This window comes from Macrotis lagotis, chromosome 1, assembly GCF_037893015.1.
Source record: "Macrotis lagotis isolate mMagLag1 chromosome 1, bilby.v1.9.chrom.fasta, whole genome shotgun sequence".
NCBI lineage: Eukaryota > Metazoa > Chordata > Mammalia > Peramelemorphia > Peramelidae > Macrotis > Macrotis lagotis.
This window is the reverse complement of record NC_133658.1, coordinates 932,638,952-932,761,295: the sequence shown is the minus strand read 5'-3', so window position 1 is coordinate 932,761,295 and position 122,344 is coordinate 932,638,952. Positions and strand designations below refer to the sequence as shown.

The 122,344-nt window shown below is 41.7% G+C and overlaps 1 protein-coding gene, 1 long non-coding RNA gene and 2 pseudogenes across 2 annotated transcripts; 1 reads left to right on the top strand and 3 right to left on the bottom strand.

Annotated features, from left to right (window-relative positions):
* The first annotated feature begins 32,637 nt into the window (after positions 1–32,637).
* Positions 32,638–82,395, top strand: LOC141510160 (uncharacterized). Its single transcript, XM_074220183.1, has 5 exons — positions 32,638–33,162; positions 39,628–39,754; positions 40,947–41,012; positions 46,257–47,186; positions 82,016–82,395. The coding sequence occupies exons 1-5, from the start codon at positions 32,845–32,847 to the stop codon at positions 82,393–82,395; spliced, it is 1,821 nt and encodes a 606-aa protein (XP_074076284.1). The 5' UTR covers positions 32,638–32,844.
* A 14,370-nt stretch (positions 82,396–96,765) lies between these two features.
* On the bottom strand, positions 96,766–97,580 carry LOC141510619 (vomeronasal type-1 receptor 4-like; annotated as a pseudogene).
* Positions 97,581–97,584: 4 nt separating this feature from the next.
* On the bottom strand, positions 97,585–101,275 carry LOC141510199 (uncharacterized). The gene is made up of 3 exons (XR_012474794.1): positions 101,101–101,275; positions 100,544–100,670; positions 97,585–98,016 (listed from the first exon to the last, which is right to left on the bottom strand). It is a non-coding gene; the product is annotated as an uncharacterized LOC141510199 (long non-coding RNA).
* An 8,547-nt stretch (positions 101,276–109,822) lies between these two features.
* Positions 109,823–110,733, bottom strand: LOC141510178 (vomeronasal type-1 receptor 1-like; annotated as a pseudogene).
* Between the last annotated feature and the right edge of the window lie 11,611 nt (positions 110,734–122,344).

Sequence of the window (122,344 nt, the reverse complement as noted above, 5' to 3'; positions counted from 1 at the left end):
GCCCCTCCAACTACATCTCCCACCAGGCCGCGGCGTCCAGTCCCGCCCCACCCCCACCCCCTCCCGCCCCCGCGCGGCGCTCCGGAGTCGGAGCCCCCTCCCCGCCTTAGGCCGCGAAGCCGTGCGCACCCTGGCGTCGGAGTCGCGCGGGGAGCGGCGACCTCGGTGCCTGGCCCGCTCTCCGTCCCTTCCCGTCCTGGCCCTCCGGCCGTCACTCACCCGCCGTGCCGCCCGCTGCCCGCCCGCCGCCCGCCCGCCGCGGAACGGCGACACTGGCCCGCGCCGCTTGGCGCCTGCGCGCCGCGCTCGGCCTGGAACTACCCTTCCCGGCGGGCACCGCGAGGCGGCCGCCATGAATTTCAACCCGGAGGCGCCCAGGAATGCGCGCGGGCATGCCGGGAAGTGTAGTCCGGGCGTCCGCCGCGCCCAGAAGCGGAGCGTGCCCCTCTGCGGGCGGGGGGGGGGGGGGCGCGCAGACTGCCAGTCGGGAGGCTGGCATGCGCCCCTCCCCCCGGGCCCTCCAGGCCCAGGCTTAGCGCCAGCGTCCTTTGGGATCTCGGGGAGCTCCTTGGCGCCCCCCTTTCTCAAGTTGAGAACTGGCCAGGGTATGGGGCCGCCGGGCACGCCGGGCACATCGGGCACATCGGGCCTGGGGCCGCAGCAGCCCCGCCTCGGCCGAGCCCCCGCAGCGGCTGCGGACCCCGAGGGGCCGGGAGCTCGGCTTAAAGGCCCCGGCACGATTTCGGAACAAACCAAGCTGCGAGACGCTTCTAAAAGAGCACCCTCGGACGTGGGTTCTGCGAAGGAGAGGGCCCCCCCCAGCCGGGGTCCCCCCTCAGCCTGGGTCCGCCCCCCAGCCGGGATCCCCCCCCCAGCCGGGATCCCCCCCCCCAGCCGGGGTCCCCCCCAGCCGGGGTCCGCTTCGTCTTTGGTCTTCTTGGGGATCTGGCACCCCCCTTGCGCTTGCCCTTTTCAGACGGCTTCGGCGGGCCCTGTGCCAGGCCCGGGGCTTGGCCAGCTGTGGCCCCCGCGGCCTTGCCCTCCGGAGCCCCGGCTGCTAGCTCGCTTCTGCCGGGATTGCCCGGAGCCCTGCTGCCCAGGCGTTCCTAAGCCGCTGTTGGCTCGGGGCTGGGCACCACAAAGGCGCAGCTCCCCCTTTTATCGAGGTTTCTCTGCCCCTAGAGCCCTACGCTCTTTTCCTATCATGATCATGTCTTCTTTTTTTTAAGGTTTCTGCAAGGCACTGGGGTTAAGGGACTTGCCCAAAGTCACACAGTCAGGGAATTAGTAAGTGTCTGAGGTCAAATTTGAACTCAAGTACTCCTGACTCGAGGACCGGGGTTCTATCGATACACTGTCACCTAGCCGCCTGTACATGATCATTTCTTAAAAGTCACATTTTATCTGTCTGTCTATCATCTGTCTATCCATCCACCCATCCATCCATCCATCTTATCTATCATCTGTCTATATCCATCTTCCTATCATCATCTGAAAGTCTGTCATCTGCCTATCATTTCTTTATCTGACTGTCTATCATTTGTCTGTCTGTGTCTACCATCTATCTACCTGTCTATCTGTCTAGCTGACTATCTGTCATCTGTCTTATCCATCCATCCTTCTATTTTTATCTATCTGACTGTCTATCATCTGTCTGACTATCATCTTTCTGTCTGTCTATCCATCCATCTATCTTATAGATCCATCCATCTGTGTATCTGTCTATCATCTATCTGTGTCTATCCATCCATCTATCATCTGTCTGTCTATCTATCCATCCACCTATCTATCATGTCTATCTGCCTATCCATCTATCTTACCTATCGTCCATCCACCCATCTATCCATCTATCTATCTCTCTGTCTACTTGACTATCATCTTTCTCTTTATCTATCTATCCATCTCTATCTATCTGACAATCATCGTTCTATCTGTCTATCTGTCTGTCTTTTTAATATGTTTATTTATTTATTCATTGGATAGAGGGCCAGACCTGGAGTCAGGAAGAGTCATCTTTCTGAGTTCAAATATGATCCCAGATACTTACTAGCTATGTGACCCTGGGCAAGGCACTTCATCCTCTTTGCCTCAGTTTTTTTTATCTTAAAATATGCTGGAGAAAGAAACGACAAATGACTCTAGCATCTTTGCCAAGACAACTCCAAATGAGGTCACAAAGTCAGATGCAAATGAAATTTTTGAACAAAATCATTTATTTTTTAAATCAGCAAAAATCTGCCTTCTTTCCCTCTTATCCCAAGCCTCACTTAAAAAAAAAATGAAAATAGCAACAAAACTACAGACAGAATCAAGCAAAATATATTTCTACATTGACTGTCCAAAATTAAAAATCTCTTGCTACCTCCTTGAGTGACTGAACCCTTAACCTCTGCTCTGGGGAACATGTTTCTGGACACCTGGTCAAGGGTTTATTCATCATGTTGATTCAAAGTTATTTGTTTTTACTCTGTTGTTTTCATAGAGCAAAAGATTCCCCTGATTCAGTCCACTTCATTCTATGTTCGTTAATAAAAGTATTCCCAGGTTTCTTTGAAAGCATTTATTTCACCCTTTCTTTTGGCATGAGAATTCTAACACATCTCTATACAATAACTTTGTTGATTCATTCCACAATTTATGGTTATCTTTTCATATTCTCATTCTCTGTCACCTAAAAATAGTTGAGGCAATTACATAGATAGTGGACAGAGCACTGGACCTCAGACCCTTGCTAGTTTAGCTGGGTGACTCTGAGCAGCTCACTTAATCTCTCTTTATCATAATCCACAGAAGGAAATGGCAAACCACTCTGGTCTCTTTGCCAAGAAACCGCATGGACAGTATTGACCTGTAGCAGTCCAAGGGGGAAGGAAGAGTCAGATGTGACTCAACAATAAAACCTCCTTTTTAGTATGTTCTCCTTTTCCCCACCTTCTCTCTATTCTCCTGTTTCCTTGTTGAGGGAACTGGGGTGGAAGAAGACAAGAAAGGGTATTCTGCTCTCCTTTGACCTGTTTAAGTGAGAGTAAGTTTCAAGGGTCAGCCAATCTACCCCAGTGCCCTTTCTCTGTATGGGCTTCCCCTTGCACACCCTGATGAGGTGAGACAATTTTTCCTAACTCTCCTTTCCCTCCCCACCTTCGTATTCCTTGTCCCCTCTTTCTGATTTTTTCCACTTATGATCATGAAAAGAAAAAGAGAACTGCTTCTGAGGCTTTGTCCAAAGAGATTCCCTTTGTGACTCCTGATGCTGATAGAGCTCATCTCCCCATCTTAGAACAGAAGCAATTTATTCTTCTTAAGGCCTTTATCTGTATATTCCTTCATGGCTACCTGTTGATGTTTTTTAATTCTGGTGTTAGTACTTCAGAGTTTCTATACAGTTTTGATCTGGGTACATCTTGTTCCATAGACTGCAGGAGCAGCAGATGCAGAGAGGAGTAATTCCTAAAGTCCAGTTTCTGCCCTCTAGAAAGGAAAGAGAGGTTTAGAAAGGCTCCCCAGCCTTTCATTCGGGCAAAGTGGAGTCCATGAGTTAGCTGCCTGGCGATGAGATGAAAAGGGATGTGGGACATCCCTAAGAGGGGCATCTTCTGTGAAGCTGAATGCAGACAGGGCAACAGATGCAAAATGAAGTAATATCTATTATTACATAATATAATTATTTATTACATTATATTCATATTACTTATATAATATATATTTAAATTGTTCTAGTCACACACCATGTTGTGATTCAGTCATTTCAGTTGTGTCCAATGCTTCTTGACCCCATTTGGGGTTTTCTTGGCAAAGACACAGGGGGATTTGCTATTTCCTTCTCCAGCTCATTTTGTAGATAAAAATACTGAGGCAAAGTGGGTTAGAAGACTTTCCCAGAGTCATCCAACTAGTAAATATTTGAGGGTAGACTTGATTTCAGGTCTCACAAACTCCAGGCCATATGTTCTAGTCCTGGTGCCACCTTGCTGCCTTAATTATACATTAAGAAATAACAGAAAGTTTGTGTGTATGTGTATGTGTGACCCCAGTCTTAAAACTCATTTTGGGTGGCTCAGTGGCACAGTGGATAAAGCACCAGCCCTGGAGTCAGGAGTACCTGGATTCAAATCCAGTCTCAAGACACTTAATAATTAATTACCTAGCTGTGTGGCCTTGGGCAAGCCACTTAACCCCATTGCCTAGCAAAAATCTAAAAAAACAAAAACAAAAACAAATTTCATTTTGTATAATGGCAGCTAGGTGGTGCAGTGGATAGAGCACTGGCCCTGGAGTCAGGAGGACCTGAGTTCAAATGTGGCCTCATACACTTAATAATTACAAAGCTGTGTGGCCTTGGGCAAGCCACTTAACCCTATTGCCTTGCAAAAAACCTAAAAAAAGCCCCAAACTCATTTGTATGAGACTCTTATTAAGCAGAGATCAGTGTTCCCATCTCTTAAAGTCTTTGGATGTGCTTCATTTAGATTCTTCTGGTTTTCAGTTTTGAGAGAAAAGACAGATAAGACTAGGAAAGGAAGAGAGTCTCGGACAAAGCTGATGGAAGAAGAGCCAACAGCCAAGGTCTCCACGGTGTCCTCACCCCCAATTTGCTTCTTTAAGAGCAGGTGAAGGGGAGAGCTAGGTGGTGCATTGGATAGAACCCCAGCCCTGGAGTCAGGAGGACCCGAGTTCAAATCCAGCCTCCAACACTTAATAATTGCCTAGCTGCATGACCTTGGGCAAGTCACTTAACCCTATTGCCTTAAATAAATAAAACTAAAAAAAGAGCAAGTGAACTTCCCCTTGGGGGTGTTCTAGGGCTCTGTCTCTGCCTTTCTGTCTGTCTCTCTTGGTCTCCATCTTTCTGTCTCAGTCTCTGTTTCTGACTCTATATCTCTTTCTCTGTCTCCCTGTTTCTCTCTGTGTCTTTCCCCTCTGTCTCTCCCTGGGTCAAGCTGAGTTATCTCATATCCACTGTGGAGTCTTTTCCACTCTGTCTTTTCCAGCCTATATTCTTCTCTGTATTCCTTCTCTCATTTCTATTTTGTTAATATCTTTAAAGGTTTCTTTGCCATTCGCTATGCGTGTTCATTGTAGAAGTGGTATTTGTTTTCTCCAGTAATGAACTAGTGATCAGGAATTACATTAACGTGAACGTCACATCCTCTAGACCAATCATATTTAATTATTAGCTCTGATTCTAGACTGGAGGACAGATGGGTGATAGATGTCGTTCTGAGCCATTGCCCCTTCTCTCTTTAGGTCCTGACCTCCTGCTTCCCTTCCTGGTGAGACTCAAGGTCGCCCTTGGAAAAGAAGCTAGAGATGGCTCTTCTTTCTCCCTTTGGGGGGAAAACCATGGCTTGACCCGGCTACCTGGAGGAGCTTCCCTCAAACATAAATGGATTGATGTGGATGGAGGGGTATTCGTTTCTTGACCTACATTGCACATCGGTTGTACTGATGTGAGAGAACTGGTATTTTCTCCTATTTATTCCCTCTTTTAACCTTGGTTTAGTGTTTCTTATTTTCTCATGAAACAATTGACTTCTCTATGAGGCGCTCTGATTTTCAGGAAGTATTTTACACACAAACACACGTGCACACACACGCACACAGAGTTCACATGGCCTCGTTTGTCTTCTTCTATGACCAATCCCACTCTTAGTCTCCACGTCTACTTCAGCCATTTTCCTTCATGCCGGGTGTTCTAGAGCAGATCCTTGACCCTCTTCTTGCTCCTCTATAGGGATCTGCTTGGTGATTAGCTTCAATAGAGTTCATTGTCTCTATGCATATCATTGGGAGGCTTATCCTCATTTAACTTTATTCTGGACTCAAGGTTTTCCATAACCGATTGTCTATCAGATACCCCAAAGATATCTTAAACTCTAAACTCAGTATGTCCCAAGCTGAATGCATTGTTTTTCTCCCCAAACCCTCCCCTTTTCCTGGCTTCCTTATGATTGGGGAGGGAGCTGCCCCTTCTTCCCATTCGACAGGCTCCCAACCTAGGTGTTGGTTTGTATTTCTCTCAGTCACACATCTGCCATATCTATTTCCAAGTCTTTGCAGATCTTTCTTAAACACCCCTTCTCCCCACCCACCCGAAACCCTAGATTATGGCAACAGCTGGTGAGCAGCCCTCCACACACTGTCCAACTGATCTTCCAATATCAAATATAAGCTATTTTGATATCTGCAGCCAGGATATAATCTGCCTCATTGCAAAAATACAACCTTTCCAGTTTTCTCGCTCTTTCCTTCATTCCTCATCCTCCATGATCTGGTGACTCGGGCCTTCTGGCTATGTCTCATTCCATTTTCTGCTTCTCTGCCTTCCTATCGACTCTTCCTCCAATCCTACAAGGTTCTTCCTCCTCCTCAGCTGCCTTCAAAATTCAACCAACCCCAACCCTAACCCTGTATGTGCTTCCCAACTCTACCCTTTGCTGTAACCCTAAATGTGGCTCCAACTCTGACACTAACCCTAAACTCTGCCTCCGCCTCTGATTCTAACCCTCTGACCCTTAAGGCCCCCCATGCTATATTAGTGATGACTGGGACTACCTGTGATTGCCTGAACATTGGTCAGGAGGTTATCAGGTAAGCCATTTGACCCTGGCTATGGAGGACCTTCCCTATTCCTATCAGGGTCCCTTTGAAATGGGAGGAAACTCTTTGAGAAGGCTTTCTGGGGAAAGAGTAGTGATCTGGGCAATCCCTTCAGGGTTCCTTCCAGTGATCGGACCCTAGGAATCTGTGAGAATGTTTCCAAGCTACTTGACCATAGATGTTACTCAGAGGTCTTATGTATCCCTGGGAACATGAGTGGGGCCTTAACCATCGGCCTGAAGTCCAACATAGTCTTCCATTTGTTCAAATAAAAGGTAGGACTCAGAATAACTCAGGGAGGATACAGACCCAAAGGAGACTAGAAATGAGAAAGGTCAGCAACCAGGTGGCACAGCGGGTAGAGCACCGGCCCTGGAGTCAGGAGGACCTGAGTTCAAATCCGGCCTCAAGCATTTAATAATTGCCTAGCTGTGTGACCTTGGGCAAATCACTTAACTCCATTGCCTTAAATAAATAAAATATATACAAAAAAAAAAAAAAGAAAAGAAATGAGAAAGGTCTTTTGACCAGGCTCTGGTCTGAGCACTTTTTTTTTTTAGGTTTTTGCAAGGCAATGGGTTAAGTGAGTTGCCCAAGGCCACACAGGTAATTATTAAGTGTCTGAGGCCAGATTTGAACTCATGTATTCCTGACTCCAGGGTTGGTGCTCTGTCCGCTGTGCCATCTAGCCAACCCATGGTCCGAGCACTTTGAAATGATTGACTGCTCATAACAACCTGGGTGGGGGCAGGTGCTGTTATTATCCTTATTTTACAGTGGAGGAAATGGAAGCCAACAGAGGTGAAGTCACACAGCTTAGTATGTGTCTGCAGCAGAATCTGAACTCAGGTCTTCCAGTGCTCTATCCACTGTACAACCCAGCTGTCTCTGGGAAGAAGGTGGGAAAGATGAGATGGAGCCTGCCCAGGGTTGCCTGTGACTTCCATATAATATATCTCCACATCCAGGGGTCTAAGGTAGTTCCTAATTAGAGAGTTCTTGGTTTGTTTGGTTTTTTTGAGTCTTCAAAAATCTTTATTCAACTTCCCTGAACTCTCTGTAAATCTGGTTTACAATGAGCAGTTTCTGTCCCTCACTACCCAGAGATGAGCTGGTAAATGTTTAACAACTGGGTCTCTGGGCAGAAACTCCTTCCTCCCACCCCCTAAGCTCTCCAGATGTTTATATGTATGTACATATAAGTTTCCTTCAAATTTTGCTGGTAGGACACAGAGTTCACCATTTAGAAATAACAAGAAAATATACCACACTCTTCATTTTTTTTCTTTTTTTTTTAGGTTTTTGCAAGGCAAAAGGGGTTAAGTGGCTTGCCCAAGGCCACACAGCTAGGTAATTATTAAGTGTCTGAAACCAGATTTGAACCCAGGTACTCCTGACTCCAAGGCCAGTGCTTTATCCACTACGCCACCTAGCCACCACACTCTTTATTAAAAAATCCACGTAGCCAATTGATCTGCACCTAATGCTGCACTGGTTTTTGTCAGGCTCTTGGACCTGTCACCAACCTAGTCACTCAACCATGACTTTGCACATGGAACTGCCTCCCAACCAGTTCATTTTTCCCTATAATTTTTGTCTTTCTGTCTGAGGGAACTGAGGGGCTTTGGGATAGCAGGGGTTCATTGTGGGAACTGAATGAACCCCACAGACACCAACTCAGTTCTGGAGCCAGCTTCCCTTTCTATTCAATTATGGATCTAGTCCAACTTGTCTTGTAGGAAAAGATTATCAGTTGTGCGAAGAGGGAGAAACCTTCTGTTTTGTTAGAATCTAGCCCTAAGTGACTGGAAAACTGGGCCCCCCTCCCTGCTACTGAAGAGACCCTTAACGTAGGCCCTTGGTGAAGCAGACCAGAAAGCCACCCAAAGATTGGATGCAAGAAGTTTTCTCACCATGTCCATCTCAAACAGCCCATGTGTCTTATCTGAAAACTGGCCCCATTCTGTCAAACAAGCATTGCTTCCATGTTCCTTTTATTGTTTATAGACACTTGGGGGGCTGGTATCTCTTTATCTGAATTTATCCCTCTTTGCTCTCCCCCTCCCAACTTGAAAAGTCCCTCCTAATCTTTCTTCTAGTTAGAAATCAGATTATGTAATATTTGTATATTGTTTCCTTTTGCATAATTGACCTTGATTATTTTGAATGTATGAAAAGCTCTCTCCCCTTATATTTGGAATCTAGTGAAGAGAGATTTGTTGGGCAATAGGCTGCATTGGTAATAAGTGAATAGACTTGGAAACCCAGGTCTTTGTTTCTCAGGCACTTCATCCTTCACCTCCCACACCTATGCTATATGACCTTTGGTTAAACCATTTCTCACCCTTGTGCAAATTATAGCCATTAAATTGATCCCCATGAAGGGTCGCTGTTGTGCCACCATTCTGGAGGAGGAAGATTCACATCTGGGGAGGTCTTGGCACAAAGATCCTGGATTTGAGAGGACCCATCCCTGCTGGTATGTCCTCCTGAACATTTCCCCAGTAGTGTGTTGATGTCCAGCCCCATCCTAAGTTGGGGCCTTCTCCTGTTGGGGACAGAGAAGTAGACTTTCAGATCCCATCTTCTAGTAGTGGAATATATAAGGCTCCAGTTCCAAGACTCGATCTTGAGGGATCTGGTTCTCTAGCCAGACTCCTGCACATGCCCATGTGATCATTGAACTTAAAGACATATTGATAAATGTATATATTAACCTAATTTCTGTTTTGTTCTTTCTTTAGGTCAAACCTGGAGATGAATGTGTGTTCCTCAGTAGGGCAAACTTTGAAGGTTAACACACATTTAATCTAATTATTATTTTTAAGGCCAAACTCATGGAGTTTGGCCTAAAAGCTCACACCTTTCATCTTCAGTCTAGCTGATTGCTAGAAGGTGAACTCCCTTTTGACCTTTTTTTGTAGAGTTGCAGGACTGGAAGCTTGTTGATGTTGCCGTTGATAAAACCAAGAAAATCAGTAAAATCTATTTCATGTCGTAAAATTTGACTTAAATGAAAGTTTTGTTCAACAACTCTCTACGGTTGGAATAATCCTTCATAAAACCAAGTAGAAGGTTCTAGCCAAATAAAATAAGTAGAAATACTTTCATTGTTCTTTTGTTTATGTCTTGACATTTATTTTTAATAACATGTAGGAAGAGCATGAAACTTGTCATTTTTATTAAATGGAATATCTTTAATATCTGGTGACTTAATCAAATCTCTCACTTAAAATTCATGTTTTCCAGTCTCTCTCAATTTCCACATTTTCCAATGCCCTCCTGGGGCTTTTGATTACTTTGTGTTCTTTTGAAATGCTATTTGGTCTTGATGGCAATGTCACTGAAGCAATTCACAGATTTTGTCATTGCTGTTCCTCCTCACCTTATATCCACCTGGGGCTTTCCTGGCTCTGATCTTTGGGTCAGGAAAGCAAAGGGATGCTACCTGTTTGCCCCAGATCTGCCCTGAGCACAGAGGAAGGGGTTGGTCTAACCTTTACTACAGGGTCTGGCTCAGCCACCCAAATCTCCCCTTGAATACAGTGTCTTCGCTGGGATGTTTATAATTGAATTTTTTATGACTGCTAAGTTTAAAAGTAAATTTAGTAACTAATACTTGGAATTTTTAAAATAACTCATTAATAATTATACCACCTTCCATTATTAGGGTGAGCTCCTTGAGAGCAGGGACTATTTTTTTGTCTTTTGAATAGTCTAAAAACTCAGACTGGATCCTGGAATGTGTGGCATGGAATAAATAAATGCCAGTTGGCCAACAAGCTGGCATAAATGGGCAGAGGGCTAGCCAGAGAGTCAGGAAGATAGGTCTCTAAAACATACCAGCTGTGGGATCTTGGGAAAGTCACATCTCAGGGCCCCAAGAACAACCAAAAACAATATTCAGAACACATTGGCTGCCAATCTGCACCCAGGAGGGTGCATTTTCCATGCTGGGAATTATCCACACCAATGAAATCATTAGTCCATTTCTCTTGTGTACAGGAGAATGATTGAACAACAACCTCATAAAGATTGCATAAGAAGCCGGGTCAATGCAATACTAACTCTACCATCTGAAGGATGATAAGAACTGCCCATGGGGAGAAGGCAGAGCTGCCCGGTTCTGACTGCTTCAAGGTTGCCAGCAACCTTTGTATGTGCCACCCAGGGAGTGCAGAACAAAGGACCAACAGGAAGCATATACCCAAAAAAGGAAAGACCTAGAAAGAGAGTACCTTGAGAAATGCAAACTGCCCAGCTGAGCCAATCTCCATCCTCTTGGCCAAACATAACTGGTGGGTGGGATGACTGAGCCACTGCCAGCGATAGCTGTAGGCTCATGGGAAACAGGGGAGGGTCTGCCAGGCTGGAGAAGGGCAACCGGGCTTCAATGCTCAGACCAAGGAGGAAAACAAGCATCTGCAAACAAGGGACCAGAGGCTTGGCTTCAATTCCTCTGCCAAATCTGGAACACGTCATCAAAACCCGGTTGGTGCATTTCTGGCAAGGGAACTGCTGATTAGGAAGAATCGGCCAGGATTCATGCAGAAGAGGTCAGGCCAGACCAAATTCAATAAGATCATAAAGAAAATATCTCAGGGGTGGCTAGGTGGTGCAGTGGATAGAGCACTGGCCCTGGAGTCAGGAGTACCTTGCTTCAAATCTGGCCTCAGACACATATTACCTAGCTGTGTGACCTGGGGCAAGCCACTTAACCCCATTGCCTTACAAAAAAAAAACCTAAAAAAAAATCTCATTTTCATTTTGATCAGATGGGAGGGAATGTTATGGGTAGAGTTGACCTAGAGGTCACCCTGCTCCTAGGAAGGGTCAGGAGTTGTGGCTACACTGGGAGGAGCTGCAAATGGTTACATGCCAGTGGGGTACCTCCAAAATTTGTCTTTGTCCTTGTGCTATTTAAAATTTTTATCAATGATTTGGATAAAAGCCTAGATAGCATGCTCCCCAGATTCCTGGGAAGGACAATGAACACAATTGATACAGCGGTTAGCAGTGCCATGATCTCAATAAACCTCAATTGGCTAGAGCTTTGGGGTGGGTCTACAAAATTTCTTTGGGAAAAAACTAAAGTTTTGCACCTGAGTACAAAAAATGAACTTCCCCAGTACAAGATGACGGAGGGATGATTACATAATGGTTCTTCAGGAAAAGAACTTGAAAGGTCAGTTCCGGTCAATGGAATGACATGAATTCCATCCTGGCCTGCATTGAGAGAGGTCTGACTTTTAGGAACTTCTAGGGAGGGCGAATCTCTTTTAGCGACTTCATCTAGAGCATAATGTCCCGTTCCAGGTGCTAAAGATGAAGGAGGATGTGGATAGCCCAGTTTGTACTGAAGGGGATGGCTAAAGGAAGCGGACAAGTTTAGCCCAGAGAAAGAAGACATTGTTCTCACCATTCTGGAGAGCAATATGGGACAGTACCCAAAGATCTATAAAACGGCCAACTCTTTAAGTCAGAAAAACAAGTATCAGGACTGTACCCCAGAGATCTCACAAAATGGGACAAGGATCCACATGCACATAAATATTGATGGCAGCTGTTTTTGGGGGTGGCAAGAATTGAAAATTGAGGGGATGCCCATCCATTGGGGAATGGCTGAAGAAGTTGTGGTAAATTAATATCCTGGAATATTATTATCTATAAAAATAATGAGCAAGTGAATTTTGGAAAAACTGGAAAGTATTTAAGTGAACTGCTGCTGTGGCAAGAGATCAGAATAAGAACATTGTACACACTGACAGTAAGATTGCATGATAATCAACTCTGATAGACTTAGCTCTTCTCAACAATACAGGGATAAAGATCTTTTGAAAAGACTTGGGATGGAAAATGCCATCCACAAGCCGAGGAAGAATTATGAAGTCAGAATGCCTATCAGTGTTCTCTTTTCACTTAAAAAAATTTTGGGGGGGGCGCTGCTAGGTGGCGCAGTGGATAGAGCACCGGCCCTGGAGTCAGGAGTACCTGAGTTCAAATCCAGCCTCAGACACTTAATAATTCCCTGTGTAGCCTTGGGCAAGCCACTTAACCCCATTGCCTTGCAAAAAAACTAAAAAAAAAAATTTTTTTTTCTGATTCCTCTTTCAGAGCATGACCAATCTGGAAATATGGGTAACATCATTGTGCATAGATGACTCATATCAGGTTACTTGCAAAGGGAAAAAACTTTACAAAAATGAGTGTTGAAAACTAAAATTTTTTATTTATTTAAGGCAATGAGGTTAAGTGATTTGTCCAAGGTCACACAGTCAGGCAATTATTAAATGCCTGAGGTCAAATTTGAGCTCAGATCCTCCTGACTCCAGGGCCAGTGCTCTATGCACTGGATGTGAGGTCACACAGCTATTCCAAGGCCAGGCCTCTGCCACTCACTATGTGACCTTGAGCTAATCACTTCACCCACTTGGCTCCCATCCAAAACCATCTCCAGTTGTCCTGATTCATATCTGGTCTCTGGACCCAGATGAGTCTGGAGGAGGCAGTGAGGCTGGGGACTTAGCACAGGCCCCCTCATGCCAATGCAATTTACATGCACGTCACAGCATCACCTCCCTGATGCCACGGTCTTCTTCCAAGATGAAGGACACCATAAGTGAGCCTCGGCTAGTTGTGTTACAGCCCCTTTCTGTTCTGTAAAATTGGGGGCTGATAATGAAGCCTCCCTCCTCCTAAGAGGTCACCGCTGGCTGAGCCCCGTTTCTGGAGGTGGCCAAGCCCCTTTCCCTTTTGTTTGCTTCTTTGTACAAAGGGAAGGGAAGGATGTGTGGGATAAAGATCCACTTCAAGAAATAGACTCCTCTGAGCAGAAGGAGAGTTTATTTTGGCTTTTAGACGCCAAGTCTCCCAGAGGTGGCCAAGGCCAAGCAGATGCCCCCGCCCCAGGCCCCTCTCTTCCAACCTGATTGGTTGAGGTCTTCGGAGTTACAATCTTTATGTGAAAAATGTACCCAGCAACAAAGAGCAGAATAAAAGGCTTGCCCGCACCATCACCCCGCCGTCCGGATGGCAGGCCCCCGTGTGCCCCCAACAGAATCACTGCCAGCTCTTCCTGGCAACAGCCAGCCCCCCCCCCCCCCCGCAGGGCCGGGAGGGCGCGGGCTGCACGGTCTGTGGGGTCGGGGTCCCACTCCGGGGGAGGCGGGGCGAGCACCCCAAACCCACAACAAAAGCAAACTCGAACAGCGCGGGGCCCTTGGGGGACACAGGTAACTAGGGGCCCGGCGAGGCCCCCGGGGTCTCTCAACTAGGCAGTGGGTGCGAGCGTGTGGGGCCCGCGGGGGCCCCCCTGCGCCCCGCCTCCGGGGGTACCCCGTGACGTCATGGCGTCCTCACCCCCCCATCCCATGGGGGTGCCGAGAATTCCCGGGAGGGAGGGGCCAGGCCGGAAGCACCCCGCCGCCCCGGGCCTTTGGGGGCCGGACAGAGGGGCGCGGGGCTCCCGCCCCCCGGCATCCCCCTCCCCCGCAGCTCAGCACACAGTAGGCGCCAAATAAGAGTTTCTGTCCAGAGTCTCCCCTTTGAAAGCCGGGGGCGGCTTTGTCTGGGGAGGTCCGGGGGGGGGGGGCAGCCGCCGGCCGCGGCCCCGGACTCCATGTCCCGGGATCCTTTGGACTTCCGCCTCAGCTTCCGGCTCCGGACTCCATTCCCCAGGAGCTTCCGCTCGCCGCGCGGCTTCTTGGGAAAGGTAGTTCCGGCCGGCTCGGGGAGCAGAGCTGCGCAGGCGCGCTGTCCGGGGGGCGGGCGCCAGGCTGGGCCGCCCTCCCCTGTCCGAGCCGGTCGCGAGGGGCCCGGGCCGGTTGGCGGGGCGCCGGGGCCTTCTCTGGGGCTTCCCTCTGGTTTGGGGGCTCAGCCGTGGGGGCGCCGGGGGCGGGGCCGAGGACGAGCCTGAGGAGTCAGCGGGGCGCTGCCCGGGGGGCGGGGCTGCCCTTCACTGTGGGGTTCGGGGGGGGCGGCCGCGTCAGTCTCCCTCTAAAAACGCTCCGAACTCCCACCTTGGAACCCAGAGCAGACCCTCCTGGACAGGGGCGCCCGGGGGTCCTGCCTGCCCTCCTGACTGTGGCCCGGCAGAGCTCTGGCTGTCTCTCCCCCTCCCCCTTGTACAAAAGCCATTGGCCCCCCGTGCCCCCGGGGCCCCCTTTGCTCCCCAACTGCTCAGCCGCCCCCTGGCCAGAAGCCTCGGTTTTCCTCGGGCCGGGCCCCGGGCTCCTTCCCCAGGGCCGCCGGGGCCAGGCCTCCCCGCTGCCAGGCAGCGCCCCGCGTCCGCCCGGAATGGCCGGGGGTCCCCCACACGTGACCGGCATGGGCACCGGCGCCCCCCGCCCGGCCGTGACCGGCTGCGCCCGGAGGCCGCGACCCCTGGAAAGGGAGCCCCGGGGTGCACGTTGTGGGCGCGCATGAGCGGCCCTGGCACCGAGGCCTCTGGCGAGCCCTGGCCCGGGGCCCCCGAGGCCCGTGCTGGGCGCCTCATGCCACCCGGGCATGTCGCCCCCTCGGGCCCTGCCCGACCCCCCGCAGGTCTTCCAGGTGGGAAGTGGTTCAGCCCCCGGGAAAACTGTGGGTCACTGTTGGGCTCTGTTTGCCCTTCGCTAGCTAACTCACCGCAACTCGGAATTCCCTTTGGATGCCAACCGCTGCGGTGAAGGGGCTTCTGCCCTGCGTGGCCCACGCAGACTGGCGCATTCAAGGACGTGATCATTTCTCTTCCCGCTTCATGCGTTGCTTTTGGGTTTTGTTTGCAAGGCAATGGGGCTCAGGGGGGTGGGGGGCAACCCACAAGCTCCTATGTACGAGGGGAGGCCCTGAGCTAGGAGGGCTGGGAGCCGGCCTCCCGGAGAAGGTGGGTTTGAGGTGGGAGGTCGGCAGGTGCGGTGGAGCAGCCGGAGCCCGCGGGGCCAGGATGGGAAGGCCGTGTGTGAAGAGCCGGCAGGAGGCAGGGACCCCCGGAGCAGAGAGAGGGTGCAGTGAGAACCGGGAAGGGGAAGGGGCTGGGACGGAAGAGCTGCGCCTGCCAAACCGCAGTGGTGTTTGGTTCTGGAGGCCGGAGGGAGAGGCAGAAGTTGAGTGAGTAGCGGGGGGACCTGCTCAAGCTCGCATGCTGGCTTGGAGGGGGAGAAGCTTGAAGTGGGCAAGAGCCACAGGCCAGAGATGCTGCAAAGGGGGTGCTGGCCATCTGGGGGGAAGACAATGAGGCCTCCTGGGTTGGGGACCCAAGGGACTCAGAGAATGGTGATCCCCCCTCCCCCACCAGCGAGGGTAGTGGTGAGGAGGAGCCACCCAGCTGGAGATAAGAGATTGGCGCTCCTGCCCTTGGGGGAGTAGACCCCTGCTTCAGACACCCCCTCAGGTGAGGCAGCACCCTACGTCGCCTGTCTGTACAGCTTTGATCCTGGACTGTTTCCCCCATTGTGCCCCTCACTCCCCACATCTGCCATCACTGCTCTGCAGGTGGCACCATGGCACCCCTTTGACCAAAAGGAGGGGGATGTGGACCCTGTGGGGCAAGTGCTTTGTGAAGCTGTTGCTAGCTGGGGAGGGCCTCAGTCGGGGGGCAGCCCTCAACCCCCAATGGGACTGTGACAGAGTTTTCTGGCTCCAAGGCCAGACCCCAGGCCTGCCCACCACCTGCACCCTCCTGGTCTGTCTCATTCCTATGAATGTACTTCGACCAGGCCTCCAATTCCAGGCTTGGGCAGGCTGGACCACAAGCGAGAGAGAAAACAACCTAAATCTGTCTGTCTGTCTTAAGACCAGCTCTGGGCTGCAGCTCCCAGGAGCCATCCCCTCTGACCCCAGGCCCCCTGTGTGGGCCAGGCCTCAGGCCTCTGCAGGCTGAACTGGGAAGGGAGAAGGGCTCCAGGGGGGCAGAGGTCTTTCCTTCTCTGGCTGAAAAAGAGACTGATCTATGGGATCCACAGGGGTGGTGGAAGACCCTGGCCCTGCCCTTGGGGAGACCCTCGGCCTGCAAAATGAGGGAGCCCCACAGTGGGCTGGGATTTGTAAATAAAAATGGCCCTCGCCTCTCCCACTCCTTTTCTGTCCCACTCTCCTCATCCTACTGCAAGAAGACCCAAGAGGGAACAGAGGCTTTCGGATCTCAGTGGGATGACACCGCCTAGAGCCCTAATGGCTCCCAAGGGCGAGCTGTCCTCCCAGCAGCCCCGCTCCCCAACACAATACTCTGTCTCTGTCTCTTTCTCTCCCCAGACAACTGACTCCTTCATCCAGGAGGGAGGGAAGGCTTGGGGATGTGGGGGGGGGGGCTCTGGGATGGAGCCTTCAGGAATGACCAGGGGAAGCCTGAGGCTGGGAGACAAAAATCCAGTCTCGAGTTCAGCCCCCTGGAAGGCACTGAGGACTCTGAAAGCAAAGGGGGCAGGGCAGCAGGAGGCCTGGACAAGCGAAGCAGAGGAGGGTCTGGGAGGCCCCTGGCAGGGAGTTCGGGGACACTGGAGACACAGAAGGCAGACACTGAGCCTGGGAAGTAGAACAACTTTATCCTGAGGTCTGAGCAGTTGCTTGGGGGCGGGGGGTGCTCCTGGGATCTGGGAGAGCTTAGACTTAGAATCCAGAAAGGAAAACTGAAGTTGGGGAGCCTTGCAAGCCCTGGGGTCCAAAGGGACCAGGAAGGGGCTTTGGTTCCTGCATCCAAGGTGGGGACCCTAGGGAAATCAGAAATTGTGGCTCCTTCCAGGGGTTTGGGTCTGAAGGCAAAATGACCAAATCAACCAATAACCAGGAGCTGGGGGCACAGTAGGAATTGGGTCACGTTTGGGAAGGGTGAGACCAGATATTTGGGAGGTGGTTGGGGTCTGGAAAAGAGTTAGGGCTAGGGAGCTTGTCCAATAGCAAGGCCTGGGAGGGAGGATTGAGCCAGGAGGCCCCAGAGAACATTTAGCATGTGGTCAGGTGAGAAGCAGGAGACCCCAGGCAAGGGCGACCAGTAGGCAGAGTGCCACCTGGGAGATGGGCCCATAGAGCTCTTCCAGGCAACCCACACAGGGAGGGGCCCCCTACTCCTCAGAAGGCCCACCTGCCCACCCCTGAGGCCTACAGGAGGGACCCTTTCTTCTGGTCACATCCAGGGCCAAGATCTCAAAAGACCTGCCTCTACTCCCCAAACCCTGCCCTCCATCATCTTGCAGTGCATCCCCTAATGGAAGGCACCCCTTTTCTGTCCTCACCTTCCCAAGCCTCCAAACTCTGTCCCAAGGCTCCTATTTCCTCAGGGTCGCCACCCACCAGATTGGTTATCTCTGAGAGCCCCTGCTCCTCCATGCGTTCACCCTTCCTCTTCTTAATAAGAGAGAATGCCAGGATAAAACTTGGGCAGCAACACCCCAATCAATAAAAAGAAGGGGGTCCTTTACTTTGAGATACTTCCAGTTAAAGGCTTTAGGAAAATTGGGATTCTCTTCACCCTCTAGAACTTTAAACCCGACTTGAGCTTCTAATCTAAATTGTAACGTGAGCTCTGTTATAAATGGTTCCTGAATACTTAGTCCAGAGGGATTAAAATGTTTTTTTTTTTAATGAAGGCATCTTAATAAATGGTATTCCTCTCTCAAGGTGAGAGGGGGTGAGGAATCCCCCAAATGCTAGGTCTTTGAAGCAGTTTGAAAGATTTTGATCCTGCCCCTTCTTGCCAGTCATTGGCTGGGGTCACAATTTAATTGATGCATTGGTCCCCTATCTTTTCCCCACCCTGCTCATCATACTAATGAGCAAAGACAGCTACCTCCTAGAGCATGCACAAAGGAGAAGGTCCAAGACCCTGGGTTAATTTAGAACTAGGTAGGGTACACGAGGCCTAATCTCAGTTTTGATCAGATTGAGGCTGACTTTAATCTTAACTCAGAACCTGCCCATAGGCACCAATACTGGCAGGGCCCAGTCTTTGTCATGTAAACTAACAATTCTCCCTTCACATTCTTGTGGGACCAAACACCCCCATATTCCTCACAGGCTCAGTGTGTTCTCCCATGAAGGTAACTGGAATGTTTCACCTTCTATGGGTAAATCAGCCCATTAATGAAGAATGTATTGAAATTTGTCCTTGAGGAGACAGGTTAGGAACTGTAAGAATCAGAATTAAATATAACTGGATCAGAACAAGTGTCATCAGACCAGAGAGTCACATGGAAGAAAGATGAAGTGATTTTTCTATGGAAGTTAATTTAGAAATGCATTCAGTTGAACTGATGTCATTCGCTGGAAATTTTTATCCTGACGTACTCAAAAAATTCAATATGCTGCTTTTAAATCTGAATTAGCCTTCCTGCTGACCCATTGTGTGAGTATTAAAAATATCCAGCTACTTACTTCCTCTGGTGTGTGTGTGTGTGTGTGTGTGTGTGTGTGTGTGTGTGTGTGTGTGTGTGTGTGGTGAATGGGAGACCACAGAGACTGCCCTAAGGAAGGGGAAGAAGCCTGGGGAGAAAGCCTGGTGATGTTAATGCAGTTAGCAGAGTAGATTGGGGGATCCTTATTTCAGAATTTTGAATGTCAACTTGAATTTGTTCAATGCAGTTAGGCAAGAACGGCCCGTCCTCATTTTCTTTTCTATATCACATATGTAATCTGTCCCAAATCTCTATTTTTAGTAGAACAGACAGTTTTGTTTGTGCTACAGTGTTAGACTTAATTGGGCCTGGTTGCCTTCCTGGGGAACAGAGAGAGAGACTTTGGAAAGAGAGATAAGGGAATATACTTTTGAAAAAAAGTTATTTTTATGTGTTCTATTACATCCATCTCATGGACACATAAAAATATTTATAAATGCTAGTTTTAAAATTTCAAAACTCCAGGCAGTTTTCAGACAAAGAAATCCAAGTTCTTTATAGTCATATTAAAAAATGCTCTAAATTACTTTCCATTAGAAAAAAGCAAATTTGAACAAGTTTGAAGTCCAACCTCACAACTATTTCCTGGTGGACATTTTCCAGGGTAAAGTTTGCTGGTAAGGGACAGGATTCTGATGAGAGCCAAATCATCAAGAAGGTCAATGTCCCAATGGGAATAAGTTTGTGATTTTGGTGTTGTGTTGTTTCCTCTTTGTCCTGAAAAGTTTCAACTAGTCTATTGGTAATCATTCAGACATCAAAGCAGTGGTACTTCCTGGATCATCCTTGGTAGGGATTTCATCCCTCAACGATCTTCCCGGATAGGATTGGCCATCGACCCTTTGAAGGAAAGTCTTTGAGGAAGGCTTCCAGAAGAAAGAGGTCATTGGAGAGGGCATCATTTTGGCATTCTCCAATTTTGAAAAATGAGGCCAGGCCTAAACTCCCAATCACAAAAGTAAACCCTGGGTACTTCCAGTTCTTGTCTTCAATCTTCTTGGTGAGAGTTGAGGAATTCATATTTGTAGCAGGAAAGTCAGAGTTTTTCCTCTCAGTGTTTTCTTTCCTTGGTAGACATGAGAGGCCTAATGAAATATCACTACCTAGTTCTCTAGCCAGGGTCCTAGGGAGATCCAGACCAACATGGGGCAAACCGATTTTCTAAAAGAATGTCTCCCCCTCCAGGTTAGATCAGCCTGGGGAATGTTGGATGGCAGTCTCTGGAGGCAACTAGCGACCAAACTGAGAATAGCAATGCCCTTGTGGTTTGGTTTTCCTTTTTTGTTTTTTTAATGTTGGTTCTGTCTTTGAAGGATGACCTTCAAATTTAACTCCAAATTGTCCTCTATTGGTTTATCAACTGGGACCCAGACTCTGGACAGAACCCACTGACTAAGCTGGGTGATGGGAGCACTGTGAAACCAGTCATAGAAAGTAAGGGTCCCTGGGGGAATTGCATCCTCCCGGGGGTTCACTTGTACTCCAAGCACTGACATTTTCAATTAACCTATGGGCTTCTCTTCAGCCATTAACGGACCATCAGGCCTGGAGCTAGGAGCTGGCATCCAGAATAGGAGGAAGAGACTCGTGCCAGGGATCCCTACACGTTTGTTTCTATTTAGAAACTGAGCCCCAGACTAGGACCAGGCAGCTTAACGGAGTCTCAGGGGTTTCCTGAAACAACCCAAACCCTGAGGGGTTCTTGATGGTCATCTCCCTCTCTTAACCACCTAAAGAAAGGAAAGGTACCCCAGGAAAGTTTTTTTAACTTCTCCAAACAGCGGAAGGACTTTGTAAAATTCAGAGGCTGGTAAGGGGAGCCTCACATTGACACCAGCTTCTTATCTGAGGGCTGTCTGTTTTGTCTTTCTGTGAGTCTAAGAACACTCATCTTTCTTTTTACAGTGGGAGCTAGAAGTAACTACAACAGTGCACCAAAGCCCTTAGGGAAACTGAAACCAGGGGTAAGGGAGAGCTCCCAACTGAGTGGGGTGATCACAAAGCAGTGATATTTGTGATTTGGTTTAAAAGCACAATTCACCTGGTGAATCATTTGGGCCTCAGTATGGCACTTTTGACCATCAGAAGCTAAAAGATTTATGTTACTTATAGCAGATCAAACCCCTGAACATCTGGATCACTAGTCTCTATGGAGAGAACTGACTGAGGCTGCACTCAAATGAAGTCATCCAAGTGCATCTGTTCAACACTGCCTTACCTCCACTGAATATGAAATTAAAGAACATAAACAAAACTGATGCAGCCCAAATTTAGAAGGAAAAGAAGCTAGGTGAAATTTTTTTTACAAGTTTTCTCTGATAAAAATCTAATTTCTCAAATATATAAGGAAGAGGTTAAATATATAAAAATGTGATTGGACTTTTGATTAATAACACAGACTTTGGGAAGGAACCATAGAGGAGACTAAGTCCAACCTCCTCATTTTAGAGATAAGTAAACAGAGGCACAGAGACCCTGCCCAGAATTACAAAGCAAGAGAGCATCTGAGGCTGGTTTCTCTCCAGCGGATCCTCTGATGTTTACCTAGATCAGATCTCTGTGTGAAAGCCTTTCCACACTGACGACATCCATAAGGTCCACTTCTTTCCACTGTGAATTCTCTGATGTTTCTTCAGATAGGACAGTGCACTACAAGCTTTGCCACATTTGTGGTAGCTTTCCAACGATAAAGCTTATTCCCAATCCATTATAACACGATGCTTTTATCTACACTCTTCTGGTTATCAATTTCAAGAAAGAAAAATTAAAAAATATGCATGAAACTCTCCATGCATATTAATGCTATGACTTGATAGGAAAAATAATAATACCTGGCATTGATAAAGTGGTCTAATGTTTGCAGAGCACTTGACGAATATTGTCTCATTTGAACCTCTCATGGACCCTGGGAGGTAGAGGCTATTATTAACCCCATTCTACACATAGGGAAACTGAGGAAGGAATAGGTTAAATTAGTTGCCTAGTGTATCTCAGTAGCAGGGATTGAATTTGAACTCACATCTTGTGGATTCAGGGATAGCCCACTGTTCACTAAGCAGCCCAAGGAAACTGTTACAAAAAGAAATGTCCACAAGAGAACATTATTGCCAAGATTTTCTATACCAACTAACATCATAAGACAAAAATGAATACCTAATCACTAAGGAATGGTTGAAGAAATTTTGGCATAGGATGCCATGGAATATTTTAGGGGAGTCATGAAAACTTAGGATTTCTGAGAAAAATCCAATTCATTTTCAAGGCTTTATATAGAGGATGAAATTTACAATGTCTAATGAGATCTGTACAGCAGGGAGAGGTTTTCCCTCAATAATTAGAACCACAAGTTTTTTGTCCTGCTAGAGTTTTTCAGTGAAGACCTGCCAACAATTATTGCTTTTATAAGATTTTTTTCCCAGTGTTAATATTGTTATGTACAGTGACCTCCATGAAAGATGGGTTGGCTCCTCATGAACATTTATAAGTCTTCTCTCTACTACATCTCCTCAGATGTAAAGGAAGAGATGATCTTGAACTGAAGACCTTCCTACCTTGAAGGTTTTGTTCCCAAGGTGAGTTTCTCATGCCTAACAAGCTCTGTGCTCCATTTTTTTTAAGTTTTTGCAAGCAAATGGGGTTAAGTGGCTTGCCCAAGGCCACACAGCTAGGTAAGTGTCTGAGGTCAGATTTGAACTCAGGTACTCCTGACTCCAGGGCCTGTGGTTTATCCACTGCGCCACCTAGCCACCCCTGTGCTCCATTTCAATACAGGTCCACATTTATTACAGGGATGGGATTTCTATTTCAGATGAATTCTTATTGGAAAATAAGGGTTGGCTTTAACCTGAAGAATTGTCCACATTGAGGCTATTAAGAAGGTTTTCCCCTCTACTATGAATTTTTTGATATTTAGTAAGGGAAGAATGGACATTGCAAGTTTTGCCACATTTCAGACACAAGGGTTCTTCTTGAGAGTTATTAGAATAAGAGTGAACACCAAAAGCTTTATCATGTCCATGATGCTCTTAGCGTTTCTCTCCAGTGGATCCTTTGATCTTTACCTAGATCGGATCTCTGTGTGAAAGCCTCTCCACACTGACAACATCCATAAGGTCCACTTCTCTCCACTGTGAATTCTCTGATGTTTCTTCAGATAGGACAGTGTGTTAAAAGCTTTGCCATATTTGTGACATAAGGTTTCTCCCAGTGGGGATTCTCTGGTGTCCACTAAGGGAAGTGGTGTCCCTAACAGCTTTACTACATTCCTCACACTCATAAGGTTTCTTTCCAGTGTGAATTCTCTTATGTGTAGCATGCTTTCTGAAAGTTTTTCTACGTTGAGTGCATTTGTGCTGTTTCTCAACCATGTGGGTTCTCTGATGTTTACCAAGAGGAGCCCTCCCTTCACTACAAGGAGAACAGTCATTCCAGGAGGTCATTTTCAGATTTGTATTCATCTCCTCATCAAACCAGGTCTCTGCATTTGATGGAAACAAACAAATACATACACAGATAGAAATAAATCCTTTTCCTTCTGTTGGTAGAAAGTAAGCTGACTGATAATTTCCCCAGATAAAGTGTCTACAAACTTAAATGGGCAGAATCAATCATTAAAAATACTATTAGTGGGGCAGCTAGGTGGCAAAGTGGATAGAGCACTGGTCCTGGAGTCAGGAGGACCTGAGTTCAAATCCAGCCTCAAACAATAATGGCCTGTGTGACCTTGGGCAAGTCACTTGACCCCATTGCCTTAAATAAACAAAACTAAAAAAAATACCATTAGTTTACTCCTATAGAATGATTTAACGAATAGAGTTCCACACACTATTGCCCTGAGTCCTCACAACAAACCTGAAACACATTCAGAGTGAGCCTTGTCATTAGACTCTACAACTAGGGTCAGGAGCAATGACTGGCTGAGTGACCTGACCCCACCCAGCACCAGAGGTGTCCATGGTCCTGAACAGATGTTCTCCATTGAACCTTCAATCTTTCCTTCAAATGTATTTTGGTGATGACAATTTTATTCTGTTCTAATCAGGTGCTCATCCTACTCTTCTGTATGGATCAGTTTTGATGCTGTATTGCATAGTCATTTGGTAAAAGTTTCAAACCTGAGACAAAGATTTACTCTTTTTCATTGTCTTCTAATAATTATCAAAGTTAGATAACCTTATAGTCTATTCAAATCCATAAGTATTATATCATTTGTTGTGTATATATATATATATATATATATATATATATATATCCAATGTTCCTTTTTTTCACTATCTTCTACCTTTTTTAATCTATCATATCTTTTTTCAATAATGTAATTTCTCTGGTGATCTGATTTAAAATTACTTTTTGGTTCCTGTACATAAGACAACCACCATGAGTGCCAACATTCAGTTATTTTTCATCACCTGAGGCATATTAGATTCTTTCCTAGTTCATCTCATGGCCATGGTCTTAGACACAGACAGACCTCCATTTCCTTTTTCTCACTGCAGCACAGCAGTGACATTGTAATCACATCTCATCAGCAATATAATCCAGATAAGAAGTTACAGATGGATTTGCTCCTGCATGACAGCTGACAAGCTCCCTGACCATGATCCATGATTACTAGCCATGCATATTATAAATCAACTTGAAAAAAACCATGCATTATTACAGACATTGCACATAGATAGTAGACATTATATTTTTCTTGTCACAATGTTAAGGTTCTTTTTAAAATATTAACTTATCTTCTACCTATATTACTATTCCACTGGGAAGTTGATTTTCAAAGAAATTGGTTGGTTACCGAGGTCAGTCCTTGAATATTTTCTCTGAGAATTGTACCAGTGTTGAAGGTTAAAAAATGAGTTAAATAGATCTTCCTTTAAAAAAGATTTTTTCCACATAAAACATAAAATCCAAAGAAATATGCAACTGACCATCAAGCTCATTTTGTCAATAATTTTACTACTTAAAAGATATATTAAACCTCTCCAAACCTTTTACAACACTAACTAGTGTCATTTTGTGGACAGGTTAGGGAACTATTAACATAAAATTAATTTCCATCTCTCCCCAGGAGAGCACATGCAATTCTCCTCATTTCTCCCTCATATATGGGTAAGGGACCATGTCATTGTATTCTGGTTAGAATTTCAAATAAAGATGATGGTACAGAAGATGACATAGCACTGAAAATGGAGGAATAACCTTCTCAAATAGTTGATCCCAACAGTTTTCCCAGTGGTTGTTGAAAGTGGCTCTTAAGAACAAAAGATTTTGGAAGACCCTGCTCTGATTTGATTGTCATGGTTATTCACTGCATTGATTAGATTTCTCTGAAATGGAGCCTTTCATCATTTCTTCTGAAACATTAAGGTCCCATTTTCTTCTTGGACCATCACTTCCTTGATCATTTGTCAATATTTCAGCATTACCTTTGTTCCTATTTTTTGTTGTAACTCCAACAAACAGTATTGGCACAACCAGTTGTTCTGTCAATGTACCTTTTTGAGTTTTTTTAATCTCTAGTGATAGAGATCTCCTTATAGTTTTCTATCCTCTACAACCTTTATAGCCTCTGCTTATAGAGGTCTCTTTATAGTTTTTTAACCTCTATAACCTTTATAGCCTCTAGTTAGAGAGCTCTCCTTATAGTAAGCACTGAATCAAAGAACAGAGAGGGACAGAACTTGGGCATAATTGCAATGTGGGTTACAGAATATGACACATCTCTGCCTTTTCAATTGTGAATACTTGTGCCAAAGCTGTTTCTTCCTCACAGCAAGTTGTTGAGTTCTCCTTTCTAATGCTTTATGCTCTCATCCTCATTTCTAAAGAAGGGGGAATTTAACCCATTCTTGTTTATTTATGACAAATAATTTTTCTTTTCCCATAATATCTTATTTTCTTTTCTCTCCGCCCTGTCTTCATCTCTAGAAGGAAAAGGTAGGCAGGTGGAGGGAAGATGAGATCAACACTAGTCTTCCGTAAGTGGAATGGCACAATGTCCACCACTCATCAGACCTTGTCTTCCTTCCATCCCAGGCCCAGTGACTGATTGTAACTCTACCTGAAAAGTCTCTTATCATTCTTTCTTTCCTCCTTGAAGAATCCTCTAGGGTAGAAATGTATTCTCCACCATGAGGCAGCTGGGTTGTCCAGTGGATAGAACAACCAGCCAGAGTCAAGTCAAACTGAGTTCAAATTCAGCCTCAGATACATATTAACTTTGTGACACTGGGACTATCACAGGATTTCTTGGTCTCAGTTCATCTGTAAAATGAGGGTAATAGCAGCTCCTACTTCTTGGTTTTTGTGAACTTCAAATATAGAGCTCTTCACCCACCATCAGCACCATATAGGTGTTAGGTATTATCATTGTTACCATGTCAGTCCACTCTGACTCTTCTCTCCTTCATAGACCATCACTCTCATCTTTCCTTAACTTCATCTATGTGTCTGAGGAAGCTATTTCCAGGCCTAAAACACTCTCCTTTGTCTGGATCAGGGAAGCTTGAGCCCCATGATCTGCTTGTCTTCCCCCCCATGCCCATGGCTGGAGATGGCCAGGCTCGCCTTAGCCCAGGTTCTTTCTCTTATCACTTTTGAATGGCTACCTCAGAAGACTCCTAACCCTGATGACATTTGACTAGACTCAACACCAAAGATAATAATGGTCTCTAGGCTTGTGGGCCTGCTATGAGAATACCTGGGAGTTTGCCCTGCCATCTCCCAACCTGAGGGAGACTGTGACCCCCTATAAATCTGGTCAATGAGGCTCCAACAAAGGGGTGAAGATTAGACCAGAGGTATCAGGAAAAGTATGAAGGTTGATGACAATGCTTGAATTCTTTCCAAGTAAGGCATGACCTTGCACTCTTATTCATGAATTGATCACACTAGGCTGCTTGGTTGCTCTGCAGTTTTAGGCCCCATACTCTCAGCTGGGCCCTCAAGGTGGCAAGGCTGTCTTTGGACAGCTTCCCTAATGACTCTCTATCTCACTCACCACAGAGCTTTCCAGTTCTTTGCATGCCACCTCCATCTCGCTCCCCTTACATTCTGCTCAGAACATGCCCTCCTATTTTAGTGAGAGATGGGATTCTTACCTAGAGCTATTTTATCTCTCATTTTGTATATATAAGAAGCTTCCTTCTCCTCCTGTGCTCTCATCTCACATGATGCAAGGCCCTTCTGTTTACTAAACTAAACGCATGTATATACAGAAATGATTCTACTCCAAGCCATCCTCACCCGCCAGGATTTTCCCGTCTTGATTATCCTCAGTTTTCCCACTAATTTTGAATCTCTCTGTCTACTGGCATTTTCCTTAGTTCCTCAAATAAAATCATATCACCCATATCCATAAAAAAAACCTCACTGGCTCCCTCCATCCCCATGATATGTTGTCCTCTCTCTTTCAACTCTTTCATTTCCTGGCTAAATAGCTAGAAACCATCATCTACAGTTGGTCTTGTCACTCCTGTCCCTCTTAATGTCTTCAAAACCCTTTACAATCTGGTTCCCAGCTTTATTCTTTAATAGACAACTGCTCTTTCCTGCATTGCCAATGATCTCCTAATTTCTAAAACCAACGACCTTTTCTCACTTCCTCATTCTCCTTGATTTCTTTGCAGCTTCCAATACTATCCTCCACATTTCATTGGAACTCTTAACTTGCCACAGGCACTACTCCCTTTTGAGATTTCTGAGAACAGATCCCAAACTAAACTTATTCTTTTCCCTCCAATGCTCCCATTTTCTTGCTTTCCTATTGCTGTTTTTGTCCTTTGTTTTCAAAGACCATGAGAGGGAGGTGATGCAATGATAGACAGGTGAACTGAATTTGAGGGAGGCGGTGCTGTGCTAAGTCACCAGTCTCACTTTCTCCTTTGGAGCCAACTGTGTGTGTTCAGTAGCCAGATATGAATCAGGATAACTGGAGGTCTTAGATGCAAGGTGATCAAGGTTAAATGACTTGCCCAAGGTCACATAGCTAAGTGTTAAGTTTCTGAGGACACATTTGAACTCAGATCCTCCTGACTCCAGGGCTGGGGCTCTATCCACTGTGCCACCAAGATGTTCCTATTTTTATATTTTATATGGCTTTACTATTATTATCTAGGACACACTCTCCTGATCATCCAGACTCATAACTTAGGGGTCATCCCCTCCCCATCATGTCTCCTCCACTTTCCCCCTCCTCCATTCTATCTGAAACAAGGTTCTGTTGACTCCAAGACCTCTCAAACACTTCCCTTTCTCTCCCAACATTGCTCCTTTCTGGTCCAGGCCTCAACCTCATACCTGAGGTAATAGAAGCACTGGCTGGTTGACTTCACTCCCTCAAGTCTCTCAATCCTCACACCAGCTGTCAAATTCATCAAGGTCTTACCAGACCATGTCACTCCCACCTCAAACATGTCCAGAGGCTCCCTAGCACCAAATCCAATGATAAAACCCTCCGGTGGTCTCTTCAAGTCCTTTATCTTTTGCTCCTCTCCTTCCTTTCTAGCTTCTTTCACCTGCCTTCTCCTCCACGTAGACCAGAATCAGTTCTCCTTTCTGTTACATGAATGGGATGCCCCAACCTCCAATACCAGGGGATTTCCTTGGGGATTCTTCTGCCTAGAATCCCCACCCTGGCTTCTCTGAAGAATAAACTCAAGCTCCACCTCCTTCCATAAGACTCTTCCAGGCCTTCTTAACCTTCCTTCTCTTGCCTGGTTCTGACTCATTTTGGATAAAGCAGGTTTTACCCAATTGTGTTCCTGTTTTTCCCCCCCCATGAACCTGTAGCTCCTTGAGAGCAGGGAATGCCTCCTGCATCCTCTGATGTCCCTGGTGCTTAGTAAAAGGCCTGGTACATCATAGGCACTTAATAAATGCTTTTTGGTATAAGGAAGTTCTAGGAAAGACTTCCTATTAGATGCCTCAGTACTGTCTAGATGGTAGCAGGAGAGTTCCATACCCCAAAATGCCCAACAAAGATTTGGGGTCACTAGAAGGGAACTGAAAAGACCAGGGTGTCCAACCCCATCCTTTTACAAATGAGAAAATTGAGGCTTAGAGGTTCAGTGATTTGCCCAGGATCTCACTCTTAAAGGGTCTGAAAAGGAATACCAAGTCAGGTCTTCCTGCCCCCAAGGCTACATTACCACCACATCTAGAAGCCACTTGGGGGATCCAGCCCACACCCTCCAGCTGACCTTGCTCCGAGTGGGGGAATCAGATCTCTGGGAACTGGAAGACCTGGCCCTAGGAAATAAATTAGGCATGAGGATGGAGAGAACTTGTCATTTAATCCTCATTAGGGAAGGGGGATTGCAAGCAAGGACTACATATGGTTCCAAAGAAGACTCAAAGGGAATTTCCAGGGAGGTTTTTGATAGGGGGGCTGTGAGAAATGGTGGTGGTGGGGAGAAAGAAGAACTGTCATCAATTTGGAATCAGAAAATTCCAGCTTTGTCTACCTTCCTCATAGAGGGATGATCACATTCCATGGCTCCCATTCCCTAGACACTAAGAGGCAGCTGATAGTGCAGAGGAGAAAGCACTTGGCCTGGAGCTGGGAAGACCTGAGTTCAAATCTGACATCAGAAACTTAGCTGTTCTGAGCCCATGGGCAAATTGCTTCATCTGTTTGTCTGCATGGTCCCAACTCTCCAATGGAGGCAATAATGGCACCCAAATCAAAAAGTTGTGAGGATCAATGAGATAACCTGCATCAAGAAAACTATGAGCACCAGGCCTGGTGAATAGTAGATGTGTACTTTCAAGACAAACCCAGAAATTGTATGGATACAATTATAAAGTCCCCCCCCCCCATAAAGTCTGATCTAAATAATTGGAAAAATATATCTCCTCTCTCCCTGTCACTCTCTCTCTCTCTCTGTCTCTCCTCTCTCTCTTGCCCTGTCTCTCTCTTTCTGTCTCTGTTTCTCTGTCTCCCTCAAGGAGAAGGGGGAGAAGTCATTCACATGTGTGCATATTTGCAGGCTTAAAGGAGGAAAGGACTGACATAATAGAAAAAAAGGTGCGAAATGAGGTTTTTGTTAGTTTCTTATAATGAGGGACAACTCAGAAAACCAACAGGGGTAGGTGGCAGCTAGGATTGGGGTGGGGGTGCTAAAGTGGAGATGCCAAATGTCAGAATCAATCCAAAGTATAGTGGAAGGGAGCAGGGCAGTCTTGTTACTACTGTACTCAATCTCAGGCCTATTTTTATAAAGTAATGATCCATAAGTGAGAGATGCTGCCAACAGACCATCCTCCTGGTCTATGGAAATTGCCATGTTGGCTGAGACTGATCTGTGGATCAGCTGTACTTACCTAAGCTGGGGGACTGTGGCTCCCAGGGACCATGTCCTCTGACTCCAGGATTCCCACTTGGAGCAGGCCTTGGTCCTCTGCAGACTGAGCTGGGGAGGGAGAAGAACCCCAGAAGGGCAGAAGTCATTGCCTTCTCTTCTTTCTCTTGCTGGGATTGGCAGAGGGTGAGGGTCCACAGGAGCTGTCCTCAGGGAGAGATCCCAACGTACAAACTGAGGATCAGATCTGAATTTGATTTTTCTCTTTCCTTTTCCCTTTGGGCCTTTTTCTATGAAGCCTCCTTATCCAAGGGTACTGCCCCCTTTGAGTTGGACAAGGCGCCTGCCATCTTCTTTTGAGTCTGTCCCTGTCTGTTGGCACCCCTGCTCTGGTTGTGGCTGGCTTCAAAGTGGGCTATTTTTCTTCTTGTTGCCCCTCAGTCTCCCTCCTCTGGACCCCCCCCTTTTTTTTTTTTTGTTATTTATCAGCTCACAGCTGTGGTACCCTGGATCCACCTGGTCTGATTTCACCATCTTGTTCCTGCAGAGGACTAAGTCTCACCAAATGGGTCTAAACTCCATCTCTGGAGCCTCACCCTCTACTTGGACCCAAGGGACTCAGACTCTCCATTCTGGTCAGGCTGTCCCCTGGGGTGGGTATCCCCCTCCCCCACCAGGGCCTGGGTCCTTGTTAACCCCACCTGGAAACCAGCAGGGAGCAAGAGCATTTTGGAATAGCATGGCTGGGGGCCCTAGGGGTGCCTTTGGAAAGAAAAAAACTGAAGGATGGAACCTGGGACAGACCTCAGAAAATAACAGTAAGAAGCCCCTGAGCCTTGTGTCATCTTCCTGGCTGTGGGACAGGATTATACTAATAGCTGCTAAAAACAAAACACAAATAAAAATGAACAAGCAAAAGAGAAAGAACCCAGCCGTGGATAACTACTATGGAGATAGGGAAGATCAGAAATATCACGTTCAGAGGAAGATAATGGAGCTTAAAAAGCTGCTCCTTGTTCAGTGGAAAATGTCAAATGGTCTCAAGCAGAAAAAGAGCTCTTGGAAGAACTTAAAGATCAGATAAAAGAGATTGAAGAAAAATTAGAAAAAAAAAGAGAATTCCAAGAAAATTATGAAAACCATGAAAAGAAGGGGAGCCAGTTTGAAGGAGGGAATCAAAAACTTGAAAACTACACCTGGCTAGGGGAAGTTAATGATGCTCTCAGACTTCAAGAAGAAAAAACAAAATCAAAGGAATGAAAATGTAGAAGAGGATATGAGACATTTCATCAGTACAACAACTGATCTGGGCTTCAGATTGAGGAGGAATACTATAAGGTTGGACTATCTGAAAATTGCAATTAAAAAAAAAGAATCTCGATACAATAGTGCAGGAAGCTGTCAAGGAAGATTTCCCTAAGGTTTTAGAACAAGGCAAAGAAGAATTTTTTAAAAAATCCACCCAATCCCGCCTGAGAGAGCTCCCAGGAGGAAAACATGCAGGAACGTGCTGGTCGAGTTTCCGGCCACAGAAGGGAAGGCACAGGAGCTCGCGGCGGGGATGCCCCGGGCCCGGGGCCAGAAGGCCCGGCGCATCCCCGGACTACACTACCCAGAAGACCCCGAGGCGCTCGCTTCCCCGGGCTGGACTCCATTTCCCACAAGGCCCGGGGCCGGCCCGCGGCCTTGTGGGAAGGGCAGCGGCGCGTGGGGCTCCCCCAGGCCTCACGCCGCCAGTGCCCCGGACCCTGGCCGGCGGCGTGTCGGGTGAGTCGCACGGGGAGCCACGGGCAGGGGGAAGTCCGGGCCTCCGGGCCGCCCGCGCCTCTGGGCCGGGCCTCCGGGGGCAGGGAACGGCCGGCGCCCCGGCGGCTTCCCGCGGCAGGCCCCGCCGGCCGGCCATGGGCCGGGCCAAGGGGCGGCCCCGGTGCATCCTGGGAAGGGTAGTTCCGAGCCGGGCCCGCGCAGGCGCACTGCGCTCCACGCGCTCCCTTACACCACCCACCCGGGGAGCGGGGTGGGCGTGGCGGGCGCCCGCACGTGTGTCGCACCCCAACCCGTGGGAGGCGATGGCGAAGGGTCGGGGGTTCCCCCGCAGTCGGGGGGCAAATGTGAAGAAGGACCTTAAGGGACCCCCACGGGGCAGGGGTCCCCGCCGCCTGGAGGCCCCGCGGCCGGGCCGGACCCCCTCGGAGCCAGGGCCGCGGGGGGCCCTGCCCTCGCCGTGATGGGCCCCTCCTGCGCCCCGGGGCCCCCGTGATGGGGCCCCTCCTGCGCCCCGGCGCCGCCGGGAGCACCCGCTCTTCTCCAAGGCAGCCCCAAGGGCGGTGGCGGGGCCCCCGGGGGGCGGCTGGGTGGGGATCCCAGGACACGCTTTTGGGGGGTCAGCAAGGCCCCGGGCCCGGGGGGTGTCGCTACCCACCCCAGGACTAGCCTGAGCAGAATGGGGAGTCGGGGACCCTCCTCTAGAGCCTGGGCCCTCTGCAGGAGCCAGACCGGGGGGCCCCAGGGCCCCTCCAGGGTTCCAGATCCGGGAGCTGAATAGCAGAAAGAATGGGGAGAAGCCCCGGGGCCGGGGCCTGATGGTGGAAGCTGGGGCTGCCCCGGGCAGGGCCCACTCACAGGGGCCACAGCCCTTGGAGCAGGAGACTTCGGAGTCAGATTCGGATCTGGGCCTCCAAGGGCAGGACCCGGCCCTTTTGCAGCTCCTGTGGACCCTCACCCTCTGTCAATCCCTCCAGGCCGGCCTCCCGCCCAGCAAGAGAAGGAAGAGAAGACAAAGACCTGCCCTCTGGGGTCCTTCTAACTCCCCGGTCAGTTTGCAGAGGACCCAGGTGGCCCAAGTGGGAAGCCTGGGGTCCGAGGGCATGGCCCCTGGGAACTGTAGCCCCCCAGCCCAGGTGAGTGCAAAGACTGTCCAAAGATCAGGGTCAGCCAGCATGGCCATTTCCATGGACGTGGAAGACGGTCTGTTGGCAGCTATGGTCTCTCATTTGTGGATCGCTCCTCCTAAAAAACAGGCAGGAAGTTGAGTACAGCAGCCACAACTGTCCTGCTCCTTTCCTCTGTGTTTTGAACAGACTCTGTCAGTTTTGCATCTTGAATTTAACTCCTTCACCCCCATCCCTCCCCGTTTTTCTGGGTTGTCCCTCATTATAAGACTACTGCTAGCACTTATTTCACTCCTTTTTTCTCTTCTGTACATAACATGCTTGTTCTCTTTAGGCCTGCCTAGCCCCCCCCCCCCCAACACACATACACACAACTTCTTCCCCACCACTTGGTTTCTTGTGGCCAAGCTCTGCCTTGTAGCCACTGAAGGTCTAGGACAGGCCTTCCTCCAAGTCTTGTCTGGAGACCCTGGAACAGAGCCCTGAAGGGATTATCTCAGGTCTGAGTCCTTGGGCTGCAGGTCATTGAGCCCTTGTTCCATCAGCTAACCCAAAGGTGAGCAGACACCCAGGCTCATCTCTTCTGGAAAGTCTCCCGGTTGGCACTTTTTTAAAAAGTCCCTTGGATCCCTTTTAAGGGGCCACACCATTGATTCTGGATTGAATAGGAATTTGGGGGAAGGAAGGTTACCAGGAAAGGGAAAGAAACATGGGGGTTTATTTTCTCAGTTGTTTAGAAGATCCCAGGCCAGGGTTGTTTGTTCTTGTAGTAATGGGAGGGTATTTGAAGCAACTTGATATGAAAGGGTGACAGGATGGCTTGGCTAAGGGTGCATAATGTGTACTAAAGGAGAATAAGAGATCACATATTTATTTTATTTCAGCGTAGTGTGCTTAGCTTTGCTTCTTTTCCTGAAATCACAAGTCAGCTCTTAAGGATTGATTACATTCCTTCAGAAGATAAGACAATTAAAGGAAACTAAAGGGAAAATATAGTTTCCAAATAGAACATAAATCTCTCCTTTTAACGCTAACAAAATGATTTTAAAAAAGTGATAAGACCATTTGTAGCTCATAACTTGCTGGATTGTAGATAGTGGATAGTAGAATTTCTGATAAAAGAAATGGTAATGTAGGTTGGAAATGAAAGAGCATCCAATGCTAAGCCTGTTCAGTCATGAGTTCTGCAGATCACACCTTTGAAAACCAGATGATCCTTCTTGAATATTAGAGTAGTTTCATATCTGGCCATGCTCTTCTGTATGTCATCCAACCTTCTGCCTCAAGCCATTCTTTTGCCTTTTGTTTTCCCAAGGTCCAGTGATCTAGGGATATGTTTAGGGCAATGTCTTTCTCATGAATTAACTCCAATTTCACTGCCACTTAATAAAATATTACATATTAATCTATCATATTAATGAACTTGTGCCACTAACAGATAAAAGCAATCATATAGCGAAGACAAAAAAAAATGTTTTAGTTATGGCACAAAATACTCAGAGCTCCCTCAAACTCAAGATAAGAATATTATTATCCTCATTTGGGTGGAAATAGTCTCCTTTCACTCAGTTTAGTCCTGATTCTGATCATATGCCATTTTTCCATCAAGACAATAATTTGTTTTGGGCATTTAGGATATGAACTAGATTATTCTTTGTCTATATTCTCTGGTCAATGATCATAGTATATATTTTATCACAAGAATACATATTTATTCATAATGGAGCCAAGATGGAGGAGAAAAACCAGAAACTTTTCAAGTTCTTCAAGCCTCTAAATGGTTTCTTGAGTGACAGAATCCACAAATAGAGTGCAGTAATTTTCCAACTTAAGATATCATGGAAGGACTTCAGGAAAGTTCTGTCTCACTTGGGTAGAGGGGGAAACGCGGTCTAGTCTAGGCAGGTTGTCTGCAGATCAACAACCAAAGTCCCTGGGTCCCGGCTCAGCAGGGAAGCCGCATAGCGGACCAGTTGTGAAGGCTGCAGTACCTGTGCAAATTGTGAGCCCTGGAATCCCAGCACAGCCAGGGCCACTAGATCGGGTAACCCCAGCACAGTGAACAAACTGCTATCACCTGAAGCCCCAGAGCAATTAGTCAATGAGCTGGCCCCTGGCCCCCGGCACAAGGAGTTTGGGACAGTTGCCTCTTTGCCCTTGGGACAAAGTTCAATTTTAAAAACTAGCAACTAGGCTAAAAAAAAAAAAAGAGTAAAAAACAGAAAAAAGCCCTGACCATAGAAAATTTTTATGGGGACAAAGAAGGTCAAAACACTAACTCAAAAGAGGACTTAGAAAAAAAGGCCTACGTGAACCCCCAAAGGGGATTTAGGCTCAATCCCAAAAAGTCCTCTTGGAAGAGCTCAAAAAAGATTTTAAAGATCAAGGAAGAAAGGTAGAAGAAAAAAATAGGAAAAGAAATGAGAGGTATGTAGGAGAAAGTCAACAGTATTGAAAGGGAATCACAAAAAATTACTGAAAACGAATATTGAAAAAAATAAAATTGACCAAATGGGAAAAAAAATCCACCGAAAAAAATAACTTTTAAGAAGTCAAATTGGCCAAATGAAAAAGAAGATAGAAAAAACTAACTGAAGAAAATAATTCCTTAACAATAAATAAGTGCAAATTAATGACCCTAAGAGACATCAAGAATCAGTCAAAGTTTTTTAAAAATGGAAAAGAAAAGAAAATGTAAAATAACTCATGGGAAAATTAATTGACCTGAAAAATAGGGCCGGGAGAGCTAATTTAAGAATTATTGGGTTGGGGGCAGTGGCACAGTGAATAGAGCACTGGCCCTGGAGTCAGGAGTACCTGGGTTCAAATCCGGTCTCAGACGCTTAATAATTACCTAGCTGTGTAGTCTTGGGCAAGCCACTTAACCCCATTTGCCTTGCAAAAAAAAACAAAACCTAAAAAAAAGTTTTCATTTTGGGATCTCTTTCACAGGAAGTAATTGGTGGAATCTTTCAATGACTATTTTATCACTACCAGTGAGGAGGGAATTAAAATTAAAATTTAGAGCTATTTTGCTCAACTGTATCCCAATAAATCTGACAGTCTAAGTGATATGCATGAACATCTATAAAAATATAAATTAATCAGACTAACAGAAGAGGAAATAAAATATTTAACTCCATTTCCGAAAAAAAATTGAACAAGCCATTAGTAGAACCAAGAAAAAAATCTCCAGGGTCAGATGAATTCACAAGTGAATACTACCAAATTTTAAAAGAACAATTATTTTCTTTTGTTTTGTTTTAGTTTTTGCAAGGCAATAGGGTTAAGTGGCTTGCTCAAGGCCACACAGCTAGGTAATTATTAAATGTCTGAGGCTGATTTGAACCCAGGTACTCCTGTCTCCAGGGTCAGTACTCTATCCATTGTGCCATCTAGCTGCCCCAAGAACAATTATTTTCAATCCTATGTAAACTATTTGAAAAGTTAGATGGAGTCTTACCATATTCCTTCCATGAAGCCAAAACAGAGAAAGAAAAATATAGATCAGTTTTCCTAATGAATATTGATGCAAATTTTAAATAAAACATTAGTAAAAAGATTACAGTAATATATCACTAGGATAATATACCATGATCTGGTAAGATTTCTACCAGGAATGCAGGGATCGTTCAATATTAGGAGAACAATCAGCATAATTGACCATATCAATAGCAAAACTAACAGAAATCATATGATTATCTCAATAAATAGAAAAAATTTTTGCCAAAACACAACACCCATTCCTATTAAACATATCAGAAAACATAGGAGTAAGTGGAGATTTCCTTAAAATCATAAGCAATCTCTATGGAGACAAGCTTGAAGCCACCACTACTGTTCAATAGTGTACCAGAAATATTAGCTTTAGTAATAAGAGAGAAGAGAAAGAATTAAAAGAATTCTAATAGGCAATGAGGAAATAAGTCACTGTTTGCCGATGATATGATGATATACTTAGAGAATCCTAGAAAATCAACAAAAAAGTTACTTGAAACAATTGGCAACTTTAGCAAAGTTATATGATATAAAATGAACAAGTCAGCATTTTTATATATTTCCATCAAAGCCCAGCAGCAAGAGATAAAAGATAAATTTCATTTAAAGTAACTGTAGACAATATAGAATATTTGGGAGTCTACAAGCCAAGACAAACCCACAAACCATATGAACACAGAACACTTTTCACACAAAGTCAGAGCTAAATAATTGGAAAAATATAAATTGCTCATGGGAAGACTGAATGAATATAATAAAAATGATTGTTCTGACTAAATTCATCCACTTATTCAGTGCCATACCAATCAAATTACCCTAAAATTATTTCATAGAGCTAGAAAAAATAGTAATAAATTTCATCTGGAGGAACAAAGGGTCAAGAATATCAATGGAATCAATGAAAAAAAAATGCAAAGGAAGGTGGCCTAGCCAAACCAGATCTAAGATACTAAGAAATAGAGTGATGGATCAGTGGAATAGATTAGGTACAAAAGAAACACTAGGAAATGATTCAAGTAGTATACTATTTGAAAGACTTCAGCTTCTGGTGTAAGAACTCATTATTTGACAAAAAGGACTGGGAAAACTATAAAATAGTATGACACAAACTAGACATAGATCAATATCTCACCCCTTGCCTTCAGGATAAGGTTGAAATGGGAACATGATTTAGACATAAAAGATGATAACCATAAGCCAATTAAGAGAACAAAGAATAGTTTATTTGTCTTATCTATAAAGAAGGGAAGAACTGATGACCAAACAAGAGATGCAAACCATTATAAAATGCCAAATGGATATTTTTGATGACATTAAATTAAAAAAGTTCTTGTAGAAACAAAACCAATGTAACCAAGATTAGAAGGAAAGAAGAAAACTGGGAAGTAATTTTCACAGTCCCTGATAAAGTCATCATTTATAAAGTATATAGAGAAGTGAATTGGATTTATAAGATTACAAGTCATTCTCCAATTGATAAATGGTCAAAGGTTATGAACAGGCAGTTTTCACATGAAATTAACACCACAGTCACATGAAAATATGCTCTAAATTACTTTTAATTTGAGAAATACAAATTAAAACAATTCTGAGGTACCACCTCAGATTGGTGCCTATCAGACTGACTAATATAACAGAAAAGGGAAATAAATATTGGATGGGATGTGGGGAAACTGGGGCACTGAAACATTGTTGGTAGAGTTGTGAACTAATCCAGCTTTTCTTGGAATTATGCCTGAAGGGCAATAAGACTATGTATATCCTTTGATCCAGCAATACTACTAGTAGGTTTCTATCCTAAAGAGGTCATCAGAAAGGGAAAAGGTCCCACATGTTAAAAATAATTCTCGCAGTTCTTTTTGTAGTGGCAAAGAATTTGAAATTGAGGGATGTTCATCAATTGGGGAATGACTGAACAAATTATGGTATATATGAATGTGATAAATGCTATTCTGTAAGAAATGAGCAGATTTCAGAAAAACTTGGAAAGATTTATGTGAACTGATGCTGAGTAAAATGAGCAGAATGAGGAGAACATTGTCCACATCAGCAACACTATGATCTATGATAAACTTAGCTCTTGTTGGCAATATAGTGATCAAAGACAATTCTAAAAGACTTCAGTGGAAAGAACTATCTGTAATGCAGACCAAAGCATACTAATTTCACTTTTCCAAATTTATTTTTTCTTTCCATGGTTTTTTACCCCTTTGATCCGATTCTTCTTTTACAATATGACTAATATGGAAATATGTTTAAAATGATTGTGCCTTAATAACCTATACCAGATTGCTTGATGTCTGGGAAAGGGGGGAGTAAATGGCAGGAAGGAGAAAAATGTGGAATTCAAAATCTTACAAAAAAAATCAATGTTGAAACTTTATGTTTAATTGGAAAAAATAAAATTCAAAAATTTTTTAATCCATTTCTTTTGTTTTTTGCAAGGCAATGGGGTTATGTGACTTGCTCAGGGTCACACAGCTAGGTAATTATTATGTATCTGAGGCCATATTTGAACCCAGGTTCCCCAGACTCCAGAGCCTGTGCTTTCTCTCCACTGCCGCCACCTAGCCACCCCCCAAAATCCATGTTTCTTAATAGCTTCTCACAAATTCTTCATAGTTTTCTTTCTTTATCATTTATGTGAATCCTTCCGAGGTAGGAAGTTCATAGCACCTTCTCTCTTTTTCCTCCAACAATCTCATATCTCTTCTGATATACATAATTTCTCTGATTCCATCTTACATAGTAAGATATTTTTCAACTTTGTTCCAACTGAAAATATCAAATGCTTTCTATAATATTTGATTGAATTTTTGAGACTAGGGTTCCAAGTGTTGGTTCTGACTCAAAAGGTGTGACCTTAGCATAAATTTCTTCTTTGTGCTTTTTTCCTTCTGTGAATTGATGAGCATTAGACTGGATCAATTCTGAAGTGTGTTTCAATTCTAAGTATTGTGAGTTTTGATATTTTAGGAGTTGGTGACATTCAAGGATGTGGCTGTGAACTTTACCCCAGAAGAGTGGGTTTTGTTGGATGATGCTCAGAAAGAGCTGTACAAGGACGTCATGCTAGAGAATGCTCAGAACTTGCTCTCCCTGGGTAAGGACCACTTCCCCGTGTAACTTGGAATCTGTCATCAAAAGGAGTGTCTTCACTACTTCCCTAGTCTGTAGGGTTTAGGGCATCTATCATTTCATAGAAAGGCCAAAGTGCTGGTCTCCTCTGTCCAAGAGACAAAGTTCTAGTGCCTGGTTTTTCTAGGAGACAGGTCTTTGTGTTGTGTGATAAGGAGCTGGGAGTTTGCTTTGTGGTTCCTGAAGCTTTCTCCTCCTGATTCTAGGCAGCTTCAGGTCAAGGATCAAGTCAATGGTCCTGAATGTTAGACTTCAGATGAATCTTGACCCTTATCAAGTTTCACCTCAGCTTGGACATGAATTTTGTCTGCAGCGTCTCTCTAAACATTGATCCTGCAGCTTCTCCTTGAAGATGGGCAGTGAAGGGAACTTCCTTCCTCCCCAGGTCACCCTTCCTCTTTGGAAATTGCTTTGTCATTAGAATGTTCTATTTGCTAAAAAGGATCAATTTATAGTTCACTGCTCCTGGGGTTACTCAGATAAAATCTACAGATCTACAAATAGGTTTAGCTCCTAGATAATTCCATAAAAGCTAGCTGAGAGTATGTCCTTGTTCTTCCTGCATATATCCCCCCAAATTCAGGTAGAGATGCAGGGAAAGAAAAGGAAGGGAATAAGTATTTATACACATATACTCTAGGCCTGACCCCATGCTCATGGCTTTCTTGATGCAGCTCATCTCATTGATCCTCACAATAGTGTTTTGATTTTTGTGCCATTATTGTCTCCATTGGATAGTTGGGAACATGGAGAGAAACAGAGGTGAAGTGATTTGTCCATGAGCACACAACTAGTAAGTTTCTGAGGTCAGATTTGAACTCGGGTCTTCTTGGTTTCAGATTTAGTGATTTCTCCTCTGCACTATCGGCTGCCTCCAGTTTCTAGGGAAGGGGAGCTATGAAATATGACCATCCCTCTATGAGGAGAGGGTAGAACAAGCTGGAATTTTCTGATTCCAAATCAATGCCACATTTTCTGTCCCCTCCCACCCCATTTTTCACAGCCCCCAAAGCTCCTTTCAGTAACTACCCTAGAGGTTCTCTTTGAGTCTTCCATGGCACCATTTTGTGGTTCTTGCTTGTGTTCCCCTTTCCCTAATGAGGATTAAATTACAAGTTTCTCTCCATCCTCATGCCTAATTTATTTCCCATGGCCAGGACTTCCAGTTCCCAGAGATTTATTCCCACACTTGGAGCAAGAAAGCCTGAAGACCTCCTGTCCAGGTGAGTGAGGAGACAGCCGGAAGGTTTGGGTTGGATCCCAGGAGGCTTCTGGATGTGGCAGCAAAGAATAGACTTGGGGGCAGGAAGACCTAACTTTCTGTTCCTTTTCAGTCATTTTAGGAGTTTGATCCTGAGCCTCAGTTTCTTCATTTGTAAAATGAAGGGGTTGAACTTCCTGGACTTTCTAGTCTTTCAGTTCCCTTGTAGTGATACTTCAGTGATCCCATTAGAAGCCTTTGTTGGGCATTTTGGGACATGGAACTCTCCTGCAACTGTCTAGAGAGGGCTGAAGCATCTATTCTGAGCTCTTTCTTAGACTTTCCTTAAACCAGCAAACCTTGATTAAATGACTATGATGTACCAGGCCCTTTACTAAGCACCAGGGACAGGAGGAGACATGGGTGACATTCCTTGCTCTCAAGGGGCTACAGGTCATGAAAAAGATAACAAAGACACAGTTCTCTCAAACCTGCTTTATGTAGGATAAAGCAGAGCCAGGCAAGAAAAGGAAGGTTAAGAAGGCCTGGAAAATTCTTATGGAAGGAGGTGGGCTTGAGCTTATTCTTCAGAGAAGCCAGGGTAAGTATTCTAGGCAGAAGAGTCACCAAGGAAATCCCCTGTATTGTAGGAATTCCAGTTTGTGGAACAGAAAGGAGGCCTCTGCCCCACTGGATTCTAGTCTAAGTGGAGGGGGGAGCCAGGTGAAAGAAGATAGAAAGGGAGAAGAGGAGCAGAAGATGAAGGACTTGGAAGAGCCCACCAGAGGGTTTTATCATTGATCTTGATGCTAGGGAGCCATTGGAGATGTTTGAGGAGTGAATGACATGGTCAGACCAGAGCTTTTTGAAGATGAATTTGACAGCTGGTGGGAGGATTGAAAGACTTGAGGAAGTGAAGCCAACTAGCCAGTGCCTGTAATATCTCAGGTGTGGGCTTGAGGCCTGGACCAGAAAGGGGCAATGTTGGAAGAGAAAGGGAAGTGTTTGAGAGGTCTTACAAAGGTGCAATTAACCTGGCCTTGTATCAGATGGAATGGAGGAGGGGGATGACACCTAAGTTATGAGCCTGGATGATTGGGAGGATTTTGTCCTGTTTAGTAATAGGAAAGGAAGAAAAGGGGAGCATTGGGGGAAAGAGAACAAGTTTAGTTTTGGACATGTTCTGAGAAGTACCAGGAAAAAGTAGAGGCTCCAAAACTTAGAGGCAAGGGGAAAGAGTATTGGACAATGTGAATGATTGTTAGTGTCAGAGGCTGCAAACAAGTTAAGGAGAATGAGGAATGAGAAAAGGCCATTGGTTTTAGTGATTTAGTTCAATGGCAACTCTGGAAGGAGTGATGTCTGTTGAATAATGAAACTGGGAGAGTTTTAAAGACATGAAGAGGAACAGAAGTGGCAACACCAATTCTGGATGCCCATCTCTAGCTGTTTAGATAAGAATGGATTGGAAGATAGAGGACAACATCATAGGGATGAAGGGAGCCTGTGAGTTTTTTATGGATCTGGTGATAGGAATTTAATTGTGGAATTGGAATGGAGCCAGTAGACAGAGAAAGATTCAAGACTAGTGGAACAACTGAGGAAGACTAAGGGGGAGACTATTCTTGGGGGGGCAGAGGGTGGGATAGAGTAGAATCATTTATGTATATAATAGGTTTATTTGAGGAAGCAGAAGGGCCTCATAAAGAAGGAAAAGGAGGCATCTGATATATACAAAATAACTCTAGGGAAGTATCCCATCTTTCACTGAAACATGAGGCCTTGTTCTGATCAGAGAGAGTAGGGGAGCGAACAATATTGATAGGGGGAGGAGGCAGGAAAAGAATGATAAAAGTTCTATGTGGAGTCATTGGGAGAGCTGTCCAAAGCTTGCCTTGCCATAGTGAGGGTCCACCTGGGAATATGTGACCTAAACCTGTAGGGCAACCAGACAGCCTAATGTTAGGATTTTTCCCTGTTTCTGCTCATCAGTACATGAATAGGAATGCAGGCCACTGCCTTATTTGGCAAGAATTAAAGCATAAGCTGCTTCCTGTGGCCTGATCTTTGTTGGCACCTCCCTGACCAGATTTATGGATGACAGCTATCCAAGGTTCGGAGATGACAGGAGAGATTCCCAGATATTCCCAAAGCAGAACCACAAGCTTAGAGACCATTATCATCTTTAATATTGGTCTGGTCAAGTGTCATCAGGGCTAGAGGTGTCCTAAGATAATGACTTAAAGGTAGTAAGAGAAGGAAACCTGGCTAAGGCAAACCTGTCCACTGGAGAGAACTAGGAGAGTCTACTGCCATGGGGATGGTGTGAGGAGAAGCAGATCACGGGATTAAGACTTCCCTGATCCAGCCAAAGGAGAGTGTTTAAGCCTGGAAATACTTTCACTAGACACTTGAATGGGTTCAAGGAGAGAGGATGGTGGTGTTCTATGAAGGAGAGAAGAGTCAGGGTGGAAAGAATCACAGTCATAATGACAGGGCTAATACCTAAGACTTAAAGGGTACTAACTGTGGGCCAAGAGCTTGACAATTGTGATGTCATCTGAAGCTCACAACAACCAGAGAAAGTAGAAGCTGTTATTACCCTCATTTAACAGATGAATTAAGGCCAAGAAGGCCTGCAGTAGTCCCAGTGTCATAGAGCTACTACGTGTCTGAGGCTGAATTTGAACTCCAGTTGACCTGACTTCTGGCTCATTGCTCTATCCACTGGGTCACCCAGCTGTCTCATGCTGGATAATACATTTCTACCCTAAAGGATTCTTCAGGGAGGAGAGATTAGAAAGATAAGAGACTCTTCAGATAGTGTTAACCACCAGTCATCTGGGACTGGGATGGAAGGAGGATAGTGGGCATCATGCCATTTCACTTAGAGATAACTAGTATCTATCACATTCCCTTCTTCCACCTACCTACTTTTTCCTTCTAAAGATGAAGACGGGGCAGAGAGGAAAGAGAATAAAATATGATGGGAAAAGAAAATGAATTGTCACAAATAGATAAAAATGGGACAGATTCCCCCCCTTAGAGATGAGGATGCTAGCACAAAGCATTAGAAAGAACTCAACAACTTGCTGTGAGGGAGAAACAGCTTTGGTACAAGGATTCACACAGCATTGAAAAGGCAGGGATGTGTCATGTTCTGTAACAGATATTGCAGTCATACCCCCACGTCATTCCACTCTACATATTTTGATTCAATAATAATTAAATTGAAGAGATCAAAGAAAGCAAAGAAGCACCTTGGCATAAGAAATGGTTGTAGATGCTGTTTGTGATTGTTACAAAAAAGGAAAACGGAAACAAAGGTGATGCCCCAGATATTTGAAAGTGACTGAGGAAGTAATGGTTCAAGAAGGTAAGGGGACTTCATTGTTTCAGAAGAAATTATGAAAGACTCACTTTCAGAAGAACCATGACCCAGCGCAGAACAGGTCATCCAGAATTTCTTGTTCTTAGACTCTCTTCTTACAACCACCGGGAAAAGTGTGTTGGGATCCACACCAATGACATTCCTCCATTTTCTGTCCTCTGTGAATCTGAACTGTCCGTCTTCTCTACCATCAGCTATAGTTGACTTTCTAACCAGACATGGTCCCTTACCTTTATATGAGGGGGAAAGGGAAGAAGAATTTTCTAAGCTGTCTTGGGGAGGGATGGAAATATATTTTATATTAATAGTTCTTTAACCTATCTACAAAATGAATCTCTACTTAGATAAAAGGTGGCTTAATGTATTTTTTGTAATTGACTGATATCAAAGTGTATTAATTGATAAATGAAGTTGAAGGCCAGTTGCATGTAATGCTTTTTGTTTTTGTTTTTTTTAAACTATGTTGATATAGAAAAAACTCCTTTTAAAGGAAAGATACCTTTAACTTTTTTTTCACCTTCTGCCACTGGCTACATTTTTTTTTTTTTTTTTTAGGTTTTTGCAAGGCAAATGGGGTTAAGTGGCTTGCCCAAGGCCACACAGCTAGGTAATTATTAAGTGTCTGAGACCGGATTTGAACCCAGGTACTCCTGACTCCAGAGCCAGTGCTTTATCCACTGCGCCACCTAGCCGCCCCTACTGGCTACATTTTCAAAGAAGCCATTGAACCAATCTGAGTAGCTAACCAGTTCCTTTGAAAATCAGTCTAATGTTAAAATGCCAGTATAAGTAGGAGATAAGGATGAATTTTTTAAAAAGAGCCTTAACAGGATAATGAGAAAAATATAGTCTTATCTATGTATAATAATAATAATAACTGATAATTGATTTTTTTCATGATAGCTTGTAATGTGCTTGTCTAGAGAGCATGAATCTTTTTCTGGTGATGATGTTGCTGTTGAGATGTGATTACATTTGGTGACTGATGAAGGAGGGAAGGATTCTGGTACAGGGACAAAAAAGCACATGGGAGTCTGGGCCTGACTGAGACTATGAATATGAGATGGGCTAGGAAAGAATCTGATATGCCTCAGGTGAAGAAAAAATTAGCATTGACATACATGATGGGGTCTCCTCTACAGCAATGAAATTATCATTTTAATTGATCATCAGGAAAATTACACTATGCTTAAAGATACAATAGATAATAAAAAAGTTATGTATACAAAGTGAAATAAGAATATTGAGTATATGTACAACAAATGGCATAATACCCAGAGATCTGAATAGATTATAAGGTTGATATAACTAGAAATTATTAGAGGAGAATGGAAAAGAGTAAACCTTGTCTCAGGTTGGTTTGTAATTCATATAGAATGACTTCAAAATAGAGAATCAAAGCTGGTCCAAATAGAAAAGTAGGATGATCCCCTGACTTGAGTAGAATAAAATTGTCATCATCAAAATGCATTTGAAGAAAGAATAGAAAGTACAATGGAGATCTTTTGTCCCGTGTAGTGGACAGAGCACACTTAGTTATTAAGTTTGAATTCCAGTCTCTGGTGCTGGGATTTGGGTCATGCCACTCAGCCATTCAGACCTCATGGTCAGAGTTGTAAAATATGATGATAATGCTCGCTTTGTTGGTGTCTTGTATTCTTTGTGAGGATACAGTGCAGTTATGTGTAGAACTTTTTGTTCATTAAATTGGCCTATGGGTTTAAGATAAATAGTATTTTTAAGTGATTGATTCTGCCCATTTAAGTTTGAAGACTTCTTTTTGACTGGGGAAATTGAATGTCAGTTAGTTTACTTTCTGCCAACAGAAGGACGAGGATATATTTATACATGTGTATATTTGTTTGTTTCCGCTAGATGCAGAGTCCAGGTTTGATGAGGAGATGAATGCAAATCTGAAAATGACCTCTAGGAATGACTATCTTCCTTATAGTGAAGAGAGGGCTGCTGAGGCTAAGTACCAGAGAACCCACATTGTTGAGAAACAATATGAGTGCATTCAACATGGAAAACCTTTCAGAAAGTGTTCCGGTGTTGCTAAACTTAAGAGGATTCGCACTAGAGAGAAATCTCTTGAATGTTATGAATGTGGTAAAACTTTTAGGGATAACTATTCCCTTCTTATACATCAGAGAATCCACACTGGAGAGAAACCTTATGAATGTAATCAGTGTGGAAAAACTTTTATGCATAGCTCCAGTCTACCTAAACATCAGAGAATCCACACTGGAGAGAAACCTTATGAATGTAATCAGTGTGGAAAAACTTTTAGAAAGAACTCCAATCTTGCTTCACATAAGATAATCCACACCGGAGAAAAACCTTATGAATGTAATCAGTGTGGAAAGACTTTCAGACATAGCTCCAATCTTACTTCACACAAGAGAATCCACACAGGACAGAAACCTTATGAATGTAACCAGTGTGGAAAGGCTTTTACAACAAGCTCCAATCTTGCTTCACATAAGAGAATTCACACTGGAGAGAAACCCTATGAGTGTGAGGAATGTGGTAAGGCTTTCAGTCTCCACTCTTCCCTTATTATCCATCAGAGACTCCACACTGGAGAGAAACCTTTTGTGTGTCATCAATGTGGAAAGGCTTTCCGAAAGAGCTCATGTCTTTCTTCACATAAGAGAATTCACACTAGAGAGAAACCATATGAGTGTGAGGAATGTGGAAAGGCTTTTAGTGTCCACTCTTCCCTTATTATCCATCAGAGAATCCACACTGGAGAGAAACCTTATGAATGTGAGGAATGTGGTAAGGCTTTTAGTGTTCACTCTTCTCTTCTCATGCATCAGAGAATCCACACTGGGGAGAAAATTTAACAGTGGCATCAATGTGGAAAGACCTTCAGATGCAACTTCAATTTGCTTCACATCAGAGAAACCACACTGGGGAGAAACCATCTGAATGTAATCAATGTGAAAAGGCTTTCAGACAGAGCTCCATTTTAGCTAAACATTAGAGAATCCACACCGGAGAGAAATGTATGAGTGTCTAGAATGTGGTAAAACTTTGTTCTCTTAACATCTGAGAATCTATACTAGAGAAAAAGCCTCATTAATATCTTTCATGTGGAAAATCCTTCAAACTTAAGACATCCCTTATTTTCCATTGGAGAATTCACATGGACTAGAAATCATATCCTTATATTGAAGCAGGATGGGTATTCAGATGAAGAACAGAGCTTGTTAGATATGAGAAAATTCATGTGGACCAAACATGGGAAGGTCTTCAACCCAAGATCATCTCTTCCTTTACATGGGAGGTTACATAATGGGGAGAAGACTTATTAGTGTCCATAAAGAGACTGCCTTTCTCTGGAAGATGATGGTCAACGGATACAACAATGTTCACCCTAGGAAGAAGCCTTATAAAAGCTTTAATTGTGAGACAGTCTTCACTTGACACTCACACATGTATGTTCACTGGGAAAATCTTGCTGTAGATAAAACTTGTGGATCTAATTACTGAGGAAGGATCTTTCCCTACAGCACAGACCTCATTAGAAATTTTAAATTTCATCCTCTGAAAGTGGGCTTATTTTTCTCTGAAATCCTAAGATTTCCTATGACTCCCTTAAAAACATTCCATGACATTCCCATGTCAATGTTTCTTTAGTCATTTCCCCAATGGTTGTGTATTCAATTTGTCTCATAATGTTAGCTGGCACAAAAAAAGTCCTAGTAGAAATATTTTGATATCTTTTGGACTTTTCTTTTTTTTAACTATTTTTAGGCTGCTAGTTGGCATAATGGGTAGAGGGCTGTCCCTGAATCCACAAGACCCGTGCTCACATTCAATCTCTTGTACTAACTAGCTGAGTGACCCTGGCAAGTCACTTGACCTTTTCCTGCCTTAGTTTCTCTATCTCCAGAATGAGATTAAATAGTCTCTACGTCCCAGGGTTCATGAAATATTCAAATGAGACAATCTTTATCAAGTGCTTTGAGAACATTAAACCACTATATCAAAGCCAGATATTATTTTTCTTAAGATTATAACTCTCCTGGCAAAGTCAGTGCATTAACATACATATCTTAGTTTCATCACTTTTGTTTTTATTGAAATAGATATTTAGAAGTGTAGAAAAAATGTTGTAATGGATTGGGAACAAGGTTTATCATTGGGAAGTTTTGGGCTAGGAATCTCAGATGCTGTCTTCCTTTGTAACTCTGGGCAGGGTATCTGTACCTCTTGTTTACTGATCTCTAAAATGAGGTTGGGCTCAGTCTCCCCTATGGTTTCTTCCCACTCTAAGTCTGTGTTATTAATCAAAAGTCCAATCATATTTTAAAAATTTTGGTCTTTTTCCTGTATAGTTGAGAAATAAGATTTTTAATCAGAGAAAACCTGCACAATTTTCTTCCCCTAGTTTCTTCTAATTTGGCCTGCATCAGCTTTATTTGTGCAAAAACTCTTTAATTTCATTTTCAGTGAGGCTAAGGGAATGTTGAACAGATACTATTAGATGATTAAGTTTTAGGTGCAGACTCAGTTTGCTTCAGAGGTACCAGTAATCCAGCTGTTTGGGGGTTTTATTTGCTATAAGTAAACTTTAGTCTTTTATCTTAAGATGGTTGAAAGTTTCATATTGAGACCAAAATCATTCACCAGATGAACTGTGGTTTTAAACCAAAGAACTTGTTCACCTGCTTTTTTTATAACTCCTGGTTCAGTTGTGACCAGGCTTCAAAGACTCCCCAAGGGATTCTTCTTTGGTGCACTGCCCTTGCTATTTCTAACCATCATCATCAAAAGAAAAATGAGGTTCTTAGACTCACTAAAAGAGAAAACAAACACACTGCCCTCAGATAGTACTGGAATCTATGTGAGGCCTCACTTACCAGCCTCTGTATTTTACAATGTAAAGACCTGCCCAATTCTTCAGGTTTGGAGAATTGACAAAATGGTGCCTTCTGTAATTATCCCTTTCTTTTGGGGGGGGTCTTCCTCCAAGACTGAATCCAATTATGAAAATTCCATCAAGGGTCATTTGCCAGTCATATTTGGGGAGGTATTTGAGGGATGAATTCTGTACCAAGATGATCCAGGAAATCTGCCTGGCTTTAAGTCTTGCCGATTATTATCAAAATTTCAGTTGCAACTTTTAGTACAAATAAGACAAACAACAAACATAATACTAAAATCACTAACTTATACCCACTAGAACATTTATTTGTTGGGCAGCAAAGATCTGATGTATAAACATCCACAGGGAGAGGCAGTCCACAAGCAGAGATTCGCTAATAGCAAACTCTGCTTCTGTGGAAAATGTCCATGAGGATTTAGGTGTGAATTAGGACCTCAGGTTTGTTTTAATCTACATTTTTCTAAACAATAATGATGTACAGTATTTTTTCATCAGATTTGAAATTGCCTGGAATTCAAAAAATTTTTCTATGATCATTAAAATTTTTTTTACATGTATGTGGGATGTATTTGATGGAACAAATAAACTTTTTAAAAGAACATGTCTCTTTCCAAAGCTTTTCCCAGTACTCCAGGAAGACAGCCTGGCACTCTCAAGTCTGAAACTAGCAGAAAGAGTAGTCACCAAAACTATCTGGTTCTGCTTTAAAATAGAGATTTGGGACAGATTGCAGGTGTGATGGTTGCTTGGTTCTTGTCCATTATTAGAGAAGATCAAATTGAGTATGTCCAACTTTGGCTGTTCAGACCAGTATGAGCTCGGAATGCTCTACCAACAGGTCAGGCACAAATAGGCCACGTGAACCCCTGGGGTGAATACTCTAAACTTGACTATCTCACGCTTCCTTTGAATTGCTTCCATTTTGCCTTGCTTATAGAGCACAGTGCCTATGCTGAGCAGTTCTGTGCCCATGTCTCCCATGCTGCACAATCAATTCCAAAGTTATTAAGAGAAACCCTGTGTATCTGTCTCACTTCTCACCCCGCTGTGAGCATTTGCCTTGTGCAAGTTCTCCATAAAATAGCCTTTTTGGCAAACGTATGCCTGGCATTCAAACTGCTTGTCCAGTCCATCAGAGTTGCGCTCTCTTAAGTAATGTTTGAATACTTGACTGTTTAGTTAAGTAGGTCTGGTATCTTCTCCTGCCAGGTGATCTTCAGAATCTTCCTAAGGCAATTTAAATGGAAGCGATTTAGTTTCCTGACATGATGCTGGTAGACTGACCAGGTTTCACAGGCTTATAGCAATGAGGTCAACACAATGGCTCTTTAGATTTTCAGTTTGGTAGTCAGTCTAATACATTATTTTTCTCTTAGACACTTTCTTTTGGAGCCTCCCAAACACTGACCTAGTTCTGACAGTGGGTGTGTCAACCTCATTGTCCATGTGGACCTCCCTGGAAAGGACACTGCCAAAGTAAGTGAACTTATCCACAGTATTCAAAACACCATTTGCTGAAATTAGTAGTTACACATATGGTTGGTATGGTGCTGGCTGATGGAGCACCTGGGTTTTCTTGGTGATAATTGTTAGGCCAAGCAAAGCATCAGATAATTGATTCATACCCTGTTGCATCGAAGCTTCAGAGGTTGCATTGAGTGCACAGGCATCTACAGACAGAAGATCATGCACCAATACTCCCTCTACTTTGGACTTGGTTTTTAGCCTTTTCAAGTTGAATTTCCCAACAGTGTAGTGGCTGACCTTGATACTGTATTCATTCTCAGTGCAGCCATTTTATAACATGACTGAAGACATGCTAAAAATTGTGTTAAGTGTCTACTTCCAGGGCAGAATTAAGATGGTAGCATGAAGCTAGCTTGCTCTCAGAGCTTTTCCCTATACTACTTTAAATGAGGCCTCCTCATAGATATTAAAGCCACAGATTCCCCCCCCCCCAAAAAAAAGACAAAAGTTCTCAATTCCAGACATCATGGAAGATCTTCAGTGGAAGCTGTCTCTTCAGGGAAAAAGTGAAGTAGTACTCTGCTAGGGGAGAGAACAGGAAAGCCAGCAAGAGGCTTCTAGCCATAGCACAGCCCAGGTCCTAGAAGCTAGAGAGTAGCCCAGGTTCCAGTATTTAGTTGGTAGGCTGGCAGGAAAAGTTCCAACCCAAGACAATGTCTCAGCCCTGGAAACACTGGGCAACAGACCGAACTGAGTACAGAACAAGCCACTGCATAGGCAAAGCATGGAAATAAAGGAGGAAACTAACCTCTGCATAAGCTAGGGACCAGATCCTCACCTTGGCACAAAACACCTCCGAAAAGAGACCCTAGAATAAAAACTCCAAGGATTATCATAGTCAAATTTCAGAATTCTCAACTAAAGAAAAAAAATACTGTAAGTGGCAAAAAGAAGTAATTTAAATACAAAGGAAGCACAATCAGGCTTACACAGGACTTACTTTCAACATTAAATGATCAGCAGCCTCCAGAACAGACCTTTATTGAAGAGAGGTGTCTAGGGAAGAGCAGGGCTCTCACCTCATCAGCTATCATCACGATCCAGCAGCACCATTTTCCTCCAAATGATCCTCCTCTTTTCACACTCCTCACTGATGGCATGTATTTGTGGAAGCAAGTGTCCCACTTTAATGGAGGGTTTCATCTATTTTCTAGGATATTTCATTAAATGTCCTATTTGACTAGCGATCTTTTCACTGAATACAGGAAAAGGTCAACATGGTGGTGGAGTTTCATGAGCTGTAGTTTGGAGTGAATGCATAACTACAAATGTGGCATTTTTTTTTTTACCTTTTTTTTTAGTTTTTTGGTTGGGCAGTGGAATTATGTGACTGGCCCAAGGTCACATAGCCAGTACATATCAAGTGTCTGAGGTTGGATTTTGAACTCAGGTCCTCCTGACTCCAGGGTTGGTGCTCTATCTACTGCACCACTAGCTGCTCCAGAACTTGCAATATTCTAGGTCTTTCTTGAGAAGAGTTTTAGAGACAGGGACTACAGATAGAATTATGGTCCCTAGAAGTGAATGGAATAACTTTGACACACAATTTCTATTACTGCTTTAATATTCTCTTGGTTTTCAGCGTCCTCGGGAATCCATGGTCAAGAGTGGCCATGAATCCTGTGCTCCCATGTGTATCTTTTGTAAGGGTTGGGAGGGGTACCAATGAGGAAAAAGTGACCTACCCTAGGTAAAAGAATAGTTGAAAGCCAAGACATGGAAGAGAGGGGGAGCCCTCATCCATTCAGTGAGAGTTACAAGAGGAAGATGAAGAGGAACAGTTGATTCCAATGTTCCAACTTGCTAAGGGATATTGAGATAGCTGTTTATCAGCTTGGCTAAATTGTGCAGGGAAAGGACTTAATAGTACTTAGTATATATCCTCTGATTGATTGGGTTGTTGATTGAGCATTTCATTATTTACTTTTAGTGGTCTGGGGGGCAACTAGGTGGGGCAGTGGATAGAGCACTGGTCTTGGAGTCAGGAGTTCAAATTTGACCTCAATTACCTAGCTATGTGACCTTGGACAAGTCACTTAACCCCATTGCCTTGCAAAAAATACTTTATAAGTAGACTGGGGCTGGATAAATCAACACTGCCTTTATATTCTCCATCTTCTTTTGATATTTACTGCCCTCAGCAAATCTACTGGAATGTGTTTGATGAAGTTCCTAGTTTCTTGAGTAAATTTAATAAAGGTAGTCTGAGGTAGACTCTGAATAGGATCAGTTTATTTACAGTGAGGTGTATAATTGTTAATAAAGTAGGTCAGACTGGAAACCTCCATAAAGCCAGTGAGTCGAATGAGGAGGAAACCTTCCTTACTGACACACAAGAAAGAAACTGTCTTGGTAGTCATGCAAAATAACAAATGACTACTAAAAAAAGGTGGACTGGCATGCCGGTGACACTAATCATCATGCTCTCTTAACAAAAAATTGCCTTTAAGGGCAACCAGGTGTCCTGTAGTGCACGGACAAACCATCATCTCCACATTTCCTGCAAGGTTTGTGTGGTGTCTTGAGAAGCTAGGGTTATCTGACCTTGTCCCATCATTATCAGGTTATCTTATTTGCCAGATGCCAGTGAGTCTATGAATTTGAGTCTCTATCAGTAATCTCAGGATACAGCCAGGACCCATAAATTGCCAAAAGCATTCCTTGGCAATAGAGAAAGGTGGTTTTCATCCCACGTGGGGGTTAAGCCCTCTTTCTCTGATGTAACCAATCATGATTTCTCAACCCATGATGTTGCCAATTCTACAACCAATGATAGGATTTCTCTTATTATCTTTGTAGTATGCCTATAAAAATGAGTTGGATTCTTAACTTGGGGTCTTCTGTCCAGAGGCAGTGCCATTTGACCCATTCTTTATTATCAAGTCAAATATCTGTTAATGGTATCTTGAGTGGAGAATTTCCTCAGTTTAAAAAAATTTTAAATTTCCACACACAAGTTAACTTCTGGTGCTTAAGGATAACAGACAGGGATCCTATAAGTTTTCTAGGGGCAATGAATATGAGAGATAACAACCATTCTTTTAATTATATCTTAAGACTAATTCATAGGGAAAGCTAAATTCCAGAGCATAACTCAAGAACATAGAAAGGTGACTTTAGATCAATCACTGTCAGTGTGGGGGATCTGAAGGCTGAGTTGGTTGATTCCTGGCCTTTGTTATCGAATAAGACCAAAATGACAGCACTATGTTTGAGACAAATGCCAGTATGTCCAACTGTGGCTGATCAGACCAATATGAGCTTGGAATGTTCTACCACAGTTGGGCACAAATAGTTCATGTGAACATTAAATTTACAGATGTCATATTACAAATTTTAGGGCACCTTTTCTAGCCCATTTCTTGCATCAGGAAGTGAGCAGTGTGATCCTTAAAAGGGCTTCTCTGTTACTCGGGGCTACCAAATCCCACCGCTGCTTTCAGTGGAGAAATGACCCTATGACTGCCTGTGTGCAGGGTTGTGACTACATCTCCAGGTGTCCCTGCACCTGCTGCTTCCTCACTTTCCTGTTAACACAGGTCTTTGAGGACTGGTTATGAGTGATGTCTTTTATTGTGTGCCTAAGTGGATTTAAGTGAGGTCGAACTGGAGGAAGTCATCCACCTCACTTTCTCTTCCAAAGTCATCATGATCTAGCATGGCAAGACAGAGTCAAGACAATTGGTGATGGCTCTGAGATGCAGTGGATGACCTTGGCATCTTCACTGCCTAACCAAGCTCTAAGGAATCCACAGCACCTGCTTTAGCTGGCTTCGTGGCTGCTGGAATGAACTGTTCTCTGCCTTTTCCACCAGTGGAAGACTTCACATGCTTGGGGTAGATACCCCCACTGCTCCCTAATGAGTTTGTTACCTCTCAACCTGGTTTAGCCCGCCTGCTAAAACAGTTTACCAGGGTGTGGCCACTGTCCTTGTTATAGCTTCTTGGAGCCAAATGGTATTCTCTTTTGCAGACAGCCCAAAATTGTCCTAGGATTTTGCACTGATGGAACGAGCAAGTCCATCAAGGTTGATCATCACCCCCATGTTGCTGTTAGGGTGTACAGTGTTTTTCTGGTTCTGCTCATCTCACTCAGCATCAGTTCATGCAAATCCCTCCAGGCTTCCCTGAAATCCCATCTCTCCTGGTTTCTAATAGAACAATAGTGTCCCACGACATACACATACCACAGTTTGCTAAGCCATTCCCCAATTGAAGGACATTTACTTGATTTCCAATTCTTTGCCACCACAAACAGGCTGCTATGAATATTTTTTGTACAAGTGATGTTTTTACCCTTTGTCGTCATTTATTCAGGGCATAGCCCCAGTAGTGGTATTGCTGGATCAAAGGGTATGCACATTTTTTGTTGCCCTTTGGGCATAGTTCCAAATTCCAGAAAGAATTTTTAAAGAACTTTCAAAGGACTTTAAAAATCAAATAAGAAAGATCAAGGAAAAATTAGGAAAACAAATGAGAACAATACAAGAAAATATGAAAAGAATGTTAACCACCTTCAAGTCAAGAATCAGAACCTTGAAAGTTTGAATCAGGTGAGGAGAAGCTAATGTTTTAAGACACTAAGAAATAATAAAACATAATCAAAAGAGTGAAAAAGTAGAAGAGAATTTGAAGCATTTCATTAGAAAAACAACTGATCTGGAGAGGAGAAATAAAGTATGAAAAGTCAGGCTACTTGAAAATTATAATTAAAAATTTTTTCATACAGTGTTACAGGAAATTATCAAGTACAATTTCCCTGAAATTCTAGAACAAGAAGGCAAAAGAGAAATAGAAAAAAAAATCTACTCTGAGATTCCAGAAGGAAAACTTACAGGAATATGATGATGATGGTGAGAAAGACCATGACATCAGGGAGATGATGCCATGACAAGCAAGTGGACTGGTTTTGAGTGAGGGGGATGCTGTTCTAAGTCATCTGCATCCAAAGGCCAGATATGAATCAGGAAGATGGTGCTGGATACAAGGAAATCAGGGTTAAGTGACTTGTCTAAGTAGGAAGTGTTGAGTGTCTGAGGACAGATTTGAACTCCGGTCTGACTCCAGGGTTGATGTGCTATCCAAAAATGAGCCGTATCACTTTACATAAAAATTTAAAATGTGTAATTGATGTGAATGATTTCCTTGGTTTTGTAGATGATGATGTAGAGTGAAAAAAAGGTAAAAAACTGAAAAAAAATCCCTGCAACTCTACAAAAAATTAAGGAGTTCACCCTAATGTAAGCCAATATGCTAGTTTTTAATGACCATAATTTGCCCAAGTGTGAGAAGGTATTTAATAGTAGGTCACTTATTAGATCTATCAACAAATAATCACAACTTCATGAGACATGTTGAAACTGGAATAGGAAGATTTCCATGCTTGTAAAATTCTATTCTATTTGCAAAAATGCTCATTTCCTCTTCAGACAGTTACAAGTTTTTGTGAGATTTCACATGCTCTTCAAGTTTTACTTTATCAATTTTGATATTTTTTTGTTTGGTTGTTTTAGGTTTTTGCAAGGCACTGGGGTTAAGTGACTTGCCCATGGTCACACAGCTGGATAATTATTAAGTGTCTGAGACCGGATTTGAACTCAAGTCCTCCTGACTCCAGGGCTGGTGCTTTATCTGCTGCACCACCCTAGCTGCCCCTAATTTTGATATTTTTGTTGCTATAGGTAAGTGCTGGAATCATGTAGTCAGTTTAAAATTGAGCTACTTAAGATTTAAATGTATGTTGGATTTTGATACATTCATAGGGAAAATAATTATTTTATAGCATGATTGATCCATGTTCCAAATGATAACTACTTAATCCCTCTATGCTGATCTCTAGGCTGAGGTGGGGTGGGGATCTTGGGTCCTTGGGCATAGTTAGGCGATACAGTGGCCAGAAGTCAGGAAGTCTCATCTTCTTGAGTTCAAATCCAGCCTCAGACACTTACTAGGTGTGGGACCTTGCTGCTAGTCACCATTTGCCTCAGTTTCTTCATCTGTAAAATAAGCTAGAGAAGGAAATGGCGAAACACTTAAATATCTTTGTCAAGAAAATCCCAGTTGTGGTCAGGGAGAGTGAGACATAAGTGAATCATAAGAACTGATATCTTGAATGCAACTTGTACGGAATACCTAAATGCAAAAATGGATGAAATTATTTTCCGTGCAAGAGAATTAAAAGTGAGTTTAACCAAATTGATATAGTGTGACTGGTTTTATTTTATGTTTACGTTCATTTTCCTAGTATGTTTCTGATTTTCTTTTCTGCATTTGTGATTTTGGGAAATTATAATAATTATCGTTCATGCAACAACCAGGGACAGTTTTAGAGTACTTGTGATGGGGAATACCATCTGTATCCAGAGAAAGAACTGTGGAGTTTGAACAAAGACCAAAGTCTATTACCCTCAATTAAAAAAAAAAGTATCTTATCTATTACCTTTAATTCAAAAAAACAACATTGTCTTATTATGTACTTTTGCCATCTCTTATACTTTATGTTTCTTCCTTAAGGATCTGATTTCTCACTCAACACATTCAATTTAGATCAGTGTATACCAAGGAAAGAATGTAAAGACTAACTGAATGCCTTCTGTGGGGGGGTGGGGGGAGGGAAGTGAGATTAGGGGAAAAATTGTAAAATTCAAAAATAAATAAATTTAAAAAAATCAAAGTATCTTATCTACTACATAATTTTGCTATATATCTAATACTTTCTCCTCAAGGATATGATTTCTGTCCCAACACATTCAATTTTGATCGATGTATAGCATGGAAAGAATGTAAAGACTATCAGGCTGCCTTCTGTCAAGGGGATGGGGGGAGGGAAAGGAGGGTGGAGAAAAATGGAAAAATTCAAAATCTTAGCAAAAACTGATAGGTAGAAACTACTAATTGTATAGAATCGGAAAACAAATATTAATCTAAAACAGTAATTATTGTTCATGTGAAGATAGATGCCTAGGATTTTGAGACATTAGTGTTGTTGGAATATTAACTTCTCTTTTTGATCTGAATGTATTTGAGGTAGCACTTAAGAGCCTTTTTGTTGTTATGGTTAAAAAACCCAGCTTCTTTACATATTTCCTCGTGTGAGGTTGCTTTAAAATAAATAATAATTCTAATTATTTAAGTCTTCCTGAAAAATAAAATACCTCGTGAAACCTCCTCATTTGTAAAGCTCTGACTCTTGACCCTTGGCAAGGTCATTAAATCTGAGTTTTGGGAAAGTGACTAATGAAAACCAGGTCGACTGATGAACCTTTTTTTTTTTTTTGGCAAAGCAATGGGATTCAGCGGCTTGGCCAAGGCCACACAGCTAGGTCATGATTAAGTGTCTGAGGCCGAATTTGAACTCTGGTCCTCCTGACTCCAGGGCCGGGGCTCCATCCACTGTGCCACCGAGCCGCCCCGAACCGGGAAGAACTTAACCTAGAAAGGAAATTGTTGAATGAATGTTTTGGAAGCATTTTGTGTGTTCTTAGTAAGTCCTGAAGATAAAGGTTTTTTATAGTGGCTATTACTGCAACAACAAATAAATCTCTGCCCCACTGTAAGCGGATGAGAAAGCTGTGAGATGTCTGGAGCTCTCCTTTGATCTGCTCGCTATTCGAGCCGGCTACAGCTACATTGAATTATTCGGCCAATGCTCTCCCAGCCAAGAAAACGCCGCGCGCTGCTCACAGGTGTGGCTGGGAGAAGGCCGGGGAGACCTCAGGAGGTTAGGGCCGGGGTCCTCCCCGGGCTGGGTCCTTGCCCCTTGGGGGGCCCTGGCCCTGGCCCTGGCCGGTGAGATGTGGCCCTCCCAGGCATGGCCGTGAGGCTCTTCCAAGGCCAGCCTGGACTCGCTGGAACGTCCCGGGGCTCGGGGGTCCCCGATTTTAGGCCCAGTGCTGATCCGGGGCCATCTGGGGCCGGCCCAGTCCCGCCGGGCGGCACGAGCAGACCCCGGCCCCCTGTGGGGGTCGCCCCCCGGCAAGGTGCGCACGGCGCTCTGCGGGCTGCAGCCCCGCGCCCGCGGGCAGCGCTGCTGGGGCCGGGCCGGGCCTCTGCGCCCCCTGGCCCGGGCCGCCCCGCCGGCCCCCGGCGCGTCTCGGACGGCCTTCTCCTCCTGGCGCTATCCCGGCTCAGTGTTCCCGGCGGGCGCGGGGCGTGGGGGCGCCTCGCCCACTGTGTCCGCCCCGGCCGCCGCCCCGCCCCCGGCCCAGGCGCCGTCCCGCGGCCATGACTCTGGGGGGGGCGCTGTCCAGAGGGGACAGGGAGGGGCTCCAGGACTACACTACCCAGAAGACATCAGGGCGCCCACGTCGGGCGGGAGGACTTCATTTCCCACAAGTCCCAGGGGCTCCTCCTCAGGAAAAAGCAGAGCAGAAAGCGCAAGCGCAAAAGCCCTCACAGGCCGCACGCCCCGTTATCCGGGCGAGTAACAGAGAGAGACGGGGACGGGGAGGTCTGGGGCTTAGCCCTTCCCGGGGCCCCGGGCGCCGCCTCTGCGCGGCGGAGGGCGGCGGTGCTGATGCATCCTGGGAAGGGTAGTTCGGCTCGGCTCCGGAGCGGTCCGCCGGGCAGAGGGCGTGGCGCTGTGCATTTCGGGAAGAGTAGTCCCAGCCGGCACCGCGCAGGCGCAGCGCGCAGCCTGCCACGGTCGGGGCGGGGCTACGCGCTCATCCCGCCCGAAGCCCCCAACCCCCCCTGTGCCCCGGGCGCTCCCCCTGCGGGTGGGCCACAGGCCCCTCCCCCTCCGGGCAGTGCCCTCCCCTCCCCTCCCCTCTGGGCAGTGCCCTCCCCTCCCTCCTCCTCCGGGCAGTGCCCTCCCCGCCCCTCCGGGCACGTGCCCTCCCCTCCCCTCCCCTCTGGGCAGTGCCCTCCCCTCCCCTCCCCTCCGGGCAGTGCCCTCCCCTCCCCCTCCCCCTCTGGGCACGTGCCCTCCCCACCCCCTCCGGGCACATGCCCTCCCCTTCCCTACCCTCTGGGTACGTGCCCTCCCCTCCCCCTCCGGGCAGTGCCCTCCCCCTCTGGGCAGTGCCCTCCCCCCACCTCGGCCACATTTCGACTGCAAGGGCTGCTGGGCGCTCGCCCCTCCTCCTCCTCTCCGAGGGCCCCTGAGAGCCCACCCCAGCCGCCCGCGGGGCCCACGGGGAGGACCTGGGCTCCAGACCTGGCGCTTGGACCCCCCCCCCCGTGGGCCTGGGGCCCCTGCAGGAGCCAGGGCTGACACGTAACAGGAAGAATGGGGGGTCCTGAGGGGCAGCGGGGAAGAGGGCCGGATGGCGGGCAGTGCCCTTGGCCGTGGAGACCCGGAGGGCAAGGGTCAGGAGAACCCTCACACTCCTCCGGCCTTCCTCAGCTTGTGCTTGAGCCTGTCCCCTGAGGGTGGGCCTTTGTGTCCCCCGACCCTCACCTAGGCCGGCCTCCTGCCCAGGATGGGGGGAAGAGAAGGCAAAGACCTCTGTCCCCGGGGCACACCCCTCCCCAGCGGGCTGGGGTCGGAGGGCACGAGCCCCCAGCCCAGGTGAGTGCAGCCACAGATCACAGACAAGGAGGGGTGTCTCTGGGGGTGTCTCTCGCTCATGGATCGCTTCTTTATAAAAATAGTCATGAGATTGAGTCTGGTAGTAACAGGCCTGCCCTGCTCTGAGTTTAACTTCCCAGTCTCACCCCAACTGCTGCCCTCCCCTCGGGGTTTTGTACCTTGTCCCCCATAATAAGAGACAAATAAAAGCTCCATCACACTTTTTTCTATTCTGTACCTTGCCATGTTTTTGCTCTCTTTAGGCCTGCCTCATTCCCCTCCCCACTCCCCCCTTCCTCTTGGTTTCCTGTGACCAAGCTCTGCCTTATAGCATTTGAAGATCAAGCAAAGAATCTTGTCTGGTCAGGCCTGAAGAAATGGTCTCATTTCCAAGTAGTTACTGTTGAGGGATGAAGAATCCCTGTTACTTCTCTTTCTCACAAGGCCAGCAACCATCTAGGCTAATCCCCTTTGGAAAGTCTCACAGTTGGCACTTCCTAAGAGAGAAGAGGGACTTGGGATCTCTTTTTAAGGGACCATGCTATTGATTTTCGATTGATTGGTAATTTTGTAGAAGGAAGGCAGCCAGGAAGGGGCAGGTAACACTGATGAAAGTTTTCTCAATGTTTTGGGAGATTCTAGGAAAAGGTTAAGTTGTTTGTCCTCATGATAATTGAAATGCAATTGAAGCAATTTGGTATGAAAGACTAAGAGGATTGGAAGTTAACTTTGCATAATATGCACACTGAAAGATTCTGTGTTGATTTGATTCAACCTTAGTAAGCTATACTCTGCTGTAAATCCCAAGTCAGCTCTTGAGGATTGATTTAATTCCTTCAGAAGATATGAAAAATAAAGGAAGTTAAAAAGAACATAAAGTCTTGATTTAAAGACATCAAAATGATGGGGAAAAAAGTGAAAAGATCTTCCCCCCACCATGATAGAGAATTGCAGGAAAGCAGTAAAATCTCTGATAAAATGAATGCTATCAATGTTATTGATGTGGAAAGCATCAGATACTAAGCACAGTGTCCAAACACGAGTTCTGCAGGTTATACCCATGGACAAAAAGCTTTTCTTTTTCAAATATTAAAGTAATTTCACGTCTGGCCAAACTTTTCTTTATGTTATCTGCCTCAGGATATTCTCTTGCCTCTTACTCTGCCAAAGTCCAGTGATCTAGGGATATGTTTAGATTATTGATCTCATGGAGAAGCTGATAGTGTCTTTCTTATGAATTAACTACTATCCCAATGCTAAATTACTAAAAATATTACTTAGTAATCTACTATTATAGTTCTTATTTCTCTGACTATAAAATTAATGAATGTTTCATTAAGAAATAAAAGTAATCACAAAGTTAAGACAAAAATATTTTAACTATACCTCAGAATACTCAGAACTATATCAAGCTGTCAGTATAATAGTTTTCTTCCACAGTTGGGGAGGAGGGAAACAATTTTATACTATTCATTTTCCTTTTCTATATTTCCTATTCAGTGATCATAGGATCTATTTTTATCACAAAAATACATATATATTTTATTGATGGTGGAGCCAAAATGGAGGAGAAAAGCCAGGAACTTCCCTGTGCTTTTCCCAGCTTCCCTCAGGAACAACATTAAATCAATCTTCTAAATTCTGAAATGACAGAACTTACAGAAAGACAGAGTGGAACAATTTTCCATCTTAAGCTATCTTGGAAGATCGTCAGGAAGGGTCTGTCTCACTTGGGTGGAGGGACAGTATAGCCCAGCATAGAGAGTATGTAAGGGAACCAGTAGGAAGGTCTTAGCTGCAGTTCAGGAAGCAGAGCCCCTGAGTCCTGGCCAAGCAGGTCCTCAGAAGAGCAGGCTGGTTGTATGGGCTGTAGCCCTAGTGCAGAAGGCAAATTGTGAGCCCTGGAACTCCAAGAGTGGATGCCATGTCCAGGCTGGTCAGCGCCAGTGCAGTGAGTAAGCCATTAGTATTTGAGTACCAGTGTAGTAAGTCAGTGAGGTGACCTTGACCTTGGTGCTTAGCACACACAAGAATCTTGGGACAAATGCTTCCTCTGACCCAGGAGCAGATCTCAACTGTAAAACTTGGCTAAAAAATGAGTAAGAACCAGAAAGAAATCCATAACCATAGAAAACTGCTGCAGTGACAAGGGAGATCAAAACACTTAACTCAGAAGAGGACAATGGGAAAAGGCCAACATGTGAAGTCTCAGAAGGGAATGTGAATTGATCTCAAGCCCAAAATATCCTTGAAAGAGCTCAAAAAAAGATTGTAAAAATCAATGAAGATGAAAAATAGGAAAAAGAAATGATATGAAAAAGACAATAGCTTGGAAAAGGAAACACAAAAATGTACTGAAGAAATAAAATCTCAAAAAAAATAAAACTGGCCAAATGAAAAAAAAAATCCTTTGAAGAAAACAATTCCTTTAAAATACAATTGGGCAAATGGAAAAGAAGATACAATAAGGAAAAATAATTCCTTAAAAAGTAGAATTGAAAAAAATGGAAGCTAATGATTTTCTAGCACATCACAAACAAGCAAAAAAAAAAATGGAAAAAATAGAAGTAAAATATAACTCATTGGAAAAACAACAGACCTGGAAAATAGATCAAAGAGAAAGTTATTAATAAAGGATCGTACTGGGAAAAACAGAAAGGAGAATGAAAAATAGGGTAAATTACGTCACATGAAATGGCACAAAGGACATAATACGGTAAAGGATGGGTGTGAGAATTGCTTGAATCTTACTCTCATCAGATTTGTCTCAAAGATGGAATACAATATACACTCAACTTCTTTTAGATCTTTATCTCACCCTACAGGAAATTGGAAGGAAGGGTAGAAGTAAAAGTAGGAGGGAAAAGGGGAAATAAAAGGGGGGGGCTATTAAAGGGAGGACAGATTGAGGGAGGTGGTATTCAGAAGCAAAACACTGGTGAGGAGGGATAGGATGAAAGGAAAAAGAAAAGTACAAATGATGGGCAAAACAGGATGGAGTATAATACAGACTGGAATTGTAACTGTGAATGTGATGAATTCTCCCATAAAAAAAAGAAATACATAGAATGCATTAAAAGCCAAATTAAAAAAAAAGTAATATTTTGTTTGCAAGAAACACATCTGAAGCAGAGATAGGCCCAGTGTAAAGATATAAAACTGGGATAAAAAAACGATACTATAAAGCAGCAGTCATCAAAACTGCCTGGTAGTGATTAAGAAATAGAATAATAGACCAGTGGATTAGAATACGTACAAAAGAAACCATAGTAAATGACTACAGTAATCTACTGTATGACAAATCCAAAGACATTAGGTTCTGGGATAAGAACTCACTGTTCAACAAAAATTTCTGGGAGAACTGGAAAACGGTATGGCAAAATCTAGGCATAGACTTACATTTCACACCCTATACCAAAATAAAAATTGGTACAAGGTTTAGACAAGGGGTAATACCATAGAACAATCGAGAGACTTAGAAAAACTCTATCTGTTGGATCTATGGAAAGGGGAGCCATTTATAATGAAACAAAAAAAATAGAAAATATTATAAACTGCAAAATGGATGATTTTGATGATATTTAAATGAAAAAGTTTTTGCACTAATAAAACTAATGCTACCAAGATTAGAAGGAAAACAGAAAGCTGGAAAACAATTTTCACAGATGTTTTTGATAAAGAACTCATTTCTAAAATACATAGAGAATTGAATCAAATTTATAAGATTACAAGTTATTCCCTAATTGATAAATGATCAAATGGAGGCAGTTTTCAGATGAAGGAATTAAAACTATATGTAGTCTTATAGAAAAAAATACTCCAAATCATTATTGATTAGAAAAATGCAAATTAAAACAATTCTGAGGTACCATCTCACACCTATTGGATTGATTAAGATGACAAAAAAGGAAAATGATCAATGTTGAAGAGGAGGTGGGAAAACCGAGACATTAATGCATTGCTGGTGAAGTTGTGTACTGATGCAACCATTCTGAAGAGCAATTTGGAACTCTGCCCAAAAATAAAACTGATCCTACCCTTTGACTCAGTAATACTAATATTAGGCCTGTATCCAAAAGAAATCATAAAAAAATGGAAAAAAATTCCATATTGACAAAAATATTTATAACAGCTCTTTTTGTAGTGGCAAAGAACTGGAAATTGAGGGAATGCCCATTAATTGGGAATGACTGAACAAATTATGGTATAACAGTGTTTTAGAGTACTGTTGTTCTGTAAGAAGCCCTCAGGGGTTGAACTTTAGTGAAGCATGAAAAGAATTACATGAACTGATGCTGGGTGAAGGGGGGAGAACCAAGAGAACATCGTACACATTAACAACAACATCGTGAGATGATCAGCTATGATGTATGCAGCTCCTCTTAGTAGTTCAGAGGTCAAGGACAACCCTGGGAGATCTGTTATGGACTATGCCATCCATATCCAAAGGGGGGGGGGAACCTCATGGAATCTGTTTCACTATTTCATGTTCACTTTTTAAAAATTTCTCTTTGTTTTCCTTCCTATCTCATGGTTTTCTTTTGCCTTAGTCCTAATTTCTATTACACAAAATGATTAATATGTAAATATATACTATGTAAATATATTAAACACAAATATTCTACTGGGGGAGGGAAGGTACAGCGGTAGAAAAATGTGTAAATTATTAATTTAAAAATGGATGAATGTTGAAAAACTGCCATATAATTGGAAAAAGAAAATTTCAATTAAAAAAAGATAAAAGGCTGGGGGTAGAATTATATTATGCTTCATCTGAAGTTTAAAAACAAGCAGGGACAGCAATTCTGATCTCAGACAAAGCAAAAAGCAAAAATAGATCTTATTAAAGGGGATAAGAAGAAAAGTGCATGTTGCTAAAAGGTACCATAGACAATGAAGTAATATAAATATTAGACATATATGTAACAATTGGTATAACATCCAGATTCCCAGAGGAGAAATTAAGTGACTTACAGGAAGACATAGACAGCAAAACAATTTTAGTGAGGGGCCTCAACTTCCCTCTCTCAGAAGTAGATAAATCTAACCACAAAAATAAATAAGAAAGAAGTTAAGTAGGTGAACAGAATGTTAGAAAAGTAAAATATGGAGAAAACTAAATGGGGTTAAAAAGGAATTTTTCTTAGCAGTACATGGTATTTTCACAAAAATTGACTATGGGCATTAAAAACTTCACAATCAAATGCAGATTTATAGAAATATTAATGCATTCATTTTATTATGCAATAAAAATTGCATGCTATAAAGGTCCATGTAAAGACATTTAAAATGACTGGAAACTAGTTTACCTAAATTTAATGATTGAGTGGGTCAAACAACAAATCATAAAAAGAATCAAAAATTTCATCTAAGACATGACAATAATGAGACTACATAGCAAAACTTGTGGGATAGGGGAAATACTATCTCTAAATGCCTACATGAATAAAACAGAAAGAGGATATCAATGAATTGGGCATGCTATGAAAAAACTGGAAAGGGAACAAATGAAAGATTCTTAATTAAATATAAAATAAAAAATTATGAAAATTGAAGGCGAGACTAATAAAATTTGAAAGTAAGAAAACTACTGAATTAATAAAACAAAAATTTGGTTTTGTGAGAAAAATAACAATAAAAAGATAACCCTTTGAATAATTTGATTTAAAAAAGAAAAAAGAAAAGCAAATTACTTGTTTCCAAAATTGAAAGGGTGAATTCATTATCAATGACCAGGAAATTAAAGTAATAATTCAGAGCTATTTTATTTAATTATATCCCAGTAAATCTGATCATCTGTGATATGGATGAATATCTACAAAAATATAAATTATCCAGATTAACTGAAGAGGAAATAAAATTTTTAAATAATTAAATTTCAGAAAAAAAGAAATTGAACAAACCATCAATGAACTCCTTAAGAAAAAATTTCAAGGACCAGTGAATTCTACCAAACGTTTAAAGAACAATTATTTCCAATCCTATATAAACTATTTGAAAAAAATAGGTAGAGAAATTCCTGCTATGACACCAATATATTGCTGTTACCTAAACCAGGAAGAGGCAAATCAGAGAAAGAAAAGTATAGCTCAATTTTCCTAATAAATATTGATCAAAAAATTTTAAATAAAATATTACAAAAGAGATTACAGTAATTTATCACTAGGATTTATGCCAGGATTGCAGGGATGGTTTAATAATAGAAATGCCCCCCCCCCAGCATTTTTGGCCATATCCATAGAAAAACTAACAGAAATCATGATTATCTTAATAAATGATAAATTTTTTGACAAAACATTAGAGTGCATTGGAATAAATGGAGTTTTCCTTAATATGATAAGCAGCCTCTCTCTAAAACCAACAGCAATCATTGTGTATAATGGGGACAAACTGTTATCACCTTTATTATTCAATAATGTACCAGAAATGTTAGCTTTAACAATAAGAGAAGAAAAAGAAATGAAAGAAATTAGAATAGGCAATGAGGAAACAAATCTGTCACTCTGCAGATGATTTGATGGTATACTTAGAGGATCTTAATAAACCAATGAAAAAACTACTTGAAACAATTAACAGCTTTAGCAAAGATGCAGGATATGTAATGAACTTACATACATAATTAGCATTTCTATATATTATTCTTGTTATTATTATTTTAGTTTTTTTTGCAAGGCAATGGGGTTAAGTGGCTTGCCCAAGGCCACACATCTAGGCAATTATTAAGTGTCTGAGGTCGGAATTGAACTCAGATCCTCCTGACTCCAGGACTGGTGCTCTATCCACTGTGTCACCTAACCACCCCCATTTCTATATATTATTAACAAAGCTTAGCAGCAAAAGATAGAAAGAGAAATTCTATTTAAAGTAACTGTAGATGACATAAAATACTTGGGAGTCTACCTGCTAAGACAAATCCAGAATCTATTTGAACAGAATCACAGAACACTTCACATAAATAAAATCAGAGCTAAACAATTGGGAAAATGTTAATTGTGGGTAGGCCAAACTAATATAATAAAAATAAGCATCCTATCAAAATTACTTATTCAGTGCCATACCAATCAAACTACCAAAAATTACTTTAAAGAACTAGAAAAAATAGAAACAAAATTCATTTGAAGGAGTAAAAAGGTCAAGAAAATCAAGGGAATTAATGAAAAAAACAACCTAGTAGTACCAGATGTAAAACTGTATTATAAAGCAGCAGTCATCAAAAGTATTTTGTACTCACTAAGAATGGTGCATCAGTGAATAGATTAGGTAGGAAAGAAATAGTAGTAAATGACTATAGTAATCTACTATGCAAAGATGGGAGCTTCTGGGATAAGAACTCACAATTTGACAAAAACTGGGAAAACTGGAAAAATCATTTGGCAAAAATTAGGGATAGATCATCTCACACCATATACCATTGCTGTCCAAAATACAACCCACGTGAGGCCCACAGAGTGATTTTATGCAGCCTACCTATTGGTTTTAATTTTCATGAACAAGAAAACAAAATCATAATTTGCATTCAGTGTATTAGATTTTTAAATTTAATCTCTAATAAATAATCTCATTGATATTAATTTTCTTTGGTGTTTTTAAGCAGTATTATGGAGGGAACATATTGCTTGAATTTTTCCATTAGTCTGTGGGATGCATTCTGTCTGTAGGATGCAGACCAGTCAGTATGAACCTACCTTTATACTGTTTTGTTGTCGCTTTGTTGTTTTGTGTTTGCTTTTGCGCTTTGCACCTTTGCCTGTTTTATTGATGATATGTGTTTCTCCTACTTTCTAAGAAGTTATGAGGCAACTTTTTATATGTAAGAACCTTGACCATGGAGCCCTCATGTTATGTTACTTCTGCTTGATGTTCACTGTAATTTTTATTCTGGGTGCAGCTCTCAAATATTTTATTTTAATACCGCCCTAAGATAACCTAGAGTTGGACAGCCCAGCCATACACCAAGATTAAGTTGAAATGGGTAGATGATTTAGACATAAAGGGTGATGCCATAAGCCAATTAAGAGAACAAGGAATAGTTTCTTTAAGTTCTGTGGAGATGGGAACAATTCATGACCAAACAAGAGATAGAGAATATTATAAAATAAAAATGAATAATTTTGATTACATTTTATTAAAAATGTTTGCACTTATAAAAGATTAGGTTAGAAGGAAAGCAGAAAACTGGGTAACAATTTTAATAGCCAGTGTTTCTGATAAAGGCCTTATTTGTAAAGTATATAAAGAACTGAATCAAATTTATAAGATTACAACCCATTCCTCAATTGATAAATGGTCAAAGGATATTTGCATGTAATTTGAAAAAAATACAAAAACAATTTGAAAAAGAATACATATTTCTTGATAGCTTCTTACGAATTCTTTATAGAATTGCTATTAAATCATCATGCCAATTCTGATTAGGGAGAAATTTCATATCAACTTTTTTTCTTTTTCTTCCAAAATCCTCTTCTTCTCTGCTACATATAATTTCTCTGATTTTATAGGGAGTTATTTCTCCAATTTGTTCCAATTGAAAATATCAAATACTTTTTTCAGTATTCCATTGTGATTTCCAAGACTGTGGTTCCAGGTGTTGATTCTGACTCTCCTAATGGGTATGACCTTGGGATAAATTTCTTCTCTGTACTTCAGTTCTGTAAATTGATGAACATTGATTAGATCAATTCTGAAGGGTGTTTCAACTCTAAGTTTTATAAGTTTGCTGTTTTAGGAGTTGGTTACATTCGAGGATGTGGCAGTGGACTTTACCCCTGGGGAGTGGGTCTTTTGGATCATGCTCAGAAAAAAACTGTACAAGGACGTCATGCTGGAGAATGCTCAGAACTTGTTCTCCCTAGGTAAGGCCCACTTCCCCTGCTAACTCTGAATCTGCCATCAGAAGGAGTATCTTTATTCCCTCTCTATTGTGTGCAGTTTCAGCCATTTATCACCTCTTAGAAAGGCCAAAGTGGTGGCCTCCTGTGTTGAAGCTTTCCCCTGAGAGACCTTTGTGTGGTGGGAGTTTGCTTTGTCATTCCTGAAGCATTCCCCTTCTGATTCTAGTCACCTTCGGGTGAAGGACCAAGCCAGTGGTCCCAAATCTCAAACTTGGGATGAATCTCAGGCATATCAAGGTTCACCTCACTCTGAATGTCAGTTTTGCCTGAAAAGTCTCTAGTCATTGATGAAGAAGAGCAGTAAAGGGAACTCCCTTCCTCCCCAGGCTGCCCTTCCTCTTTGAAAGTGTTTTGTTAGTAGAATGTTCTGTTTGTAAATAAGGATCATTCTGTAACTCATTGCTACTAGTGTTACTCTTAGATAAAATCCAGGGATTTTTGGATAAGTTTAGCAAAAGGCAGCTGAAAACAACTGTGGCCTTATTCTTCCTTTGCACGTTCCCCAATTCAAGAAGAGGAGCAAGGAAAGAAAGGGAAGGGAAGTATTTATACACATCTACTATTAGCCAGTGCTCATGGCTTTCTTAATGGAGATTGGCTCACATGATCCTCACAACAACTTTTTGATTTTGGTGCCATTATTGCTTCCACGGGAGGCACAGGCAACAGTGGCAAACAGAGGCAATATATAGGCAAACAGAGATGAAGTGGTTCATCTATGGGTACACAACTAGTAAGTTTCTGAGATCATATTTGAACTCAGGTCTTCCTGGCTCCAAATCCAATGCTCTCCTCTGCACTGTCCACTGCCTCTAACTGATTCCAAATTGATGCCACTTTTTCTGTCTCTTCCTCACCCCCACCCCCAACTTTTCACAGCCCCCAAAGCTTCTATCAATAACCTCCCTAGACATTCTATTTGAGTCTTCCTTGGCACTATCTTATGGTCCTTGCTTGTATTCCTTCTTCCCTAATGAGGATTAAATTCTCTCCATCCTCATGCCTAATTTATTCCTTATGCCTAGGACTTCCAGTTCCCAGAGATTTGTTCCTCCACTTGGAGCAAAAAGCCTTGAGGACCTCCTGTCCAGGTGAGTGAGGAAACAGCTGGAAGGTGTGGGCTAGATCCCAGGAGGCTTCGGGATGTGGCAGCTAAGAAGTATTAGACTTGGGGGCAGTAAGACCCAATTTGTTTTTTCTTTTCAGACACTTTAGGAGTGAAATCTTGGGCAAGTCACTGAACCTCTGAACCTCAGTTTCCTCATTTGTCAAATGAGAGGGTTGGACTCCCAGGACTTTCAGTTCCCTTGTAGTGATACTTCACTGATCCCAATAGAAGTCCCTGTTGGGCATTTTGGGACATGAAACTCTCTGCAACTATCTAGAGAGGGCTCTATTATGAGCTCTTTCTCAGCCCTTTTATAAATCAACCAGCATTAAGTACCTATCATATGCTGGCTCTTTGCTAAGCACCAGGGACATGAGGAGATGCAGAAGATATTCTCTCAAGGAGCTGCAGGTTCATGGAAAAATAACAGGAACACAATTCTGTAAAAACTGCTTTATCCAGATAAGTAGGAACCAGGCAAGAGAAGGAAGGTTAGGAGGCCTGGAAGAGTCTTATGGAAGGAGCGGGATTTGAGCTTGTTCTTCAGAGAAGTTAGGGTGAGAATTCAAGGCAGAAAGGTCACCAAAGAAATCCCCTGGTATTAGAGCATGGGGCATCCCATTCAAGGAACAGAAAGGAGGCCTCTGGCCCACTAGAGGAGGAGCCAAGTGAAAGAAGATAGAAAGGGAGGAGAGGGAGTGACATGGTCAGACAAGAGCTTTATGAAGATGAATTTGTCAACTGGTGGGAGGATTGAGAGAACTGAGAAAGTGAAGCCAACCAGTCAGTGCCTGTAATTATCTCAGTTGTGGGCTTGAGGCCTGGACCAGAAAGAGGAAATGTTGGAAGAGAAAAGGAAATGTTTGGTAGGTCTTACAAAGGTAGAATTAACAGGACTTTGTATCAGATGGAATTGAGGAGGGGGAAAGTGCATGAGAGATAATGGGGAGAGGATGACACTTAAATTATGAGCCTGGAAGATTGGGTTTTGTAATGGAAGGTGATGGGAGCATCAGAGGAAAGAGAAAAAATTTAATTTTGGAGATGTTCTGAGAAGTACCAAAAGAGAGTAGTGTCTCCAAAATTTAGAAGCAAGGGAAGAGGCAGGTGCCAATGAAGTGTGGATAACTTTTAGTCTCAGAGACTGCAAAAAAGTCAAGGAGAGTGAGACTGAGAGAAGGCCATTGGTTTTAGTGATATGATACCAATTCTGTAATAAGCAATGTCAGTTGAATAATAAATCAGGGAACCAGACTGAGGAGAGTTTTGAGGTCATTAAGATTATTGGAAGTGAAAACCCCATTTGTGGGTGGCCATCTCTAATTGTGTAGATAGGAATGGTTTAGAAGGTAGAGGACACTGTATCATGAGATGAAGGGAGCCTGAGTTATTCATGGATCAGGATGATATGATTTTAATTGTGGAACTAGGGATGGAGCCAGTCGACAGGAAAAGATGGAAAAAATGAGAAAAACCAAGGAGGTACTATTCTGGGGGGGCCCAGAGAATGGGATAAAGAGGAATCATTTAGATATGTGCATGAGTTTACTTTGACAAGCAGAAAGGTCTCTATTCATGTGAGATAAGACCAAAGGAGGAAATGGAGGCATCTGATATTTGCAAAATGAGATTAAAATAATTCTGGGTAAATGTCCCATGTTTTAGGAAAATATGAGGTCATATTCTGAGGCATGAAGAACTGGCAAAGCTCTGGTGTGAGTGTGATACAGAGTGATTTGGGGATTGTCCAAAGATTGCCTTGCCACAGTGAGGACCCAGCTGAAAGTATATTACCTAAAACTGTAATAGAACCTGGTAGCCTAATGTAATTTGTATGTCTCCATTCATCAGTACTTGAATTGGAATGCAGGTCACTGCCTTACTTGGGAAAAATTCAAGCATAAGGTATCAACCTTCATCCTTTTCCTAATTCCTATGGTCTAATCTTTGACCTGTTGTAGAGAATCATTTGTCACATTTTTTTTTGTCATTTCATTTTATTTTTTCCAACTATATGGAAAGATAATTTTCAATATTAATCTTATGGTAAGATTTTGAATTCCATATTTTTCTACCTTCCTCCTTTTCAAACTCCCTCCCCCCATGACAGTGAGTAATCTGAAAGAACTTACACATGTATAACCAATCATGTTTAACATATTTCCATATTAGTCGTAGTAAAAGAACAATCAAAATTCAAGGGGGAAAAAACCTTGAGAAAGAAAAAAAAGATAAAACAAGCTTTAAAAAGTAAAAATTGTTTGCTTTGGTCTGCATTCAGACTCCATAGTTTTTTCTCTGGATGTGAATGGCATTTTCCATCAAAAGAATTTTACAATTATCCTTGATCACTGAACTTCTGTGAGGAGCTAGATCTTTCATAGTTGATCATCACACAATGTTGTTATTAATTTATACAGTGTTCTTCTGCTTCTTCTGGCTTTATTCAACACCAGTACATGTAAGTTTTTCTATACTTTTATGAAGTCTTCCTGCTCATGATTTCTTACAGAGCAATTATGCTCATATACCATAACTTGTTCAGCCATTCCCCAATGGATGGGCATCCCCTCAATTTCTAATTCTTTGCTACTACAAAAAGAGCTGCTGTAAATGTTTTTGTACATGTAGGTCTTTTACCCTTTTTTATGATCTCTTTTGGACTTTTAGCCACAGCAGTGCTAAGCTGGATCAAAGGGCATGCACAGTTTTATTGCCCTTGGGCATAGTTCTAAATTGCTCTCCAGAATGGCTGGATCAGTTCACATCTCCTCCAACAGTGTATTATAGTGTCCCAATTTTTCCACATTCTTTTTCACATTCCTTTTTTGTTACTTTAGTCAATCACTTGTGAAGAGATACTTCAGAGTTGTTTTAAATTGAATTTCTCTAATAATGATTAAGAGCATTTTTTCATAACACTTTTGATAGATTTAATTTTGTCATCTGAAAACTGCTTCTTCATATCCATTGACAATTTAGCAATTGGAGAATGACTTGTTTTCTTATAGATTTGACTCAATTCCCTGTATATTAGAAATGAGACCTTTATTAAAATCACTAGTTGTGAAAATTATTTCCTAGTGTTTTGTGTTCCCTCTAATCTTGTTTGCATTGGTTTTATAATTGCAAAACCTTTTTGGTTTAATGTGATCAAAATTATCCATTTTTATTTTATAATGTTCTCAATGTCTTGTTTGGTCATAAATCATTCCCATCTCCATAGATCTCAAAGATAAACTATTCCTTATTCTCTTAATTGGCTTATGGCATCATCTTTTATGTTTAAATTATATTCCCATTTCAATTAATCTTGGTATGGAGGTGAGATTTCGGTCTCAGCCTAGTTTCCTCCATACTGTTTTCCAGTTTCCCCAGAAGTTTTGGTCAATTAATGAATTCTTATCCAGAAGCTGGGGTCTTTGGGTTTATCAGATAGTTAATTACTGTAGTCATTTGCTAGAATTTCTTTTGTACCTAATTTATTTCACTGATCTACCACTCTTATTTCTTAGTGAGTACAAAGTAGTTTTGATGACTGCTGCTTTATGACATGGTTTTAGATCTGGTACAACTAGGTTGTATTTTCATTAATTCTTGATTTTCTTGACTTTTGGATCTTCCAAATGAATAGCTCTATAAAAGTTTTTGATAGTTTGGGTAGTATGGCACAGAATTAGTAATTTAGGAGAATAGTTATTTTTATTATATTAGCTTGACCTACCCAAGAGCAATTAACATTTTTTCCAGTTGTTTAGCTCTGACTTTATTTGTGGGAAAAGTGTTTTGTAATTTTATTCATATAATTTCTGGGTTTGTCTTGGCAGATAGACTCCCAAGTATTTTATGTTGTCTAGTTACTTTAAATGAAATTTCTTTTTCTAACTCTTGCTGCTGGGCTTTTCTGGTAACATATAGAAATGCTAATGATTTATGTAGGGTTTATTTTATATCCTGCAACTTTGCTAAAGTTGTTAATTATTTCAAGTAGTTTTTTTTTGTTGATTTTCTAGAATTCTCTAAGTATACCATCAGATCATCTGCAAAGAGTAAGAGGTTTGTTTCCTCATTGCCTGTTCTAATTCCTTCCATTTCTTTTTCTTCTCTTATTGCCAAAGTTAACATTTCTGGTACACTATTGAATAATAATGGTGATAACAGGCATCCTTGTTTCACCCAGCTCTTGCTAGGAATACTTTTTGCTTGTTCCCATTACTTAACATGCTTGCTAATGATTTTAGATAGAGACTGCTATCATTTTAAGGAAAACTCCATTTATTCCAATGCTCTCTAATATTTTTAATAGGAATGGGTGCCTTATTTTATCATAAGATTTTTTTAGCATCTAATGAGATAATTGTATGATTTGTTAGTTTTGTTATTGATATCGTCAGTTATGCTGATTGCTTTCCTAATATTGAAGCATTCTTGTATTCCTCGTAGAAATCCTTTTACATCATAGTATATTATTTTAGAGATAAATTACTGTAATCTCTTTGGTAATATTTTATTTAAAATGTTTGCATCAGTATTCAATAGGGATATTGGTCTATATTTTTCTTTCTCTGTTTTAGTTTTCTAGTTCTCTTCATTAGGTATTGGTACCATGTTGGTGTCACAGAAGGAATGTGTGCAGAATTCTTTCTTTCCCAAAGTTTTTCAAACAGTTTACATAGGTTTGGAAATAATTCTTCTTTAAATGTTTGTGGAAATTAGTTGTGAATCAATCTAGCCTTGGAGATTTTTTTTTCTTAGGGAGTTCATTGATGACTTGTTCAATTTCTTTTTCTGAAAAGAAGTTGAGTATTTTATCTCTTCTTTTGCTATTCTTTATAATTTATATTTTCATAGATATTCATCTATATCACTTGGATTTTTCAGATTTATGTGCATTTAATTGATCAAAATAGCTCTGAATTATTACTTTAATTTCCTGGACATCGATAGTGAATTCATCATTTTCAATTTTGATACTGCTAATTTGGTTTTCTGTTTTCTTTTTTCTTTTTTTTTTTTAAATCAAATCAACCAGAGGTTTATCCTTTATTGTTTTTTTTTACATAGCCAACTTTTTGTTTTAGTTATTCAATAATCTTCTTACTTTCAATTTTATTAATTTCTCCTTTGATTTCTATAATTTCTGATTTTGTATTAAATAGGAATATTTAACTTTTTCCCTTTCCAGCTATTTGGGTAGCATGCTCAATTCATTGATTTCCTCTTTCTCCATTTTATTCATGTAGGCATTTAGAGAAAAAACATTTCCCCTAATTTCGCTGTATCCCACAAGTTTTTCTATGTAGTTTCATTTTTGTCACTGTAATAGTTAAATTATTTATCATTTCTATAATTTGTTTTTTGACCCACTCTTTCTTTAAAATTATTTAGTTTTCAGTTAATATTAAGTCTGTCTTTACATGGTCCTTTATAACACAGATTTTTTTCCCATCATGATCTGAAAAAGATGCATTTAATATTTCTGCTTTTCTGCATTTAAAGCTTTTGTGTCCTAGTACATGGCCAGTTGTGTAGGTGCCACATACAGCTGAGCAAAAGGTATATTCCTTTCTATCCCCATTCAGTTTTACCCGGATCATATCTGACTTTTCCAACATTCCATTTACCTCTTTCACTTCCTTCTTGTTTATTTTGTGATTAGATTTATCTAACTCTGAGAGAGGAAGGTTGAGGTCCCCCCTAGTATTGTTTTGCTGTCTTTGTCTTCCTGTAACTCACTTAATTTCTTCTCTAAGAATCTCGATGTTATGCCACTTGTTGCAAATATGTTTAATATTGACATTACTGCATTGTCTATGGTAACTTTTAGCAAGATGTAGTTTCCTTCTTCACCCTTTTAGTAAGATCTATGTTTGTTTTTACTTTGTTTGAGATCAGGATTGTTGTCCTTGCTTTTTTTTTTTAAACTCCAGCTGAAGCACAATATACTTTGTGTATATCTCTGTGCTTCAAATATGTTTCTTATAAACAATATATTGTTGCTTTTTAATTTGTTTTTTTAATCCACTCTCTTATGCACTTCCTTTTCATGGGCAAGTTCATACCATTCACATTCATAGTTATGATTGCTAACTCTGTATTACACTCCATCCTGTTTTCTCCACCATTTGTACTTTTCTTTTTCCATTCATTCTCTCTGTCCTCACCAGTGTTTTGTTTCTCACCACCATCACCCTAAATCTACCCTCCTTCCTATCCCTTTATTTTCTTTTTCTCCTCCTAATTTCCTATAAGGTAAAATAAAAATCTAAAACCAGCTAAGTATATATATATATATATATATATATATATATATATATATATGTATATATAAATCTTTTTTTGAGCCAAATCTGATGAGAATGAGATTCAAGCAATTTTCACCCCTTCCTTTTATTCCCTCTACTGTATTGGACCCTTTATGGCACTTCATGTGATTTGATTTACCTTCTCCTTTCTGCTTTTCCCAGTACAATTCTTTTTTTTAATGCCTTAATTAATTTTTTAATATCTTTACAACAAAATCAACTTATGCTGAAATCCTCTATCTAAGCATACTCTTTGTAATAGAGATACATTACTCAAAAGTTACATATATCATCTTCCCATGTAGGGTTATAAACAGTTTAACCTTATTATATAGCATTTTTCTTTCTTTACCATTTTAGGCATCTTTTGAGATTTTTATTTGAAGATTGAATTTTAAAGTCCCCTATTTTGTTGAATGTTTAGCTTTTTTCCCCAGAAAATTATGCTTTATCTTGCAAGTAGCTGATTCTTGATTGTAATCCAATCTCCATGCCCTGTAGAATAACATAATATATGAACCTCTGATCTTAAGGCTGCCATGTCCTGGTAATCCTAACTGTGGCTCATTGGTATTTGAATTGTTTCTTTCTGGCTGCCTGCATAATTGACCTGATAATTCTGTAAGTTTGACTACAGTATTCCTTGACATTTTCATTTTTCAATCCTTTTCTGGAGGTGATAGGCAGATCCTTTCAGTGACTATTTTACCTCTACTTCTAGGATATCACAACAATTTTCCTCAATGATATCTAGAAAGATGTTGTCCAGGCTCTTTTTTAATTCATATCTTTTAAGTAGTCCAGTTGTTCTTAAATCATTTCTCCTTGATCTATGTTCCAGGTTTGTTGTTTTTCCAATTAGGTATTTAACATTTTCTTCATTTTTTTGATTTTGCTCAGTTGATTCTTGATGTTTTATAACAGCTTCGATTTGGCCAATTTTAATTTTCAAGGAATTCTTTTCTTGCTCATTTCTGCATCTTTTCCATTTACCCAATTGTATTTTAAAGGAATTGTTTTCTTGACTCTATTTTTGTGGTTCCTTTTCCAAACTATTGAGTCTCTCTTGCATACTTCTTATTTTGAGCTCTTCCAAGAGGAATTTTTGGACTTGTGACCAATTTTTCCTGTCTGGGATTTCATATATAGGCCTTTTCCCAATGTTCTCTTCTGGGAAGGTGTTTTGGGTTTTTTTTTTAATGCTGTTCTAGCTTTCTATCGTTAGGTTTTCTTCTGTTTCTTACTCATGTTTAGCCTAGTTCATAGTTTTTAAGGTAGAGTGCTAAGGTAGACAGTATTACCCAGGAGGGGTATAATGTCCTATGCTTCTTTGGCTGGAAGTCAGAGACCTGCTCACTAAATTTCCATGAACTGGGATCCCCAGGTTTTAGCACCTTCCCCACTGGACTGGGATTTTGGTGCTCCCAGTTCACCTTCTAGGCTAGGCCTGGAGGCCTCTTAGTTAGCTTGCTGTGTCATTGGCCTGCTGAACCAGTATATAGGTAGGGACCGTGATTTACTGATCTGCTGGTGGCTAGAAGCCTCCTGTTGCCTTCCCCACATCCACTTGCTCTGGGCCAAGCTCTCCCTATACCCGAATGATACAGACCTTTCCTGAATCTTTCCAAAATATATTTAGCTGTGAAATACTTCCCTCTATCTTTTTGTGGTTCTGTCACTCCAGAATCCATGTAGAGGCTTGATTACTGCTGTTTTTAAGGGAAGGCTGGAAGAGCTCAGGGAAGTTTCTGGCTTCTCTCAGCTATCTTTTCTTTCCCTCCCATTTGCTACTTTCGTGGAGGTAACAGCCATGTTGGGAGATGGCAAGGGGACACTTCTAGGTATTCCCAAAGCAGAACCAGAAGCCTAGAGCCATTGTTACCTGCTGTATTGCTTCTGGTCATATCAGCAGGGCTAGAAGGTTCTAGGATAACTATTTACAGGTGATAAGAGAAGGAAATTGAGCTAAGCAAACCCATCCATTGGACACCTAGGAGAGTTCACAGTCCTGGGCATGGTCCAAGGATGAGCATATCATGGGACTGAAGCTTCACTGATCCAGTCAAAGGAGAGTGTTTAGGCTTGGAAATATCTTCATCAGGCATGTAGATGGATTCAAAGAGAGGATGATTGTTGTCTATGAAGGAGAGAAGAGGCAGAGTGGAAAGAATCACAGTCATGATGACAGGGATAAGACCTAAGATTTATAGGGTGCCAACCGTGGGCCAAGAGCTTGTCAAATGTGATGTCATCTGAAGCTCACAACAACCAGGGGAAGCAGGAGCTGTTAATTACCCTTACCATTACTTAGATGAACTGAGGCCAAGGAGTCCAGCGATGGTCCCAATGTCACAGAGCTAGTAAGTGTCTGAAGCTGAATTTGAACTCAGGGTCAACTGCTGGCTCGTTGCTCTGTCCATTGGATCACCCTGCCTCATGGTGAAAAATCCATTTCTACCCTAGAGGATTCTTCAAAAAGGAGAGATTAGAAAGATAAGAGACCCTTTAGGTAGTTATCTGGGACTGGGATTGAAGGAAGACAAGTCTGGTGAGTGGTGGACATTGTGCCATTCACTTATAGAAGATTAGTTTTGATCCTATCCTTTTCTCCCCTTCTAAAGAGTAAGACAGGGATAGAGAGGAAAGATAATAAGATATGATGGGAAAAGAAAATGAATTGTCATAAGAGAGAATGGGATAAATTCCCCCTTAAAATATGAGGATAGTGCATGTATTAGAAAGGAGAACCCAACAACTTCATATGTATAAGAAACATCTTTGGAAGAGATGTAATAGTCTGTTGTACATATTGCAGCTATTAAACATATTCCAAGTTATTCCACTCTATGTCCTTTGATTCAGTGATAACTAGGAGACTTCTAAAGAGATCAAAGAACAAGGCACCTTGGCACAAGAAATGATCACAGATGCTATTTGTTGTTACAAAAAAGGAAAAACGGAAATAAAGGTGATGCCCTTATAGTGTCAAATGACTGAGGAAGGGATGGTCCAAGAAGGAAATGGTATCTTATCATTTCAAAAGTAATAAAAGGTTCAGTTCCAGAGAAAACTGGTCAATGTAGTGAACCAATATGACCCTAGAGTGGAGCTGGGTCTTCCAAAATCTCTTATTCTTAGAATTCCTTTCCATAGCCATTTAAAAAAGTGTATTGGGATTCCCAATTAGAAAAAGATATTCTTCATTTTAAATTTTGTTTGAATCTGAGCTGTCCATCTGCTGTACCATCAGCTGTATTTTTGGCTTTCAAACCAGAATATAATGATATGGTTCCTAATGTATGTATGAGGGAGAAAGGGAAGGAGGATATTATAAGCTCTCCTGGAGAGGGATGGAACTATATTTCATGTTGAGTTCAATCACCATTTACAACAATAAAAGTGGCTTAATGTATTTTTTTTTGTAATTGGCTGATGACCGTTAATGTGATAATTGATAAATGAAATTGAAAATCAATTGCATATATTTCTTTGGTTTTCTTATTTATTGAAACTGCATTTATAAAAAGAATTACCTTTTTAAAAGAAGATGCCTTTAACTTTATATTTTTTTCTTTACCTTGCAAATGCTGGCTACATTTTTAGCAGGAAGTCATTACAAAAGGACTGATCTGGGTAGCCAACCAGTTCTTTTGGAAATCAAATTCATAGTACTGACATTGGTTGGTTGGTTGGTTCTTGTCGTTTGTTATTGAAGAAGATTTAAGACAGCTTTGCTCTGTTAGAGACAATTTACAGTGTGTCCAACTGTGGTTGATCACACTAATAACAACTCAGGATGCTCTGCCACAGATTGGGCACAAATAGTCCATGGGAACACCTGGGCTGTTTAACTCTAAATTTACCTATCTCACTTTTCCTTTGTGCTGCTTCCATTCTGCCTTGCTCATAGAACACATTCCCCTTACTGATGAAGGCAAATCATGCTGCATAGTCTTGTGCCAGGGCACCCATGAAATTTACCTATCTCACTTTTCCTTTGTGCTGCTTCCATTCTGCCTTGCTCATAGAACACATTCCCCTTCCTGATGAAGGTAAATCATGCTGCGTGGTCTTGTGCCAGGGCACCCATGATGCACAATCAGTTCCAAAGCATTTAAGAGAGACCTTGAGAATGAACCTGTATCAATTTTTCTGACCTCTACCACTAGGTCTCCATAAGAAGATATGGTCAAATTAAAAAAAAAAAGCCTTAACAGTATAACAAGAAAAATATACTGTCTGTGATAGAATGTACAATGTCTGTGATTTTTTCAATGATTTTTTTAAGTTAGCTTGTAATGTACCTGGCTAGGGATCTTGGATCTTAATCAGGTTCAGCTATACCATCTTGATGTGTTGATTATATCACTGATGAGATGTGTTCACAGTTAACTAGTGAAGGAGGGAATTGCTCTAGTGCAGTAACAGAAAACAAATGAAGGTTTAGGCATGTCTGAAACCATGGGCATGAAATGGGCTAGGAAAGAATCTAATATGCCTCACAAGAAATAAAAAAAAAAAACCTAAGCGTGATACTCATGATGGAGTCTCATCTACAGTAACCAAAAAATGCTAACCGGGATCACCAGGGAAATTTTATTATGTTGAAAATATGATAGATAATAAAAGATATGATACATAAATAAGAATATTGAGAGTATCTGCAACAAATGAGATAATATAGAGATCTAGATAGATTATAAGGTGGATATAACTCTGAAAATTATTACAGGATAATGGAAAACAGTAAATCTTTGTCTCAGGTTGGCTTGAAATTTATATAGAATGACTATGGAATAGAGCATCAAAACTGATCAGAAGAGTAGGATGATCACCAGATCAGAACAAAATAAAATTGTTATCACTAAAAGGCATTTGATGAAAGGAGTGAAAGTCCAATGGAGAACATCTGTCCAGTGTGGTGGACAGAACACACCCAGTGTCTGGGTTTGGGTTGTAATCTCTAGTGCTGGGATTTGAATCAGATCATTCAATGAAATTATCCTATAGCATATGGCATTTTAAAATGATTGATTCTGACCATTTAAGCTTGAAGACTTTTCTTTTTGACTGGGCAATTTGAATGTCAGTCAGATTGTTTTCTGCCAAGAGAAGGAAGAGGATATATTTATAAATGTGTGTGTATACATTTGTTTGTTTCCATCAGATGCTGGGACCAGGTTTGATGTTGCGATGAGTACAAATGTGAAAATGACCTCTTGGAATGACTCTTCTCATTACAGTAAAGAGAAAAGCCACATTGTTGAGAAACAATATAAATGTGCTCAGCGAGGAAGAACTTTCAGAAATCATTCCAATAAGCAGAAGAGAATGCGCACCAGAGAGAAGTCTCTTGAATGTTACGGATGTGGCAAATTTTTTAGGGATAACGATACACTTACCGTCCATCAGAGAATCCACACAGGAGAGAAGCCTTACAAATGTAATGAATGTGGAAAGGCTTTTAGTGTCCAATCTTCCCTTATTACGCATCAGAGAATCCACACTGGAGAGAAACCATATGAATGCAATCAGTGTGGAAAGACATTCAGATATGGTTCCAATCTTGCTGTACATCAGAGAATCCACACTAGAAAGAAACCATATGAATGCAATCAGTGTGGAAAGGCTTTCACATGCAAAAATAGTCTAACTAAACATCAAAGAATCCACACTGAGGAGAAACCATATGAATGCAATCAGTGTGGAAAGACATTCAGATATGGTTCCAATCTTGCTAAACATCAGAGGATGCACTGGAGTGAAGCACTATGAATGACAAGAATGTCATAAAGCTTTCAGGGCTCACTATTTCCTGATTAATCATCAGAGAATCCACACTGGAGGGAAACTCTATGAATGTTTGAAATGTAGTAAAAATGTCAATGCACATTCTTCCTTAACTAGGCATCAGAGAATCCAAAGGAGAAAAGAAGCCTCATTCATATCCTCCATATAAAAAAATCATGAGGCTAAAGACATCCTTTGTTTCCCATTAGAGAATTCACATGTGATAGAAATGTGGCCTTTGAATGTGGCCTGGGATTCAGATGGAATGCAAAACGTTAGGCATGAGAAAATTCCTCTTGGGAACAAATACTGGATATACTCAATGTGGGAAGGTCTTCAGCTCAAGTTCATCTCTTCCTTCACATCAGAGGAAACAGTGGAGAGAAAACTTAAGAATGTCCATGAGGAGTCTGTCTTTCCCTGGAAGATGGAGACCACTTGACCCAACAGTAGACACACTGGAAAAAAAAATCTTATAAAAGCAATAAGTGTTAGGCCTTCACCAAGCTCTTGGATATGTGTGTACATTGAAAAGCTCTAATGGGACATAAAACTCATTATTGAGTGAATGCAGCATCCCTGCAGCTCTGCATCAAGCCTTAAAATGGACTGGATCTTTCTCTGAAATCATAAGGTTTCTTATGACTCCCCCAAAATATTCCATGGCATTCCTGTGCCAAAACTTTTTCAGCCACACCCCAGTGATTTGTCTCATAATGTTAGTTGGCATATGAAGTCCTGGTAGAAGTGTTTTGTTATCTTTTGGATAGTTCTTTTTGTATAATTTTTTAGACTTTTACTGGCAAAATGGATAGAGGGATTGTCTCTGAATCCACAAGACCTGAGTTCAAATGAAGTCTCTGGTACTAATTAGGTGAGGGACCCTTGACTTATTCCTACCTCAGTTTCCCTATGTGTAGAATGGGGTTACTAATAGCCTCTACCTCCGAGGGTCCATGAGAGGTTCAAATGAGACAATCTCTGTCAAGTGCTTTGTAAACATTAGACCAGTATATCAATGCCAGGTATTATTATTTTTCCTAGAATCGTAACTCTCATGGAAAATTCAGTACATTAACACGCATGGATAGTTTCATCACTTTTCCTTTTATTGAAATTGATATTCAGAAGAGTAGATAAAAGTATTGTGTTGTAATGAATTTGGGAAAAGGTTTTGGTTGCAAAGCTCAAGGCCGAAGTCCAGCCTTGGATGCTCTCTTGCTGTCTAGCTCTGGAGGGGTCTCTGTGGCTCTGTTTACTTATCTCTCAAAGGAGGAGATTGGACTCAGTCTCCTCTATGGTTCCTTTGAGCCCTAAGTCTGTTATTAATCAAAAGGTCAGTCATAGTTTTATGGATTTAACTTTGTTCCTATATATTTGAGAAAAGAGATATTTATCAGAGAAACCTGTTCACCAAAATTTTTTTCTGCAAGTTTCCTGTTTTCCTTCTAATTTGGACTGCTTCAGTTTTATTTGTGCAAAAGCTCTTTAATTTCTTGTGAGGGAGTGTTGAATAAATAGATGTAGTTGGATGACTTCATTTTTGGTGCAGACTTGAGTCAGTTTGCTCCACAGTTACCAGTAATTTGGTTGTTTGGGAGCTTTGTCTGCTCTAAGGAACCTTAAATCTTTTTTCTTATGATAGTCAAAAGTGCCATATTGAGGCCCAAATGATTCACCAACTGAACTGTTGTGGTTTTTTTTTAATTAATTTTTTTATTTGTTTAAGGCAATGGGGTCAAGTGACTTGCCCAGGGCCACACAGCTAGGTAATTATTAAGTGTCTGAGTTCACATTTGAACTCAGGTCCTCCTGACTCCAGGGCTGATGCTCTATCCAGTGTGTCACCTAGCTGCCCTGCCTTTACCTTCTTGTCCAAACCCTCCCAGTAAACTGTCCCTTTGTAGAAAACACTCACCAGGAAATAGTAGGACCTCAGAACTGTTTTACTTTGCATTTTCTAATCAATAATGATTTAGATGGTTTTTTTCATATGACTATAAGTAACTGATTTCTTTGTATGAAAACTGCCTGGAATTTGAAAATAATCATTAAAAAAATGTTTTTTTTTCTAAAATTTTTTTCATTTAAGGCAATGGGGTTAAGTGACTTGCCCAAGGTCACACAGCTAAGTAATTATTAAGTGTCTGAGGTCCCATTTGAACTCAGGTCCTCCTGACTCCAGGGCCAGTGCTCTATCCACTGCACCACCTAGATGCCCCTAAAAATATACTTAATGGAACAAATAAAAATAATTTTTTAAAACAAGATGTTCCCTTGTCTCTTTAAAAAGCCTCTTCCAGTCCTCAAGGAAGACCGCCTAACAGGATCCAATCGATTTTAGCAGAAATGGTGCTCAACAAAATTATCTGGTTCTGTTAAAAATAGAGATTTGGGACAAATGACTTGTGTGATACACAAAAGAAGATGAGGAGAGCCAGTGCTTGCTCTACCTAAGTTTGCATTAAGCAAATGAGTTTACAGACAAAATTCTGAAATAGGCGTCCTCAGGCCCCACCTCTGCCAGCTGCATCGGGCATTGTACTTTCTCTCTGGGCTTCTGCCCTTTTCCCTGACTGATGTACACACACACACACGTATACACACACACACACACGCACACATGAAGTTGAATGAACTAGGAGAAGGCCAGTGCAGATTTGAAAGGATTGTAGTGAATTTTTGAGTAACTCTAGAGCAAACTTGCCAGTGAAATGCCATCAGTCCAGTTGAATATATTTCTGAATTATTATCCATAGAAATATTACTTGTTCTTCTGTTCTGCTTATGTTCAGAGAGTAGTAGAGGATAATTCTGAGCCAGTGATGACTAATTCTTATTCTTACAGCTCCTAAACAAATCTTAATGTGAAATTTGAAGTGTATTCTGAATTAAAGGGCTGATCCACCCCCAGAGGGTGAAATGTCCTAATTACCCTCATGGGAGACCATAGCTGACCTGCACAATCTCATTACAATTTATATTAAGAGAAATTCAAGTCTGGATTTACACTTGCAGATGGTACATAGATTTCCAGTTGTCCTAAAGACCTTTATGCTGGAAGTGAATCAAAGTATAGGACCCCCTTCTTTCTGCTGGGGTGCTGCCCAGGCTTCATTGTGAACATATTTCTGCTTAGCAGGAGAAAGAGTGAAAGCATGGGTGGGGAGGAACTTTCAGAGATGACCCGCCTGGTGAGATAGGAGCCTTGGGATGGAGTTGGGAGGCTTGGGAAGGGCTAGGGCAGAAGAGTGGAGCCTTCCAGTAGGGAATACACCCCCCCCCCCCCCATGATGGAGGGCAGGGCTTGGACTGGAATCTGAGGTCCTGGATCTGGGTGGGAATTGAGGAAAACAGCCCATCCTGTAGGCCTTTGGGGCTGCACCCCTCCATGAGGGGGTGGCCTGGCAGTCAGAACTTTTTTTGTGCTGAGATCATTTAATTCTACCTTCCCTGGAGCTGGGATCTCTGCCTTTTCCAAGTCAGATCTTTGCAGGTCCCAGGTAGATCTGAGCCAGCCCCCTGCACACCTCTGGGCTTCTGCTGGCTGTTTGTACTATCCTCCTCCTCATCCGGCTGTGTGCTGAAGCTCCTTCTGAAGTCACCAGAATGACGAGGGGGGCTTAGCTTGGGAGGGTCATGGGTGAAGAATCACGGAAGGCTGTCTGGCTCAAGAGGGTAAGGATAGGCTTACCTTTGAATTTACTGCTTCACTGGTCACTCCAGAAGTTCACGGTTTACCAATTCTTGAGCCAGGTCAAGAAAGTGAGTTTTTAAGAAGGTAGTCTAAGCACCGAAGAAGAAGCTGCAGGCTGGGCTGGTGATCACCTCAGGGAGCAGCCATTGGCCGGTGGCTGGAGAAGAGGGTGGGCAGAGGCTTTCTAGGGTGCCTGGCCCACCTAGGCAGGGAGGGCCTGGAGGCTTACTCTATGACTTAAGGTTTTGTTTCTGCACATGCCTGCAGGAGTTAAAGGTATAGATTAACCTTAAATCCTTCAGAAGATATTCTAAAGACTGTGTAGCACCTTAGCTGAAAGAGTGTGACTGGGAGTTAGGATCTTTGTTACCTCAAGGGACCTTCAGGGATTGATGACATGGACCTGACTGAGCCCAGGGAGATGCCTTGGAGCCCCCTGGTTAGAGAGTATTACCTGGCAGTCCAGTGCAGTCAATAGAGGGAAGGTTTAACAGTTTCAAGGCCCATTCCTTGCTTATACAGGTTTACTTAAAACAATACAGGAAAAGGAAAGGACTACCACATTTGTTGTAATTAGAGTATTTCCCTTTCTCCAGAGTTCCCCTGCTCCATTTGCATCAGGTTGATCTGGAACAATCCTCCTTGCCAGGCCTGGCATGCTCCCTACTATGGACTGTACAATCATTTCCCTCCCCAGATTCATCCTTTCCCAAAATTTAAACCATATTTACAAGGACCCAGCTGACCTGTCTCCCTAAGTCCAGCTTTTGGTCAGAGATTCAGTTGTTCTACCTTCAGACTGTTCCGCCTAGTGGAGCCACGAGTTTGGCCTTCTCCCTGCTTTGGAGGCAGGCCCCAAAGCTCCTGCCTGGCCCCTGATCTGACCCCTGGCTCCAGGTTGTGTCAAAGTATAAGAAGTTTCTCAAAACTATATTCCTGCTAAATTCTTTAGACAGTCCTTGGCCTTCATGTCTCCTTTTCTAGTAGGTGAGAAGTCAAGATCCATGACTATCTCCCCTATGTAATTACAAACTCAGAAAGCTGGGGAAACTTGTCCTGCCCTCAGGAAGCTTCAAGTTGGGGAGGAAATAACAGGTTATCCAGGTCTATTGTATGAGGAAGACAATTCTGAATGAGCAATCGGGTCCCATAATAGTCAGCAGCCTTCACTGCCAGCCACCTGGGAAGGTTAATGAGCTCCCCATCCTTTTTTTGACCCTTCTCTCTGGGTTCATGGTGGTCATCTTGGACAGATGGCCTCTGCCAATAAGTTTACAGTAAATCCTACAAAATAAACTTCATGACTGACCTATATTTTCTGTTATTTTATATTAAACCTATATTTTTAAGGTTCACAGCTGCTTGTCCCATCAGATCCCAGGCTCTTTGTCTCCTTTCATTGATTCTAAGCCCAAGCTCTACCAAAGATCCAAAGAATCCTCCCCAGGTCTTAGACTCAGAACACAGTCATCCTGCTTTCTCAGACTCAGTGTCCACTTGGAGCCCTTCTCTGCCTCTAGTGCCCCTGACCTCCTTGCCAAGGGGCCTTCCAGACCCTCTCTCTGCTCCCCTTCCCCAGACCTCCTGCTGCCTTGTACCCTCTTCTTTTAGGGTTCTTTGACCCCCTGGTGAGGGTGTGTGTGTGTGTGTGTGTGTGTGGTGTTACTTGGGGAGAGGAGGGTGCAAGGAGGGCAGAGGATCAGCGTAAAGGAGAGCTCTGACTAAGGAGCCATTGAACTCTATGTGGTCTCATCTCATCTGGAATCCCAGAGCCCCTTCTGCCTCTTAGGTCTTTGGAGTAGTAGTGGAGTGTAGAATGAAATCAAATCTTAAATTTTCAAGGTGCTAAAAGTTACTGTTTATTGTTACCAAGATTAAGGGGAGAAGTAAACATGATTCATAATCTCCAACTATTTAAATATCAACAATAATTTTATAGTTTAAATCAATCATACATATGACTTGGAAAGGTGATAGTTAAAACTTTTTCCACTAATTTCAAGAGTCATGCCATAGGGTTAGGAAGAACTGCACTGATGTCATAAATGACTTGTCACTCTAAGCTAACTCAGATGAGCGATTGCTGGAAGTCGCTTTCAAGGAATAGCACTGGTACATCAGACCAATGTTGAGGAACCATACTTCTGTTTCCCCCAAAGGAACACTATAAGGTGTCTACTGAATGGTTCTTGTCGCTAGATTTCACAACAGATTGTTTTTGCTCTTTAACTGAATACGGTAAATCGGTAAAATTCAAGTTTCATGAACCCTGAAGTGATTTTCTATGGAAGGAGGTTCCTGCTCAAGGTGAATCTGGCTGGTCACTTGCACGTCGAAGTCCTTGAGGACCTATACAAATTTCTTGCGCTCCTCGTGGGCTCATTCACCCGCTGAGAGGAACACGAGTGGGGTGTTGGCAAACTCTGCAGTACTTCAGAGCAAGGAACCCAGGCGTGGCTTCCCCAGGATGACCGCCACCCTGCCGGTCCCTCGCTCTTGCGTTTTTGATGAAGGCATTTATATTCTTGTGTTTCCGGGCTTCGCTTGGCTCGAAAGGCAGTTGGTTCAAAACGATCCAAATTCAACCGCAAGCAAAGGAACGACGGACCAAAGTTGGCGGCCGCCGCGCCGTCCCTGGCCTCCCTTTGTCCCCGGCTGGGGCCGCTGAAGCGCGACCGGGGCTAGGGGCAGAGGTTGCTGACCATCGGGTGCCCGAGGGCTCCACAGGGCCGAAGCTCAAAGAACGGAGCGCTTGGGAGTCGGCTTGTGATGCTGCCCGCGCGGGCAGACGGCCCGAAGCTTCGGTCCTTGTCGGGCCGGGGCTGCCCCGGCGGGCGAAGGGCCCGAAAGCGCTTTCCTGGTGCTGGGGCGAAGGCGGCATTGGGCAGGGCGCAATCTCGACCGGGACCCGGCGCCGCCTGTGACTTGAGGCCCGATGGGCTTCCACCCTTCCCCCGCGGCCCGGGGCAGCCCTGGCACCCTCCTGGGCGAGGGCAGCGCGGCGGGACGCTTGTCCTGCCTCCTGCAGGAGGGCCGGGCCGAGCCCGGCCTCAGGTTCTCCTCCGCAGCCATATGGGTCCGGTGGCCCCGAGGGATCAGGACGGCTGGCGAGGCCATGGGCGCGAAGCGACTTGGCCGGGGTCATGCGGCCGGATTCGAACTCGGGTCCTCCTGACCCCGGGGCCGCCTCACTACCCAGAAACCAGCAGGGCGCCCGCTGCGAGCGAGGCGGACTCCATTTCCCACAAGTCCCGGAGGCGCCGCTTCCGCGATCCGGCCCTCACGCCCCCTTTTGGCCGGGCGAGGAAGCCGCGGCCTCGCTCCTCCCCGACCCGCTGGCGGCGGAACAGGCTCCCTGCGTGGCCCCCGCCGGTTACGCAGGCCCCGGGGCATGCTGGGAAGTGTAGTTCAGGGCCGTGCACGCGCCCGCGGCCACAGCCTGGGGCTTAGCCGGCCGCGCAGGCGCGCTGTTCTCGGGCTGGTTCTCGTCGGGGTCCCCTCGCGCTTCCGCCTCCCGGCCCCCCTCCTGTGTCCGGGGGCCGCAGACAGTGCCGCGGGTGGGGGACGGTGAACCCCACGGGAGAAGGGGGGTGGGCCGCGTGCGCCGGACAGCGCCCTCCGAGCGTGGGGTCCCCAAGGGCCCGGGGGTGCCCGAGCAGAGTGGAGCGTTGGGGCGCCCCCCTGGGCCTGGGAGCTTGGCCCCCAGCATGGGTGGGCGCAGGGGCTGGCACTTCCCAGACAGGGACCCGCGCCGGTCAGCGCCCCCTCCTCAGTTTGGGCTTGCGGGCTGGCCCTCTCCCAGCCCCTCCGGGCCCCCGCCCCCTGGGCCCCAGGATGGCCCCCGGAGATGGGCCCCACGCAGCCGGGCCACCCCGGAGGCTGGCCTAGGGAGCTGGTGCCCCTCTCACCCAGGGACCCGTGAGGCGAAGGCTGCCCGCTCCCGCTGGTGTGGACTGACTGGCATTTGGCCCTCCGGTTTAACCCCCCACCCCCATCCTGATTGCCTAACATTGTCCCTCATCATAAGAGACTAAAAAGCCCCATTTCATTGCTCTTACCCTATTCTGTACATGCCAGTCTGCTCTCTTTAGGCCTGCCTAGCCCCCCCAACCCCCAACATACACACACGCAACTCCCCGCCTCCCCTTGGCCAAGGTCAAGGAAAACCCTTCACCCCAAGTCTAGTCTGGACAGGCCTGGAGCAGGGCCCTGAAGGACTTCCCTCATTTCTGAGTAGTTCATGTTGAGGTTATTAAACACAAATTATATGTGGGGTTAAGATTGTCCCACCTACAGAGCTCCAGGCAGATGGCGCTTTGCAAAAGGGTCCGTGTGTCCTCCACATCTTTCTTGTGACCGGAGATGCCCCCTTTTTCTGGGACCTTGTTTTATAGGGTTGGATATCCAAGAATGCTAAAGAATCTATACTGAATCTCATTGGTTGAAAGATTGGGCTTCAGGGTCAAAAATGATATATTCCCAGGGGCGGGGGGAGTCATAGATAGCGTCAAACACTAAGCATCTCCTCTAAGGGATCATAAGTCACCTGCTGGTGGTGGACAAGAGAGAAGGGGCTGGAGGTATAAAACTAAATTGGAGGACTTTCCATGTCGTCTCTGCCACACTGGGCTTGGTCACCAGGATAATGGAAACAAAGGTAGAGGGCCTCCAGGGAGCTTCCTGTGATTGACAAGTGACCATAACCATCTGCACTTCACAGCTCTAGGACCTAATAAACAGCTTAGAATCATCCGATTGATTGAGAGTCTTCACTCATTACATCTACTTTCTCATCCCCCCCTTCCATCCACAGAACCCCAGTTTTTCTTTGGAGAAGAAATCATCTGCCTCCTGCTGGCCTTTATCCAGTTATTTTATGAAGGAATTCACTTGGCCATGACCAAGGGCTTGACTATGGCATGGGAATGTCGCAGGAACTGAGCCACTGGAAAACTACTTGAGAGAGATTGTATTTTTCTCAAGGACTCAGGGTATAACTTTTTCTCCATTTTCTTTCAAGTCACTTTAATTAAATTGATTATAAATTAATTTTATTATAATTAAATTGATTATAAAATTGATAATTTGATTATAAAAATAATTTACAAGTTCTATTTTCCCTTTCAAATATTTAATATTTTATACCTTTATAAGACATTTGCTCATTTTAATTTGATCTTTTCTAGCACTCTCGGTCATTTAGGATTATGATCATTTATGCTTTTCATGACTTTTATATTAGTCCCCCTTACTTTCAATGCCGCTATCACCTGCTGCTCAAAAGTGACCTTTGGTGTCATGGTAATCAGCCCTAATACAATGAAAGCTGCTAAGGAATCTCACAGTGCCCTGCTCCTCCACTTATAGGCACGACTGCCACTGGTGTTGCCCTTTCCCTTTTTCCCTTTTTATGTCTTTCCTATATTTTTAGGATTTGGGTAATAGGGACCCTGCCCTGCAGGATCACGTGGTTCATGTCTTTAGGAGAGGCATCTGGAGCTCTATCACAGACTTGGTGTTCAGGCTCATGAGGCCCTATCTGGTGGCAACACTCTAATAGGTGTGTGTGTACTTCACTTGCTTTATTCTATTTTCAAAGATTCTTTCCCTAACTTACTCTAGCCTTATTTATATACAGCAGCATCTCATTGGCTTCAGAGCTCATCAAACCTGGGATGAGAAAAGAATGTCTCTTGGTATTTGTCTCACTTGCTAGAACTTGTATGAGTCATGACCCACAAGAGAACTTGCTTCATCATTTGTTGCTTGCTTGCGTCTCGGTACCCCTCTCTTGTGATGGAACAGAGGTCAACACTTCAGTCTCGTGGTAGCTCATGAATAGTGTAGGACCCCCACATATTTTTTTGTTCCTTTCATGTGCTAATGCATTTTAAATGCTAATCATGGGTCCTAAAATGGTTAAGAATGATACCACAAAGTCTAAAAGGCACTTAATAAGAACCACAATGGAAAAGAAAAAAGAGCTCATAGCTGCATATGAGAGTGGCATAGGGGTGACTGACATCGCTTTCATGTTCAAAATGCCAAGAACAACAATCTCGTCAAGAGTGAGAAATAAGGAAGTGATTAAAGCAACAAGTGTTGCGAAAGGCGAAAAGTGTATGGGTAAACTGTTGACAGATGTTGGAAGAAGTTGAAAAATTGCTTTACATCTGGATTAATGAAAAGCAGTTAGTGGGTGACAGCATTTCTGAGGCAATAATTTGCAAGAAAGTGCAGCAATTGTTCGCTGATCTGTTAAAAGACAAGCACACAGCAAGCAGGGAGAGTGCACAAGTGTTTAAAGCCAGTCATGGATGGTTCAACAAATTTTAGAAGGGAACTGCCATTCATAGTATGGGGAGGCAATGGAAAAACTGCTGAGAGCTATGTCATCAAGTTCAGGGAGTATGTAGAGGCTAAGGGTTTTGTCCCCCCAGCAAGTATTTAACTGCAATGAGACTGGTTTGTTCTGGAAGAAAATGCCTCACAGAACCTCCATGGCTCAAGAGGGGAAAGCCTTGCCAGGGCTCAAGCTGACATGGGACAGGCTAACTGTTGTTGTGTGGGAATGCTAATGGGGATTTAAAAATGAAGCCCCTTCTAGTTTATCACAGTGAAAACCCAAGCCTTTTTCAAGAGAGAGAGAATGTGATAAAAAGCAAGTTAAGTGTGATGCGGAGGGCCAATACTAAAGCTTGGTTGACAAGGCAGTTCTTTACAGAGTGGATGAATGAAGTTTTTGGCCCCAGTGTGAAAAAATATTTGCAGGAAAGTAAATTGCCTCTGAGGGTGTTGTTAATTATGTAAAAGTGCTTTGGCTCACCCTCCAGGCTTGGAGGATGACTTACTGGAGGATTTCTGTTTCATAACTGTGAAATTCTTGCCCCCAACACAACTTCTCTGCTGCAACCCATGGGCCCGTGAGTCATTTCCAACTTCAAAAAATGTCCTTTTCCAGAATTGTTTTGAAGTCACTTCAGACATGCAGTTGACCCTCAGAAAGTTCTGGAAAGACCATTTTAATATCTTGCACTGTTACTCTCATAGATGAAGCCTGGTGTGAAGTCTCTTACAGGACTATGCACTCTGCCTGGAAGAAATTGTGGCCAGAAGGTATAAAAGTCCAAGTCACTTTGAAGACTCTGGGGATGATCCTGATAGTGGAGCATATTGTGTCTCGCCCAGAGACATGGGCCTGGAGGCCAGTGATGAAGATGTTGAAGAGTTAGTGTTGGATCACAGTGCTGAGCTAAGTACTCCTCCTCCTCCTCCTCCTCCCCCTCCCCCTCCTCCCTTGCCACTATCCCACTATGCCAGGACCGCCTCTCAGTACAGGTAATGTGAAGTTAAGTTTTATCTTATTTTTATGCAATTAATTGCTTTTTAATTCACATCCGTTTAGTTTTAAGGTTCCATATTACAAAACAACCTCATTATTTACTATTAGCCCAGTAAAATGAAAGTTTTAGGGAACTTTCACGAATCATTACTAATTACATTATTCCTTATGGGAAAAATTTGTTCAATACTCATCAGTATGGGCACTCACCATGAGTTCCAAAATGAATGAACAAGTACTGAGGTACTGTTGTAAACTGAACTTATTTTCACTAACCAATTTCAACACAAGTTTTATTTAATTTAATTTACCTAAACAATTGATTTAAATTGTAATAGTATCATTAAACTTCACCTATCTTCAATTGCTATCTGATTTCAAAACAAGTTTTTCTTTTCTGGGAGCACTTTGGGATTCACCTTTGGTGAGATTCCTAATCAGGACTTGCTTGTGCCCTCAATTTGGTTGTTTAAAAAGCAGTAAAGAACAGAAGGGTAAATGAACTCAAATTCTACTCATTTTTATCCTTTTCTGAAGATGGTCTAAGATTTCCTTGTTCTTCCTTTTAATAAGGAAAAAAAAACCCTTTAGTAACATCTCAACTCTAATTCCACTTTTAATTCTCAACTTTATTCCACACTGAAAGGAAAACAAATTCCATAGATTGGTACCCCAGGCTTCAGACTTAGAGAATGGCTAGCCAAAACTTCTGAAGGTTTGGCTAATTCTGAGTTGTGAACTTATTTAAACTCACAAAAATCTTATTCTAAATTCACCTATACATTCCCTAAGTTTTTCTTATTTTAGAACTTCCCTAAATTCCTATTTCACAGAATCTCTCCTGACTAAAAAGAGAGTTCTTAAAATACAAGCTTCAGCTTCATATCAATGCCTAGTGATTTTTAAGGTCCAATGTGTAACTGACCTGTGAATTTTGTTGTTGTTGTTGCCATTTAATTTTAAAGAGTTGGCCCAGTAAGCCCATCAAAATACTTTATAAGGACATTCAGTTTATAATACAGACCACAGATTCTTTCCACTCTCTCTCTCTCTCTCTCTTTTTTTTTTTTTTTTTTTTTTTTTTAGGTTTTTGCAAGGCACATGGGGTTAAGTGGCTTGGCCAAGGCCACACAGCTAGGTCATTATTAAGTGTCTGAGACTGGATTTGAACCCAGGTACTCCTGACTCCAAGGCCAGTGCTTTATCCACTACACCACCTAGCCTTCCCAAACAGAAATCTTAAAAAGAAAATACAAAAAAAATGGAAGCAAGATAAATTCAGTGCTGCGTGTAGGACCTGAAATTTTTCCTTTGCCCTGAAGAAAGGAGACTGTATAGGTTTCCTTCTTGCTCAATTGGGAGAGCTGCTTCTTTATATTTGGGGATTGGTCCAAGGCATTTTCTAGTTAGATCATAAAGTACTTATCGTTGGCTCTGCCCCAGATCATGTAGGGTCCTCAACAACCCTGGGGTTAGTTGGTCACTATGAGGGCCAACTGGAACAGGTTCTTAGTGGGATGTTTGCTCAGAACTCGTGACTTTATCAGCTAACTGATGTTGATGACTCAGGGTCCTTTTTTGGGATATTTTATTTTATTTTTCCCATTACAAGCTATGTGAGTTTTTCAACTTTCATCCATTTGCAGATAGATGAGTTACACATGATTCTACTATTCTCCCTTACCCAAATTCCCCTCTAGGCAGTGAACAGTTACACATGCACATGCACATTTGTGTCAAACATATTTATTATATACTAGTCTTTTTGTTTAAGAGGAATTAGGACTAAGGGAAAAGAAAGAAAACCATGCAAAAAGAAGGAAAATCTCAATGAAAGTTTTTTTTTTTTGTTTTTTGCAAGGCAAATGGGGTTAAGTGGCTTGCCCAAGGCCACACAGCTAGGTAATTATTAAGTATCTGAGACCGGATTTGAACTCAGGTACTCCTGACTCCATGGCTGGTGCTTTATCCACTACGCCACCTAACCGCCCCTTCAATGAAAGTTTTAAAAGTGAAATAGTATATGTTCAGATTCTGGGTTTTCTTTTCCTTTGGATATGAATGGCTTTGTCCATAACAGGTCTCCCAAGGTTATCTTTCACTTATGAACTTCTGGGAAAGCTGCATCCATCATATTTGATCAACTCATAATATTATTGTTAATGTGTACAATATTTTCTTGATTCTGCTCCCTTCACTCAGCATCAGTTCATGTAATTATTTCCATGTTTCTCTAAAGTCCAGTCATTCCTGACTCCTTATGGAACAATAGTACTCCATAACAGACCTATACTATAACATATTCAGCCGCTTCCCGATTAATGGACATTCCCTGAATTTCCAATTCTTTACTGTTACAAAAAGAGCTTCTATAAATAGGTTTGAACTTTACACAGGATCTTAATTAGAGAATGTTTGAGCTCCCAGGGCTTCTCCTTCCATATCTGGAATTCTTTTCAGTAAAAGACTCTGCTCATTGTCCTACAGATCTGACCTGCCATATATCATAGGCCCCAAAAGGACTGCTGTGAGGAGGGTATAAGAAAGGCCACTCACTCATTTCAGGAAAACCTATCAATCAATGAAGCAAAAAGTATGTATTCAGTGGCGACTATGTTCTGGGCTCTTGACTAGGAGCTAAGCGTACAATATAAGGAGCAAAACTTTTCTTGTACTCGAGGAGCTTGCATTGTAATGAGGAAACAGGAAAGACATACAAATTCATGCAGCATAAATAAAAAGTAAATAAAAACAAATTAACCCAAAGAAATTGATTCCAAGTTAGTTTATAGGAGAGGAATGTCTATGAAAGTGAAAGGTTGTTAATGTCTTCCCATAGAGGCAATATCTAAATTTCATCTAAAAGAAGATGAATGTAGGTAATGTACCTATAAATGTAGGTAATGTAGGTAATGAGACAACAGTAGGAAGTAAGGAGTCTTTCCCCAGTACAAAACCATGAAGATGGGAGATAGTAGGTGAGGAACAAAGGGAGAAGAGATAAGTGAAATAACAGTGTTGGAGCAGAAGGGTTATCTGATGACTAGAGACTTTGGGATCAGGCAGGGAAGAGCAAATAGTAGAAGTTAATAAAAGCCTCTACTCCCAGTGGCCCCAAGTTGTCCTTTAGGTTCCCTGTCTCAGATATTTAAGGCTGGGAGAAGTTAAAATCTCCTACAACCATAGAGCCTAGTTCATTTTGACTTACGTTACTGGGACAGGAACAGCTCAGTGAAGCCTTTCCCAGAAATCTTCACTAAGAAATCTAGCCCAGAGACAACAAATTGACTCACAAGCCCTGATGGTTCTTCTGAGACTACAGACTTGGCCTCTGCCAGGGAGCACAGCAGGACCTGGAGGGTTCAGGGTCTCTGAATGAACAAAAAGGGGCTGATAGTTGGGAAACACATTGCAATGAATGTATTCACAATGACTATCCAGACACCAGAATGTATCACATACAACTTATAGAGTGTGAAGCCACAACTGATCCAGTAAACAATAACAAAGATGCTCACAAGCAGCAGTATGGTTTGGGTGACCTAGACCTCTGAAAATGTGCTTGGAGAGAGGCAACTGCTGTGAATATGATGGACTCTCTGATGATGTCTGTATAGTGAAAATATTTAATCGCTCGTGAAGACCATTCATCCTACAAACAAGATATCTCTAAGGGAAGGGAAGATATCAAGCTCTTTGAATCTCCTTTCCCTGTAGCAATAAAGGAGATCCATTCCACCTCCATGATTGCTGTTGACACTACTCGATTCTGTTAAATGTATTGGCACATTCATTTCTATAGTCATGTTGAATATCCAACAGAGCAGACATGATGGTTTGATGAACTCTGAGTTTTGCCAAGCTAGAGTGGCTGGGACTGATGGTATTTTTTTTTAAGGATTTTTCAAGGCAAATGGGGTTAAGTGGCTTGCCCAAGGCCACAAAGCTAGGTAATTATTAAGTGTCTGAGCCCGGATTTGAACTCAGGTACTCCTGATTCCAGGGCCTGTGCTTTATCCATTGTGCCACCTAGCCTCCCGCTGGGACTGATGGTGACGCTTGGAAGGCACTTAGGAGGTAGGTGGTGCAGATGGAATGGCCCCAACCAACATGATGAAGATAAAATACCATTTTAAACCTATATTTCCCAGGAAGTAGCCTTTCTCTAAATGGAAAAGTGCTAGTGGGCATCCCTGGATGAGGAGCACTATGGTATTAGTCAACATAATTTGAACCACCATGGCTTCCATTGGCCTTGACCTGTGCCTGCTGACAAAGTTAAGCCATAACTGCAGAGAAAGCAAGAGTTACCAAAGACCCCAACTCCAGTCTGAGAAGAGAAGATAATCCCCACTACTATGTTATTTAGGTACTTACTCTTGGAGTATGGAGTAGGCATAGATGGAGGTATCATGGAAGAAAAAATTATTCAAAAATTTTTCATGTGAGTGAAATGATGGCCCATAATTCACCTGTGAGGATAATGATGGATGGTAATGATGAATTGCTAACTGGTATTCAATTGCTTTTGGAATTTCCTGAGTCCACATATCACACCCTCATGTACCTATATGGGCATAAACAGAATCATTCCATTTTCCCAACGAAACAGTTCCATACACATACATCTTATTCTCTCCATATACTATACATGGGCTATCCAAATATCTCATTTGTTACACTGACTCCTAGTGAAAGGACATATAACTGGCTTCCAACAAAATCTAAGGTTTTTCAAATGATTCAATATTTGTAAAGGAAACAATGGCTTTTCATTGGTGAAACAAATTTGGAGGAAAGTTTTGAGGGCACATGTGGTTCTTGGATAATGAGACAGATAATAGTAAAAAAAATTGGGGGGAAGTGACTTCTTATCTGGATTCCCAAGAACCTTAGGAGAGTTTTCTCTTTGATGAAAAGAGACTTTATCTTCTTTCAGCTGAGAGCTCTCCTCCTTTGAAAGAGCTCATTCCTTCATGTATAAGGTATGACCATTGGAATTCTAGTGGAAGTTCCAAAGGCCTTCAGAGTGGAAACTTTATATAAGTTATAGATCTTTGGGAAATATGGAAGCTGGAACAGTTGGAGATGACTTTCTCATTCATGGGGACCAGTAATAGGAGACTTTTAAATTGCCTAACATGTAGTGAGAAATGAGAGACAAGAACTCACGAACTTAATTGTACCATGTAGCAAGGACTCAGGGTAAGGATTATTGAGACTTTGTTTCAAGATTTTATTGGTGTTAGCATGCATGTTTCCATGGGAGTTGGATCCAAAACACTAAAACTTTAAACTATGTTTCACAGATTCTAATCTGTATGAACAGATTTCAACATTTCTCATTATTTTTAATGTTTTTGTTGGGAAGGAGGGGGAAAGTCCATGAGTCTAAGCTAAGGGTTGACTATCATCTAGGTCAAGATAACAATCTTCTTTGGAGGGGAGTCATTAAGATTTAAGAGACAACTCTATGCTGAGGAAGAGCCGCATTTAAATAGTTAGATAACACATGTAAAGGGAATACATTTGTCTTTGGTGTTTTGACTACCATCAACATTTTTTTTTTTTGATTGAGTCACGCCTTCAGTGTGAACTATGCCTGTATAATATTTTGAATCAGAGTTAATCAAAGCCATGTTGTGAGAAACTTGTCTCACACTCTAGACAATTTTGATTCAAATGGAAAAGTCATCTGAGAATCTGAAAAAAGATTGGATGTCTAGATTCTAGATACTGGAGCAAGCATAGAGCAAAGGAAAGACTGGGCTATGGCAGAGAAAGGAGTGCCAAGGAGAGTCCTTGGTTCTATGGACATCATGGAAGGGAGAATCAAGTCTGAAGGAAATAGACCCAAAAGTTAATTCTTTCTCCACCTTCCATACCCTATGATGGTCTAACTACAGAACTACAACAGAATCTTATATTCTTTTACTCAAAGTTTTCTAGTTCATTGAAATTGTCAGAAATGCCAAGAGATCACTAATTAAACAGAATTTTGATAAGGTTACACAAAGAACACAATCTCTGTTTAAATGTAAGAAGTATTGTCTAACTGTGAGCTCATAGTGATTTTGACTGAATTCAAATATTTTCACTTCAAATAAGCCATCTAAAACTGAAGAGAAGTTTTAGTATGTTAGGGGCCATTTTCTTGTTTTCTTAGGCTTAAAATAAACTAATCAATGTAATGGAATGCTCTAATTGGGAATCTCATCTAACCTATGTATATTATGACAATATGCACGTGTGTACACATGTGGATATCTATATCTGTATCATCTATATCTATCTCTATCTCTATATCTCTATCTCTGTCTCTATCTCTATCCCTATCCCTATCCATATCCATATAGCTATATCTATATCTCTCTATCACTGTCTCTATCTTTCTCTGTCTCTGTCTCTGTCTCTATCCCTATCCCTATCCCTATCCCTATCTATATCCATATATCTATATATCTCTCTATCTCTATCATCTCTATCTCTATCTCTGTCTCTGTCTCTATCATCTCTATCTCTATCTCTAATCTATCTATCTGTATATGCATCTTATACATTCTATTCCATGAGGGTTTAAATCTGCAGTAAGGATGACTTTTAAATTGGACTTCCTGCTTTATTGTTTAAGGCTTCAGATTTTAAGCACTTACTACTCTGAGGATTTTTTGGTTGTAAGAATTTTAGTTCCTGTTGTCTAATAAGACAATGTTTAATGTTTTATAATACCTATAATGTACCAATAACTTTGGTTGATCTTAGTACTATTTCCAACTGTTGTTGGAATCAATTAAAGTATCTGATGGACCCTTACATTTTGGCATTGTGGAGCAAAATTATGCAAATATGAGATGGCATTAGAAAATTATTATTATGTTGTGGAGATTCATATCGTTAATAAACTGCAGATATCTTGAAAAGAAAACATGGCTAATGAAAACAGTCTTATATACGTCATGAAGATCAGACTAAGAAAATTAGCAAAGGTATTTCTAGAGTCAGGGTCTAGTCTTAAAAAGTAAGCATGCACAATTCAAGTGACAGTGTGGCTCTGGAAATGCTCAACAGTGTTCCATCATGGTGGACAGACTTACCTTAATCAATATTTCAGATGGTGAGTAGCTGTCTTGAAATACCCAGAGAAGGTTCTTCTGGAGACAAATTGCAAAATCAGAGAGCAACCAAATGAATTCATCAGAAGGGTTTCAAGAATGACAGGTTCTGAGGGTGAAAAGTCAGGAATTCATACTTTTGACCACTTGGGCATATAATAGAAGGAAATCCTGCAATTATTTATCTTGAATGAATGTAGAAGTTAGTATTATTCTTTGGACCTGACCAAAAATTGGGAAGGGCTCTGATCGTGTTTGGGGAAAAAATTGGTGAAGGGGGGAAACTTCCACCCCAGTTTCTATCTCGGGGACACAGCAACTTATTCAGACTAGAAGCAAGAGTCTAACTCTCTAAGGACAAAGACTTGACAGAATATCCCACCTGGCATAAAAGGATCTATCTACATGGAGTGTCACAGACCCAAAACTCATATTGACTTAGAATAAACTTATAGATTATGTAAAATCCTTGTTCATGTGAATAACATATAAAGAAATATTTCACAAAGCGATAGCATCTAGAGGTCGAAGCAACTTACCTTCTGAAGAAGATTCAGAGATCTTTGCCATTTCTTTGATATCAGAGAAGAATTTGGAAACAGTTGCTAAGTCTGAAGTTTATCAGGAGGACAAATAACCTGCTACTGCATGAGTTGGGATATAGTAAGTGCAAAAGGAGAGATTCATAAGAGAAAAATAACAGTAGCTAGTATTTTTAAGTTTAAAAATGGGATCTCATTTAAGCCTTGTTTACATCTCAGACATTGGTAAGATTCTTACTCCCTTAGTCAGGAAAGTATCATTACTCTCTATTTACAAAATGATAAGATAAAACATTGTCTCTTTTGTGTTTATAGCAAAACAAACTGGTCCATTCCCACTTTTCAGCATTATGATGCATTTCTTCTCTTTAAATGTCATAAGATAGTGGCAAAAAGGCAGGAAGTTGCCTGGTCTCCCCAGTTGTTATTGAAACAATTTTAATTGGAGCCTCAAAATGAGCTCTACAGTGACAGAATCCACAAAAGAATAGGGTGAAACAAGTTTCCAGGATAAGATAACTTGGCAGGGCACCATTTATGGTCTGCCTCACTTGTGTAAAGGGGGAGTATGGCCCAGAGCAGGTGGTGTCCAGGTAAGGCTGTAGGAGGCTTCTCACCCCAAAACAAATCAGCAACTGAGGCCCAGAAGGCCTGGCATAGCAAAGAATGAAGTTAAGGGAGTGAATAGAATGTTAGAAAAGCTGGATTTGATAGACATCTGGAGACTACTAAATGGGGATGGAAAGGATATACCTTCTCTGCAGTATCTGGCACCTCCACAACAAATGTCCAGGTATTAGGACACACAAAAACACAATCAAAGGCAGAAAGGTAGAAATATTAAATGCATCCTTTTTGGACCAGGATAAAACAAAAATTACATTTCATATAATGTCATGGAAAGAAAGATTCAAAAGTGAATAGAAACATGTTCATTTAGTCTAAAAGAATGAGTCCTTGAGGGGTGGCTAGGTGGCGCAGTGGATAGAGCACTGGCCTTGGAGTCAGGAGTACCTGAGTTCAAATCCGGCCTCAGACACTTACTAAATTACCTAGCCATGTGGCCTTGGGCAAGCCACTTAACCCCATTGCCTTGCAAAAACTAAAAAAAAAATGAGTCCTTGAAAAAGTAAGTCATAAAAACCATGAGTCATTTCATCAAAGACAATGACAATTATCAATGCCAAAATTTGTGGGATACAGCCAAAACAGGATTCATGGGGAAAATATGTATCTCTAAATACTTCATCCATAAAATAGCGAAAGAGCAGATCAATGAATTGAGCACACCAGTAAAACACCTGGAAAAAAGAACAAATTAAAAATCTCCAATAAAAACCAAATTGGAAATCCTGAAAATCAAATGAGGGATTAATAAAACTGAAAACAAGAAAATCTTCAATCTAATAAAACTAAGAACTCCTTTATGGTTCATCTGATAAACAAAAAGAAAAGAAAATCAAATTAACAGTATCAGAATCTAAAAGGCTGAAATTAAAACTAGTGAAGAGCAAGTGAAAGCAATAATTAGGGGCTAATTGCCCAATTATATTCCTATACATCTCATAATCTAGGTCAAATGGAGTATTATTTGCAAAAAAATATAAATTTACCAGATTAACCAGTAAGGAAATCAAATTCTTAAAGAACCCCCATTTCAAGAAAAAAAATGAACTAAAGAAAGAAAATAAGAGGTCCAGATTTCTATAATGAAATTCCAGAGTGTTCAAACATTGAATTACTTTGGATACTTCTGACTTAGAGTTTCAAAAGGAAAAATGGAAAAGGCCAACTGTACTTTGGAAAAAGGAAAAGACTCTGGGAAGACTTAGGGGAACCAGCAGTCCTCCCTCATTTCCTTTTCATATTTTGCTAAGATAGAGACTTCTCTGAGTTCTTGGAGTTTCATCAATAAACTCCAAGAAAACAATCCTGAAGGCCAGATGGATTAAAAATGAATTTGAGTAAACATTGAAAGACCATTTAACTTTAGGACTATATAAAGTATTTTATGGAAATAGGCAAGGAAAGAGGCCTGCCAGTTTTTTTTTTCATGACACCAACATGGTGCTGATGTCTACACAAGGAAGAGCCACAATGGAAATACAATTACAGACCAATTTTCCTAAAGAACATTGATGCAAAATTTTAAATAAGATTTTAGCAAAAAGATCATAGTAATATAACACCAGGATCATACACTAGGTGCTAGGTGGCATTTGTATGGGAAGTGGTTCAATATTAGAAATGCCATTGGGTCTCAGACAAATGGGAAAACTTCTACCCTGTTTCTCCTTTTCTGTGTAAACTCTAAAAAATAATGTCCTTTCCTTTCCATGTTTCTTTTTAGCTCTAGACTTTTCAGATGAGTCCAGTAGGCTCAGAAAGAAATGTCTTTTCTTTCAAAAAAATGTTCTCTGGACCCATGGCCATGGTTGGGAAGACTAAAAGAGGAATCAAAGTGAGAAACTAGGCTCACTCTGGGACCTTGCAGAGACCAAATTCTCTATTGGAAAGACACCCTTTTGTTGGAGAGCCATTTGGGACTCTGTGACTTCATTTGAGGTTTGCTTGACAACAATACTAGAGAGGGTTTCCTTCTGCAGCTCACTTTTCAAATGAGGAACTGAGGCAAACTTGCCCAAGGCAATAAAACAACAAATAATTGTCTGAGACTGGATTTGAACTCATGAAAGTGAATCTTTCTGATTCCAAACCCAGTTCTCTAAACAAAGATACTTAGCTACCCCAACCCATAGCACAATCGCAAAATATTTTTACTGATAAGTCACAAAACCACCACCACATCCCCATATTCATAAATGAAATTAAGTATAATTTTCTTTCTCTGATTTTGTTTAATATAAAAATTTTGTTTTCCAGTTATATACAATAGTAGTATCTACATATCGTTTCTTGCAATATTTTGAATTTTACAATTCTCCGCCTTCCCCAACTTCCCCCACAGAAGGCAGTCTGATAATCTTTACATTGTTTCTATGCAATATGTTGATCAAAATGGAATGTGTTGAGAGAAAAATCATATCCTTAAGGAAAAAATAAGAGAGATGGCAAAATTATGTAGTACATAAGACAAGCTTTTTTTTTTTTTTTTTACTAAATTGAAGGTAATAGTCTTAGGTCTTTGTTTAAGCTCCACAATTCTTTCCTTGGATATTGATGGTATTCTCCATCAGATACCCTTTAATTGGCCCTGATTACAATGCAGATGAAATGAGCAAGTCCATTAAGGGTGATCATCACCCCCATGGTGCTCTTAGGGTATACAATGTTTCTCTGATTTTCCTTTTCCTGATTTGACTATCAGAATCATTTTTTTTTTCATTAGAGTAGTTTGGTAGGATTCATTATTCCTATTATTTCAACTAATTTTTTCAATATTAGAAATAGTGGATTTTTAAATACTTGATGCAATTCACAAGGAAATTCATTTTGTCCTGTAGTTTGTTTCTTAGAAATCTCATATAAATATCTGTTCAATTACTTTTTCTAAAAAAAAGGATAATTTAAATATACTGTTGCCTCTTCTGCTTATCTAGGCAATTTATGTTTTTATAGATAATTTTTCATTTAACTTAAATTGCTAAATCTATACTCATTCTACTGGGCAGAAAGAAAACTCCTTATAATTGCTTTATCTTCATTAGTGGAATATTCACCTTTATTTAGGATATCAGTGATTTGATTTTCTTCTCTGTTTTCAAAAATCAAATTTTCCAATTATTTAATCTACTTTGGTTATTTTTAAATGCCACTCCTAGTTTATTTATTAACTGAATGGGGTAGTTGCACTCAATTATATTAAATAATATTCCATTATATTATTATATTAATGTCTCCTTTAATTTTTATGGTATCCAATTGAGTTTTAATATGGGAACATGGATGCAAAATTCTAAATATAATGCTAGCTAAGAGATTACAACAGGGGCAGTTGGGTGGCCTTGTGGATAGAGCATCCACCCAAGAGTCAATTCCAATCCTGACTGGCACATTCTCAAGACAGTTTCATTGCTGACACTTGACTTTCCTGGTTTAGAAACCAATCTTAAAGAGGTGAATGCCATGGAATGTCCAAATTACCAAGCAGTTTCACTCATGTCACATCCCAGAACATCATGCCTACATTTTTCAAGCTGGGATTCGGAACTATGTGGACTGAGAATGACCAAAAGCAGAAGAAGCTGATTTTAGAATTGGTAGAGGAACTAGAGATCGAAGTGCCAGTATTCCCTGGAGTGTCCAGAAAGCAAAGGAGTTTCAGGAAAAAATATGTCCTTCTGCTTCACCTAATACACTAAAGCCTTTGACTGTGGAGATTCTAACCATCTTCATCTACTCCTGAATGACATGGATGGACCAGATCATCTTAAACTCCTGAGGAATGCTGGGTAAGAAGCAGCAGGCAGAACTAAATGTTGTTGTGGTTTGCTTCCTTGGGGCCCACAGCGGCGACCTCCCTCCCCTCCCACTACTGCCTTATGCCTCCAGCTCAACTTTATTATTGCTTAGCTATTATATATTAGGTCTTCCAGGGTAGAACAAAGAATAATGAGGTAATTGTGGCAGATTCAAGTGGTGTGTACGTGCAGCATCTTGCATTACAGCATAGGGGTGTATGTTAGGGAGGAGATGATAAGGCACAGCTGTGTCTAGTGCCCTTGGTCAGTGAGGCAGAATGTCCAGCTCCCAAGGACTCTGGCTTCCAAGGACTCCGGCTCACCTTATCTCTCAGGCGGCAAGCCAGCTCCTGAGACTGTCCGGGTGGTGGCTTACTTGGAGATGATTTGTGTCATGGCTGTTAGAATAGCCTGTGTACCCACAATACATGGAACAACCAATTGGGTTAAGATTGGGAAAGGATTAAGGCAAGGTGAGATTTATTTATTTGTACTCGACTTTACTGAACTTATATGCAGAGTACATAGTTTGAAATGCCAGACCTGATGAATGTAAAGCAATAAGGAAGGTTGCTGGGAGAAATATCAACAATCTCACATATACAGATGATACTAGAGATGGCAGAATGTGAAAAGGAAGCAAGAAAACTCTTTTTAACATATGCCTTATTTCAAATTACATGCAAAGATGTTTTACCTTGGATTTTTTTTTTTTTTAGTTTTTGCAAGGCAGTGGGGTTAAGTGGCTTGCCCAAGGCCACACAGCTAGGTAATTATTAAGTATCTGAGGTTAGATTTGAACTCAGGTACTCCTGACTCCAAGGCCAGTGCTCTATCCACTGCGCCACCTAGCTGCCCCTTACCTTGGATTTTAAAAAAGCTTTCGAGTTCCACATTTTTCTCTCTCCTTCCCTTCCCTATGACAGCATATATAGTGATGGTCAATCATTTTTGACACATTTCCATGTTGATCATGATATGAAAGAAGAATCAGTAGAAAAGAGAGAAAAAATGAGAAAGAAAAAAAATCAGTTTTCCAAAGAGAAAATAATATGATTTGGTCTACAATCAGAATCTGTAGCTTTTTCTCTGGATGTGAGCAAAATTTTTTATTACAAATCTTTTAGGATTGTCCTTCTTCACTGAACTGCTGAGCAGACTTAAGTCTGTTCTCCGCATGAGTTCATGGAAGTCCTTCTGAGATTTTCTGAAGTTCACCTGTTCATGATTTAAAAAAACCTCTTGATGAAGGTGAAAGAAGAGACTGTAAAAGCTTGGTTGAAGCTAAATATTCAAAGAATGAAGATCTTGGCAACTGGTCCCATCCTTTCCTGGCAAACAGAGGGAGAAGAAATGGAAGCAGTGGCAGGTTTTATATTCTTGTGCTCAAAATCACTGAAGATGGTGTCTTCAGGAAGTTAAAAAATGCCTTCTCTTGGGAAGAAAAGCCATGGTTCATCTGGAACAGTGGAGTAATAAACTAAAGCCACTGCCTTGCCATGCCACCAAACGCTCAGATAGCCAGACCTATGGTTTTTCCAGTAGCAATGTATGACTATGATGGTTGAATTATAAAAGAAACACTGTCACATAATTGATTCTTTTGAATTGTGGTTTTAGAGAAGACATCTGAGAGTCCCTCAGACAGCAAAGACATCAAATCACTTAAAGAAATTAATTCAGACTAATCATTGTAAGGTTCAATATTAAAGTTGAAATTTGAATACTTTCATGAATAATGAGAAGACATGACTCATTGGAAATGTCCCTAATGTTCAGAAAGGTTGAAAGTAGGTATGATGTATGAACCCTCCCCCCACACTAATTAATTCTAGTAATTCTCTATTTCAAGATCAAATAGAAAATCCTCTATTTAGCATTTAAGTACTTCATTACCTGTCATAGAAAGAGTGAACACAAACTTACACAGCCTTCTAGGGATAATGGAGATAGAGCTGAGGGAAACGTCAGACATGACTGAATGACAACAGGAACGACTAAATTTCTCCACTTATTCTACCATCACTTAGCAGTAGGCTGTAGAGCATCATCAACTCATCAAGAACCTACTGGTGGGACAACTTGCCCCATATCTCCCACTAGTCTAATGCATCCTCTATTTAGCTGCCAGAGAAATTTTCCTAAAGTGCAGTATGAGCAAATTTTCTCAAGATATGATGTAGGATTCATAGATGATACCGCAACCCCACTCCATTCAATCAATTCCTGTGCTTCTCAGTCACCTTCAGAATCAAATATAAAGTCCTCTGTTTAGCATGTAAATCACTTCATGACCTGCAGTTACAGTCTTCTGACACCTAACTTGCTACCTCATACTTTTAGCTTGAGTGACATTGGATGCTTTGTTTTTCTTTTCTATGAGATTATGCCCCTGAAGGCTTGAGGTCCTTTCTCAGCTGTCCCCCATGCCTGAAATGCTCTTCCTCGTCATCTCTGCTTCTTTCAAGTTCCATCTCAAAGCCCATTCTCTAGTGGTAGATTTCTCCAGTTTTCTTGAACCCTGCTGCCTTCCTTCTTCTGATCATTTCCACTCCATCCTTTCTTTAAATTGTATACAAGAGCTGCTTCTTTATATTTGGGATTGATCCAAGTCACATTTTAGCTAGATCACAAAATCCTTATTGTTGGCTCTGCCCCAGATCATGTAGGGTCCACAACCACCTCTGGGTAAGTTGGTAAATATGAGGGCCAACTGTAGCAGGTTCTTAGTGGGATGGTTGCTCAGCACTTGTAACATTATCAGTCAAATGATGTTGACTATTCAGGGTCCTTTTTTGGGATATTTTATTTTATTTTTCCCATTACAAGCTATGTGAGTTTTTCAACATTCATACATTTGCAGATTTATGAGTTACACATTTTTCTACTTCCCTCCTTTACCCACCCATCCCCCCCTTGGAAGGGAACAATCTGGTAATGGTTGTACAAGCACATTTGTGTCAAACATATTAATTATATACTAGTCAGTTTGTTTAAGAGAAATTAGGACTATGGGGAAAGAAAGAAGAAATAAGAAAGGAAGGAAAATCACAAGGAAGGTTTTAAAAGTGAATATGGAATGACATTGTCTATAACAGGTCTCTCAAGGTTATTATTCATCTCTGAACAGCTGGGAAAGCTGCATCCATCATAGTTTATCAACTCATATTCTTCTTATTAATATATACAATGTTTTCTTGATTCTGCTCCCTTCACTCAGTAACAGTTATCATAATTCTTCCCATTCTTCTCTAAAGTCCAGTCATTCCTGACTTCTTATGGAACAATAGAACTCCATAACAGACCTATACTATAACATTCAGCCATTTTCCAATTAATGGACATTCCCTGAAGTTCCAATTCTTTACTGCTACAAAAAAAGCTCCTATAAAAATGTGTGAACTTTTCACAGGATCTTAATTAGGTAATGTTTCAACTCCCAGGGCTTCTCTATCCACATCTGGAGTTCTTTTCAGTAAAGGACACTCCTCATTGCCCTACAGATCTGACTTGCCATATATCATAGGTGCAAAAAGATTGCTGTGAGGAGGGTATAAGAGAGTCCACTCACTCATTGCAGGAAAACCTACCCATCAATGAAGCAACAAGTATGTATTCAATGGTGACTACGTGCCGGGATCTTGACTAGGATCTGGGATTACAATATGAAGAGCAGAACTTTCCTTGTACTCAAGGAGCTTACATTGTAAAGAGGAAACAGGAAGGACTTATATAAATTCGTGCAACATAAATACAATGTAAATTAATACAAGTAAACCCAAAGCAATTGAATCCAAGGTAATTTATGAAAGATGACTGTCTAAGAAAGTGAAAGATTGTTAAATGTTTCCCATAGTGGCAGTATCTAAATTTCTTCTAAAAGAAGAAAGACCCCATGAATGCAGGTAATGAGACAGTAGTAGGAAGTAAGGAGTCTTTCCCCAGCACAAAAGCATGAAGATGGGAAATACTAGGTGAGGAACAAAGGGAGAAGAGATAAGTGAAATGCAGAGTGTTGGGGCAGAAGGAGTATCTGATGATGCTGGCTAGAGACTTTGGGGTCCAGCAGGGAAGAGCTAATACTTGAAGTTTATAAATGCCTGTACTCCTAGTGGTCCCAAGCCTTTCTTTAGGTTCTCTGACCCACATACTTAGGGTCTCCTACAACCATAGACCCTGGTTTGACTTACTCTACTGGGACAGGGACAACTCAGTCAGGCCTTTCCCAGAAATTTCCACCAAGGAATCTTGCCCAGAGACTACAAATTGACTCACAAACTCTGATGGTTCTTCTGACACTACAGATGTGGCCTCTGCCAGGGAGCACAGCAGGACCTGAGGGTTGAGGATCCCTGTGAATCCACAAGAAGGGGCTGATGGTTGGGAAATACAATGCAATCAATGCACTCACAACCACTACCCAGGCACCAGAATGTATCACGTACACTTTGTAGAGTGTGAAGCCACAACTGATACAGTAAGCAGTGACAAAGATGCTCACCAGCAGCAGGATGGTTTGAGTGACCTTGACCTCTTGAAATGTCCTTTGAGAGAGGCAACTGCTGTGGATATAATGAACTCTCTGATGATGTCTGAACAGTGAAAATATCATCTAGCTACTGGTGAAGACCATATATCTTACTAACAACATATCTCGAAGGGAAGGAAAGATGGCAAGCTCCTTAAGTGCCCTTTCCCTGTAGCAATAAAGGTGATTCATTTCACCTCCATGGCTTCTGTTGAGGCTCCCCGAATCTTTTAAATGTATTGGTACACTCATTTCTGTAATCATATTGAATATCCAGCAGAGGAGACAGGATGGGCTGATGAGCTTTGGAAGTCTGAATTTGAATTTCACCAAGCTAGAGTGGCTAGGACTGATGGTGATGGCCTGGAAGGCACTCAGGAGGCAGATGGTACAGATAGAATGGCCCGGGATAACACAATGAAGGTAAAATAACATTTTACAACCTGCATTTCCTAGGAAATATCCTTTCTCTAAATGGAAGAATGCTAGTGGGCATCCCTGGGTGAGGAGCACTATGGTATTACACAACAGAAGTTGGACGACTATGATTTCCACTGGCCTTGACCTATGACTGCTGAACAATGGGAAGCCATAACAACAGAGAAATCAAGAGTTGCTATGAACCCCAACTCCAATTTGAGAAAAGAAGATAATCCCCACTACTATGTTATATGGGTGCATACTTTTGGAATGTTAAATAGGCATAGTTGGAGATATCATGGAAGTAGACCTAAAAGATCATTCCAAAATCTTTCATCGTGATTGAAATGAAGGCCTATAGTGCAACTGTGAGGATATGGATGGAAGAACGATGAATTATTAGCTAGTGGCTAAATGCCTTCAGAATTTCCCGAGTCCATATCATACCAAGTACATAAATGAGCATAAACAGAATCACACCATTTCCCCCAATTACCAAATCCCATAAATGTGCATATTTATAATCCCAAATACTCTTCGTGGGCTATCCAAATATCCCATTTACTACACTGACTCCTAGTGAAAGGATGGATAACTGGGCTTCCAACAAAATCTAGGGTTTTTTGGATGATTCAGTATTTGCAAAGGAACCAATGACTTTTCAGTGGTGAAAGAAATTCAGAGGAAAAGCTTTGAACTCACAAAGGGCTTATGTGCTTCTTGGATAATGAGATAAATAACAGGACAAAAACTTTGGGGAAGTAATTTCTTATCTGGACCCACTATAGGCATTCTAGTGGTAGTCCCAAAGGCTCTCAGAGTGGAAAGTTAGATATTTAGAAAACAAGGAAGCTGGAACAGTTGGACATGACTTTCTCATCCATGGGGATGAGTAATAGGAGAATTTTTAAAAATTGCCTAAGAAGCAGTGAGAAATGAGAGGAAGGAGCCCAGGAACTTAGTTGTACCATGTATCCAGGACTCGGGGCAAGGATCATTGAGACCTTGTCTCAAAATTTCATTGGTGTTTGTGGGGGTCCAGCCTCCACGGGGTCCTTGGAACCTGACAGGAGGGATAGAGTCGGCAAAATGAGTTGAATCAACACAGGGGTAAAGGCAGGAGCAGGTTGACTGACTGTCAACTGCTTAGATTTATTTTTACAGTCTCAGTATCATGTGTGTATCAAGCAAGCAAGCTAAGATCATTTCCTTGGTTACAAAGGTATACGATTTTCATCATCAATCATATAATTCATGTGGTTACAAGTTTTAATCACGTGATTACAAGTTTAATTAATAATCATGTAATCCTATAGTTCATTGATTTCTCATGCCAACTCAGACCATGATGACCTCAACCTGTCTGTTACCTTGTTTATTACTGCGTCATATAATTGTTAAGTCATTGAAAATTATTAATTAAGCGATTCTTTTCATGGAAAGTTTTTTACATTTTCTGTGTAAGTAACGTTTTTCAATACACTTCCTTAACAGTCTGTAATGAGGGTCTTTATGCTTGTCCACCCATCCGTTAACTCTGACAATAACCAATTTTTCTTTCAGGCCTTGTTGGTAGAAACCACGGTTTCTGTGACTTTTTTATTTTTTTCCTGTGAAACTAAGGCTGCTGGGGTTCACATATCAGTCACCTGTAGAAACTGTTTTCTCACCATCTTTTTCATATATTCCTGTGTGTGATAAGGGGGGGTGGCAAAACTATTAATTTCCCTGGAATTGTATCTGACCCATCTTGTATCTGTTTTCCCTGTTTATATTCTGACATCTCCTTGGAATTCCCAGTGCTGGGTTTTCCAGAGACTTCATAATGTTGAAGCCTTTTGTATGCCTCAGGGAGAGGCAGTCCTGTTAAATCTGGACAGAGTTAGTTCACAATCTGTTTTATTCAAGGAATTTCTCTGAAATCCTTCCTTTATAGTCATTCCACTATTAGGGTGAGTAAGTTTTGCAATCAATAATAGACCTATAAATATTGATCTGCATGAAATCCGTATATATACTGAAGAAGAAAATGTTGTTCCAGCAGGGAGTGCGACTGCCTTGAGTCTTCTTACTGCGACTGTGTCATATAGCATAGAGACCCTGGTTCCCAAAATTTGCTCCTTTTATTTTTAAGTTTGATAGCAGAAAGTTCAACTTGGGCCGTTCAAATTGATCTTATTATAATCTTGAAGAAGACTGGAAGACAAAAAAGGAGGATTAATAGAGGTAATATAATACCCAAGGATGCCAGAATATACATTATTAAATTGCAAGAATTAAAGAAGGACTTCAAGTTTGTTAAAAATTTGGAAGTCACATCAGTGGGAGTCAAAAGAGCTGATGGAGCAGAAGACAAGGCAGATATTTGGGAATGTAATTTTGATAAATCTAACGACAAATCAGAATGATTCCTAATACCAAGGACATGGTTCTTAACATTGTCCCAGGGAATAGCCGAAGATAGATTTCAGGGAAAAATGACACCTAGTGGATTGATGAACTTTCAAGTCTCGTAACTGATCCCCTAAATATAGAACTGTCTCCTCTAATGCATTGACCTTAGCTTCTAGGTTCCTATCAATAATTTCTTGTGACATTAAGGCTAGGGAAGCATTCTTTGTAATTTGATCCACTGTGTGTGCTGTATGCACTTCTTGAAAAAGAGCAGTGGAGGCTAAGGCAACAGAAGTTATAATAACAATTAAGGCAGAGACTTCCAATGTCAGGGAGACTATAAATCTTTTTTTGCTGGGAAAGAGCATTACTGATAACATCTAAAGCAAATAACCCAGAATCATCAGACCATGTCTCATTGAGGGTAGTAGGGAGCAGGATAAAAGAGGGTTGATGGATTACAATAACAGCATTTACATTAGATTTAGAATCAATGCAATTAGAAATGATACAGGCAGTACAGTTAACAAATAAATCTGGAGACATTCCTTTTATAATAAAATCAGCATCAGATGGAACTAACAGGAGAGCACAAGGCACTGAAACACATGATCTAACAGCTGCTTCATCTTCCAGATCCTCTTCTTCCTCAGTAGTTAATTCATCAGGAGGAAGATCTTCCTCAGGCTCATCTCAGAAAGATGCCCTTGAGTTATTTCTAGATTTTATTAGTAAAGGAGTTTCCTCAGTTGCAGCACAAACTGCAGATGATAACTTAGTACTTATTTTTGTAATTTCATGGTCAGGATCGAGATTGTTCTTGCCCAGGCTCCACAAACTGAACACATCTGTAGGAACTTTCTCTGGTCCTTGTTCTAGATAATATTTTCTGATATCTTCTCCTACTTTTTGCCAAATATCAAGATCTGTAGACCCACTTTCAGGAAACCAAGGACAGCAATTATGCACAAATGAGATGAATCAAGTGACTCGGATCTTAGAAACCTTGATTCCTCTTTTATGTAATAAATGAGTCAGAATTTCAATAAAAAGAACTCTCTGCCTACTTTTTATTATTACCCATGATGTTCTTAAGATTACTGCCCTTTCTTGCCTGATATAACTCTCATCAGGGGCCCTGCAGATTCCCTGAGCAGAAACCTATCTATAGCGCTAAGAAAAAGGGGGGGGGTTATATTACCTGTCAAGTCCCTGTTCCTCGCACCAGTCTGTGGGAGTCCAGCCTCCGCGGGGTCCTTGGAACCTGACAGGAGGGATAGAGTCAGCAAAATGAGTTGAGTCAACACAGGGGTAAAGGCAGGAGCAGGTTGACTGACTGTCAGCTGCTTGGATTTATTTTTACAGTCTCAGAATCATGTATGCATCAAGCAAGCAAGCTAAGATCATTTCCTTGGTTACAAAAGTGTACAATTTTCATCATCAATCATGTAATTCATGTGGTTACAAGTTTAATCATGTGATTACAAGTTTAATTAATAATCATATAGTTAATTGATTTTTTTATCCCTATTCAGACCATGAAGACCTCAACCTATCTGTTACCTTGTTTATTACTACATTGTATAATTGTTAATTCATTTAAAGTTATTAATTAAGCAATTCTTTTCATGGAAAGATTTTTATATTTTCTGTGTAAGTAATGTTTTTCGATACACTCCCTTAACAATCTATGGTGAGGGTCTTTATGCTTGTCCACCCATCTGTTAACTCTTATAATAACCAATTTTTCTTTCAGGCTTTGTTGGTAGAAACCATGGCTTCTGTGACTTTTTTATTCTTTCCCATGAAACTAAGGCTGCTGGAGTTCACATATCGGTCACCTGTACTAACTGTTTTCTCACCATCTTTTTCATATATTCCTGTGTATGGTAAGGGAGGCAAAACTGTTAATTTCCCTGGAATTCTATCTGACCCATCTTGTATCTGTTTTCCCTGTATATATTCTGACATCTCCTTGGAATTCCCAGTGTTGGGTTTTCCAGAGATTTCATAATGTTGAAGCCTTTTGTATGCCTCAGGGAGAGGCAGTCCTGTTAAATTTGGACACTTTACAATCTGTTTTATTCAAGGAATTTCTCTGAAATCCTTCCTTTATAATCATTCCACTATTAGGGCGAGTAAGTATTTCAATCAGTAATAGGCCTATAAATATTGATATGCATGGAATCCATATATATATATATATATATATATATATATACATATATATATATATGTATAATAAGGAAATGTTGTTCCATCAGGTAGTGTGACTGCCTTGAATCTTCTTGCTGCAACTGTGTCAAACAGCTTAGAGACCCTGGCTCCCAACAGGTGTTAGCATACATGTTTCCATAAGAGTTGTATCCAAAACAGTAAAATTTTAAACTATGTTTCACAAATTCACATTTGCATGGACAGATTTCAACATTATTCAATATTTTTAATGGTGCTTTTGTTAGGAAGGAGGGGGGCAGGTCTAGGAGGCTAATCTAAGAACTGGGAATCACTGAGGTCAAGATAGCAATCTTCTTTGGAGGGGAGTCAATAAGATTTACGAGACAAATGTCTATGCTGACCAAGAGTCACAGTTATATAGTTAGATAACTCATGTAAAGGGAATTCAAGATCACCATTTGTCTTTGGTCTCTTGATTACCATCATTTTTTTTAATCAACTCACATAACTAACCCTCAGTGTGAACCATGCCAATATAATATTTTCTTTTTTTGTAATAGAGAAAACTTTTATTTCATAAACAACAAAATCCAGGTTTTCATAAATTTCCTCATGAAAAAATGCTGCATAGACAGGCTGGTCCACCCTTTCTTAGCTATGTTCTAACATTTCTGTTTACTGTTCTATTGTATTGTTCTGACTAATATTGCCATACTGTTAAGAGATTCTAACAAGAATGAGATATACCATGTTCTTGATGGGTCTACAATTCTAATACTGTTACAAAGAAAACCTCAGAGTAGCCTTTAAAAGCATAAAAAAGGCTTTTTGCTATTGGGGGGAAGTAGAGGTCTTAATGCCCAACAGTAGTGAACATTACCAAGTACCAAATACTCCTAAAACAAGTCTATGACTGTGCCATTCCTCTCCTCCTCCTTCGCCTCAAAATTTCACGGTGGTTCTGGTAGAAGACAAAGTCTCAGCCTGTCATTTAGAGCCCCCACATTTCAACTCAATCAATTTTTCTAGCCTCACGAAGAGATTGCTAACTTACAAAATTATTCAATATTTCTTGTAGATCCTTGGTATTTCCTTAAGACATTATCCATAAATTCAGCCAGGAGCCCCAGAATTAAGTTCTGGTCTTTCTGTTTCATCAAGGCCATAGCTTGCTCTAGGAACAACTTAAGAAATGCTTATTGGACCAAAGTGAATCAAGTTTCAAAGGCTCTCCCTATAAAAGGTTCAAAGCTGGGTCTGAGGCAAGATTTAACTAAAAGAGCTTTTTTCCACTTTTGGTACCTATAGATGGATAGTCTACACCAGGAGTCCTTGGGAGTGGCATATGGGGGGGGAAGAATACAGAATCTTGGCTGTTTATCAAATTTTAGAAAATTATATTTCAATAAAATGACTTCAGCTTGATTGTACAATGTGGATAGAGCACTGACCCTGGAGTTAGGTGGATTCAAATTCAGATCCATCCTTAGTTGACACTTACTAGCTATGAGATCCTGGGCAAGTCACTTTTAACCCCATTTCCATGCAAAAAATAAAACAAAATGGGGAAGTCAATATAATGGCTTCCTTTGTAATCCTATGTAGTTTATTTTATGTATTTAAAAGCATTATTCTGTGACGGGGTCCAAAGGTTTCACTATCCTGCCAAAAGGGTCCATGAAACAAAAGAAGGTTGGGTAATCCCTTTGTATTCACTGTGCCTAACAATTCACTTTTCATTTTGCTGCTGTGGAGTCCGGTTGCTTGGAGGCTGTCACAGGGGCTTCCTCTCATTTTGGGACAGAAGCATCCCATGCTCCAGGGAAGAGGCTGAGAATTATCCCATTCAGAATTATCTCCAGGGAGTGATTCAAAGTTCTCAGCAGAAAGTCCCAAGGGGCTCAGAGGGGGACTTCTTACTCTCTTGCTTGAGTTTTGTCAGGTCTTCACTTGGGCATAATCACAGAAATGATGCACTCCCTAGTTCACTGGGACTCCATAGATGGCCTCAAGTTTGCCTGCATCTACTGCCCTTCCAACCTGAATGTTGGGGTGCTCCTGAAATGCCCTGGGCATTCAAGGTCCAGGTCAGAATATCCATCAGACAAAATATGCCCTTTTTCTGGCCTGGACCAAACTAGTGTGTAAAAAAGGAATCCTGTAGCTACTGCTTACATAGATAAATAAATCCCTTTGAACATTTCCTTATATTTAAAGGATAGAAAGAGATTCTTGTAAAACTCCCACAGAGTACACAATGATTCCCATTTTTTTTGTTTCAAATTTTTTTGTTTTTTTATTTGTGGGTTGAGGTCAAAGAAAAGGTGAGGGATGCAGAGTGAAGATAATCAGATCTCTTTTGACTAATACATATTAAATTAATACCTGAGATGTCCAGTGAAATAGACTTTGAACTATACTGTAATTTCCTCCAAAACGTTTTAGGATGTGGTCCAATGGAGGTGAAAAGGAATATTGCTGTAGGAATAGATTACAAGTTCAGGTACTGAAAAGTGATTTCATTTTCTAAATGGCACTTGGGTAATTTCCTAACTTTGGGCTTAGTTCACTTATCAGACTTTTGACACTCCTTCCATCACTTCAATGTAATTTATACAGAAGCAGTGCCAAGGACCTTTTTATCAATCAGAGCTCTCCCTTAGGCCAGGTGAAGCTACCAACAAGGTTTTTGTCTCTCTCCGGGGCAACCCTGAAACCCACCCACTCAATAATGAAAATCAGCATGGTATTAATTTAGTAATCCACATTTTCTAGAACTTAATGGTTACTCAACATAGCTCTTTGGTGCCCTCCTCTGGCACAAATGATGGCAATGAGAGGAAAACAGGCAGACATTCAGAGACAGCAAAGAATGAAACTGCTTGCTCGCCAACTTCTGTTATCTCAGTTTGCACACATGAGGCGGCAGCGACAGCGACAGCGACAGGGTGGGAGGATTAGTTGGAATCGATGTTTTTCTTCATATACGTCAGAGACGGAGTGCAAATGCTGGAGATGTTCGACAGTCTGCGTTGCTCAGCTCATGGAGATGGGATTTTCTAGGGTGGGTGCTTTGGAAACCCTGAGAGCTTCAAATAATGATGAGCCTGAGGATTTCTGCTGACACGGTGCCTTGCCATCTAAGACAGGCAGCACCTGCCTCCTGGATGACTAAGTCCAAGGCAACAGAGCCATGTCTACACAAACTAAGTTGTGATGTTGGGAGAGGGTAGGTCTGCCCTGCTATTCCCATGCCCTTGAACCCCAAGATTGTTCTGACTATAATACCTGAAAACAGTTTTGCCATTGAATTAGCTAGCATGTTCTTTTCTATCTTCACTTTGAAAAACTGGGTCTTTTTCTTGGTATTGGGAGTCAACAGTAAAGAATTTGTTACAGTTTATGTATCAAAGGCTTAGAGAGTACAAACTAGGCAGCATCTCATTGCCATTTCTGAGGGGAAATGGAGGCTGTTTTAAGTCATAGTGGTTTTATTATAGCACGTTATTCCATGTAATCTTTTGATCGCAATAATAATCTTGAAGGGGAAAGGGAGTAATGTTATTTCAGTAAGGACATATCAGATTATTCTTTGTAAAAGATTTTTTATTGTAATTTTTTCTTAAATTTTATTTTTAAACCTAGAGGGCTGTTCAGGCCATTCCCAGTACCACCTGGATACCAGAAGTATGGTTTGTATATGTATTATAAGTTGTATTAACTAGGGACAAGGTAGGAGAGTTTGGAAGCACTGAATTTCACATTCCTCATTACCAACCCAGGGCAAATTTTCTAGACATTTCTCCCTATGTCTTCCAGAAAAAACTACTAATCCATAGAGCCTAGAAACATCTCTGAAACAGTGAAAAAACTCTGAAAAAAGAGAATCTACTGTTAACTCCCCCCTTGAAAATCCGAAGCAGATCCATAATGGGGAAATGATTCAGACTGCAAAAGAAAGAAAATATTGCTTAAAAAAACCCCAGCCTAACAGCATCCAATCAGATTCAGCAGGATCAGAATGACCTGCCAGATCTTCATGATGGCCTGAGTAGCATACTTTAGAGTTGCCATGTGATGGATTTGGAATAGGCTGTCCATTATTTTCAGAAAGTGGAGATGAGGAATTTGAGTTCCCACCTTTTTTTTTTTTATCCAATGCTTGGGCTAAGCATTCACCTACTGAAAACCTAGATTATCTCTGGCTGCACCACCAGCATTAGCCTCTCTTGAAGGGGCACTTCCTGGCAGCCACAAATCTGGGATGCTTAACCTCCCAAATCAGGACAATGGGGAGGATATGGAGAAATTTTCAGAATTAGTCACCAAAAAGTGGAGAAAACAGAAATCAGGGTTAGGAAGAAATGGAAAACGGGAGGGGAGAAGGAGGACTGAAAATTGTCTTTACCAGATTCAGAACAAGTGAAAATAAGAAGGGAAAAAATTACAACTCCATTTGTCATCTGCAAAGTGAGCAGAAATGTATCAAATTGATGCACAAGGCTAGGTATGATGCTCATCATAATAAAGTTTAAAATGTGTTTTAACTTTTTAGTATTTTTCAAATAGGATCGACTCAATCTAAAGAAAACTTTCTCCTAGGCTTTGAATGGTGAAATACAGAAATGTTTGTCAGACTACCTCTCTCTCTTTGGATGAAGAGCTTTATGGGAGAAAAGGGATTGGAGAGAGCTCTTGCTCACTCTAGCATTGTCTAGTCCTGAAAGAAGGAAGTAAATGTGCCTTGCCTCCAGATTCCGGGGAGCTTGAGTATTCCTGCCGGACCTCGACTCTAGTGGGGCATCACAACTCTGCCCTTCTGGCTCAAAGCTCTCTTAGTAGCACCTAAGATGGTAGAAAAGCAGTAAGAACAGGTAAACCTAATGGAAGGTCTGAAATCCAACCACTAAGCATATTCACATGAGGCAATACAGAAGCAATTCAGACTGAGTGTGTGCCCCTCGCACACTCAGTGTTGTACTTCTTTCTCAAAAAACCCCCCAAAACCATACAGTACATGTTCATACCATGTGCTATGCTTGTGCAGAGACAAATAATTTAAACCAATTCCTTGAAAAAGCATAATTTCCCTTCTCAATTCCCAATTATCTTAATAAATAAGAGTGTCCTATACATCAGAATCTTAGGGAAAAATTTGTATACATTTAACTTTTTTGGTCAGGATGTATTATTTTATCAGTGTAGGGAACTTTCATTTCCATTAATACAGATTGACAACTCCCATGTCATCCCTAGACTTAGAAAATTGCCTGGGTCACTGAGAGAGGAAAAGTGACTTAGCCACTGTTACACAACTTTTCTATTTGGGAGGCAGGACTGAAACAGAGGTCCTTCTGACTTCAATACCAGCCTTCTATGTGCTATGCAAGTCTGCCTTTCATATATTAAATATGGGTGGATTTTTTTCCTTTTAAAAAGGATTAGTCACCCAGTGGTTATTTATTGTTTGTTCCTACATTTTGAGAAACCCTTCTACATCAGCTTTCATATTTAATGTTCTTCTCTATCATCATCTTCCATACCAAGGAGCTTCTTTCTAGCACTCACTATCTTTGTTCTATCCCATCCTTAATAATCAGCTGGCTCCCACTAAATGATAAGCTAATCATCTGCTATAAATGAGCTTCCATCCCAAGGGCTTTGAATAGAGGCAAATATTTCCACACCCACACCTTCCACCAGACTTTGAAAATATCATTCAGGTAAATCATTTTTGAGAAAATCCATTGTTTTCCTCCCGATATAATATTTTCAATCAGAGTTAATCGAAGCCATGATGGTAGAGACTTGTCTCACACTCTAAACAATTTTGATACAAATGGAAAAGTCATTTTAGAATCTGAGAAAAGACAGGATGTCTAGATTCTAGAAGTTGGAGCAAGCATAGAGCAAAGGAAAGACTAGGCTATGGCAGAGAAATGAGTGCCAAGGAGGGTCCTTTGTTCTTTGGACATCATGGAAGGGAGAATTGAGTCTGATGGAAATAGAACCAAAGTTGATTCTTTCTCCACTTTCCATACCCTATGATTGTCTAACTGCAGAAAGTATAACAGTATCGTTCATTTTGTTACCCAAAGTTTTCTAGTTCATCGAAACTGTTGGAAATACCAAGAGATCAGTAATTAAATAGAATATTAAGAACACAACTTCTGTTGAAAAGGAGTATTGTCTAACTGTGGGTTGGACATGACCAAAAATTAACAAGGGCTCTGATTATGTCTGGGAAAAAAATTGATGAGGGGAGAAACTTGCATCCCAGTTTCTCTCTCAGGGATACAACAACTTATTCAGGCCAGGAGCAAAAGTTTCACTCTCTAAGGACAAAGACTTGACAGGATTCATCAGCTTCCTGTACCCTATTGAGCTGGCCTGGCATAAAAAGATCTATCTATATGGAGTGACACAGACTCCAAACTCACATTGAATTGACATGAACTGACAGATTATGCAAAATCCTTTTTCATGTGAATAACCTATCAAGAAATGTCTCTCAGGGCAAATACTCAACTTCAACTAATATCTTTTCTTGCTACTAGGAATCTAATGAAGAACTGACCTTGCAGTTGCTGCCTCAGGGATGGATTTAAAAAAAAACAGTATCCAGGGCAAGACCAGATGGAAGATATTTCTTCTACTATCACTATGTTAAAGATGGATATAAATAGGCCAATGCACCCAGAAAGAGAAAGGAACTTGAATGATTTAAAACTTATGGTCTAAAGTATCACCTGTGATTAAAGAAAGGGATAGAGAGAAGGTTACCCTTGTTCTCACAAGCCATAGCAATGAATTCATCAGTTATTCATAATAGGTTTCTTCCCTCTCACAAGATTCATAGAAACGTGACCTCAGACCCTAACCCAATTGGTATGGGACTCCTTGTTTGTTGACAGAGATGAATGCTCTGGTCTCATTGAGTGGTAAGGAAAAGTGGGTAAGAGTAACAGAGGTGCTGACTTCTTTAGTCAACTTGAAGAGAATTCAAACTTTGAATTGCTTTGGGAACATCTGAATTACAGTTTCAAGAAGAAAGATGGAAGAAGTCAACTTTATCTCAGCTGGCTGGAGGAAGACTCTGAGAAGCCATTAGAGAAACCAGTAACCTCCATCACTTTGCTCTTTAAGTTTGCTACATTAGAGACTTCTAGAAGACTGTCTTGATTGAACTCAAGAACTGTCCCTGATGGAGACTGTCTTTGTATTCAAACTATGTGAACATGATGGAGTTTGTATTAGGCGCTTTGACATCCCCCATACTCCCAATAATGACAAAAGCACC

What these genes read in the sequence shown, in the direction of transcription:
- LOC141510160 (XM_074220183.1), top strand. Translation starts at nt 32,845, where the DNA reads ATGGTGGAAGCTGGGGCTGCCCCGGGCAGGGCCCACTCACAGGGGCCA. An exon ending in CCTGAAGACCTCCTGTCCAG is followed by an intron (nt 41,013 to 46,256) that starts GTGAGTGAGGAG and finishes TGTTTCCGCTAG; the next exon opens with ATGCAGAGTCCAGGTTTGAT. An exon ending in GGCTTTTAGTGTTCACTCTT is followed by an intron (nt 47,187 to 82,015) that starts CTCTTCTCATGC and finishes GGGATAACGATA; the next exon opens with CACTTACCGTCCATCAGAGA.